This window comes from Schistocerca gregaria, chromosome X (assembly GCF_023897955.1).
Source record: "Schistocerca gregaria isolate iqSchGreg1 chromosome X, iqSchGreg1.2, whole genome shotgun sequence".
In the NCBI taxonomy this organism is placed as follows: domain Eukaryota; kingdom Metazoa; phylum Arthropoda; class Insecta; order Orthoptera; family Acrididae; genus Schistocerca; species Schistocerca gregaria.
The window spans coordinates 419,161,967-419,306,145 of NC_064931.1; the positions used below are offsets into that span (position 1 = coordinate 419,161,967).

Consider the following 144,179-nt stretch of genomic DNA (forward strand, 5'->3'; position numbering starts at 1 on the left):
TGGTGAGCCATAGACTGGGGTAAACACAGCAGTAGATTGGAAAATTGGTGCTACAAGAAAGGCACCACCAGGAAAGTCAGAAATAGGAAAACCTGCTGTATTGAGTAAATTTACTGAGTGTTCTTCGTAGCTCACCAAAGCAAGTAAATCAATTTTTTGTCGCGTTATATGTTTTTGATAAAATCTTGTGATTCGCCAGTAGAGCTGTGAAAATCCATTGTCAGAACATGTTTCAACGTTTTCTTAATAGCCACTGTGACATCTAATACGGTAAGACACATAGAAAACCACAGTTTCATAAGGGCATATCCTAAACGGAGAAACTAAAGAGCTGTTTCCTGCAAGACGTTACCCCCTTTATAAGGTCACATTCATGCTTACTTAACTCATAACGAACAGCATATACTATATGTTTGTTTAAGGGATACGGATTTTTGTTCCTGTACTCGTGTGTGACTGATTTTATATGCAACATAATCGGTGTATACAGGAATCACTTTTATCATTCTTCCCTCGGTTTGGTGATGCTGCTTCTTGTGTGGTAGTTTTCCAGAAGACGAAGATGTCTGCTGCTGACTGTTCCAGATGTTTCCATTTAATGTTTGATGGTGAGTGATGCACTTGCTTCAGCAGTTCCACGAGTGACAAGCATAATTTATATAATTAAGTTATTTGATATGTTCTTTGGGAAATATGTCAAAAGCTATACTGATCGTTCCCAGATTCAGATCTGGCAGTTCTGATTGTTTAATTGGTAGATACCATTATGTCTGAATTCTGGTGCTTGCTACTGTACCCAACCGCTAGATTTTTTAAGCTGACAGCACGTTATACACTTACAACATACACGCAGCACCAAGGGGTAGTCGTGCCATGTAGAAGACAGTTGATAGGCGTGTTTCTACATGTGAAAGATGATGAGTCTTCAAATTTCGCGTCAGTCGCATTAGAGTGGAGGCAGCAGGTTTGCTTTTAGTACACGCTGTAGCGGTCGTGAGCGCTAGTTACGTTTGAGGTAGGGCGTGTTAGTCACCAATGCCTTTAAGGCGACAAAGAAGTCATTATCAGCACCAGACTGAGTTTGAACGAGGTCGTATAATAGGGCTATGAGAAGCTGGATGCTCCTGCTGCCATACTGTATAAAGGCTTGCCAGTATTGAGGCCACCGTATATGACTGCTGGCAGCGATAGTCACGAGAATATCGCGCACTTACCGGCCACGCGGTACTACCGAGAGAGAAGACTGCGCACGTTCCACTGACCCCAAACATGTGGCACTTACGATTTCAGTGGCGCCAAGCTACAGCTAGTTGGAGGGCATGGTGGAAATCTGTTGTGTCTTCTGACGAAAGCTGGTTTTGCCTCGGTGCCAGTGATAGCAGAGTGCTGATGAGAAAGAATCCAGTTGAGGATCTGCTAACAAACTGTCTACGTGCTAGACTCACTGGACCCACACCTGCAGTTGTAGTCGGAGGTACGATTTCGTATGACAGCAGGAGCACTCTCGTGGCTACCCCACGCAACCTAACTGCAAATTTGTATGTCAGCCTGGTGATTCGACCGGTTGTGCTGACATTCACGAACAGCATTACAGGGAGTGTTTTCCAACAGAGTAAGGCTCGCCCCCATAACGCTATTGTAACCGAACATGCCCTAAAGAGTGTCGACGTGTTGAGATTAGAGCCCACACATAAGCATACCGACAATCCTTCTTTCCACGTACAATACGAGACTGGAATAGAAGGGAGAACCGATAGAGGTACTCAGGGTACCCTCCGCCACACACCGTCAGGTGGCTTGCGGAGTATGGATGTAGATGTAGATGTAGATGTAGACTTGTCCCGCTCGATGACCAGATCTGTCTCCAATTGAGCACATACGGAACATCATCGGACAATTCCAGCGTCATCCACAAACAACATTAGCTCAAGTGTATTGACTGACGAAGTGCAACAGGCAGGGAACTACATCCCGCAAACTGACACCCAGCGCTTGTAGAAAGCAATACAAGCACGTTTGCATACTTGCAATCAAAATTGTGGTGGTTACACCGTTATTAATGTATCAGCATTTCACATTATTTTTGGTGTCGCGATATTATTCCGTAAGAGTAGCTTACTGTTTCTGCTGTTCTCGTACGTTGAAGAGTATTTTGTTTGTGGCTTCTTTTTCGCTGTTATAGCTTCTGTGTATAGTGTACTGTGAAGATCGTCTTGATCTTTTTGAGCTCCGCAGCTGTTTGACAGTAATATTAATGATTAATGAAAATCATCACGTCTTTATTACTACTCATTTATTGTGTCACGACCGAGTTTCTTTCGAACATCACAAGTTTGGCAGTAGTTAGAACAAGCAGTTAGGCTGAATGCTGTACTATCTTCACGAACTGAATAGGAAAATCACACTGCCAACAGACTCAAAATCCTTAACTAGTTGTGCAAGGAGCACCACCGTGCCTCTCCGAAACTAGTATTTGTTTTAATGATTTCTTCTATCAGATTCCTTAAATATTTAAACTTTGCAGTTTACTTGGGCCAAAATTATACGTTAAGTAAGAGATGACATTTTGTACAGTGAAAGTCATATTCAACTTTTTCAAGTTCAGGACCTTACTTACACATCAGTATCGGCTTACACAGTATGTTGTGAGTAAAAGACAACAGTTAATGAAATTTTAATAGTTTAATTTTTTGGTGATCATTAAGTACCCACAGCTGGGTAGTACTCGTTACTGAAAACTCGATATTGCGAAGACTGAGTTAAAAGAAGTTTTCAGGTTGTAAACCCTACTTACACATCAATACCTCTTTAAAAATAATGATAGTACAAGTCTATAGGAATTAACTAACTCTGTTTTGCAACTGCCTCTGGGGGGGGGGGGGGGGGGGAGGGGGCATAAAGTAACCTCCATTCCCCCTTGGTAATGTGCGTAATGGAAAGTGCATTGATACTGCTAGGGTTAGTATGAGATCTGTTTACTTTTGACCATATATACAACATCGATAAATTGAAAGCAGGTTGCCGTTTAATTTTTTTTCTAGTCACATTGGTGCACAGCCTGCAGAAGAAGACTGCTGCAATCGCCAGGAGAGTTGCTGAGTCTTAACGTTATCTTACCTGGTGGCTGGATAGGCCCGGTGTGGGTGTTTCTGCCGGTTCGTACGTGAGTCGTAACTCAAAAAGTAGCTGTGCCAAACCGAGAACACGTCGCGCGATGCACATACAACAGCATTCCACAGAGCACAAATAACAAGTGAGTGGTTGTGGGGGTTCTTGTCCCTCCCCTTTGTCGCACAGTCCACAGACACCATATAAGGTAACACAAGTCTCAGTTGGTCGTTTACAGTGACTACAAATAGGGGGAGAAAGTACTTTATTTCTCACTAATATATGATAGGTTATACAAGACACTATCTCTATATTATGATAGGCAATAAAATGTTTATATTTATGAATAATTTATAATAGTAAAACACGTAAGGTATAAGATCTTCAGTTGAGGATGAGAATAATTCACATATATGCTTCAGCAGCATATCTGCCGCTCTCCATACACTCAAAGGGCAATTCGAAGGTGTAATCTGAATCATCCACGATCACGTACATCTGAAACAATGAAAGAAAATTTCAACTTGACAAAAAGGCAAATCAAGACAACGAAATGAAGAAGTTAACGAGATGTTATGGGAATGGTTCGTAATGCGCGGCAAAAAAACTTATTTTTGTCTCTAACCACGTTCCAAATTTAGATACTGAAAGTCGCTTCAGAGCTTTGGAATACAGAGTTTAAGGCATGCACAGGATGGCTAGACAGTTTCCAAACTAGATACCAACGTGTAGAATGAAGTGTGTGGGGAAGCTAAGGATATGCAGGAAAGTGTAATAACAGAATGGAAGACAATAATGCACTACCTACATAAGGATAATGACAGGAAGGAAAGATTCATATACCGATGAAACGGAACTATTTTATCGTACACTGCCTTCAAAACCTCCAGCAATTCGAGATGAAAAGTAAATCGGAGCAAAAAGGTTCAACAAAAGAATCGGTATACTGCTGTTTGGAAACTGGTCAAGTAGCAAAGCCACTAGCGACTGGAAAGGCGGCAAAACCCAGTTGTGGCAAAAACAGACGTCAGTAAGCTTCCAGGCGAAGAAACAAAAAGGCGTGCGTAGTAAGTGGTCTTCCGGAAGCGTCGCTGGGCTCTTTCAGAGCGATAATGAGAAAAGGAAATCTCAAAGTTCACCTTTACTTGGACAGTGCAAACTGCCACCCAAAAGTCACGTTTACAAACGTGAAATTGGCTATGTTTCGGCCAGGTTCAACGAGCCTATCACGACCCATGGTCCATCGTGTTATTTACACATTCAAGGATCATTATGGCCGATTACTGATGCAGCTTCTTATTGTAAGTGTTGAGGAAGCCAAAAGTGCATTTTTTTCTTGCACGGTCTGTCCTAGATGCGGTAAACTGAGTTATTTTGCCAAAAATGTAAATAAAGTCGAAACTGTCACCAAGTGCATCAACGAAGCGGGGTCTGAGGTGATGAATAAGACGCTTCTGTATTCTTTCGAAGCTCAAGGAAATGCAGCAGAAATTGCTGTATTACCTCAAATGAAAAGCATTTCACTTATTCCAGGCGACTACATCCGAAGGGCAAGCATCTCGTGGTCTTGCGGCAGCGTTCTCGCTTCCCACGCCGGGATTCCCGGGTTCGATTCCCAGCGGGGTCAGGGATTTTCTCTGCTTCGTGATGGCTGGGTTTTGTGTGATGTCCTTAGGTTAGTTAGGTTTAAGTAGTTCTAAGTTCTAGTGGACTGATGACCATCGATGTTAAGTCCCATAGTGCTAAGAGCCATTTAAACCATTTTTACATCCGAAGGGATGGCTTTCTTTCTGTCAACTCACTCCACTTTTACGAGTACTTGACCAACAGATCTGATAGAAATCCGCAGCACAGAAAATGAGACGGAGACGAAGGTAGAGTAAAAGGCCGAAAAATAAGAATAAGAAGAGCAAAATCACGTAGCTAGTTAAATTAATGCGCCAGAAGAAGCTATTGCATGGATAAACGATGTTATCAGATTTTCAACACATGAAAATTGTCCCAACCTGTTTGATCTATTATATAGCGCAGAAAATACATAGAAAAAACAATTTAAACATGTAATTTAACAGCTTTCTCTCCTTAGTATGTGGCGAAAAAAGAGAAATGTAAATAAAATAAACACAGGAATTATATGTGTGAACAACAACATACGAATGTCAATTTACAGCAAAATTCAGACATGCCGTATTTATGTATCAGCCAGTGTAATAGCCTAGTGTTCTATTTTACAGTAGACTATATATTAAGTGAACATCGACTGTACATGAGTAAAGGTAAGTAAATACGTGCATAATTACAAATTCATATTTTTGTGCATGGTAATTGACAAATGTTATGTAGCCTAGAATGTTTTATGTAATGTAGATATTTATCCAATTTGGAAAATTATTTTAGTCGCGTGCGATTCCATTTTGAACAAGTTTTACTGTAGAACGTCTGTCATCTCTAGGTATGTTGGTTGAGATATTCTTATCAAGCAAAATAAAAATAGGTACCGAAAGTAACAACTAATGAATATATTTTAAAAATATATTGTTTGCCAGTACCGGATGTGCATGGTTCATAATTTGGTCGGTATTTCTACATGCCTAATTTATTTATATGCATACCTGAAGCTTGCTCCTGTATGTATTTTTATTCTCTCAGCAATGTATCATGTGATACAATAATACCACGTGCCGCAAGTCATCGATGAAATTAGGCAATAAAACCGAAAACGACGCCTCATTCCTCCTCATGCAAATCAGTATGTTAAACAACTGAATATCTTGTGGACAAAAACATAGAACTAATGTATCATTGGCAGTATTCACTTGACTTAAGGCCTACCGAGTTTTTGTTCCTAAATGGTAATATAATCTGTTTGGATAACGATTTTCAGCTTTAGAAGTTTGAGTCCTTCCAAAGCCATGTTTTTGAGGTTGAACACCAAAGTTGAAAAATGTTTCCCGATTTGTTCCCATCGCATTAAAAGTAAATAACTTTTAAAGGTAAAAAATTTGAAAGCAATAATATTTCCACCAAGAAAGGTTTTTCTTTCATTAGTTGAATTGAGGTCCTCACACAACGCAGGTTGTCTGAGAAAGATACATACGAAATCGTAAAACTCTATCTTATACAGAATGAAAATAAAAACTTAGGGTGAATTTTAACTTATGTGTAGATCTGTAAGATTTTTAATCGAAAGAACCATTCGATTTTACAATGGTATTTTTTAAATGCATGCACATGTATCCCTGGTACCATCAGCAGATACGTTTAGAATCAAATTATCGTTCACCTTTCACAACTGTTCGATATGCTGTCCACCGAACGAACGACAAACATACAGACGATTGTCAGATTCGTCCCATACTTTTGAAAGTATGGCTGGAGTTGATGCATTCACTGTATGCGGGTAACAGTTCACACAAATATGTTGGAAGGGTAGGCACATACACGGAGATTTTCACAAACCTTCACAAAAAAGTAGAATCCCATAATGTGAGATGAGGCACCTCTGCAGCAACATGTTCCACCTTACAACTGGCTCAAGGTAAAACTTTTGCGTCGATGCGTAGCTTAAAATTTACCCCAAATATCTGGGTCCTGTATAATTGAAGATGTAGTATTGTGGCATGTGATTAGTATGTTTTAAACACGATGTATACTACATGGTGACTAATGTATACAGATTAACGTGTTTCTGACGATGGCGCTGCCAGTTAATACGGTCACAAATCTATATTGTGAGGGAGACCACTCACGAAGTAATTTTAACTGCGTACAAGTTTTTGCCTGCTGTATAGTTACCTACAAGCCGACAATGACCTCCAGTGGCGTGGTGAATGTGGAAAGCTCGTCGCACAGTGAATCATTTTAAGAAAGTTGTGCATATACCATTAAGTGGTTCAGCGTGCTCCCGTGAAATACCACGATAAAAAATCACTATAGGCCAACCTTAACGTCCTCAATCGTAGGTGCATTCACACTGTGGTCGACGAATATGTCGTAAGCTTCCAGCTTAGGAGCGCTATGGTGTTGCTTAACCCACTGAAACATTACATGTACATTAATGCAGGAAGAAGTATAATCAACGGTGTAATTGTCTTACTTTTTCAAGAAATGAAAGTCCAGTCCTCTGAACATTCACTAGAGCTATAATCTGCACAGGCTCAATGAATAAATTTATTGTTCTGAAGGATATATTGTACTGAAATGGCAGGAACTAGTCACAAGTGTTGAAGGAATTTAATTCCCTAAACCAGGGATGTCTTGAAGCATTTACTGACCATCTTCTGATTGAAATACAACTTAAGCATTTCCTGTTCCTCGGTAGCTGCTAGGAGGCATTTTCACGTATGAGTTACGCCTCATTCACGAAAAAGCGTACTCTGTCCACTTCACGGCCGGCCGCGGTGGTCTCGCGGTTCTAGGCGCGCAGTCCGGAACCGTGCGACTGCTACGGTCGCAGGTTCGAATCCTGTCTCGGGCATGGATGTGTGTGATGTCCTTAGGTTAGTTAGGTTCAAGTAGTTCTAAGTTCTAGGGGACTGATGACGACAGCAGTTGAGTCCCATAGTGCTCAGAGCCATTTGAACCATTTTTGCCCACTTCGCTGACAAGTCATGGGATACCTCCTGACATCGTGCCGGATCTCCTCCTGCACTGCGTAGTGCAGCAAGTCGTTGTGGCATGGACTCAACAAGTCACTGGAACTCCCTTGTAGAATATTGGGCCGTGTTACCTCCATAGCAATTCATAACTACGGAAGTGTGCCGGTGCAGAACTTTGTGAACGAACTGGCCTCTCGATTATGTCCCATAATGTTCGATGATATACATGTCGGGTGATTTTGGTGACCAAATCATTCGCTCGCATTGTCCAGAATGTTCTGACATGGCGCACTGGATCCATTAAAAGTCCATCGTTGTTTTGAACATAAAGTCCATGAGTGGCTGCAAGTAGTCTCCTAGTAGACCACGGCTTTCCAGTCGTTTAGGGTCTTACTGATATGGTCACGAACTCACGAAAGGTCTGCAGGCGATGCTGTGTTGTTAGCAAAGGCACTTGGGTCGGTCGTCTGCAGCCATAGGCCATTAATGCAAAATTTCGCCTCGCTGTTCTAACGGAAAAGTTTGTCGTACATCCCATATTGATTTCTGCGGTTATTTCCACGAATTTTTGCTTGTCTGTTACCACTGACAACTCTACGCAAACGTCGCTGCTCTTGATCGTTAAGTGAAGGCCGTCGGCCACTGCGTTGCCCGTGATGAGAGGTAATGCCTAAAATTTAGTATGCTCGGCATACTGTTGCCACTGTATCCATGAATACTGAATTTCCTAACGATTTCCGAAAAGGAATGCCCCAAGCGGCTTGCTCCAACAAACATTCCACCTTCAAAGTGCCTTATTTCTCGTTATGCAGACATACGTCGGAAATATTTTTTTATGTATCACCTGAGTACAAACGACAGCATTGCCAATGCACTGCCCTTTTATACATTGTCTACGCGATACTAGCGCCATCTGCATATGTGCATATCCTTGTTCCTTGACTTTGTCACCTCATCGTATGTTCTACTGGAGTGATCAGAAACTGTCAGTATATTTCTCATTAGAATGTGACTTTATTTGCAACACTGCCGACTTGTTGGCTATAAAGCGGTAACCATTACTAAAAAAAAAAAGACTTGATACTTATGAAGAATATAATAACGACGAAGTCCTAACACGTTGTTCATACATCATAACTGAGAAGTTAATGGGTTACCAAAATTAAATTCATTAAACATATGTAACTGATTGCTGTTATATTACTAAAAGTTGTATTTGCTTTGTAATGGAAGCAGAAATCTGATCCTGTTATGTCGTCACTTCCTACTCTTCTACCTTGTCTCAGCTCTCATCCTTAAATTCCAAGATGTTACTTACCACTGACATAGCTGTAACGTAAGCCATTCCAATGAAGTCCTCGAATGAAAATTGATATAGGTAGTCCGCTTCACGGCGGGATAATGCTTTCCATCTGCTTTCTTTTAATGTATGCTCGGCTTGTTATGCTGGCGCACCATCGTAATCAATCAGCTGTTCTTCCTAGTCATATACGATTGACATGCCATCGTAGTGTGTGCTGGCGGAACGTTAAGAGTTCAAGTTATGGGCTTTTCCTTAGGTAGCTGCTGCTAAAACGACGTAGCAGCAGGTCATAGCTCGGCCGCTATTTCTATGTTGACCCCTCCCGTGGCTGGCTACGCTCTGCGGCGCTGTCATTCGACTCCTCTCGGGACGGATTTCCGGACATCCACTCCTAGTATGTATTCAACTGCCTCTTGTCCTGACAGCTACTCCACTGAAAACTGTTTCGAGAAGCACCATATTCTTTAATCTGAGTACATGAAAAGTATTTGCAGTTGCGTATACGGACACAGATCAGCTGTGTAATGCATTGGTGACAGTGAAAATTTGTGCCGGAGTGGTACTCGAATCCGGATTTCTCACTTATCGCGAGAGGTAGGCCTCATCATTAGTCTATCCGAACACGCCCCACGGCCAGACCCAAACTTCCATATGTCGTCAACCATAATGTATATGGTACCCGTACTCTCATAATGTATATTCCCGTACAGGCGTGACATCTTATTTGAAATTCGCTTGCCCTGTGTCGGCGGATAAACAACGAAATTGCATTTCCCGTGCTATTTCGAATTACGATACAATATTCCTCGCCTGTACGTGAATGTACGTAATAGATGTACGTGTACAGGTTGCTGACACGTAGTTGGCAACATATGGAAGTTGCTGTCTCGCCGTCAGTCGTGCTCCGATAGTCTAATGTTTAGGCGACCGCTTGCGATAAACAGGAAATCTAGGTTCAAGTCCCGACGCGGCAGGAACCTTAATTGTCATCAATCTGTTATACAGTTGATGGTAGTCGATATTCGCAATTGCAAATACATATCTTGCATTTCACAACGGTTGTAGTCAGGGCAGCATGCGTCTCTAAAGGAACATTGCATCGTAATTAAAAATAACAAAAGCACTGAAATGCAATATTTAAGTTTAGTGGTGCCATCACTTCAAGGTCTGACAGTCTTGGAGATTTAGGTTTAATGTTCAAGTGTGGGTGAAATCTTATGGGACTTAACTGCTAAGGTCATCAGTCCCTAAACTTACGCATTACTTAACCTAAATTATCCTAAGGACAAACACACACACCCATGTCCAAGGGAGGACTCGAACCTCCGCCGGGACCAGCCGCACAGTCCATGACTGCAGCGCCTGAGACCGCTCGGCTAATCCGCGCGGCTACGTTTAATAGAGCTATCATTTACATCTACTAATTTGTTCATTTAGAAGCCACAAGTAAATTAAAAGAATATTCTACTACTATTAACGTGGAATGCTGGTGATTCACATGTTGGGAAAATCGACACCCTTTGAAGAAAGAGATGGAAGGCCAAAAATAAATGGAGGAGGATCTTAGTGTTTAACGTCCCGTCGACAACGAGGTCATTAGAGACGGAGTGCAAGCTCGAGTGAGGGAAGGATGGGGAAGGAAATCGGCCGTGCCCTTTCAAAGGAACAATCCCGGCATTTGCCTGAAGCGATTTAGGGAAATCACGGAAAACCTAAATCAGGATGGCCGGAGACGAGATTGAACCGTCGTCCTCCCGAATGCGAGTCCAGTGTGCCAACCACTGCGCCACCTCGGTCGGTGCCAAAAATAAATGTGGTACGGGTTAACGGAGTAGAAATAATGAAACTTGCTTTTGATTCATTTACCGAAGTGGCGTGGTGCCACGTCAAGTTTCACACGCGGCTTCGTCCGGAATTCACGCACTATTAACTGTCCGGTCACACCAATTCTGTAATTTTATCTGATTAACAACCGAACACTGAGATTTGCCCAAAACTATAGGGTTGCTTTCAGTTAAACATTCGTTCAATATCCAGTGTAGACGGAAAATATTTACCATTAGGGTGTCAAGATTTATAGGAATAATGTTCAGTCTACGCGCTGCAGGATTTGCGTTCGTACCAGTGTTAATGCCATGAGTTGCCGTTACGAACGGTACTGGTACGGCGACGCAGGGCTTTAACACAAACATCAGTGTGTATTACAGTTGTAAACATTCAACATGAGTCTGGATGCACTGAGGAGGGCTTCACTGTCGAAGCTACATTACCAAAACAACAGCAGTGATGCTGCTGCTCTTCTCAAGTATCGACGAATTACGGAGGGATCCTCTTTCCCTATCGGGATTGAAGAACGTGGTTCGGAAGTTAGAATTAACTGGCGATTTGGGAATTTGCCGCTGGTAGAGGCCCATGACCAACTGCTATACCAATTGTTGGAGTAGTTACTGCTGCCATGACTGATAATGCTGCATGCAATCTGCGATCTTCAAGCTGTGCACGAGTTGTGTCACGACAGCTGAAAGTTCCGTGGTCCACCATTGGGAAAGTGCTGCAAACAATAGTGAAACGGTATCTCGTGTGGGGTTCCAGGCTGTCGCGGGTACTGATGGTCGTGACATTGAGCAGCATTTGTAACATCGTACGTTAACATTATATCCATTTAACAATTGCTACCCTCTTACGTAAAAATTAAAATGTGTTTCGTTCAATGGCTTATCATTTATTTCTCTTCCGCATGTCCTTGAGAATGTTTCCAAAACGCTTCATTGTCCTAGGTTCACTCGGTTTTCATGAGGGCCCTCACCAGTAGGAAACAGCCTGTATATTTACCGCCTATGCCAGAACTGTTGTATTTCCTGATGAAACCTGGTTCTGGCTTGGTGCCAATGATGGCCGTGCGTTGGTTTGAAGGAGGCCAGTTGAGGGCTGCAACCAACATGTATGTGTGCAAGACACACTGGACCTACACCTGGAGCTATCGACTGGGATGCTGTTTGGTATCACAGAGGGAGCACTCTCGTGGTTATCCCAGGCCCCCAGACTGTAAATATGTACGTCAGTGTGGTGATTCGTCCTGTTGGCATTTGCCCGCATCTCGTGGTCGTGCGGTAGCGTTCTCGCTTCCTGGGTTCCCGGCTTCGATTACCGGCGGGGTCTTGGATTTTCTCTGCCTCGTGATGGCTGGGTGTTGAGTGATGTCCTTAGGTTAGTTAGGTTTAAGTAGTTCTAAGTTCTAGGGGACTGATGACCATCGATGTTAAGTCCCATAGTGCTCAGAGCCATTTGCACCATCGTCCTGTTGTGCTGCCATTCATGAACAGCATGCGAGGGGGTGTTTTCCAACAGTATAATGCTCGCTCACATAATGCTGTTGTAACCCAACATGCTCTACAGAATGTGGCTGCTCGAGCACCAGATATGTCATCAGTCGAACACAGGTGGGACATCATCGGACGACAGCTCCGATGTCATCCACAAACAGCATTAACCGCCCCTGTGTTGACCGACCGAGTGCCACACACATGGAACCCCATCCCACAAGCAGACATGCTGCATCTGTAGTACACAATACACGCACGTTTTCATGCTTGCATTCAACATTCTGGCGGTTATACCATTTATTAATGTATCAGAATTTCACATTTTCTGTGTTGTATCTCGCGTTTACACTAATGTTAATCACTTAAATATGCCACCGAGACTACTGTATTTCCAAAAATTCATTGGTATATTTTAATTATATTTTGGCGTTAGGCTTTTTGAAAAATGGCTGTAAGCACTATGGGACATGACATGTGAGGTCATCAGTCCCCTAGACTTAGAACTGCTTAAACGTAATTAACCTGAGGACATCACACACATACATGCCCAAGGCAGGATTCGAACCTGCGACCGTAGCAGTCACGCGGCGCCAGACTGAAGCGCCTAGAACCACTCGACCACAGCGGCCGGCGTTGAGCTTTCTTTTCGTTAGTTTATTTACGAGTCTTGTAGTGACGTCGCACAGAACTATTGCTTGTCATATGTGAGTTCTGCCTACATTTGAAGCATATACTATTAATTACAGTTAAGTTTACGCAGCAACCATTTTTTAAACATTGCACTGTGCTAGTTGTCAAGCGTGTGTCTTTGGCTATGGGTCAGTCGAAATTACATTAATACCAATGATTATACAATGGCTGTCCTGTAATTACTATACAAGACTTATAGCAATCTCGCATATAGCAATAACATTGCACGGTTTATTTTGCTTAGACATTGTAATTAGGCTTCATTCAACCTGGGGATGCCTCCTGGCTTAACTGGAGTCATCCATGCAAGTTTCAAGAACATGATTGTTGGGAGAGGAGAGTGGAGGATGGCAAGTTTGTTTCTGATTGGTCTAGACAGAAAGGGGAAGGAGTGCCATTTGCGCCACCATAATTGTCGCTCGCATCGGAGGCGTTCATTTCAACTGAAGGCATTGAAATATCACTGAAACTACACATCGCATCAAAGAAGGTTAGAATTCCAATTTGTCTGTCTCTGAGGAGAACATCCAACGATACCACAGTCGACATCCCCCCCTACATAGTGCGCGGGTGGCGAGGGCTACTTTGAAATCTTTAGTGGGAACCCATGCTTTTTATTTCAGATTACGATTCTACAGCAAACTCTAAATACTTTTTGTCCGAAGTATTTTCTTTGTTTCGCCATAGATGGCACTGTAATTGGAGGAATAGAAATGAGTACACTATCCTAATTTATGACATGCTACTCAATGGCTCTTGAACATCCAGTGGCACGTGTGACCCCACTTCCATGCTGCGAGGGTAGGACAGGCCAGTCTTTCATAACTGCTAATTGTAAACCCCATACGCAAAGTTGTATTCCTCCGATATATCGAACAGGGGACTACTCGACGCGCCACTGTGCCCTTGGCTCGAGACGAACGCTACTCTACTTTTCCAATTAGAGTATGTGTTCAATACACTTAGCTATCCGCTTTGCAAATGACATAGGACAACAGTACCATATCTGCGGGAATGTCAGCACAGATTTTCCTTGTGGTCGATCATGTCTTCACGATCTTTTGGCACTTGCTGGTACTCTTTATTTTTTTAATATCTCGAGCCATCTCTGCCGTACCACTGACCATTGTAAACATGGCCTAATAACCCCCGTGCGTCAATTGCGTAATGCGCTAGGCAACCGTAATGCTGAAATCACATACTTTGTCTAACAACATACAGCAGCAGAACCGGTACTTCCTATCCCAAAAACGTTCGATATCTGCGTCGATTCAACGTGCCGTCGATAAAATGTGGATGGTCCAGTGCGTTTGTTCCCCTCGATGCCACATTTGAGGTAACGGGCGAGTTGCAGCGCCCTGAAAATATTCTAAGTTCAGAGTTGGTGGGCACCGCTCGTGCCTCTCGGCAAACCGCGGCTCGGTAGCAGTCGCGTGATGCCACACAACGACCGGACCGTGTGGCTGGGAATTCCATGGTGACGCTGTGTCGGTGAAGGAGACATGCCGGGAGTGACAGACATGGCGTACATTGTGAAACCTTAATGGCAGACATTTCACAATTCATATAGAAATTAATAGAAGCCAGAGGAATCATGATACCTCAAAAAGAAACATGTACATTACCATTATTTGCACTAATATTCTGTTGGTGTAATCAGATTTTCTATATCTTTATTAGTTTAAAGTTTAGTACCTGACGATAAATTATGCAAGTAACACCCAGCAACAAATTTCCAAAATCTAAATGGTTCGTCCGATTTTGTCGATCTGTGTCTTTAGAAAGCTATTAGTGTAAACCTAAATTGGTATAAATTACAGGCATTTAACTTTAACAGTACACGAGTTATTGGAGGTCAAAGTGGCCGATTGCTATCGATCGCGTCAGGTCGTAAGTACTCCACAATTACACGAAAAAACGGTATCAGCACGTTTATAAATATATTTATTCATCTATGTCTTTGTGTATATCCGACATATACTATTCATGAAGAAATTGGTCAATTGTTTATTGTGTTTTAGAAAGGACAGAGACATTAGGCTACTGGCATACTTCTGCTCTATTCCTTTGATATATGTTTATTTAATTTGTTCATGTATTTAATAATGTGTGTTTTATTTAATATCAAGTTATTTAAATGTAAATCCAGTATTTTGAATGTGTTTCATTACCGCTGTGAGTGTGAATTGCCTTGGAGACAGGGCGGGAGCGCTCTAGGTAATCACAGTGATCGTTCCAAAAAGGGCACATGGGAGGCGGTACGGGAGAGGACATGAGAGAGTCCTTGGCAGTACGGCGCGACGGACGCACGGTCGCGTGAAAGACTTGGAGAGTGGAGCAGTTAACGCGTGGTCGCGGCAGATAGAAATATTTCGTAGTGTCATCTTGTGCACTTGTGAGATTTCCGTGGCTTCTGCAGTAAAGACGTTGTATGTGTTTAGAAGTGAATATCTCGTGAGCTATGTTGTTATTCATAACTAATTACGTGAAGCAGGAACCTATTGTTTCCCTGTTATTCAACTTATATTTTATTTAGTAGCTGGACCATCGACACCAATAAGTGTTTTACAGTAAAAAAGGGCAGTTTTAAAGGTACTTGTGCTATCGCACTCATCATTTAAAGTCGTTAAAACAGTACCTGCAGAATTTATTTAATTGCAGTCTTTCGTTTATAAATGTACATATTACGTTCAAAATTCGCAATTCCCGAGTGATAGGAACCTTCGACCATTCGATTCATGTGTATATTCATCTTGGATACTGTAGACTCAGCAGTATTTGGCTTGTAATGCGGCAACTACGAATCCCAGCTTCTAGACAACTAAACCAGCCAAAACTTTTAATATTTCATCTCTGAGTCTGTGGGTATGTAGTTGCGGGACATCATACCTCATTTTATTATTTTATTTTGAAAGACCACACACACTATATGTTAACCGATCAAGGTTGTCGATGGTCAGCTTGCCGTAACCAGTGGGGATCGTCTACACTACAGTAATGTATGTCATGCCAGTTACGCTACCAAGGGTTTGTGAATGTAGACTCATCGAAAAATAATACCTCGGCAAGGAACGTGGGAGTCGTTTGCTGACGCGCCTATTCACAAAACACTACCCGGTTATGGAAATCGGCGCCATGAAGTTCTCGATGCAATGAAACGTGGTATGGATATTACTTATGACGATGGAGTATTGTGACAATACTACCTACAGACATACAGGAATCGTGGTTTAATTAGCGGGCTCTTATCCATGGGTTGTGGTGCACTACCGCTAGTGTAGCTATTTCATTAGCATCTCCTGTAACACGTGGCTTCGTTTCCTTTTTCCGGTCTATGCGTTGCAATCAGACATAAAGGCGTCCACAGCCTTGTAAAAGAACAAACGACAACGAGCTTTCTCTGGAAAACGCTTGGCATACAAGAAACAGCCTCAACATTTCTCCTACGTTCTTCGTAAATAAGGATCATATCAGTCTTTCCTTTTATGGTTGCAATATTCGTCATCCACTTGAACATGTGTTGTCCGAATTGTAGGTAGGTGTGCAGACAATAAACAATGCTCAAGTATTGTAACGTTTAGAGCCGCTATCTGTTCTACGTCTGCACGATATGTGAGCAAGGGTCACTGTTGTTATACGTCGTAGTTCGCTACACGGCCACGGTGGCGCTTCGAGTAGTCCCCTGTCCGACATGTCGGAGGAATGCAGCATTGCGATTTTGGTTTCCAACTAGAAGTTATGAAATATTGGCATGTCCTACCCTCACTGAATGGAGGTGGGGTGCCACGTGCCACTGGATATTGAAGGGTCACTGCAGAGTGTGTCGTAAATTACGATTGTGTACCCATTTCTACTCCTCCGATCACAGCGTCATCTGTTGCGAAACGATGAAAATAATTCGGGCAAAACGTATGTAGACTTTGCCGAAGAATCGTAATCTGCAATAGAAAGCTGGGATTACCACTGAAGATTTCAAATTTGCCCCCGCCAAGCAGGCAGGGGGTGGGTTGGGATCGAATTTGGTATTGTTGGACGTCCCCTTTCAAAACAAGCAGGTTGGAATTACAACGTTTCTGGATCTGATGCGTATTTTTCGAGATATTTCAGTGTCTTCTGTGAAAATGAACATCCCGTATTGTTTAAGTAGTGTCAATTTCTCTACCATGCCTAGGAAACGGTCTGGCGTAGTCTTTGGCAGACATGTGGTTCTCTCTAGTTTACGACCTGGTGGCTGCGATCACATGATGAATACCGTACCCTACCGTCGATATCGAACAAGTAGAGGGGAGGAGTTCATCGTAATGTAAGTATGTGCGGAGCTCCATCGCAGTCTTTAACACTCGTAGCATGTCGCGACAGCGTGGACGTGAACCGTATGTGCAGTTGACGGACTTTGAGCGAGGGCGTATAGTGGGCATGCGGGAGGCCAGGTGGACGTACCGCCGAATTGCTCAACACGTGGGGCGTGAGGTCTCCACAGTACATCGATGTTGTCGCCAGTGGTCGGCGGAAGGGGCACGTGCCCGTCGACCTGGGACCGGACCGCAGCGACGCACGGATGCACGCCAAGACCGTAGGATCCTACGCAGTGCCGTAGGGGACCACACCGCCACTTCCCAGCAAATTAGGGACACTGTTGCTCCTGGGGTATCGGCGAGGACCATTCGCAACCGTCTCCATGAAGCTGGGCTACGGTCCCGCACACCGTTAGGCCGTCTTCCGCTCACGCCCCAACATCGTGCAGCCCGCCTCCAGTGGTGTCGCGACAGGCGTGAATGGAGGGACGAATGAAGACGTGTCGTCTTCAGCGATGAGAGTCGCTTCTGCCTTGGTGCCAATGATGGTCGTATGTTTGGCGCCGTGCAGGTGAGCGCCACAATCAGGACTGTATACGACCGACGCACACAGGACCAACACCCGGCATCATGGTGTGGGGAGCGATCTCCTACAGTGGCCGTACACCTCTGGTGATCGTCGAGGGGACACTGAATAGTGCACGGTACATACAAACCGTCATCGAACCCATCGTTCTACCATTCCTAGACCGGCAAGGGAACTTGCTGTTCCAACAGGACACTGCACGTCCGCATGTATCTCGTGCCACCCAACGTGCTCTAGAAGGTGTAAGTCAACTACCCTGGCCAGCAAGATCTCCGGATCTGTCCCCCATTGAGCATGTTTGGGACTGGATGAAGCGTCGTCTCACGCGGTCTGCACGTCCAGCACGAACGCTGGTCCAACTGAGGCGCCAGGTGGAAATGGCATGGCAAGCCGTTCCACAGGACTACATCCAGCATCTGTACGATCGTCTCCATGGGAGAATAGCAGCTTGCATTGCTGCGAAAGGTGGATATACACTGTACTAGTGCCGACATTGTGCATGCTCTGTTGCGTGTGTCTATGTGCCTGTGGTTCTGTCAGTGTGATCATGTGATGCATCTGACCCCAGGAATGTGTCAATAAAGTTTCCCCTTCCTGGGACAATGAATTCACGGTGTTCTTATTTCAATTTCCAGGAGTGTAATTCCAAAACCCACGTGACAATCGATACCGCAACCAAGACGGCGTTTGTGAGTGTATCAACGTTGTGTCATCTACAATGCTGTTACTTACATCATGTGTATCACTCTCGAACAATGGTATGGAATCATTATATTCCACAATGAGGTCTTCGTCAGATCCCTGCGCTAGCACATCAGAACTGCCTGCATTTTCACCTGAAAGGAGAAACAGAGACAATGTTCCAATAAAGAAACATTCTGCAAGTTCAGTCCGTTCTTTACATAAGCTGTAATCTATAAACTAACGCACATCTGACTTGGAGTTGCTAGTATGGATTCGACTATTAAAAGATAAGACCCGTGAAGTTGGTTTGCGCTTTTTGATAGGTGCTTTGGTTGTACACATTTTGGAACAAAAGGGATAGGATTCGTTGCATGTTTTACAGGTGCGAAGAGATTTCAGATTAGAACAGTCTTTGTGAAGTTGACAGTGTGGACAGGTGGGAAGGACTGAGGGTTCTTACATTCACTGGTGAAGTGATCACTATACAGTAGGCAATGGGGGCGTGGGATGGATTAGGACTGGCGAATCCCAGTTCAGTTGCATACCGTTTGAGGCATAGGAAGGTTCCGTTATGGATTAGGTGGCCAGTGGTGTCTGTTGATTCGGTGAAAGGACTAAATAAGCATGACTGTGGTTCTTATGAGTGCAAAATGATGCAAATTTCAAGGTAGGGATTGGAATTTAATTTCCACACAACCTTTCTAAGGTGATCTCAGGATCTACCTAACTGACAACATCAATGAGGATCGGTGGGCAATGAGGCAAATCTGGTTTTGACCTGCAAGGGGACAGCAGGGTGAAGGGGGCATGGGTACAAATAGAAGACTTACTGGCGTAGATTGTTGATGGGATTGGAATCAGTGAATTTAATGATAACTGAGTTTCTCCTGGGAATTCTTTTGAAATAGAGTATTTAATTATAGATTTCTTGGAGGAGAGTCTTTGGGTTTAGGAAGTTGGCTTCTGATATTGATAACAAAGCTTTATGTGTTTGAGAGATTTGGTTAAAAATATCGGTAGCTGAATTATTAATGGATGGTTGAGAGGGAGTATTCTGGGTGGGTGTTGTGACCATGTAATCTGTAACCACTTATCGTTTGAGATTTTTGGCCGTTTTGAAAACTGGGCGTGTGCGCTGTTACATTTCGCAGGCTTACTAGGGATATGGGATGGGGTTTGTTGGAATGTGGAACATAAGAGGTAAGTATCTATTCGAATGTTACCTGGAAACGGCAACGACGGCACTGCGGTGACGATGAGCTGTTCGTTTGGTACTGCAGTAGAGGGTGAAGATGCTGGCGACAGTGGAGCTAATGGTGCTGTGTCTGGCAGAGCTGCTGGTGGCGCTGGTGGCTGTGTTGATATTGGCGGTAGTGGTGGTTCAGCTGATGTCTTGGGCTGTTCAGCTGCTGCTGCCGCCAATGGTGCCGACGCCGCTGATGGTGCCAATGCCGCCAATGCACAGTGGTCTGGATCTGAAAAAGTGACAGTTACTGAATAAGTTGACTATTACAGAATCTTGTAGAGAAGGCTCTAGTGCATGTTACTTAAAAAGGAAAGTAGCGTATGTTTGATACTCGAGACGCTACGTTAGCTCAAAGTTACTGTTCTCGGCACAGCGTTAACGAGAGGTAATGACTCATAAATATCACCCTCATTGGAAGTGTGTGTAACTTTTTACTGAGTTCAGTTTGATTGAGAGTATCAGTGTAGGTATGTAGAAAAATTTAGCGTGTATCATGTTTCCATTGACTTGCACTACAGCTTGTTAGAAATCCATGTCAAATAGGGGACTGCAAAAAGATCTTCCTTGTAAAACTAAAATTAGAAAAAAAGATATGTATTCGGCGTTATTCAGGAATTTCCTTCGCGACGCTTTTACTTATATTGCTTTGTAGCAGAATGTGAAAGAAATTCCTGACCTTCTCTGTCTCTCTACTTGTGGCGTTAGAAGTACACGACGCCGAGGCACACTGGGCAGTTGTTTTGATAGGATCTGTCGACTGCTAAGAACACTTGCGTTTTTTATCATTTCAATAATCACTGTGTGATCAAAAGTATCCGGACACCCCAAAAAACACACGTTTTTCGTATTAGGTGCATTGTGCTGCCACCTACTGCCAGGAACTCCATATCAGCGACCTCAATAGTCATTATACATCGTAAGAGAGTAGAATGGGGCGCTCCGTGAAACTCACAGACTTCGAACGTGGTCACGTGATTGGGTTCACTTGTGTCATACGTCTATAAGCGCGATTTCCACACTCCTAAACACCCTAGGTCCACTGTTTCCGATATGATAGTAAAGTGGAAACGTGAAGGGACACATTAGCATACAGGTCGACAGTTGAAGAGACTGCTGTCAATTGAAGAGGGTTGTAATGTGTAATAGGCAGATATCTATTCATACCATCACACAGGAATTCCAAACTGCATCAGGAACCAATGGAAGTACTGTGACAGTGAGGCGGGAGGTGATAAAACTTGGATTTCAAGGCCGAGCGGGGTCTCATAAGCCACACATCACCTCCGTAAATGCCAAACGACGCCTCGCTTCCTGTAAGAAGCGTAAACATTTTACGATTGAACAGTGTAAAAACGTTGTGTAGAGTGACGAATCACGTTACACAATGTGGCGATCCGATGGCAGGGTGTGAGTATGGCGAATGCCCGATGAACGTCATCTGCCAGCGTGTGTTGTGCTATCAGCAGAATTCAGAGGCCGTGGTGTTATGGTGTGGTCGTGTTTTCCAAAATGTTCAAATGGTGTGCATTCCTAAGGGACCAAACTGCTGAGGTCATCGGTCCCTAGATTTACACAATACTTAAACAAACTTATGCTAAGAACAACACACACACCCATGCCCATGCCCGAGGGAGGACTCGAACCTCCGGGGGGGGGGGGGGGGGGCAATCCGTGACATGGCGCCTCAAACCATAGAGGGGGGCTCGCAACCCTTGTGGTTTTACGTGGCAGCACAGGCCTACATTAACGTTTTAAGCCCCTTCTTGCTTCCCATTGTTGAAGAGCAATTCGGAGATGGCGATTGCATCTTTCGACCTGTTCATAATGCACGGCCTGTGACGGAGTGGTTACACAACAATAACATCCCTGTAATGGACCGGCTTGCACAGAGTCCTGACCTGAATCCCACATAACACCTTTGGCGTGTTTTGTAACGCCGACTTCTTGCCAGGCCCCACCGACCGACATCGATGCCTGTCCTCAGTGCTGCACTCCGTGAAGAATAGGCTGCCATTCCCCAAGAAACCTTCCAGCACGTGATTGAACGTATGCCTGCGAGAATGGAATATATCATCAAGGGTAAGGGTGGACCAACATCATATCGAATTCCGGCATTAACGATGGAGGGTGCCACGAACTTGTGAGTCATTTTCAGACAGGTGTCCGGATGCTTTACATAGTGTATATACACCAGATTCTTTATTTTAACGTGTTATTAAATCTTTATCATTTTTATAAAACATCTGCCAATTAGAATACAGCAATAAATAGTACATCGAAACCAGAATCCACGGAATAGAAGAAGCATGGTTGACCAAATATGGAGTTCAAGAAAGAAACATATTGAAACAAAAGAAAACAAGCCACTGATTAACCTCTCCGGGGGACACCACCTTGACGAAGCACTGTCCGTGTGAGTGGAGAGGCTTGCGTATCCGCTGGAATGTGAGGGCTATGACGAAGGTAGAGGACCTACTGCCGGAAAGGCCTCAGCCGATGGATCAGAGTAAGAGTGTCCCACAACGTCCCATCTTCTCTATCTACTCCTACTCCTAGTCCTACCCTATTCCCTGACTCAACCCAAGGTGTGATACGATCCGTGCTGACGGGTCTGAGGCACATGGGAAGATGTGTTGCAAACAGGGCCTCAGGGATACCGGGCGGCCTCCGTGAGTAATTAGCCTTACATCGTGTGGGGTATTCGTGGTGTGGACCTCCTAGATCCACAAATCTCGTGGGGCCAACATGGACACGACTACAGAAAAAGAAACTAAGGGGCAAATTGAGACCTCAGATACCCAAACATCGGGGACTGAACCGATGGAAGGTATTTCCACTACTGAATCAGGGTCTTGACCTGAGCCAGAAGTGGGAACTGTAACCGAGAAGCTAGACCAGATTAAGATCAAAGGCTTGTCTGGGGCCCAAACGAGGAAGCTACTCAGGGAACAGAGGGGTAAGGAAGGAAAAGAATGGCCTCCTAAAAAAAAGTGGAGGGAAGTTCAGGGACTAGATCCCAAGACCCCCAGGAAAAAACTGTCTCAGTTTGAAGGGGACACACAGACCCCCACAACGTCAAAAACAGTTAATAAGCGGATAAGGCAGGAATCAAAGACTCCCTCCTCCCTGGATAAGCGAGTCCAGAAAAAACTGAGGCAAGAAATAGGGAAACAGAACTACAGTACTGCACTCTCGGCTTTTAGGATGGCAGTTATCCAGGAAGGTTACCCACTGGTGGCCATAACCTCGCATCAGGAGGAACTAGTACAGATGGCCCTCTTTGAAAAGATTGGGGGGAGGGGGGACGCTGGCCCAGGCCCCAACTTCAGGAAGGTCTATCTAGATCGTGGTACACTCATTTTTGTCTGTGAGGGGGTGCTAACAGTGGAATGCCTCAAGGACAAGGTGCCCATGATATCACTGTGGGAAGATGCGAAGCTGATAGTTAAGACCGCAGAAGAGCTTCTTAAGACCACAAAGATATCATTATGGCTACCCAAGATCCTTAAGAAAGTCCCTTCCCAAGATTCTGTTCGGGAAAATAGGGGCCCAGAACCTAAAAGTCCCGACAGAAAACTGGAGAGTGATTAACCAGAAGGTTGCTCCGGAAGGACGAACCCTGGTGGTGGGGGATGGTGAGAAGTCCCTGGACGCAATGCGGGATCAGGACCTGTAACTGTTTTTAGGGTTCTCATAGGTCACCGTCAGGGTTCTCAAAGATAGCAGTAAGACAGAGCCTGGAGGTGCTGCACATTAATCTGCAGCACAGTAGAGGGGCCTCTGCTGCCCTGAGTCGCTGCCTGGGGAGACAAGAAGTGGACGTGGCCCTGACACAAGAACCCTATTTATACAAAGGGGATGTAACAGGCCTCGGAGGCACGGGAGGTAAGCTGATCTATGCTAGGAATCTAAGAAACTCCAGAATACGCATCTATGTTAGAAATGGCATTTCTTTCATGCCAGTGATGGATTTCTGCTCTAGGGACTTAGTGAGCATCAAAATGCAGCAATGTGAGTCAGGTATCACGAGGGAAATTATTTTGGCCTCAGCATACCTTCCTTACGAAGACAGTTCTCCCCCTCCCTTGGAGGTGAGGAGACTGGTAGTGACTTGCCATCGGCAAGGTGACCAACTGCTGGTGGGGTGCGACGCCAATGCCCACAACTTAGTGTGGGGCAGCAAGGACACCAATAGTAGAGGTGAGTACCTTTTTGAATTCCTCTTAGCTACCAACCTACAGGTCCTGAATAGGGGCAATGAACCTACATTCAGGAATAGCAGAAGGGAAGAAGTAATTAACATAACAGTTGGTTCCATGATTATGGGTAGCTATGTCAAACAATGGCATGTGGTTTTGGAGCCATCCTCATCGGACCACATGAACATTAAATTCAAGGTTGAAATGGGAATCAGACAGACCATGACTTACAGAAATCCCAGGAAAACAGACTGGGAGACATATAGGAGGGACCTTCACTTAGACTTATCGGAAATTAAAACCGCAATAAGGAAGCTAGTAGAATTTGAGGAAGTAGCAGAGGCTGCCATAGAGACCTCATATCAGGACAACTGCACAATCACCAGAAAGTGCACAAATAGGAGTGTTCCTTGGTGGAATAAGAAATTAGTAACGCAAAGTAAATAGGTATGGAGATTGTTTAATATTACGAGACGTAAAGTACAATGGGCCAGATATCGTGAGGCCCTTCTCAGTTACAATCTTGCAATAAGACAAGCAAATGGGGCATAGTGGAAGGCATTCTGTGAGGAAGTGGAAGGCACAGCTGCACAAGCCAGACTTCACAAGATTCTCACTAGAGTACCAATTACTCCAGGAGGTACGTTGAGGAAGGAGGATGGGGAATATACAAAGACAGCACATGAGACGCTGGAATTGCTCCTCCAAACTCACTTTCCTCAATATGCTCTGCCCGATAACACAGACCAGTATGTGACCCCAGAGAGACAATGGCTCTCATGCACTCAAAGAGAGGACTGATAACTGGCCAACGAGTGTGTGAACTCCAACCAAATCCAGAGGGTGATGGGAACATTCCAACCATTCATGTCACCTGGCCCAGATAGAATTTTTCCAGCTCTCCTGCAACAGGCAGGAGGAAAGCTTATAGGAATCCTATGCAGGCTATTCAGAGTTAGCTTAGCAGTAGGAATCATCCCCAGTGCTTGGGGGCAGTAAAGGTTGTCTTCATTCCAAAGCCAGGGAGAATTGATCATACCAAGGCCAAGGAATGAGACCAATCAGTCTGTCCACCTTCATCCTCAAAACATTGGAACAACTGGTTAATGTATACATTGGGGAGGAGGCTAAGTAGGGTCGCTCTATACCTGAACCAACATGCATTCCAACCAGGTAAATCATGTGAGAAAGCTCTCCACCAACTCTTCGGGAAGGTGGAAAAAGCACTTCACTTCTAAGAAATAGCTCTCTACATCTTCCTGGATATCGAGGGGGACTTTAGTAACACGACCTTAGATTCCATGGTAAGGGCAGCAGAGATGCATGACCTGGGGACCACTGTATGTAGGTGGACCAGAGGCATGCTTAGTGGAAGGAAGGTAGAGGCTACCATGATGAATGAAAAAATGGTAATTAAGACCACTAGAGGCTGCCCACAAGAACGAATATGCACAAGGAGGGTTGGACACTGTGCAAAAATGGTGCATTAAACAGGATCTGAGAGTTAATCCTAAGACCAATGTTGTGGTGCCATTTACGAAGAGACATATTCAGCATGAAAGTTGGAATCTAAAGCTCTTTGATGCAACTCTACCAGTGAAGGGGACAGTGAAATATCTAGGGGTAACCTTGGATGAGAAGCTAACTTGGATCCCTCATATTATGAGTGTCTGTTCCAAGGCAAAAAGCAGTTTAGTGAGTACTAGGAGAGCATGTGGCAAAACTGGGGCCTAAGCCCCATGGTATGCACTGGATAAACACCACAGTGGTTAGACCTAGGATTTCCTATGGGGCCTTAGTGTGATGGAAGAAGGTAGAACAGCGGGTTGCTGCTAAAGAGCTCCTAAGGTGCAGAGATTGGCCTGCTTAGCCATAACGGGCGGAATTAGCAGCACACCAACTGCTGGAATGGAAGTCATGGTGGATATGCCTCCACTTCACCTTTGGGTTAAGATGGAGGCAGCAGATGGGGCATACAGACTGGCCAAAACTGGGTCTCATTCGGATATCCAGAATCACACACTAACATAGTGAGGGAGGTAAATATGGGTATGGATGGGGAAATGCCCGCCGACTATATAATAACTCCCAACTGCCTCATCAAGCCTTAGGTCCCTGGCCACTCAGGGATCTGTGGCAATGAACAAGTCGATAAACTGGCTAGGGTGGGGGCAACAACTCCATTTATTGGACAAGAACTTGCCTTGACAGTCAACAAGGCTATGATTAAATTAGAACTACGGAATGGTCTTAGGAAACAGCACATAGGATATTGGACCAAGGTCCTTAAACAAAAGCATGGTAAGGTAATGAGGCCTAAGTCATGTTTTAAAAGAAGCTCTGTGATCCTAGGATTTAACAGGAAGGAGATCAAACTCATGACTGGGCTGATAACAGGCCATGGGAACTTCAAAAAAATCTACATAAAATGGAATAGGACCCTAAATGTAGTACCTGTGATGAGGGTGAAGAAACTGCATCACACCTAATCTTTGAATGCATGGCATTGGAGAGTAAAAGATACAGAATCTTCGGGACAACTTGACCTGAAGAAATTGCGTCTAACAAAAAACTGGTAGAGGGACTCCTTGCACTATTTAAGGGCACTGGTTGGCTTTACTAGATATACAGGGAGCGATACCGCGCAATAAACGTAGTTTCGGTGCGGTCAGTGGCGGGTCAGACCTAAGCTATTTTAGCTCTCGGTTAAAATCAATCAATCAATCAATCAGCCACTGATTAATATAACAGGAATTGTCTCTGGCTAATCAAATGAGTCTTCGTTATTCCATTGCCTCTAAAATTGCCAGGATTGTCAATGAAACGTTGACAGAGTCACCATTGCAGACTGATAAATAAAAAGCAGCGTTAAAATATCAGCAACACACACAGTATTAAAATGTCTGCCCACGGCGCATTTTCCGAAGCCGTCGACGTAAAGTTATCTAAATACCAGTACATGATTATTAGGAATTCAGTGAAAAAAGGCAATGCTCTTATCTAACCCACTTAACGAAAAAATGGTAGAAGCAAAATTCGCTGTCACCTCTCAGATATATACATAATCGAAACTCGTTCCAAAGTCAGAGTACAAATACGCTTAAATCATATCAGAAAGTATTTTATATGTTCAATGTCAGGTTGATTTTAAAATAGGATTTAGATAGTTCTTCCGCACATCGAACACAAACAAAAGTTACTAATGGAAGAGATTCCGACGTTAATGTTTTTATTACATCGTTGATTATATTGCAGCCAGCATCTAGACAGTCTGTTACAAAAAAAAAGGAGTGGTACGGAAAAATTGTAAGCCTTTGTCACTTTGTTTTCGTAGACCAAAGAGGCTACAATTTTTATATGGAAACACAGATTCTACTTCAAATGGGTAAAAATATATTGATGATCAGATTGTGTCACTAGTTCGTTTCAAATCATAAGTAATAATATTTCATTATCAAACAGTTTTCGCAGTGATCTTTTACATCATCCATGCGTTTCTACCTCTGTGTAGCAACATCTAAACATTTTAATAATCTCAATTTTGTAAAAAATATAGTGATACATGTTCCCAATATACGTTATGGATTATCAGCCTTACATGCCTACATTCGTTGCTTTCAGTGTTTACTTCACCTTGGATATAAACTTGCTAGTAAAAATATTAGCAGCTGCGATCAAAAGAAGACAAAAATCGTTTTGAGATTCGGGAAAAAGCACTTAACAAGGGCTTTCAAAGGCAGCTAGGTTCTTCTTGGTGATCGCTCAAAAGCTCGGTATAGGAACTCCAACTATAGCAACACTGCTCGTCATTTTTTTCATTAATCATCAGTGTTTGCACAAATTCTGGGACCTGACGAAAATTTCATATATCAGTTTCGCGTTATCTTGCAGGTCACGCCATGTGCCTATAACTTGAGCTTCGAAAAATTTAAAAAACAATTGTCGTGATATTGTGGAAATGTACGTAGACAAGTTCCCTTAGTATTACATGTGTACGACAATTCACAAAGTCCTACATCACTGTGCCTAGACAACAGAATCAAGAATTCTGAAAATAGGTCAGTTATATGAGATTCCTCAGGAAACCAGAAGTAAGGACAAAAATATATCATGCAGGGTTATCAGGAAAAATTCAAGCATAAATACTATGGAAGATGTTTTTCGTTACTTCCCGGTATCTTCAAATCCACTTGTTTTGAGCATGAGCAAAATGAAACCCAGCAACAGTAAAAATTAGTCAACAGACGCCCCACAGCTTTTACTTTTTCCTGATAATGAGTCTGAAATTTTTTTACAAATTGCTGATAAGTATGATACGGACTTTGATTTTAAAATTTATAACTATCCCGACACTGAGAATGGGAGATTTTTATGATTTTTTCTAATTTACATTTTTTTAGTGTACATATTATTACATTATAGCTGGAATGTTTACAGTTTTCAAAATATTATAAACATTAGGGTGTAGAAAAATATCCGCTACCAGTCACAATAAAGGGTTATTTATTTGTCACAGGGCCGGTTTCGGGCTTGCGCCCATTATTCACGTACATGTTTATACTGCTGGAGATCAGTGTATAAATACAAAAAATATTTGCTGGTGACTAAACAGATACAAGTGGCAAGGCAGCATTTGACGAAAATATATCTGTACTTACATAAAGATGAGGCACCATTATTATAGTTACGTTGTGGTGACAGTTTTGCGACTTAGTTACACACTTTTTATCATTTTCAAGTCCATATTTCAGTTTTACCAAGTTTAGCTGCATCTTTCACTATTACGAGGTGCACCTGTAAAATACACTACGTTTACATACAAACATGTGGGCTGTGGCGAAAGAACTTAGACATATCAGATGGAAAGATGTTGCTCATACAGAAACATGTAGCTTATGGTCAAAGAACTTAGCCACAGGAAGTGCATGAGTGTTGCACATATAGAAACTTAAAAAGCTATTATAGACTGCGAAGTTTTTTGATACATAATATTAAATTTTTTTATTCACATTTTTGTCGGAGAACTTAGATCTAGGAAGTACAATGATGTTATACATATGAAATTACTATAAGCTATTACAAATTTTAAAAAATGAGAGCTAGAACTGTTTTGAGCCACTGTTGTCAGAGAAATTAGATCTAGGAAGTACAGTAATGTTACACACATGGAATTTTGAAAGCTATTACAATTTATAGAATGAAAGTTACAGATTGAGTTTACAATATGACTATTACCAATTACGATAATAACAGTTGGACTGTTGTATGACTGCTACATCGAATTTCCATAGAATATTACTTTGTTATTATATCAGAGGATAATTAGTTTCTGTTTTTGAATATTTCGTGAAATATGTGAAGGTAGGCTTTTTATGCAAGCTCCACTTGTCCGTTGAGAATAGAGTATGGTGAGTTAGAGCTGTGGATATAAGTTTCTAGCTCTTCAAGCAGATTAATTTTCTTTCCTTTGTTCACAGTGTGTAGTATTTGTAGGTTTTCTGTAACGGCTGTGGCTGAGTGACCATGGTCTTTTATATGCATTGAAAACGTGGACTTATCAAAATTATTTAGCCGGAAGGCACCCATATGCTCACGGTATCTTATAGTGAAACTCCTTCCAGTTTGGCCAATGTAGAACTATGGGCAATTGTCACATAAAAGTTTTTAAATACCTGATTTGTGATGGCATTGGTTGTTTGTCTTACTGTTGTGGATGATGTGCTGTTGTAGCTTGTTGTTAGTGCTGAAAGAAATTTGAATACCAGTTTTTCGAAAGAGGTTAACGATTTGGTATGAAATTTTACCTGTAAAGGGTAGGCAGGTGAATGTGTTTTTTCCATATTGTGAATCTGATTTAGTAGGTGTGCATTCTTTCTTTCTGATTTTGTTGTAATTTTATCAATTAAATCTGGGCTGTATCCATTTCTATGTGCAATCTCTTTAATAATGTTAATTTCTTTTTGTTCATCATGAAGGCTGAGTGGGATTTTATGGATACAATTGAGTGTGGATCTGAAGAATGACATTTTGTGATATATTGGATGACTGGAAGGCATATTTGCTGTTTACATTAGATATTGAAAGGTCAAGAAAATTGATGCCTTTATCTACTTGATGTTCTACAGTTAAGTTGATGTTGTGCATGCTGCTGAGGCCTTTAGCAAGTTTCTCAATCATACCACTGTACAAGATAATAGTATCATCCACGTACGTTTGGTAGTATATTATTATATTTTCAAGTGAACTATCTCACATGAAAAATTTATTTCCTGTGTGGTTAATATAACTATCTGCAAGTAGTCCTGCCGAACTACTGCTCATTGTAACACCATCTTCCTGTTTATAAATTTTGTAATTAAAAGTAAAATAATTGTGTGATAGGACTAGTTCTATGGAAATTCGATGTAGCAGTCATACAACAGTCCAAGTGTCATTATCGTAATTTGTAATAGTCATATTGTAAACACAATCTGTAACTTTCATTCTATAAATTGTAATAGCTTTCAAAATTTCATGTGTGTAACATTACTGTACTTCCCAGATCTAAGTTCTCTGACAACAGTGTGGCTCAAAACAGTTCTAGCTGTCATTTTTTAAATTTGTAATAGCTTTTAGTAATTTCATATATTTAACGTCATTGTACTTATTAGATATAAGTTCTTTGACAAAAATGTGAATAAAGAATTTTAATATTATGTATCAAAAAACTTCGCAGTCTATAATAGCTTTTTAAGTTTCTATATGTGCAACACCCATGCACTTCCTGTGGCTAAGTTCTTTGACCATAATCTACATGTTTCTTATGAGCTACATCTTTACTTCTGCTATGTCTAAGTTCTTTGACCACAGCCCACATGTTTGTATGTAAACGTAGTGTATTTTACAAGTGCACCTTCTAATAGTGCAATATGCACCTAAACTTGGTAAAATGAAACATGGACGTGAAAATGATAACAAGTGTGTAACCAAGTGGCAAAACTGCCACCACAGCGTAACTATAATAATGGTGCCTCATCTTTATGTAAGTACAGATATATTTTCGTCAAATGCTGCCTTGCCACTTGTATCTGTTTAGTCACCAGCAAATATATTTTGTATTTATACCCTGATCTCCAACAGTATAATCATGTACATGGATGTATAAACACCTGATTATGGGCGCAAACCCGAAACCGGTCGTGTGATAAATAAACACTTTATTGTGACTGGTAGCAGGTATTTCTCTACACCCTATAAAGGAACAGTCATGTAGTTCGATAGCATCCACTATGGATAAAATTCATTATAAGTATTACTTGTCATTTTTAATTTTGAAACTATAATATGGAATTTCTAATCAGCGACCTCAAAAACTGTTACATAAAAATTCAGTTTTATATCTAAAGCTTTTTCTATTTTTGTCAACTCCTCTGACATACAGACCACTGTGTGATGCCTGTGATGCCACCGATGTCTCCAATGTCACTGAAGAAGTACCGGTCGGTGACGAAGGGCCCGACGCTGATGAAGGGCCGGACCCTGATGATGGACCGGGCCCTGACGATGGGCCGGACTCTGAAGTTGGCGCTGGTTCTGTTCCTGCTTTTGCTCTTGCGGCTGAAAATTTCAGAGTTCTGTTTAATATTGTGCTATAAGAGAAACAACCGCACAGCCACAATTAACATACAAGTAAACAATAAATGAGAACACAGACACAAACACAGAAGCAATTCATGTACTGATACCAGCAGTTACTGATGGCCAGTGAATACAAGATGAGAGGCATCTAGCCAAAACCAGGTGGTGGCCATGACGGAAAGTAGCCAGAGAAGGAGAAGAATGTAAATTGGCTCTCATAAGCGAGATCACGCACTCTCAAACCGACGTCCATTGAAAAAGAACGTTCTCGTGCAACAACACATGGAGGAAATGGGCCAACACAGCCTCTCCCGGCGGAAATCTGTAGTACCTGTAGTAAGCAATTTTACTCAAAATTCCTTGAGTTCTTTGACATTTGTAGTGCGAGGCAGAGTTCTGACTGTAGTCATATGATAACATGGAGGAGTAACACCTTCCCAAGAAACCTAAAACTCCAACTACAATACGATTGTTTGAGGAGAGAGGAGAGATTAGTGATCAACGTCCCACAGACAACAAGGTCGTTAGAGACGGAGCACACACTCCGATTAGCGAAGGATGCGGAAGGATATCGGCCGTGCTTTTTCAAAGGAAAGATCCCAGGATTTGTCTGGAGCAATTTAGGGAAATCACGGAAAACCTAAATCAGGATGGCCGGACGCGGGTTTGAACCATCGTCTTCCCGAATGCGAGTCCAGTGTGCTAACCAATGCGCCACCTCGCTCGGTGATGTTTGAAAAAGCTGACTTGGCCAGTTACATTTCAACTCTGCAGTATGTAAGATCGTGAACAAGGGGCGTAAGTTACGTAAATACTCTTCCAGGGATGAACCCATCACAAGGAAGTTATGTAATTGATGGTCTCCGGAATGGACAACATCAGTCGTTCCAAAAAACGCTGAAGAATCGCCGGGGGCGCTAACCACACCGAACGAGAGGTGCTGATAAAGGTACGACCCGCGGCGCGTGTTAATTACAAGGAACTGTTTAGAATCCTCATCCAAAGAACCTGTCAGGTGGCTTCAGACAAATCAGTTTTTAAGAAAAGCTGTCTGCTGACGAGTTTTGCCAATAACTCGTCCGGATGGAGCAAAGGGTGGGTGTCAGTAATAGATTGAGGGTTAACTGAAACTTCAAAGCCAGCTCAAAGGTGAAGCTGACCAGTCGGTTTTTTAACAGTTACTCGGTGTAATGGACTGTCCAATTCTAATTACACTTGAAACTTCCTGGCAGATCACACTTGATCACCCAAAACCACTTCAATACGGAACGCACGGGAAAAGCGCAGCCGCCCAGTATGTTTCAGAGTAATGTGGACCTCAAAATTAGTGACTCAACCTAAACCACCCTACAAAAGGGACCAATGGAAAAACCAAAAGTACTGAAATTATCCAGGCTGAACAAATTAGAGGTACCAGCATCATCCTCTACCAAAACGACAAGGAACGAACAATTTGTATAAGGTGGGCGGCGTAAACTGCCCCAAAATTTTAGTATGCTGATTGTCGTAACTCACCAAATGTCGAGTAACTGGAGACAACGACGGAGATCCCAAATCCACAGAAGTTTGTAAGTTCAGTAAAATCATGGCTGCACCCATGTCCACTTGTAGTGAGGGCACTTGCCCATCATTCACACTGCGATAAATATTTTTTTGTTATGATTCTTAAGCATTAGAGACAACTGACACACGTGACCATTTCTACAAGAAGGGGCTGAGGACGACGCGCAGACGCTGTATGCCTTTTTTCCTACAGTTGTTGCACGTCGCCTAGTGCTTAGATCACGCGGCCGAACGTGGTGCGCGAAACAGTATGGGAAAGATGGGCGCTCGGCGGAGCGCTGCCGTTGCTGTCGTTTTTGGCATGTCCATGTCCTGTGCGGCGCGGAGGCCGTGGTTGTACAGGTGCCACGTCCAACACCCTCCCCCCTTCCCCCAGAAAACTGACCGGCGTCTGACAGCCAGCAACAGGAGACACAGCGACGGTGACACACCAAGCCTCAATCTGGTCATCAGCAGCACGAGATACCTCGAAAGATTGAGCAATATTTAACACTTCAGCCAAAGATGACTTCTAGTGAGTGTTGAGGCACCTCTTTGTCAAGAGCCAACCGAATGAAGGCGTCACTGACCATAGAATCAGCACGGAAGTCGTGATGAACATCGGTAGCAATCTGCGACTAGAGTTCGACTGCCCAAGCGCGGTAGTACTTGTGGACAACGATAGAACTTTACAAGTTTGCATTTACGGTGAACCAACACTTTTCGTCGAACGAAAACGATGCGGGTCCCTGGAGCGAGGTTAACTAGCACAACAATTGGTAGATCCGAGCAGAAGTGCAAGAAAGAAACAAAGCGTTACGTATGTTTGTATCAGTGACATAACGTGTTGCCACAGCCGCTTCTCGTAAGCCTTCCAGTCTTCGACCGCACCCTCGTAAGGGAGAAATGGCGGCGGGTACGCCGTCAGCGTGAAAGACTGCCTAGTCAATGCACCCGACAGGTTTGAGGTAGCATCCGCAAGAGGCTGTTCGGGGAGAGATTGAAGCACTGCATCCATGGACAGAAGAGCCGAAGGAGGAACTAAACAAGCTGAACTCGTGGAAGTGAGCACCCTATTCATCGTCAGTTCTGTCGTCAACACTACGGCCACACTCAACCAATGATAATTCTTGATCCACATACAAGTGAATAGTAGTTGAGAACATGCACGTAAACATAGGAACAATTAGGTACTGACACAATCAGTTGCGCACAGTAAGTATGAACACAATATGAGGGTCAGTGCGTGCTCCGCTGCAGGAGCCCTCCGGTAGGCGGCGCGGCGGATAGCGCGTCGTGTGTACAACTCATGGGGCTCACCGCAGGTCGCCGTTGCTGGAATATTCGAAGAGTAGCGCGCCGGTGGCCTTGTGCCGCGGCACGTATTACGTACAGTGTTATAGCAGTTAACGCTATATGTACTGAGGAAGACAGAGAGGGATGGGAGGATGTCAAAATACGACTACGATGTAAGGGCAGTGGCTGTGATTGAACTGCTTGTACATGAGACGGTGCTACGGTTCCACGTCTGCATCTATATCTACATTTATACTCCGCAAGTCACCCAACGGTGTGTGGCGGAGGGCACTTTACGTGCCAGTGTCATTACCTCCCTTTTCTCTTATAGTCGCGTATGGTTCGCGGGAAGAAAGATTGTCTGAAAGATTCCGTGCGCGCTCAAATCTCTCTAATTTTACCTTCGTGATCTCCTCTGGAGGTATCAGTAGGGGGAAGCAATATATTCGATACCTCATCCAGAAACGCACTCTCTCGAAACCTGGCGAGCAAGCTACACCACGATGCAGAGCGCCTCTCTTGCAGAGTCTGCCACTTGAGTTTGCTAAACATCTCCGTAACGCTATCACGGTTACCAAATAACCCTGTGACGAAACGCGCCGCTCTTCTTTGGATCTTCTCTATCTCCTCCGTCAACCCGATCTGGTACGGATCCCACAATGATGAGCAATACTCAAGTGTTTGCCAAGCCACCTCCTTTGTTGATGGACTACATTTTCTAAGTACTCTCCCAATGAATCTCAACCTGGTACCCGCCTTACCAACAATTTATTTTATATGATCATTCCACTTCAAATCGTTCCGCACGCATACTCCCAGATATTTTACAGAAGTAACTTCTACCAGTGTGTGTTCCGCTATCATATAATCATACAATAAAGGATACTTCTTTCTATGTATTCGCAATACATGTCTATGTTAAGGGTCAGTTGCCACTCCCTGCACCAAGTGCCTATCCGCTGCAGATCTTCCTGCATTTCGCTACAATTTTCTAATGCTGCAACTTCGCTGTATACTAAAGCATCATCCGCGAAAAGCCGCATGGAACTTCCGACACTATCTACTAGGTCATTCATATATATAGTGAAAAGCAATGGCCCCATAACACTCCCCTGCGGCACGATAGAGGTTACCTTAACGTCTGTAAGCGTCTCTCCATTGATAACAACATGCAGTGTTCTGTTTGCTAAAAACTCTTCAATCCAGCCACACAGCTGCGTCGTTCTTCGTGTAACACGTCTGAGTGGAACAATGTGTCAGAGGCGGGCGGTAGCGACTATGGTGACGACAACGGCGACGGGGGAGATTCCTTTAACCGGCTTCATCGGGGCGGCGTTTCCCGGTCTTAAGGCGGTTGGATTACGCCTGGCAGTGGCGATATCTTCCTAGAACGGTCCACCAGATGACCGGAGGCAGTGGCAGCGACGTTGAAAACGACTTCTTCGAACAGTGCTAGCAAAACCGTAAATCCACTTTTTTCTCGTGCATATTCATACGGCCCCTTGTAAAATCTCGACAGCTTTGCCAGACATTTCACTAACTCATTACACCAGCCCCATATAGTAGGCACAACTCCTGAGCACTCTGAATAACGATTTTGTAAGTCATTGTTGTCTTCTATCGCTTAAAGCCAGATGATTATTAAGTACGAGGGTCGGTCAAAAAGTAATGCCTCCCATTTTTTTTTCTACTTAAAAAAATTAAGTTAAGTGAAAAATTTGAATTTGGCGCCATTCCTCAAACCTTCTTCTGCAATCCACTGCAGTAGTAACTTTCTGTGTCAACAGGTGGCAGCACAGCAGAAGTTTGTAAGATGGCCGACATCGATGTTCGTTTGAGACAGCGTTGTGTGATTGAATTCTTGAATGCAGAAGGTGAAACGCCCATACGCATTCATGAAAGACTGAAGAAGGTGTATGGTGTTGTGACAGTGGATGTCAGCACTGTTAGACGATGGGTTCGTCGTTGTAAGGAAGCTGAAGGGCAAACACCGTTGACTGACGAAAAGCGGAGCGGCAGGCCGGTGAGTGCAGTGACTCCACACAACATTCAGCAAGTTGATGACATCATTCGTGGTGTCCGTCGGGTGACTGCAGATGAAGTGTGTCGCATTATTTCTCTTAGTAAAGGCAGTGTGATCACGATTATTAAACAATTGGGGTACTCAAAAGTTTGTGCACGGTGGGTTCCAAGAATGTTAACCGATCAGAATAAAGAGGCAAGGAAAACAATAGCCTCCCAACACTTGCAGCGCTTCCGTTTGGAGGGAGATGAGTTTCTGAAAAAAATTGTGACCGGGGACGAAACATGGGTGCATTTTTTTGAACCTGAATCAAAGAGGCAGTCAATGGAGTGGCGTCACACAAGCTCGCCGAGGAAGAAAAAATTCAAAACTGTGCGATCGGCAGGGAAAGTTATGGCAACAGTTTTCTGGGATACAGAGGGTGTGATTCTGGTTGATTTTTTGGAGCAGGGATGCACAATAAATTCTGTTCAATACGTCACAACCCTCAAAAAACTTAAAGCACGTCTTCAGCGAGTTCGCCCAACAAAATCAATGGCAGATGTTCTTCTTTTGCATGACAATGCAAGACCACACACCAGTCGTCACACCTCTGACGAGATTGTCAAAATTGGATGGGAAGTTTTGCCTCATCCCCCATACAGCCCTGACCTGGCACCATCAGACTTCCATCTGTTCGGGCCACTAAAAGAACCTCATCGTGGGATTCATTTTGAAGATGAGGAGGCCGTCAAAACATCAGTGCGCCAATGGCTTAGGAAGCAGAGCTGTGATTTTTACCGTGCTGGGATACATGCCCTTGTTCAAAGATGGACCAAAACTGTAGAGATGGGCGGAGATTACATTGAAAAATGACAAAATGATCCTCAATGTTGTGGTTTTCAACCTATGTAATTGCATTTAAATTTCCTGACAATTAAACGTAGAAAAAAAATAGGAGGTATTACTTTTTGACTGACCCTCGTAATAATAGTTACATTTATAACTTCCTAAAAAATGACACATGTTACTGTACTCCTGCAACCTCATTCAGAGTTGCAAGCATTTAACTGTAACTAAACGCCTCTTGCTTTCGAATAGGCTTCGTACACTCATTCCTTTCACGATCCTTCCGTGAATAGAACGGTTAGAAGCGTCAATGTCTGGCACAATGAACATATTTTGGGCTATGTTGAAGAGTATTAATGTTGACAAAAACCGGTAAAACATGGATCCCAAATGGGGAGATGATCTGTGCGAATAGCCCCATAATTGTTGAGCTACGTACACTACTGGCCATTAAAATTGCTACACCACGTAGATGACGTGTTACAGACGCGAAATTTGACCGATAGGAAGAAGATGCTGTGATATACAAATGATTAGCTTTTCAGAGCATTCACACAAGGTTGGCGCCGCTGACGACACCTACAATGTGCTGACATTAGGAAAGTTTCCAACCGATTTCTCATACACAAACAGCAGTTGACCGGCGTTGCCTGGTGAAACGTTGTTGTGATGCCTCGTGTAAGGAGGAGAAATGCATACCATCACGTTTCCGACTTTGATAAAGGTCGCATTGAAGCCAATCGCGATTGCGGTTTACCGTGTCGCGACATTGCTGCTCGCGTTGGTCGAGATTCAATGACAGTTACCAGAATATGGAATCGGTGGGTTCAGAAGGGTAATACGGAACGCCGTGCTGGATCCCAACGGCCTCGAATCACTAGCAGTCGAGATGACAGGCATCTTATCCGCATGGCTGTAACGGATCGTGCAGCCACGTCTCGAATCCTGAGTCAACAGATGGGGACGTTTGCAAGACAACAACCATCTGCACGAACAGTTGGACGACGTTTGCAGCAGCATGGACTATCAGCTCGGAGACCGTGGCTGCGGTTACCCTTGACACTGCATCACAGTCAAGAACGCCTGCGTTGGTGTACTCAACGACGACCCTGCGTGCAAGAATGGCAAAACGTCATTTTTTTCGGATGAATCCAAGTTCTGTTTACAGCATCATAATGGTTTCCCTCTTGCCCTCAGATTTGGCTACCATGATTCGTTTTGGGATCCTGCCATCGTCCATTCTCTTAAAATGTCAAAATCATTGTATCCAACTCTTCTTAAGTCTATCACTCAACTTTTCTACTCCTCTTTACTTCCTATCATGTTATTTCTTACTCTGTCTGTCCTCGTTTTCCCGAATATATTTCTCAGGGATTTCATTTCCGAAGATTGGACTTTACATTCCTGTCTTCTTGTTGTTCCCCAGGTCTCCGATGAAGATGTTAATATGGGTGTACAGTACGTTTTGTAGAGCACTTACTTACAGTTACTTTGGCACCTCCCTTACCCAGACCAGGTCCCTCACACAGTGGTAAAATTCATTGTCCTTGTGTACTCTTCTGCTAATTCCATCCTCCATCCTTGCACATGGAGAAATAGAATTTAGCGTGGCATATTCGTTGTAGCTTTAGGAGCTTTTGGAGATATAAAGTTCCCTCAACAATTACCTGATTCTCTCGCAAGCGACTACATAACAGGGTTTGTAATTTCATATTTAAATGTAATCTTCTAAAATTGTTTTAGGGAGGTGTGTCCAGAAAGCCTACAATACTGGGACGGTCAAAGCTGTCAGACTGTTCCGAAAAAGACATCCATGTCCATAGAGGTATTAGTATTAGCAGAAGACGATTTAAATTAAAGTTAACACTCAGTTCAAGACAAATTTATTATGTACGGAGAAGAAGCAGTGGAAAACCTAAATCTAGATGGCCAGGTCGTAATCTAACCGTGACTCCCCTCGAACGCGATACGACTGCCACAAGCTTTGCACCACTTGGCTTGGTTATTTTTGGAAGATTTATCATAGTATCCTCATTATCTGACCTCGTAGCAACGACACATCAACTGCAATTGATCTCCGGAAGGCTGGGGGTGGGGCAGAATAAGTGAATTTTAAATTTTCAACTAATAACAATAATTCCATGTGGCTCAAAGGCCGGAAGCAAGTCTTTCAATTGGACGCCACTTCAGCGGCTTGTGTGTCACTCACCTAACCCTGTATCTAACCGTAGGGGAAATGCGACCAACAGTTAAACGTGGAAGCCGAACCGCCTGTCGTTCGTGACAGATCTTCACCTCACAGAGAGATACATTGAAATAATCTGTGGTCCATCTGAGATTTCATCCCGCGGCGTTTCGATTTACAGTCACATACCTTACCACTAGACCACCAATTCCAACAATTTTCAACTAAAAATACCTGTATGATATTTTTATTTCGCTTGAACTGAGAATGAAACTCACGATAAAATTTTTAAAATTTTATCCGCATGTCTTGGGGAGTAGTAGGACATTTAGGATCATCGCGATTTCCCGTTGACCTTGGTGAGGCGCCACATAACATGACCTGGATTGTTCACAAGGAGTAGCCAGCGTACATAATGTATTGCCTTGCTCAAACAACTGCGACACATATCATTTCTCACCTATTGTTTGAACGTATTCCCAAAAATCCTCTACAAATAATCAGGCTATTTAGAAGCCAAGCAAATAACTGGACTTCAGAAACAATGTGGAGAAATTGACGCTTTAACAAAGTTCGAATACACCACTTACCAGGCCAAGTATCATTCCGTATTTGACATGATCTAAAAATAATCACATTTTAAATGTACGTTTTATATTGTCATTTGGCAACACTGTATATTAGCACTGTATTTCTAAAATTGCGTTCATTGGTTGATGTAAGCTAGGGAACTTCCTTAGCTACTAATCTTCAACTCTCATCGTGTCTTCAGATTTCGTCCCCCAAATGATTTCATTGTATACTACATTAACACGTCCACGGTTCTGATGGTACTGGAGCAGAAGAGATGCTATCAAAAGATAAACTACTACAGTAGCGCAAACCAGTATAACGGCATGAATATTTGTAGAAAAATTTACATTGTCGGTCGGAACCGCTGCGCACAGTGTTTATACAATAGTGTGAGATTCAGTATACTGAAAAATGCAGTCAAGTAATATCGCATTTGATGCCTGTAGCACAACATATAACAAGACATCAACGATTCAGGTGGTAGTGGATGGAACTTGGTATGAAGGCAGTCGGCCCTGCGCGGAGTCAGTCTGGGTGTACGTACCTTTCCTGCTGTTACAAAACAGACACCATTACTAACAGTGAGTTTTGTGTACATAAATCACGCGAAAAGCAGTTAAAATGCAACGAAAAATCAAAAATCGATGCGTAGAAGGAAATGGGATTCTCTAATCGCTAAACTGCTCAAGTAAAATTATGTATAATTTCGTTAGATTCAGTGCACGCTATGGACAGAAACAAAAACATAGGGAAAGTACAATATTATCTGAGGCATCGAAACGGTTACTACCTCGCAAAGGAAGAATCACAAACCGTTATTCTTCTCATCTTGTGGCTGATTTACAGTTGCTAGTAACTACCAGAGGTGTACAACAAATTGTGTCACAAGACAAACATTTTGCATTGTAGAAAAGAGACTGCAGAAACCAGCTTTAACACCCAAACATAAACAGGCTAACTTCGAGTTTGCTGGAAAACGTGTGTCATGGACTTGACAATGGGATAAATTGATCTCCAGCGATGATAAGAAGTTTGACTTAAATGGTCCGGATGGGTTTCAGTATGACTGACATGATCTGAGAACAGAGCAACATGTAAGAAAAAGCAGACGTTTTGGTGGCTGAAGTGTTATAATTTAGACTGCATTATGCACTAAAGGTAAATCATGCACTGCTTTAGTGAACAGTAGAATTATCTATAATATGTACAATGAGACACTAGAGACAGAATGGATTATAATACACTCCTGGAAATTGAAATAAGAACACCGTGAATTCATTGTCCCAGGAAGGGGAAACTTTATTGACACATTCCTGGGGTCAGATACATCACATGATCACACTGACAGAACCACAGGCACATAGACACACGCAACAGAGCATGCACAATGTCGCCACTAGTACAGTGTATATCCACCTTTCGCAGCAATGCAGGCTGCTATTCTCCCATGGAGACGATCGTACAGATGCTGGATGTAGTCCTGTGGAACGGCTTGCCATGCCATTTCCACCTGGCGCCTCAGTTGGACCAGCGTTCGTGCTGGACGTGCAGACCGCGTAAGACGACGCTTCATCCAGTCCCAAACATGCTCAATGGGGGACAGATCCCGAGATCTAGCTGGCCAGGGTAGTTGACTTACACCTTCTAGAGCACGTTGGGTGGCACGGGATACATGCGGACGTGCATTGTCCTGTTGGAACAGCAAGTTCCCTTGCCGGTCTAGGAATGGTAGAACGATGGGTTCGATGACGGTTTGGATGTACCTTGCACTATTCAGTGTCCCCTCGACGATCACCAGAGGTGTACGGCCAGTGTAAGAGATCGCTCCCCACACCATGATGCCGGCTGTTGGCCCTGTGTGCCTCGGTCGTATGCAGTCCTGATTGTGGCGCTCACCTGCACGGCGCCAAACACGCATACGACCATCATTGGCACCAAGGCAGAAGCGACTCTCATCGCTGAAGACGACACGTCTCCATTCGTCCCTCCATTCACGCCTGTCGCGACACCACTGGAGGCGGGCTGCACGATGTTGGGGCGTGAGCGGAAGACGGCCTAACGGTGTGCGGGACCGTAGTACAGCTTTATGGAGACGGTTGCGAATGGTCCTCGCCGATACCCCAGGAGCAACAGTGGCCCTAATTTGCTGGGAAGTGGCGGTGCGGTCCCCTACGGCACTGCGTAGGATCCTACGGTCTTGGCGTGCATCCGTGCGTCGCTGCGGCCGGTCCCAGGTCGACGGGCACGTGCACCTTCCGCCGACCACTGACGACAACATCGATGTACTGTGGAGACCTCACGCCCCACGTGTTGAGCAATTCGGCGGTACGTCCACCCGGCCTCCCGCATGCCCACTATACGCCCTCGCTCAAAGTCCGTCAACTGCACATACGGTTCACGTCCACGCTGTCGCGGCATGCTACCAGTGTTAAAGACTGCGATGGAGCTCCGTATGCCACGGCAAACTGGCTGACACTGACGGCGGCGGTGCACAAACGCTGCGCAGCTAGCGCCATTCGACGGCCAACACCGCGGTTCCTGGTGTGTCCGCTGTGCCGTGCATGTGATCATTGCTTGTACAGCCCTCTCGCAGTGTCCGGAGCAAGTATGGTGGGTCTGACACACCGGTGTCAATGTGTTCTTTTTTCCATTTCCAGGAGTGTATATGAGGACCTACGGGACGAAATCTAATGTTTCAAGAAGGCAATGCATGTGTGCAAAATGGTGTGAAAGTAAAGAGATCGATGACTTTCCCTAGGCTGTACATGGCCTAGGTTTGAACCAGGTGAAATACCTTTGGGAAATACTTGCAACGCGGTTTTGTTGCAAGGGAAAGCAAATTGAGCCCGTATGTGAGCCGGAGAAAGCAATATGAGAAGAATGGGCGACATATTCACTGCAATAACTGCAGACCCTCACAAAATCAATGCCGAAGAGAATTTTCTAGGTAATTAGGAAAAACGCATGTTGGAAAAAATACTAACACCCAATAACAACTGGACAGTCAGTTCTTTTACACCGATTTCCATCCAGAAAATGCAAACACATTATTTTGTTACTGGTGTTATGAAAGAATCTATGTAATTCTGTCATGATTTTTTATGTCTTATATGTACCTAATGATTCAAAACGTTCACAACTTCCTTCTCTTGCTACAAAAGTACTAGTAAATTGTATCTCTCTGCTAGTTGCAACAAAGGGATTAAAGCAAGATGGCACAGCGATCAAGGAGGTTTATACGGAAACACTGTAGTCTCCCTGAAATCGATTATCTCATAGTTTTGTCAGAGGATGAAGCATTAGTGGTCGCAGTAGGAAGAAAGAAGACACAAACAGTGCTGCCAACAGTACACCCTATGTGCACCTCCATCAGGTTATAATAGCAAAATGACATCATCCATACTCGTATATAAATCGGGCTTTGTCTTTTGACGTGTGGTGTTTTCCTCTTGGCGAGTGCCTCCAACTCCTCCAGATTATGTCTTACCAGAACTCCCGCCTGCGCCCGTAATTTGGAGGGTTCGGTTTTCTCGCAGAGTGGGCATGTTTTATAATTTTACGCTACGGACCTGCCAGTCACAACGTTTTAATTCTGCACATATCCCGACTACTCTTTTTTATAAACAGTGCATTACCCTTTCCTTATCCTCTATGTTTTACACACAAGTTGGCTCCACAGTTGATGAGTATGGTGTACAACACTGCGTGTGTGTGTGTGTGTGTGTGTGTGTGTGTGTGTGGCGGGGAGGGTGAGGGGGGTAAAAATTGTAGAGGGAGACGAAGATGTAAGTACAGTTAGGCAGTTCAAATGGTTGTGGGTTGCAGTAGTTATTTGGAGATTAAGAGGCTTGCACAGGAAAGAGTAGAAGTGGAGAGCTGTATCCAACCAGTCTGCGGAGTGAAGACCACAACAAGAACGTATGTTAAACACCCGGTTGTCATATTTTAGCTCTCAGAAATATGTACGGGTGCTACAGATCATGCTGATCATCTCTGCATCTCTACAGAGAAAGAGAAAGAGAGAGAGAGGGGAGGAGATCACGAGAGAGGGAGAGGGAGTGAGGTAAGGGCAGAGGAACCAGAGAGGTAGAAAGAACAGCAGGGATTAACGTCCTGTCAACGACAAGCTCATGACGGACGGGGCACCCTCTCGGATGCGGAAAAAATAGTGAAGGAATTCGTCAGTTTCCGTTCTTCAAATGAACATCCCGTAATTCATTTTTATACTAAAATCTATTTATAAAACCCAATGAAAACGAATAACAGTATAGACGAAAGAGAGGCCAGTACATTAACCATTGCATGTTTTACTTATAAGTAATGACTATGAAGTTCAGTCTGCCAGAAGCTCTCAGTGAAGGTTTCATTTGCAATCTGGCCTTCGATTGTCCTTCGAAATGTTATACGGTATGCTGTGCGCCGCGACATTAACACATTCGTGTCTTGTTTCGGACTGAACAGGACGCCCTTATCTGTGGCTTTCAGAAAGGATGCATCTCGTTCACAGGTGCCAATAACACTATTAATGAAATCCTCGACAGTTTGCATTCATGTTGCCCTCTGCTCTTGGGTGAACTTGTACGGCAGGAATGGAGAACTGAAGTTTCGCTCACCCATTTCGAGGGCTTTGGGCTTGCAGCATCGTTGGAGAACGTCTGCGGAGTTTTTAAGACATGGAGAGGAACTAGCGATAAGGTGAAACTCCTAGTCGATCAGTGGGCGTTCTGAGATATTGTAATTAATTACAAACTGCACGTGGAATATAGAACTCTGTTTTCGACTCTACAACCAGTACAAAACTTGAAATCTGAAACAGATTTCACTAAATATGATATCCTGAGAATATCTTGTATCATAATTCAATGTTTGTAATCTTATATGCTTGAATTACTTGCGCAATTAGTTAATTTTGTCACAGAGTTACACGGTAAAAATAATTATATTCAGAATTATTCCGTAAAAACGTGTCATGTAAAGACATATTTCAACATAATATCAGTCTAAAGTCAGTTTGTATCTAAGTTGCTATTTAATAGACAGTAATTAAGTTTTTCGACGTATTGTACATCTTTGGTGTGTTTTCTTTGTTGGCTGTAATTATAAAATTAATTTAAAAATTAATTTAATAATTTAAATTAATTTAATAAATTTCTCCACCTTTCTCATTTCATTCTCATTTCGTATCACTCATTTTAATACACAGCAACTAGATGTAGAAAAATCTTATGTCGCGAGACTCATCGAGTGATGCTATGTCACTGCCGCCGCTCACTGGCTTTTTGTCCAGTGCAGCTCTAATAATAAAACCAGAAACTGATAAGCAGAGGAGAATTTATATACACAAAAATCAGAAGTACATGGAAAGAGAAATACTTAACAGCATCCAGTAAAACACTATTTACTGCACTTAATGAATTACACAAAACCGCTTTCCAAAATCACGTGGCTTTCCAACCCCCTGTCATCTCCCTCTCTCTGTCTCTCTCTCTCTCTCTCTCTCTCTCTCTCTCTCTCTCTCTCTTTCACACACACACACACAATTTCCCCCATCAAAAGGAGCACACAAACTCGCACTAAATGTTTAATAAATGTTTAAAAGAGGTGCCACGCAAAACAAAACCAAAACGATGAACAAGTGACCAGCGACAATAATATAGCATCTCTCGATGAGTATGGTGAAATGAGGTTTTTCCTCATCTCTTTCGTGTATGAAAACGTGTGATACTAGTTGAGAGTGAAATGAGAAATGTACGAAAACCAGTGCATATACATTGCAAGAAAAAAGTTAGTACACACTATTACATGATTTCAATTCACTCAAGATTAATTGTTGCACATGAGTGCATCTGGAGTACCTGACATAATTACATTTTTAAAACAGTAGCACAAGAGGTTCTGACGTTTCAAATATCGACCCATGCTGCAACACTGGTGTAGCCTCCAAGGGCGGCAATGGAGGAGCTCACTCTGATAGTGCAGATGGCGAACACTGCCCTGCGATACGTTATGCCCGACCTGCTCACGTAATTCTCTAAGAGTTGTTGGCTGACGAGTCGCAACAGTCACTTCTCGCCCCATCGTATCCCAAACGTGCTCGATTGTAGACAAGTACGGAGATCGTGTTGGTCAGGGAAGTTGCAGCATGTTTTGCAGAGCACTTTCATCTTCAGGAGCAGTGTGTGGGCAAGCATTATCCTGTTGTAACAAAACATCATCTTCCTGTTGCCATAACGCCAGAAGAACGGGTCTAACAACATTCTGCATTCTGCTTCAGGAGCAGTGTGTGGGCAAGCATTATCCAGTTGTAACAAAACATCATCTTCCTGTTGCAATAACGCCAGAAGAACGGGTCTAACAACATTCTGCACGTACCGAGCGTTGGTTAGCGTCCCCTCCAGAAACACCTGAGGTGTGCGGCAGTTATAGCTTATCGCAGCTGGGACCATGAGGCTCGAGATAGCGACGACCACTTGCGTGCAGACAGATCTGCTTTCATAGCTGAAGACCACGGCTCGCCATTCCATATCATAAGCTATCTTCCGACGGTACCAGTCGAGCCGTGCACATCGATACTGTGGCGTGAGTGGAAGACGGGCTACAGCTGTGTGTCCCCCAGACCCACTGTTAATAACCGGTTCGCAACACTTCATGCTGACACAACTGGGCTTGCAAGGCGTCTTATCAATGTTATGGCAGCTGTACGATCTTTCACTGCTGCCCTTGGAGTACGACGACCCCGGCTGGAGTCTGTGGTGCGTGGACGTATAGAACCTCACGTACAGGTGGCAGAATATTCACGCGACCACTGATACGAGCATCGCTGTACTACTGATACAGCACGTCCAACTTGGGTGGCATGTCGCCAGTCGGAAGGCCACAATTAAACCCCTTCCTGATTCGCTTATTTGGCTGAAGGAAGAACGCGTGTGTCTCCGCGGTATGGTTGCCTGCTTGCTTCACATGTCTGCACCACAAAGAGCCTTCTGCTTGAAAGCAATCCCTATGAAAGGGTAGACACAGATGAAGCTCTGCTAGCTAAGTCAATACGTTATCTTCTGGAGGACGTCATTAAATCCAGTATCAGTACATTTACTAGCCCCCAGGTGACATATACTGCCATCGGATCAAAATCGACAACACTTTCCAAGTGTACTAATTGTATTAATTTTTGTTCCGGCAGTTTATTCATAACATATAAAGAAAACAGACCAGAGCTTTAAAATAAAACGGAGAATACAAGTACAGGTCTTCCATCACTGTTATTCTCGGAAACAGCATTCGGAAATACACTGACGCGCCAAAGAATCTGGTATAGGCATGCGTATACAACTACAGCGATATGTAAACAGGTAGAATACGGACCAACGAACGGCAACGCCTATGTAAGACAACAAGTGTCTGGCGTAGTTGTCAGATCAATATTCAAGTGAATTTGAATGTGGCGTTATAGTTGGCGCACGAGCGATGGGACACAGCATCTCCGAGGTAGTGGAGAAGTGGGGATTTTCCCGTACGACCATTTGATGAGTGTACCGTGAATCTCAGGAATCCAGTAAAACATCAAACCTCCTACATCGCTACGGCCGGAAAAAGATTCTGCAAGAATGGGACCAACGACGACTGAAGACAATCGTTCAACGTTACACAAATGCATCATTTACGCACATTGCTGCAGATTTCAATGCTCGGCCATTAACAAGTGTCAGCGTGCGAACCATTGAACGAAATATCATCGATATGGGCTTTCGGAGCCGAGGGCCCACTCGTGTACTCTTGTTCACTGCACGAAACAAAGCTTTACGCCTCGTCTGGACCCGTAAACACTGACATTGGACTGTTGATGACTGAAAACATGTTGCCTGGTCGGACGAGTTTCGTTTCAAATTGTATCAAGCGGATGGACTTGTACAGGTATGGAGACAATCTCATAAAGCCATGCGTGTCAGCATGGGACTGTTCAAAGCGGTGGAGACTTGTTATGGTGTGGCGCGTGTGCAGTTGGAGTGATATAGGACCCCCTGATACGTCTGGATACGATTCTGACAGGTGATACGTAAGTCGGATCACCTGCATCCATTCATGTCCATTGTACATTCCGACTGACCTGGGCATTCCATCAGGACAATGCGACACACCACACATCAAGAATTGCTACAGAGTGACTCCAGGAACACTCATCTGGGTTTAAACACTCTCACTGGCCACCAAACTCCCAAGAAGATATAAAAATAATTGTGCATATATGGAACCCCTTGAAACGTGCTGTTCAGAAGAGATCTCCACCCCCTCGAACTCTTACGCACAGCCCTGCAGGATTCATAGTGGCAATTCCCTCCAGCACTTAGTCGAGGCCATGCCAAGTCATTTGGGGCACCTCTGCGAGGTCGCGGGGACCTACACAATATAAGGCAGGTGCACCAGTTCCTTTGGATTTTCACAGTAATAGCTCTTTAAGGGAAGAAGTTACCTCCGGCATCCGGCATGTTAAATTGACCGTTTACAGTGTACCTTTTCTCAGGAAATTTTAACAGTAGAACATTGACTTTTTTCACATATACTTACAAGAGCATATATTTACACTGTCTGAAGACTAATATATTACAACTAAGTTTCGAAAACCGTTTTAATAATGAGCCCTTTTTTCATGCAAAATTCTTAAATAAAAGTGTCATAGGTTCCTTTATATTATAGCTAGGAAGCTAAAAAAAGAATGTCACTTTAACGATGTGTACTATGACAACTGACTGTTAGAATTAGATTACGCTAGCGTAAATAGTTTCAGAGAAATGGTGCATTAGCCTAGGAAAAAAAGTTCGAAAACAGAATTTGAAATGTTTTTTGACTTACAGTGTCGTTAACGAAAGCCTGCAAAGCAATCAACATTTAACTCACAGCTTCTTTCACTGTATCTGCTATAAGCTGATGGAAAAGATCGTCACAACACGAAGGAGTTCTGGGACATAAAAAAAATTCGTAGGCGTGTTTCTACATCTGAAAAATGTTGTCCATTCAGTTTTCGCGTCAGCCGCGTAAGAGTGGCGCTAGAAGCACTGCTATGAGGATGCAAATGAGGTTTACTTTAAAAACACGCTATAACGGTCGTGAGCGTTAGTTACCTTGGAGACTGGAGGTAGTGAGTTGATGTTAGTCAAGAATGCCTTTAACGGGCAAAGACGCCATTAGCAACATCTCACTGAACTTGAACAAGGTCGTGTAATTGTGCTACGAGAAGCTGGATGTTCCTTCTGCGATACTGCACAAAGGCTGAGCAGGAATTTAGCCACTGTACATGATTGTTGACAGTGTTGTTCACGAGAATGTACAGCCGCAAGAAGACTGTGGTCTGGACGGCCACGTGGCACTAGACTGAGGGAAGGCCATCATAAATGATGTATGGCCCTGGCACATCGTAGTGCATCTGCAACACCAATACGAAAAGCAGTTGACTCCACAGTGACACAACCAACTGTTACAAATCGTTTACCTCAAGTAATGCCCCGAGCCAGACGCCTTGTAGCATGCATTCCCTGCCCCTAACCCACCCCCATTTGCGACTTCCGTGGTGTCAAGCGCGAACTCATTGGAGAGCAGGATGCAGGTCTGTTGCGTTTTCTGATAAATGCTGGTTCTGCCTCGGTGCCAGTGAAGGCCGTGTAGTGGTTAGAAGGAGGCCAGTTGAGAACCCGCAGCGAACCTGTCTGTGTGCTAAATACACTAGAGCTACACACGGAGTAATGGTCTGGGCTGCGGTTTCGTATGACAGCAGAAGCACTATCGTGGTTATCCCACGCACTATGACTGCAAATGTGTACGTCAGTCTGGTGAGCAGACCTATTGTGCTGCCATTCATGAACTGCATTCCAGGGTTCTGTTTTTTCAACAGTATAACGCTCGCCAAAATAACGCTGTTGTAACTCAACGTGCTCTACAGTGTGTCAACATGTTACCTTGGCCTGCTCGATCACCAGATGTCTCCAATTGAGCACATATGGGACACAATCAGACGAGAGCTCCAGCGTCATCCACAAAAAGCATTAACCGTCCCTCCATTGAACGATCATGTAACAGGTATGGAACTGCATCCCACAAACTGACAACCAGCACGTGTACAACACAATACACCCACGTTTGCGTGCTTGCATTCAACAGTGTAGCGATTACACTGGTTGTTAATGTACCAGCATCTCAAATCTGCAGTGGCTGATCTCGCACTTAACATTAAACGTGTGATCTTGAAATGCTAATCACTTAAATATGTTACCTAGACAAACGCATTGCCGAAATTTCATTACTCTACATTAATGAGTTTTTGGTGTTGCGATTTTTTCCCCATCTGTATAGATTTATCTGCCACCAATTTGCAAGCAGTATGCAGTAAAGAATTATATTTCCGAAATTTTGTAGGAGAGCTTAGTAACTTGATAACGGCATATAAAATTTTCTCTGCTATGAACTTCTTTCCTTTAGTACAAATACCCTAGACAAACCTAACATTGTTTTTATTATATTTTCACTATTTTCTTTCTTCCACGTCCTCTAGACCTTTTATGAGAACTTTGGAGATCGATCTCGACATTTGTTTGCGCAGAAACAAGAAACTCAAAAATGGCTCTGAGCACTATGGGACTTAACTGCTGAGGTCATCAGTCCCCTAGAACTTAGAACTACTTAAACCTAACTAACCTACGGACAACACACACATTCATGCCCGAGGCAAGATTCGAACCTGCGACCGTAGCGGTCGCGCGTCTTCTGACTGTAGCGCCTAGAACCGCTCGGTCACTCCGGCCGGCAAACAAAAAACTCACTATCTACGTTGTTGTTATAGGGAACAACTATTAATTCAAAGTCCAGAAGCCACAGAACAACAAGTTGGTGCGTCTCACTCTGCAAGCTGTCATTTAACCTAACATTTAGGCCTTTTAAGTGTGGATTTGGTCCTAAATACTTATATTCGCACAGAGCATACTTCAAACCATCATATTCATCAATAAGAAAGAAATTTCATATTTTGATCATTTCCAAGGTATGTTCAGCCCAAGATAATTCTTCCCACTACTTTGCAGACAACACTATGTAAATCTATACAATGCATAAGAGCAAATCAAACTGTAAAGCTCCATCTTCACAAATAATGCAGTTTTATTTGAGTATTTAAAGAAATGCATAAGTTATCTTTTTAGCCCTAACACATAAAACAAACTAGGAACTTAGTCTATTATTTTTACAGTAATAAAACGATACCCATTGAAAATGACATATAGATGTTGAAACATGTTTAGATACGGAATAGAAAACAGAAACGCAACCAGTTGTACAGGCTGGAGGTTTTTAAAAATTCAGACTTCATTCACAAACAAGTAGAAAAAAGTCAACTATAGCGTCCAATCCCAACAAGATGATTAACGTCCATTGCTTGGAGCTGCGTCCAAAACGTATCATCTTGCACGATATCATCCTGGGCGTGCTCAGTAGCAGTGAGATGTGGGCCACAGACGTATTCTCACGCGCTTGGAGTGCTCCTGAATTTATTAAGACACAGTTCGGTGGCGGAGAGGTGATGCATTGTCTTGCTGAAGAGTGAGTTGGACTGCAGGGTGCTGTAGGCAACTAGTGAATACACGTGGTTGGAAAGAAGGTTCTTCTATCAGTGTGCGGTGAAAGATGAGGGCTAAAGAATCAGGAGCATCATTTAATCTCATATTGTCATAGCCACCCTTGAATGCCTCCACCAACTGTCTGAATGGTTATCTTCCATCAAATGGGGTACTTCACCTAATTTGGTTTTTGAAGTACTCGTTCGTCTTGTGCCAATGTGTACAGCTACTTGCTAGTCCAGGAGATCGCTTTTCGGGCTTCTAATGTCCAGTAGCGGCGTCCGTGGAGAAAAAACCAGAACACACTTGGGGCACGGCTTCTGCATCCCACAGTGAGGAAGTGATTCTAGATTGTACGACTTTTCTCCAATTTTTGTTCGATTGTCTGATGATATGCTGCAAATTTGTCCGTCTTTCCGCTAGAGCAGTAAACGCTAGCAGACAGCAATCCTCGTCACAAACACGTTGTGGCCAGTGTCGGTTGAGTCGGGTGGAGGCTGTTCACTCACGGTACACGCCTGACGCGGTGGAGCGTGAGAAGCCCATTGCCTGCACTACCTCGGAGATCCTGTTCTCTTGTGACGGGCATCCACTGTCAGGACGTGGTCATATCAACTCGCAGCTTGACTCTCGCACTGCTTGCTCTCGACAATGACGACGGCTGTCAGTAAATGCCCTGATGACACCATGGCCACGTGACAGGGCTAACCATTCCATTTGACGCGCAATCTGTAAATACAGCTGCTGTAGTAGTCAGTTGCTCAAAAGTGTATAATATGGCAAACTGAATGCTTGGACAATGCGTGATGACCGTGGATGGGTAGATCATACACTATAAATGTTTTACCTCTGAGATACCGACGATGAATGATTTTGAATTCAGAGCAGCAGTCTCATCATGTGTGATGCGATAATTCAAGGTACAACAACCAGCCGTTTATTACGTGACCTAGTAAAGTGCCCCGTTCAAAGACTTCTCTTCATCTCGCCTCACCAACTCAGATCCCACTGAATACGAAGAAGTTCCGTCATTGAACACCTTTGAAATTTTTTAAGACACTAATTGATGCATCATCAGATGGTGTTCCCTCACCATGATTGTCACATACTTCTCTCAATGGTTTTGCCCTTTAGAGACGATTTTCACTTGCTATGCCGATGGTGCACGGTTCCCTTTGATTATTTAACCCTGATAATAATTATAATAACTGTACTAATAATAATAATTTTAGTAATAATAATAACGTAACAACAGCGCATAAGGCCACAGTTAAAAATGTTCAAATCGAGACTTCAATTTCATTTTTACTCTTTAGTAAACAGATATCTCGTTTCTTCCACTTGTAAAAGTAAGAGTAACACCAAGTCCAAAAAGCTTAAATGAAAAAATAAATCACTGCCGTTTCTTCGATAAATAGATTTTAACGATTGAAAACTCACTCGCCGCTATAGTAATTACATTGAGGTGACTAAGTCAAGGAATCGCGTACATAAGATATAAAAGGGAAATACATTGGTAGGACTGTCATTATTTGTTTTCATGTGATTTACGTGAAAACGTTTCTGACGATATTATGGCCGCAAGATGGGAATTTGTAGGCTTTGAACACGGAGTGCTAGTTTGAGCTAGACGCATTGGACATTCCTTTTCAGAAATCGTCAGGGAATTCAATATTCCGGGATACACAGTGTCAAGAGTGTGCCGAGAATAACCGATTTCTGGCATTATGTTTCACCATGGACAACAAAGTTGACGACGGCCTTCACAAAACGACCGAGAACAGCGGCGTTTTGCTTTGAGTTATCAGTGCTAACGGTCAAGCAATACTGCGTGAAATAACTGCAGAAATCAGTGTGAGATGTACGGCGAACATATCCTTTAGGACACGGCGGCGAAATGTGACATTAATGGGCTATGGCAGCTGACAATCGACGCGAGTGCCTTATCTAAGAACACGACATCGCCTCACCTGGGCTCGTGACCACATCAGTTGGACCCTAGGCGACTGGAAAATCGTGGACTGGTCAGAGGAAACCCGATTTCAATTGACAGTAGTTAATGGTAGGGTTCGAGTGTGGTGCAGACCCTACGAAGCCATGTACTCAAATTGTCAACATGGCAGTGTGCAAGCTGGTGGTGGCCCTATAATGGTGTGGGCTTTGTTTGCGTGGAATTGACTAGGTCCTCTGCTCCAATTGAACCGATCTTTGACTGGAAAAGAATATGTTCGGCTACTGAGAGACAATTTGCATCCATTCATGGACTGCATGTCCCTAAACAACGATGGAATTTTTGTAGACGACAATGCGCCGTGTCACCCGGACACAATTGATAGCAATTCGTTTGAAGAACATTCTGGACAATTCGGTAGAATGATTTGGCACACAGGTCGACCGACATGAGTACCGTCGATATATATGGGATACAGGCTGGATGTGAGTTCGTACACAAAATGCTGTACCGACGACCCTTTCGCAGTTATGGACGGCAGCATGACCCAATGTTTCTGTTGTTTACTTGCAACGACGTGTTGAGTCCATGCCACATCGAGTTGTTGCACTACGCCGGGCAAAACGAGGTCCGACGTGAGGTATTCCATGACTTTTCTCACCTCAGTGCAAATCTATTGAAATGATACTCATAACTGCCCACAGATTTCTAGCTTCGTCAGTCTGTACAACTTGACAACTCTGTTGGCTGTGACTGTTCGGACTGCTCGACGTTCCCGTACCTGCGAGGATATTAGTCTCGTGGCAAAAGGCGTGGGGTAGTATGCTTGAGCCCAGTGCTCGAAACTACACACCTGATCAGAAGTGTTCGGACACCCCTAAGTAAAGCGGAACTGTCTGCTAGATGTTACGGGAGGCGGACGCGCCTTTATAACAGGAGGCGGAGTGTATTGTTGTCATCAGCGAAGCAGTAACAGCAGAATGGGTCTATCAGGAGAGCTCATAGACTTCGAACATCAACTATTCATTCGATGTCATCTGAGTACCAAATCCAACCAGAACATTTCAACCATTGTAAAGCTGCAAAAGTCTGCTGTTGGTGGTGTAATTGTGAAGTGAAACGCGAAGTAACAATCATAGCTGAACCAAGACCAGGAAGACTTCACAAAGTGACGGACAGGGACCGTCGAGCATCGTGGAGGGTGGCTATAAAAATCGTATGAAATCAGGGGAAGGAATCACTCGTGAGTTCCAAAGTAGTCCTGCTAACAACAGACCAGCTAATACAATGACTGTACATAAAGAATTAAGAAGAATAGGGTACAATCGTCGAACGGCTAATCATAACCCTCAAAATTCTGTACTCAGTGATAATAGACCATTGAGGTGGTGTAAAGAGCTAATTCACTCCACAGTGGATGACTCGAAACGAACGTTTTAGAATTATGAATCACGCTATATCCTGTGGCAATCCGATGGTCAGCTTTGGGCTTGACAAATGCCTTTGAAACGTAACGTGAAAAAATGTGTAGTAACAGCAGTGAAGTACCGAGGAGTTGCTATTACACTTTGGGAATGTTTTTCGTGGTTAGGGTATGGTCCCTTACTGTGCTTCGGATAAGGCTAAACGCGGAGGGATACGAACACATTTTACATGGTTGTGTCCTACGTAGAATAGATAGAACAGAGGAGCAGCTCGGTGCCGATGACTGTCTCGGCATGACTGTGCGCCCCCGGTAGCTGAGTGGTCAGCGCGACAGAATATCAATCCTAAGGGCCCGGGTTCGATTCCCGGGTGGGTCGGAGATTTTCTCCGCTCAGGGACTGGGTGTTGTGGTGTGCTAATCATCATCATTTCAACACCATCGAAGCGCAAGTCGCCGAAGTATCGTCAAATCGAAAGACTTGCACCTGGTGAACGGTCTACCCGACTGGAGTCCCTAGTCACGCGACATTTCCATTTAGCATGACGTTACACTCTGTCAAAGAAGAATCTATGAGGTAGGGTTTCTGGATAATAACATTCCTGGAAGGGACTGTCCTGCCCAGGTTCCCGACTTCAACTTAGTGGATCACCTTTGGGATGAGTCACAACATCGATCTCACATAAATCACCAACGTCTCTTTTTTTCCGCTTTTGAGGAAGAATGGGCTGTCATTTTTCCTCAGACCTTCAGACACCTCACTGAAACAATCCCCAGAGGAGCTGAAGCTACCGTGATGGCGAAGGGTGAACACACGTCATATTAAATGTCCACTAATAGATGTCCTGATACATTTGGTAAGACAATATGTTACCTTCATACATATTTAGCATTTGGTCGGTATGTTAAATGAATTTGTCTCATAGAAACAGAATAATGCTTTGTAACAGAAAAAATAATTTCACGACATACATCTCGACTGGATGTCTACGTCTGGAATGCTTGTGATAAAAAGGTCTTCTTTAACGTGGTATCGTAGCAGCTGCCCCACACCCACTATTTGTCCCATTCAGGTTTAAGTTCTTTGCTGTTGCTGTGTAGTTTTGTGCGAAAAATGAATACGATAAACCGGGTAAAACCAGGAACAGGATTAACTAAGGATGGTAAAAAAATTACTTCTGCGCTGTTACACAGCAGATACGGGATAATGATCGTATTATTTTACATGTTTGTTGCTTAACCACAAATCTTCTATTCAGATCATTTTATAGGAACAAGAGTGGCAGGAAGTTTATAGTGCCGATAACATATATGACAAATATAATGCTTTCCTTAATACATTTCTCATGCTCTTTGAAAATTGCTTTCCATTATAACTTGTTGAACGGGGGTACTGGCAGTAAAAGGTAACCTGGGTGGGCTGGGCTAAGTGGGATAAGGATATCATATGGAACAAAGCGGGAATTATATCAAAATGTAAAAAGTAGTCACAATCAAGCTACATTAGTCCATTACAAACAGTACTGTGAGGTGCTTAAAGTGTTATTAGGAAGGTAAAGAGTATGTGGAACGCAAATAGAGTAGTTAATTCACAGGATAAAACTAAAAACGTATGGTCAGTTGTGAAGGAAGTGTCTGGTCAACAGCACAAGGTCGATGATACAAAGTCGGCTCGAAGTAAAAATATTTCTGTTACTGATAAGTCAGATATATGTACAGTATTTAACAATCATTTTCTGAGCATTGCTGGTGAATTACATAAATATTTCGTCTCTACAGGGAATTATATAACTCTCTTGTCAAATGCGTTTCCGAGACTGACATCTGAAATACTCCTCTGTGAAGCAGACAAGGAGGAGATGAAGTCAATAATTAAATCACTGAAGACTAAGGACTCTCACGGATATGAAGGAGTGCCTAGCAGGATATTAAAGTACTGTGCTTCACATGTTAGCCCCGTATTTAGCCATACCTGTAATTTTTCTTTAGGAATGGTCGGTTTACTGAACAATTGAAGTACTCAGTTATAAAGCAGCTTTATAAAAAAAAGGGGGGGGGCTAATGCAGACAATTTTAGACCTATTTCCATGCCATCAGTGTTTGCTAAAGTTATTCAAAAGCCTGTGTATTTTACTAAGGCGTTTGATTGTGTTGATCACAAAATATTGCTCCAGAAGTTGGACTATATGGGAATACGGGGAGTAGCTCACGATTGGTTCACCTCTTACTGATTATTTTATATCACATAATTTACTATCAAATGTATAGTTGGGCTTTAGTAGTCGTTTAGCAACTGAAAATGGTACATTCTCTTTTCTCTGTGAGGTACTGGATGGGTTAAACAAAAGGTTTTTAATTTACTAAGGCGTTTGATTGTGTTGATCACAAAATATTGCTTCAGAAGTTGGACCATTACGGAATACGGGGAGTAGGTCACAATTGGTTCACTTCTTACTATAGCAACATACACCAAAAGGTCATCATTCACAATGTTGAGAATGGCTGTGATGTGGTGTCTGAGTGGGGTACGGTCACATAGGGGGTGCCCCAGGGATCAGTTTTGGGGCCAGTCCTGTTCCCTATTTATATAAATTACATGCCCTCTAGTATTACGGATAGTTCTAAGATATTTCTATTTACTAATGACACTAGCTGGGTAGTAAAGGATGTTGTGTGAAACATTGGCTCGGTTTCAAATAGTGCAGTTCATGACATAAATTCATGCCTTGTAGAAACTAAACTAACGCTAAATCGCAGTAAGACTCAGTTTTTACAATTTCTAACACACAATTCAACAAAACCCAACGTTTTAATTTCACAGAATGGGCATATGATTAGTGAAACTGAACAGTTCAAATTTCTAGGTGTTCAGATAGACAGTTAACTGTCGTGGAAAGTCCACATTTCTGGATCTTGTTCAAAGAATTAATGTTGCCATTTTTACTATTCAAACGGTAACTGAAGTACTTGATTGTTCGACACGAAAATTAGTCTACTTTGCTTATTTTCTTTCGCTTATGTCGTATGGTATTATATTTTGGGGTAACTATTCCCATTCTAAAAGGATATTTTTGGCTCATAAATGGGCGGTTCGGGCATTAGGTGGTGTAAGTTCACGAACCTCTTGTCGACTCCTGTTCAATAGTCTGGGTATTTTGGCATTGGCCTCTCAATATACATATTCTTTACTGTCATTTCTTGTTAACAATATGAGCTTATTCCCAAGAATCTCAGTTAATACTCGGCAGAAATCAAACCTGCATTTGGATCGAACTTCCTTAACTCTAGTTCACAAAGGTGAGCAGTATACTGGTGCATCCATTTTCAATAAGCTACCACAAGAATACAAAAATCTTAGCAAAAATCAACGCGCTTTCAAATCGAAGCTGAAGAGGTTCCTCATGGGTCACTCCTTCTATTCTATCGAGGAGTTCATTGAAAAATTAATCTGATTCTTGTTGTATTGTTGATTGTGTTCACTTAAACTTATGGCTTGACTGTTTTTGGGTTCATAAACATTTTATTTTATCTGTTATTACTTTTACGTTGTAATTTCATGTACTGACACGTTCCACGACGTGCTCCCAGTTTGGTCCTACGGAGTATGACGTGTAAATAAATAAATTAATAAACTCAGTGCACTTTGCACGGAGTCGACAGAAGTGATGGCTGGCCGTTGTGGCCAAGCGGTTCTAGGCACGTCAATGTGGAACCGCGCGACCACTACTGTCGCAGGTTCGAATCCTGCCTCGGGCATGGATGTGTGTGATGTCATTAGGCTAGTTCGGATTAAGTAGTTTAAAGTTCTAGGGGACTGGTGACCTCAGATGTTAAGTCCCATAGTGCTCGGAGCCATTTCTTTGACAGAAGTCATGGGATACCTCACAGTCTCGTGTCGACCTTCTTTTATGGAGAGTAGTGCAGCAACTCATCGTGCCAAGCATTCAACAAGTCGTTGCAAATCCCCTGCAGAAATAATGAGCCACACTGCCTCCATGACGGTTCATAAATGCTAAAGTGTTGCCAGTGCAGGATTTTGTGTACGATCTGACCTCTCGATTATGTCCCATATGTGTTCGATGGGATTCATGTCGGGCGTTATGGGTAGACAAACCATTCGCTCGAACTGTTCAGAATGTTCTTCAAAAGAATAGCCAACATCCGGCTCATTGTCATCCGTACAAATTCCATCCTAATCTGGGAACATGAATGTGATTGGCTGCAAATGGTCTCCAGTAGCAGAATATAACCATAGGACTCAGTCTATTATATGTAAAAACAGGCAACACCACTGTAGAGCCACCGTTAGCTAACACAGTGTCCTGTTGACAACTTTAGTCTGTTGCTTCGTGATGTTTACGCCAGACTTCAACTCCCTTATCAATTGAAATCGGGGCTCATTCGACCAGACTATGGTTTTCCCATCGTCTAGGGCCCTACCGATATAGTCACGACCGCACGAGAGGCGCTGCAAGCGATGTCGTGTTCTTAGCAAAGGCAGTCGCGTCGGTCGTCTGCTGTCATATCCCATAAACGCCTAATTCCACTGCACTGTCCTAACGGATACGTTTGTCGCACGTCCCACACTGATATCTCACGTTATTTCACGCAGTATTTATTGTCTATTAGCACTGACAACTTTACAAAAACTCTGCTGCCCTCGGTCATTAAGTGAAGGCCGTCGGGCACTGCGTTGTCCGTGGTGGGGGGTAATTCTTGAAATTTTGCATTGTCGACAATCGCTAGACACTGTGGATCTCGGAATACTGAATTTCCTGAAGATTTCTGAAATGTAATGTCCCATGCGTCTAGCTTCAACTTCCATTCGCGTTGAAAGCCTGTTAATTCCCCTGTAGCGGCCTAAACACGTCGGAACCTTTCCACATAAATCATATGAATACAAATGACAGTTCTGCCAATGGACTGCCCCTTATACATTATGTACGCGATACTTATGCTATTTGTATATGTGCGTATCACTATTACTTGACTTTGTCACCTCAGTATACACATTCTATGGGTTTGAACGCTGAATTAAGAAACATCGTGAGGAATTGTTACGAAGAGCCCTTCGACCAATATTACGATCTGCCTGTTAGCCCGGCCCGTCAAAATAGTTTCATACGCTGCTGACCATTATAATTGCAATACAGTGAAGGCACCATGCAACATTTGACAAACTGGCATGAACTGTACTAAGTACTAGTATAAGAAAATGATAGAATTTCAGAATAACCACACAAAATTGGTACGAACATTCCCATCCACATTCTGTATATAAGGAATATTACCCAGCGTGTTTCTCATTCAGTAATCGCTTTTTTGTAGTGCTTTTTTGTGAGAAGGTTACGTTTTGCCTCATGTAAGAAGAAGAGACGACTACCAGCACGTTTCGGAAATCGAAAGCCCAGGATCATGACCTATCAAGACGCTGTTGTCGTTCCGCGATACTGCTGCTCACATTGGTCGATACCACATGACTGTCATGCGAATATGGGATCAAAGGATTCAGCACTTGCACACTCTTCACCGCGGAGGATTTCAAGAGCGACATGTGACGAGCTCCGGAGTGAAATAACATATTGTTCGCTACGCCGTGCAGTGTCGTACAGTCACGTCACGTACCTTGTGTTAGTAAATGGGACTGCGCGCAGCAAGACAAGAATCTGCGAGGATACTGCAACGATATCTGGAGCAACGTGCACTGTCAGCAAGGGAACCATTGTTGTGGTAGCAGAGACAGTTGGGCCGCGAGTGGCTTTCACAACGAAATCGCTGGACACAGCAATGATACTACATCGTCTTTTCAAACGAGTCCCGGCTCTGCATGAAACATCAAGAACGGGTGTGTCTGTGTCTGTAGGCTCTGAGGAGAAAGAATGTTGCCAAATTGCATTTGACATCGTCATACAAGCCCAGAACCTGGCCCCGTGGTATGGAGTGACGTTGTACATCCAATACTGTCAGCTATTTGAACATAGGCAGTAACTCGGATAGAAATCATACCTTTCTGTTATGTTGATGCCGATGATTGTCGTTAGTTTTGAGATACCCGAGATGTTATATTCCAACAAAATAAAGCAACGCTGTAGAGTTTCCGCGCTGTCCAAACCTACCTTAGTGCACAGGATGTATTTCTGTTGCCCTGGCCAGAATTTTATCTACATCTCTAACCAAAGGAAAACATCTAGTTGTGGGTTATCGAGAGACTGGCAATCCACCACTTGCAATCCGTTACGAATGCTCAATACTGGCATAGAGTTGAAGCTACATCCAAGCTCATTTCAACTAGATGCCCAGCTGGGATGGAGCCAGTGTTGCTGCCAGATTTCGCAGCTCTGCTACTAAATTTCACACCCTGTATACCCCCAAATTACCTATCAATTTAATCATGTATTTTTCCTAATATGCCATACACGCGCAATAAGTAAAATTTCGTTGTTTGGTACCCTACTGGCTTAGCGATTTTAATGGTGAGCATGTACTTGGTAAAGTGTATTCGAGAGAGGTGTACACTGAGTCATTCCTACTGATTTGACAAAGGTTAACAGTGAAGAGGCAGGCTGAGGCGGTCTGAGCAAGCTTGCCGCTTCCGCGTATTTTCCGCGAGCTGAGAGGTCACAGGACGTAGGCACGTGCCTGCTGGCGCTCTGATATCGACGCGCGAGCTCCGCCCGAGCCGTGGAGGGGTGGCCACCCCACCCTTACCCCCAAGCCAACTTTCTCGTTCTGCTGCCTACCTACACGTTCTCACTATCACGAGATCTGAACGATGGAGATACCAAAACGACCGTCATAGCTGATACATTCGTATTATTGTGGAAAAAGGGTACCTTGTTAAAAAGAAGTATATCTGTAACGAAGTAATGGCTGTTAAGATTTCAAGGAAGTGGAAATACTGACAAAATGCTTTAAATGTACAAAAATGTAAGGCCGTGCTTTTCACAAAAAAACAGAAAAATAAATCTTGTGACTACAACATCAATAAGTCAAAAATGGAACAGTCTACCAATACAACTACTTAGGTGTATCAGCTTGTAGGGATATGAAATGGAATGATCACATCGGCTCAGTCATAGGTAAGGCAGGTTACAGACATGGGTTAACTGGCAAGAATCTAGGGAAATGCAGTCAATCTACAAACGAGAACGATAAGAAACACTTGAGCGTCCCTCACTAGAATATTGCTCAGTTGTGTGCAACCCATGCCACGTAGGGCTAACAGGGAGTACTGAACGTGTACAAAGAAGAGCGGCGCGAACACTAACAAGCTTGTTTCACTCATGGTTGAGTCACTAAAATTCTCAAAAACCTGACTCGCTAAATAGACGCCAATTACCCCGCGAAAGACTGCTTAGAAAGATTCTAGAACCAGTACTGAGTGTTTACAAACATTCTTCTGCCTCCTAAACAACGTTTCCGAAGAGACACAGACAATTTTACACTAATTACACCGCGTAAAGAGGTATTTAAACTGTCATTCGTTCCACACTCAACACCCACATGTAACGAGAAGTAATTCAAACATCTGGTACAATGCTACGTACCCTCTTCCGTGTACTTCACAGTGGTTTGCAGAGCATGTATTTCAAAGTAGACAGGCAACCTAAAATTCAGTTCTCTATTCGTCACACCACTTTCTTTTCCCCATCTTCATTATTCTCTCTCTCTCTTGCTTTAGAAATTTATTGCTCCTAGGGCTCTATCTGACAGAACTTGTGTTTATTGTTCCATCTTTCATGAACGAAAATAAACTGTCTTTTCTTCGAAATGTTATGTCATCTCAGTTTCCAAATGTTGGTATTATGAGGGCGCGATGGAAAATAATGTCTGAGAATATTTTATGTGGAAACTGTTAAAACTTTTTTTAATAAAACAAACGTTATTAGCATTCTACACCTTTGTTCTTCATATTCACATATTTGCTGCCTCATCCGCTGGAGGGCTCCGAATTGTAGCGTGTAACATGACGACGTGTAACGTAACTACACTCCTGGAAATGGAAAAAAGAACACATTGACACCGGTGTGTCAGACCAACCATACTTGCTCCGGACACTGCGAGAGGGCTGTACAAGCAATGATCACACGCACGGCACAGCGGACACACCAGGAACCGCGGTGTTGGCCGTCGAATGGCGCTAGCTGCGCAGCATTTGTGCACCGCCGCCGTCAGTGTCAGCCAGTTTGCCGTGGCATACGGAGCTCCATCGCAGTCTTTAACACTCGTAGCATGCCGCGACAGCTTGGACGTGAACCGTATGTGCAGTTGACGGACTTTGAGCGAGGGCGTATAGTGGGCATGCGGGAGGCCGGGTGGACGTACCGCCGAATTGCTCAACACGTGGGGCGTGAGGTCTCCACAGTACATCGATGTTGTCGCCAGTGGTCGGCGGAAGGTGCACGTGCCCGTCGACCTGGGACCGGACCGCAGCGACGCACGGATGCACGCCAAGACCGTAGGATCCTACGCAGTACCGTAGGGGACCGCACCACCACTTCCCAGCAAATTAGGGACACTGTTGCTCCTGGGGTATCGGCGAGGACCATTCGCAACCGTCTCCATGAAGCTGGGCTACGGTCCCGCACACCGTTAGGCCGTCTTCCGCTCACGCCCCAACATCATGCAGCCCGCCTCCAGTGGTGTCGCGACAGGCGTGAATGGAGGGACGAATGGAGACGTGTCGTCTTCAGCGATGAGAGTCGCTTCTGCCTTGGTGCCAATGATGGTCGTATGCGTGTTTGGCGCCGTGCAGGTGAGCGCCACAATCAGGACTGCATACGACCGAGGCACACAGGGCCAACACCCGCCATCATGGTGTGGGGAGCGATCTCCTACACTGGCTGTACACCTCTGGTGATCGTCGAGGGGACACTGAATAGTGCACAGTACATACAAACCGTCATCGAACCCATCGTTCTACCATTCCTAGACCGGCAAGGGAACTTGCTGTTCCAACAGGACAATGCACGTCCGCATGTATCCCGTGCCACCCAACGTGCTCTAGAAGGTGTAAGTCAACTACCCTGGCCAGCAAGATCTCCGGATCTGTCCCCCATTGAGCATGTTTGGGACTGGATGAAGCGTCGTCTCACGCGGTCTGCACGTCCAGCACGAACGCTGGTCCAACTGAGGCGCCAGGTGGAAATGGCATGGCAAGCCGTTCCACAGGACTACATCCAGCATCTCTACGATCGTCTCCATGGGAGAATAGCAGCCTGCATTGCTGCGAAAGGTGGATATACACTGTACTAGTGGCGACATTGTGCATGCTCTGTTGCCTGTGTCTATGTGCCTGTGGTTCTGTCAGTGTGATCATGTGATGTATCTGACCCCAGGAATGTGTCAATAAAGTTTCCCCTTCCTGGGACAATGAATTCACGGTGTTCTTATTTCAATTTCCAGGAGTGTATGTCGATGCGTAAGAAACAGCATGCTGTAATCGATTTTCGAATTCAAATAGTTCGTCCACACATGGGGCACTCCCTCCTTCAGCATAAAATTTCCGGACCACACACGAGCGCTGCGACATCTGCAACAATCCGACGCCTTGGGTTCTCTGTCACCGATCACTCTCCATAAGTTCCCGATTTGGCTGCATCGTACTTTGATCTGCTTACGGAAGTTAAAGAACACTTTTTAGGACTTCATTTTGATAGTGTTGAAGCGGTGCAAGCAAAAGTGAGGTGGTGGCTCCGTCAACAATGTCAAACATTCTGCAGTGGCCGTATCAACGAAATGGTCTGTCATTGGAAGACGTTTATTCATCGCCAGAGTGACAACATCGGTAAATAAATATGTAGACGTGATGAATGAGGATGTAAAATATTAATGATGTTTGTTTCATTTGAAACGCTTTAAGAGTTTTGACATAAAACATCCTAGCCACTATTTCCAGCACACCATCGTATATGGAACTATTTCTGCACTTCCTTACGATTGCACAAAGACAGTATTTTCGGTAGACAACACCATCGCCAAGCAATAACTTGTTAGTCCTGTTGACCCTACGAGATAAATCTAGTATTTATAGTACTAGCACTGGAGATCCTATAACGCATAATTGGTGCACCTTCGATGTTACTCTCGTTCCTGGGACTTATTCACTGTCCTGTGTAGCGGACTGGGTGCTATTAATCATATATTTGGCGAACCAAACATATTTGTGAAGTTACTGCATTACTACATATGACAGCGCCTCGGTCAGACGTAGGCCGTATAGTACAGTGTTGAGAGCTTTTTGGAAATCAAGAAGGCGGGATCTACGTGTTGAGCAGTATCGCAAGATTGCAAGATATTGTGTATGAGTAAAGAAAGCTGTGTTTCACACAAGTGGTTTTTTGCTGACTACATGCGGTGATTTCCCTAAATCGTTTCAGGCAAATGCCGGGATGGTTTCTTTAAAAGGGCACGGCCGATATCCTTCCCACTCCTTCCCTAACCCGAGCTTGCGCTCCGTCTCTAATGACCTCGTTGTCGACGGGACGTTAAACACTAACCACCACCACCACTACCACCACTACATGCGGATTCTTTGAGAAATGCTGCTTTTGCTCCACGATTGTCACATCCTTTGAAATTACAATATGCTTCCGAATGCTCCAACAGACGGACATCAGCGATAGAAATCCGTAGTTCTGTACATCCAATTTTTCATGCTTTTCCAGTTCTACAATATATACACAGAAGCGCCAAAGAAACTGGTATAGGTATGCATATTCAAATACAGAGATATGTAAACAGGCAAAATATTGCTCTGTGGTCGGCAACGCCTATATAAGACACCAAGTGTCTGGCGCAGTTGTTAGATCGGTTACTGCTGTCACAATGACCGGTTATCAAGATTTAAGTGAGTTTGAACGTGGTGTTACAGTCGGCGCGCGAGCGATGTTACACAGCATCTCCGAGGTAGTGATGAAGCTTGAATTTTCTCTTACGGCCATTTCATGAGTGTATCGTGAATATCAGGAATCCGGTAAAACATCATATCTTCGACATCGCTGCGGCCGGAATAAGATCGTGCAAGAATGGGATCAAGGGCGGCTGAAGAGAATTCGCCAACGTGACATAATTGTAACTCTTCCGCAAATTGCTGCAGATTTCAATGCTCGGCCATCAACAAGTGTCAGCGTGCGAACCATTCAACGAAATATCATCGATGTGGGCTTCGGAGGGGAAGGAATGGAGACAACCTCATGAATCCATGGACCCTGCATGTCATCAGGGGACTGTTCAAGCTGGAGAAGGCTCTGTAATGGTGTGGGGGTGTGCAGTTGGAGTAATATGGAACCCCTGATACGTCTAGTTACGACTCTGACAGGTGACACGTGCGTAAGCATCCTGTCTGATCACCGGCATCCATTCATGTCCATTGTGCATTCCGACGGATGTTGGCAATTCCAGCAGGACAATGCGACACCCCACACGTCCAGAATTGCTACAGAGTGGATCCAGGAACACTCTTCTAAGTTTAAACACTTCCGCTAGCCACCAAACTCCCCAGAAGACATGAACATTATTGAGCAAATCTGGAACCACTTGCAACATGCTGTTCAGAAGAGATGTCCACCCCGTCATACTCTTATGGAGAGCCCTGCAGAATTCATGGTGTCATTTCATTCCAGAACTACTTCAGACATTAGTCGAGTCCATGCAAATGTCGTGCTGCGGCACATTTGCGTGGTCGCGGGGGCCCTACGTGGTATTAGGCAGGTGTACCAGTTTCTTTGGCTCTTCAGTGTAATTGCAATCATGATGGAATTGCAAAACTTGGTCCCATGCGACTAAATAGCTATTGAATATAAGCTGTATTGCCCTCGATGGTGAGTGTTCATCGAAGGTGAGGGTATCATCTGGAGAGCCCCAGCAAAGTGTGGTAGGTCCGCTGTTGTTTTCTATCTACATAAATGATCTTTTGGATAGGGTGGATAGCAATGTGCGGCTGTTTGCTGATGATGCTGTGGTGTACGGGAAGGTGTCGTCGTTGAGTGACTGTAGGAGGATACAAGATGACTTCGACAGGATTTGTGATTGGTGTAAAGATTGGCAGCTAACTCTAAATATAGATAAATGTAAATTAATGCAGATGAATAGGAAAAAGAATACTGTAATGTTTGAATATTCCGTTAGTCGTGTAGCGCTTGACACAGTCACGTTGATTAAATATTTGGGCGTAACATTGCAGAGCGATATGAAGTGGGACAAGCATGTAATGGCAGTTGTTTGGAAGGCGGATAGTCGTCTTCGGTTCATTGGTAGAATTATGGGAAGATGTGGTTCATCTGTGAAGGGGACCGCTTATAAAGCACTAATACGACCTATTCTTGAGTACTGCTCGAGCGTTTGGGATCCCTGTCAGGTCGGATTGAGGGAGGACATAGAAGCAATTCAGAGGCGGGCTGCTAGATTTGTTACTGGTAGGTTTTATCATCACGCGAGTGTTACGGAAATGCTTCAGGAACTCGTGTGGGAGTCTCTAGAGGAAAGGAGGCGTTCTTTTCGTGAATCGCTACTGAGCAAATTTAGAGAACCAGCATTTGAGGCTGACTGCAGTACAATTTTACTGCCGCCAACTTACATTTCGCGGGAAGACCACAAAGATAAGATAATAGAAATTAGGACTCGTACAGAGGCATATAGGCAGTCATTTTTCCCTCGTTTTTGGAAGTGGAACAGGAAGAGAAGATGCTAGTTGTGGTAAGAGGTACCCTCCGCCACGCATCGTATGGTGGATTGCGGAGTATGTATATAGATGTAGATGTAGAAGGACCACATTTCACAAGGATGTTCCCTTAGAATTTATTCTTTGCAAGCGATTTCAACCAGTTAAAGTAGGTTTTGCGTTACCAAGTATCGATGCCATCCCACGGGCGTCAAAGTTGCCAATGGGATTATGAGTTTCCATCAGACAGCCATAACAGCCGTATGGAATCCGACGGACCCAACGAAGCAAGCCCGTTGAGTCACACCCCCAGCGGATGTGGACTGTGAGTGCCCTCTGCTGTCGCAATATAGGGCGGCTGGTGGCAGCCACGCAGCCCACTCGCACTCGGCACCTCTTCGCTGCATGGCGATAACCAGACGCCTTCCAGTCACAGCTCTGCCACCGTTGTTCGTGCTTAACTTCAGTGAACCTCATCCTTGTTGACGTCGAAATTGCTGGATTTATTTCTTTTTGCATTGTTTGTAATGAGTCTTTGCACACTTGGACAAATATAAATTAAGTCTTCCGTTATTGTATCAACTTGTTCGCTAATCATTTCTGCTACTCTGCAACTTCCCTTCGACGACAGCTGCCGCAGTACTCCGTAGCCCACATCTCCTTACCATTGCGTACGAAGTTGAACACAACAAATCCGATGCTGATATAGCACTCCGAGATCATCCAAAAGTCGAGACGACCAATTTGCAGTTAATAACTTACGTCAGTAGGCACTAACAGCTAATAACTTCCATCAATAGGAATCACGCTCTCAGCTTATTATGCGGCGATAGATGACTATTAGGAAGTTACATTACTGGAGCTAATAGGACTTTAAGGTGCACCTTTTCACCCTTCGAGTTCGTGTAGCGTGCAATTTACGATTTCCACTACACATTCAATCTCACAATGGTATTACGACCACCATTGCCCCATTGTTGTAAATTGTGGAAGCCTTGCGATCTTGTTATTACTAGTAAAAATCAGATCACGTTATCCATACATCATATTTTCAGTTTGATGGCAGGTATTAGTGCATGAACAGTTCTCATATTACTGTACGAACAAATGTGGTTAGTTCAAGAAAGAGAGGCAGATTTCTACTGCGAAGTACACAAGAGATTCTCAATGTAAAATGTATGTAGAATTCTATCAGGGCATGATTCCTTGCTCGTTTTAAGTAGTAGTAATTGTTTTTTCGATACTGGAGGTGTTTCTATCACTGTCACTTATTTGGGACCCTGTGCCACAATCAAACGTTGGTACTGTTGTATTCTCATGTGTAAACGCATGTTTCAATGCGTACCTAAGTATTTCTGCTGCCTGTCTGCTATCTTCAGTTCCAACACTGATCGACGAGAAATTTAATGGAAGTTTCGATCTGTTCGTTGACAATATACATGGTGTCTCAGGATTGTCGCGACGAACTTCGAGGGGTTGTGGAGGGTGTCTTGAGGGACAAATGGAGGACAGGAAGCTGTGTCCAGAAACGTCCTCCAACGACACTAATGAGGGTTTATTTTTCCTCCTGTGTACCGAAAACCATTGAAGAATATAGAAGGATTCAGGAGAAAAATAAATCTTGTATGTAAACCTATATTCGAAAATGTCAACCACGGAGGCACCAGAGGATCACATTCATAGGAGACAAGACCTCTCTGCGCAGCGGCTAACTCCAGTTTCTCTACTGGCGATCGTAGCAATCAGTCGCGATCACTGGATAACAGATCTGTAAGACGTTCTGCCTTTTGACCCTCAACGTACAAAGTTTACTGCCGATGAGGTGGTCTAGCGGAAATGTTTATATCACTATGACTTATTTGTGACACTGTGCCACATTAAAACAACGGTATGGTCGCATAATCATGCGTAAACACAACATGGTAGTTAGGGTCACCTACTGCTTCATTAATCGCAGTACTTCTAGAGTATTGGCGTCCGTAGAAAACAAAAATCGATACAGTTTCAACCAGATTTCGTATTTTCCTTCACCACTCAGCAATAACTTCGTCTTCTTTATTTACACTGTATTGCATCCAAACATTCTGCATCAGGTTTGATCTGTTAACATTCTTGTCAACCATGCTCAATGTGTCTCTTTCCCATATTACACAGCTAGTGTACTGCACGTAGTCATACTTACAGGGCTGTACACTTATGGACATAATTGTCTTCTACTATTGTTTCAGTCCTTTCATAGCTTTGTCTGCACAAAATAAAATCCTGCATTCAGGTGTGCAAACGATCTTTCAAAGGTGTCAGATATCGTCTTCATGTATCTGTTACACGCTACTTCCAAGCTTTTTCGTAAACTTTTATGGCCTGTTGCCTGTATCGCAGAGCGGGCAATATCTTCAACGAATTCTCAGACAGGGACAGGTTTGGTGATCTTGCTGTCTGTACGATCATCCTGGAGAGTGCCATGGGTAGAGCTAAGAGTTTGTTTCTCAGTCTCCTTCACGTTGTAGGAATGGCAACCGAATGAACTGGACGATATCCTAGCTCTAAACTGCATTGTACAGCGTTTTCTCAAGAGACGCCGACCGTGTGCGGCTGTTGTAGACCATGGCTCCCAATACAACGGCATCGAGAGTTGATTTTGTGTGTCGCAGTATGATTAACACTACTGCTGTTCTTATGGTCGACGCTACCTTTCTAAAGAGTTATCATTACCACAATGAGAGACATGCAGTTTGGCTTCAGGAATGGGGCAGCGACAGAAAATGTAATTTATTATTTAATATGCCAGTATTACGTAATAGCTGAGGACATTAGGAATCTTCTGCTATTTAGCAACGTACATATTATAGTGGCGTCCGTCCATCCTCGAAGGATGATGGTGTAGCATACTTGATTCAGAGCCTGCAACGCCTGCTGTGTCTCAAAAGTTCCACTCGAGGGTGACAGTCCATACTGCAGTTTGGGCACGTGAACCGTGAGGTACTTCGAACAGTAGCTGCTCTCTTTACGTATTGTCGTCTTCCTGATTTGTTCTTGTGTGCGTTCGTCGTCTGCAAACTTAACCCCATTTCGCACAGTTAATCGCCACATTACATGATCACCAGCAGTACTTTTCCAGCAACGTGATTATACTGACCTTGGTCAGATCTCTTTTGTAGACGTCTTTGAAGCTAAGGTGCGGTCTTCCGACTGCCTCGCGCACTTCTGAAGTTCTCCGTACAGCAGCTTTCTCGGTATTCGCTCAGAATTCATGTGCCTGACATGTACCAGCCACCTTAGACGTCGGTGGCTCATGAGTACTTGAATACTGGATGTGCTTACGAACTTCAAGACGCCGTTCCCGGGTTCGATTCCCGGCGGGGTCAGGGATTTTCTCTGCCTCGTGATGGCTGGGTGTTGTGTGATGTCCTTAGGTTAGTTAGGTTTAAGTAGTTCTAAGTTCTAGGGGGCTGATGACCATAGATGTTAAGTCCCATAGTGCTCAGAGCCATTTGAACCATTTTTTTGTTTTTCCGTATAGCTATGATAGATGATGTTTTTGAGATTATGTTAGTAATATCAGCGTCCACGGACAAGTTGCTAGATACCGTAGATAACAAGTAGGTAAAGCCATCAACTACCTGGACATAATTGCCATCAATGTCGATATATGGAAGGTTGGTGGTGCCCTGTGCCATGATCTTAAACTTCTGGAGGCTGAAGGTAATACCAAATTTTTCACAGGTGGTAATTTGTTAATTAGACAAAAAAATGGCTCTGAGCACTATGGGACTTAACATCTGTGGTCATCAGTCACCTAGAACTTAGAACTACTTAAACCTAACTAACCTAAGGACATCACACACATCCATGCTCGAGGCAAGATTCGAACCTGCGACCGTAGCGGTCACGCGGTTCCAGACTGAAGCGCCTAGAACCGCACGGACATACCGGCCGGCGTTAATTAGACACTGCAATTCATCTTCTGTTTTTGGTACCAGAGCTGCATCGTCTGCGTATAAAAACTTGCGAGTAACAGCTGTTTTTAATTTGGTCTTGACCTTGAGGAGGACAATGCTGAAAAGATTTCCATCATACCTAGTATGTATAGAGCTCTTCAGATTTTTTACCGCTACAGCAGAGTGTTGCCTATGTTTTGTCATTTAAGCAGACAGTTATTTGTAGCAGCTTAGGTGGGCATCCAGCATTTTACGATAACTCGGTTAGTCCATTTCTGCTCCCTAAATCAATTTTTTTTAAAAAAAGGTCAATAAAAGCTATATAATGTGGCTTCTGCTGCTCACGACACTTCTCTTGCAGCTGTCGCAGGGAGATGATCATATCCACGGTTGATCGACCAGGTCTGTTGCTTCAATGAGATTCTAGGTAGATTTTGGAAGCTACGAAATGGATCGCATCACATGCATGACTTTCACCTGGAGCCTTTCCATTAGCACAGCAATCTACCGCTTTACTGAGGTCTTGTATAGTAGGCATTGCAACTAGTTCTGTCATGATGGCATATGTTTGATGGCGTCAAGTGCACCCCTGTTTACTTCATTCCCTGCTTCAGGCAACTCGAAGTAGTGGTCAACCCAGCGTTCCATCTGCTTGCCTTTATCAATAATGAGTAGTGGTCAACCCAGCGTTCCATCTGCTTGCCTTTATCAATAATGAATTCACCTGTCTTCGACTTCACAGGAGCTGTTTTCTGGAAGTTCAACCAGCTGCTTTCTTCATATCATTATACAATGCATTGGTTCAAAAACGACTCTGAGCACTATGGGATTTAACATCTGAGGTCATCCGTCCCCTAGAACTTAGAACTACTTAAACCTAACTAACCTAAGGACATCGCACACATCCATGCCAGAGGCAGGATTCGAACCTGCGACCTTAGCGGTCGCGTGGTTCCAGACTGAAGAGCCTAGAACCGCTCGGCCACCCCGGCCGGCAATACCTTGGTGTCCCCAGAATCGGCCGCCCTCTACAGGGTGGTTCATTGATAGTGACCGGGCCAAATATCTCACGAAATAAGCATCAAACGAAAAAACTAAAAAGAACGAAACTTGTCTAGCTGGAAAGGGGAAACCAGATGGCGCTATGATTGGCTCGCTAGATGGCGCTGCCATAGGTCAAACGGATATCAACTGCGTTTTTTAAAAAATAGGTACCCCCATTTTTTATTACATATTCGTGTAGTACGTAAAGAAATATGAATGTTTTAGTTAGACCACTTTTTTAGCTTTGTGATAGATGGCGCTGTAATAGTCACAAACGTAGAAGTACGTGGTATCACGTAACATTCCACCAGTTCGGACGGTATTTGCTTCGTGATACATTACCCGTGTTAAAATTGACCGTTTACCAATTGCGGAAAAGGTCGATATCATGTTGATGTATGGCTATTGTGATCTAAATGCCCAATGGGCGTGTGCTATGAATGCATACATAGCGACTGAAGAACTTGCGCCTTGAATCTACCGACTTACTAGTGAGTTTAGACGTGGTTTCTTTGTACACACGTGTGCCTCTGATGGACTCATTACAACTCATAGGAGCTAAGCTGGAAGAGGACGTCTTACACCTTTTCAAACACGTGCTTACCTCGACTTACTTCTTATTTAACGACCAGTATTTTGAGCAGACTGACGGTGTTGCTATGGGTAGCCCTCTGTCTCCCACAGTAGCTGATCTTTTTATGGAAGATTTCGAGGGCAAAGCACTTCCGTCGGCGGTTTTGAAATCCAAATGTTTCTGGAGATATGTAGATGATACGTTTGTGGTATGGCCGCATGGGACAGCAACGCTTCCTTCTTTTCTGGAACATCTGAACTCCCTCCATCCAAGCATCTGTTTCATCATGGAGATAGAGAAAGATAGTGAGCTCCCGTTTCTGGACGTTTTAGTTCGTAGGAAAGGAGACGGCTCCTTGGGTCACAGTGTGTTACGGAAGCCTACGCACTCAGACTTGTATTTACAAGCTACGAGCTGTCATCATCCCTCACAGCGCAGCGGTGTATTACGGGCGCTAGTGAATAAGGCTAGAGCCATCTCAGATCAGGACAGCTTATCGACAGAGATTAGCCATCTCCGCTCTGTGTTTGCCCAGAACGGGTACTCGGAGAAGGAGATCCGGAATGCATTTCGACCAGCACGCTCCAAACCTCAAGAACAGTCTGAAGAAGCAGAGAACACCACGGGGTTGGTTTTTCTACCGTATGTCGGTGGCGTGTCTTTTAAGATGGGCAGAATTTTCAAGAAATACCGGATTAAATGTGTTTTCCGGCCTCTAGCACGAGTGCAATCAATGCTGGGCTCTGTTAAAGAAAACCTCGGCCTGAGGAGATCAGGAATATATAAAATCCCGTGCCAATGTGGGAAGTCTTATATTGGCCAGACGTGTCGTACAGTTAAAGACAGATGCGACGAACATAAACGTCGCACGAGGTTGGGTCAGCCAGAGAAATCCGCGGTTGCTGAACACTGTGTTGACACGGGACACGGCATGAATTATGAAGAAACCAAGATCTTCTCGCATGCTTCCACATAGTGGGACTCCATCATCAAAGAGGCGGTCGAAATACGTATAAGCAGTGACCTAATAAACAGAGACACGGGGTTTCACCTGAGCAAAGCCTGGGAGCCACTCTTGGCGGCACTAAGGAATCGTCAGCCGCAGATTAGCAACTGCACCGAGTCAACGCAGATTGGAAGCCTTAGCGCAGATGCTTAAATCGCGCGCCAGCACCTCGCGCGCGCGAACGGGGTCCGTCGCTCCCGGCGGCATTTTCCCGCGCCGCGGCGCGCTTCCGCAGACCGCGACCCGTTTCTCCAGCAGAGGGCTATGGTATTCGACGCTGTCTACGATTGGTCTTCAATGACGTTATGCCCTGCTGGCGCCTGCGCTGTTTCAGAAAGCCAGCATATTAATTGGCGAGCTTCTCAGCGACGCGACGTACCACCTGAAGATGGCGGGCAGTTGTCTCGCTGAAATATTGTGCGGTTTCTACAGTATTATCCGGCGTAATTCCCGGGAACCTATCAAGCAGATGCAGCGCCGGGAAAGCCTCAAACAGCACATATGTGTGTGCTGTTTATGGAATGACGACAGAAGCTGCCTCGTTCCATATGATACAGTGATTCTTATTGGGCGATATTATCCCAATATCCAGCACAGTCAGCAGCGTTAAATCCAAAAATTCAGTCACCTGTTGCTCCTCAGCAAAAAGAGAGCAGGTCACATGCCATGGAGGCAAATGTGAATTTCATCAACGTAGATGCGACGGAATTAAATGTTTCATCGCAAGCTTATTACTGAGCCCTAGGGTGTTTTTAGAATTGCGCTGCATATTACGTATTCAGACAATCGACTTTGTGGTGCATTATCCGGAAAGAGAGAACGAATTCCATGGGTAAACCAAATGAGAACAGTCTTCCGCCCAACACCTAAAGCACCCGTATTGCTTGGTAGTGTCAAGGACGACGTCCAGCTTCAGAAATCTGGGGTCTATCAGTTACACTGCCAATGTCGCATGACATACAACAGCTCAGAGGGTGCGTACTTTCGAAGATCGTTGCCGAGAACTCTAAAGGCACACCAGACTGCAGCAGCCCAACAAGTCGACTGTTGCTTATCGGAATTGCGCTGAATGGATTACGACCGTACTAAGGTTCTAACGTAGACGTCTGGCTTCTGGGAATGTATCATAAAAGAATTCATCGAGTTTCAGTTGAGGGAACCGTTGATGGATATTGATAGTGGTTACATCTTAAGAAGGTATGGGAACCCGCTCTTAGAAGGAGAAATCATCCGACGCGACCAATCGACTTTACTCGTATTTGGCAAGTAGCTTGTGTACAACCAAAAATGAAACACTCTAAGATATTTCGAAGAAAAAAACCCCGCTTTTGAGGAAACTGTCCCTAAATCTCATGTCATGCAGTCTACTCAGAACTGACGGGATTAAGAGATAACCGAACACTGAGGATTTTTCATTAACATATATGGGGTCAATAAACACACATTTTCCTAGAAATTAAAGAAACCTTTTTGAATAACATTTATATGCTGCCGGCCGGAGTGGCCGAGCGGCTCTAAGCACTACAGTCGGGAACCGCGCGACCGCTATGGTTGCAGGTTCGAATCCTGCCTCGGGCATGGATGTGTGTGATGTCCTTAGGTTTGTTAGGTTTAAGTAGTTCTAAGTTCTAGGGAACTGATGACCACAGCAGTTAAGTCCCATAGTGCTCAGAGCCATTTAAACCATTTTAACTTTGCATGGGGGCTTAATTAAAATGCAATAATTTCAGTAGCTGTGTGTCCGGTTACGAAGTCTCGAAACGGGTTGGCCCTGAGTAGTATTAGTACGCAATCTGCCTGCATAAAATAACAATAAAGAAAGAAAGAAAATTTCTGTTAACACAATTGATTAATTAAGTCCCCTGCAACTATAAAAGCTACGAAACAACAAAGCACAAGTGTAACTGTTCTGTATGTGGTAGTGTGATTCAACGTACATGTATCTTGCACGGTTCTTCCTCAATACGACAAGACATTTTAAACACCATTTACACTCCTGGAAATGGAAAAAAGAACACATTGACACCGGTGTGTCAGACCCACCATACTTGCTCCGGACACTGCGAGAGGGCTGTACAAGCAATGATCACACGCACGGCACAGCGGACACACCAGGAACCGCGGTGTTGGCCGTCGAATGGCGCTAGCTGCGCAGCATTTGTGCACCGCCGCCGTCAGTGTCAGCCAGTTTGCCGTGGCATACGGAGCTCCATCGCAGTCTTTAACACTGGTAGCATGCCGCGACAGCGTGGACGTGAACCGTATGTGCGGTTGACGGACTTTGAGCGAGGGCGTATAGTGGGCATGCGGGAGGCCGGGTAGACGTACCGCCGAATTGCTCAACACGTGGGACGTGAGGTCTCCACAGTACATCGATGTTGTCGCCAGTGGTCGGCGGAAGGTGCACGTGCCCGTCGACCTGGGACCGGACCGCAGCGACGCACGGATGCACGCCAAGACCGTAGGGTCCTACGCAGTGGCGTAGGGGACCGCACCGCCACTTCCCAGCAAATTAGGGACACTGTTGCTCCTGGGGTATCGGAGAAGACCATTCGCAACCGTCTCCATGAAGCTGGGCTACGGTCCCGCACACCGTTAGGCCGTCGTCCGCTCACGCCCCAACATCGTGCAGCCCGCCTTCAGTGGTGTCGCGACAGGCGTGAATGGAGGGACGAATGGAGACGTGTCGTCTTCAGCGATGAGAGTCGCTTCTGCCTTGGTGCCAATGATGGTCGTATGCGTGTTTGGCGCCGTGCAGGTGAGCGCCACAATCAGGACTGCATACGACCGAGGCACACAGGGCCAACACCCAGCATCATGGTGTGGGGAGCGATCTCCTACACTGGCCGTACACCTCTGGTGATCGTCGAGGGGACACTGAATAGTGCACGGTACATCCAAACTGTCATCGAACCCATCGTTCTACCATTCCTAGACCGGCATGGGAACTTGCTGTTCCAACAGGACAATGCACGTCCGCATATATCCCGTGCCACCCAACGTGCTGTAGAAGGTGTAAGTCAACTACCCTGGCCAGCAAGATCTCCGGATCTGTCCCCCATTGACCATGTTTGGGACTGGATGAAGCGTCGTCTCACGCGGTCTGCACGTCCAGCACGAACGCTGGTCCAACTGAGGCGCCAGGTGGAAATGGCATGGCAAGCCGTTCCACAGGACTACATCCAGCAACTCTACGATCGTCTCCATGGGAGAATAGCAGCCTGCATTGCTGCGGAAGGTGGATATACACTGTACTAGTGCCAACATTGTGCATGCTCTGTTGCCTGTGTCTATGTGCCTGTGGTTCTGTCAGTGTGATCATGTGTTGTATTTGACCCCAGGAATGTGTCAATAAAGTTTCCCCTTCCTGGGGCAATGAATTCACGGTGTTCTTATTTCAATTTCCAGGAGTGTACAATGAACTAATTGAAAAACCAGAAATACTATAATTGCACATAGAAACCAGAATTACAAGTCTAATACATGAACACGAGCCAGATGCTTTGTTGACTGAACCTGTGACCAAGGAGGCATTGTCATTAAGGAAATGTGAAATAAAAACTTTATTGACGAAAAATACACTATGATCATTGCAACATCTTCCATCTATACATTACGCCAACCGAACAGCATCTACTGTCTCGCCCAACAGAACAACAACTGCACACGACAACCTATGAACTAGTACTGCTTTCGACATCCTCTCGACAAGCACTGCCCACGGCAACCTCAGAACTACTACTGCTAGTGGAGGCGGCGGAATAATAATCTTTGGCGCAATCTCTGGCGCTGTGACTCAGTGTAGCCACCTTTCAACTTCTATGCTCATAAAGTTAGAGGTGTTCAACGGAAGCACCGCTGGTGTTGCAATCAAGGCATTTGGCTGCAGAGCGAATAATGTTTTTTCGATTCCCAGCAGCATTCCCGAGGTTTTTTTATTTGTATTTTTTCAGCGTCGAACGTAGTAGGCATAGGAATGTTAATTAGGTAAGTAAAGGAATAGGGAATAATAACATGGTCGGCAAATAAATTACTCAGACGACTTGGATTAGTAAAGAGTTAAACATTTAATGCTGGACGCGCTACAATGACTCTCTCATAGTTACATGTCCTCAGTTTCCTTCGAACAAGTATATGGATGATACTTGTCACATAAACATACGAAGCAAATGTATTGGTTGCAACAAAAACATTGAACTACATCGTTCCTTCCGAAGACTCGGAGGAAAACAAATTTGATTGGAATTTAAAAATATATCATTTTTTGATATTAATTTGGGGGCGTACCACACATATGATAACATTGTTTGAAAAATCTGCGATGAAAGTTGATTAAGAACTCTGCTGTGAATCGTTCTTGCATCCGCTCGGCTGTGTAATTCAATTCCCGCTGGGTTTCCAGAAGCAGACTCTAATTGTCAAGCCTCAAAATGAATTTTTTACTTGGCGGTATAAACAAAAATAGCTTACACAATGGTGTGCAGTTTGGCGGTATTACTTCTATAGCGCAAGTCGGTTGACCCTCGTCATTTATAAACTTGCTATCCCACATGACGGCATTAGTTTGCGGACCCCAGGAACCCAACATGAGACACAACTTGTTATCAGCAACGAATGATTTTTGAATGTTTTTAAGATATGTTTTGTAAATAAAATTCTGCTGTTTCCCTGTTTTGGAAGTGAGGTAAACATTTGTTAACTAGTCGGTTAAGTGATTGGCCTCTTCCCTGCCCCTAGGACCAAATTAATCATTAGTTTCTTATAAAAGCAGGAAAGCTTTAGAAGACAATTTTCCAGTTGCTGTGATGGAATTTTGCGACATTTACGAAAGAGTTATCTTATATACGCTACCAACTGCGACAAGGGTTTAGTTTTTATCCCTTGTGCGATAGCGTGCGTCTAGTGCTCGTTTTCACAGCAATCTTAACCTGAGTTATTTTCATACAACGAGGCTGAAAATTTCTTTCTTTGCTACTTCAAGTCATTTGAGAATTTCATGCGCCTACTTTGTTATTGTTTCTTATAGGTTTACTTACCTTTTTAACCTTCCCATTCCTACCAGTTTTGATGAGGAAGAAATACAAATTAAGAAGAAAAAAGAAACTGCTAAATACAACTGTCAATCGTTCACAGGTTCTCTGCTTCAGAGCCAGATAACCTTGGTCAGAACGCCAGCGGCGCTTTCGATTAACAGCCCACACGTTATGGGTACAGCAGAAGCAATTGAAAAAGTTTATTTCCTCGATTTCTAGGGAAAGAAATGCCTTTAAGGGCCCCATGTATATGTTGATGAAAAATGTTCAGTTTTCAGACAACTATTGACCCTGTCAATTCTCATTCGATTGTGATTGGAGAGCTATATGGGTAGTTTTCTCAAATATGATGTTGTTGAGCCCAACGTATCGCACTTTCTTTCATTTTACTCATACGTTGTACACAACATACTTACAAAACATGAGCCGAATAGGTTGGCCGTGCCTGAGGCCTTCGCGCTGTTAGTCTGATTAAGAAGAGGAAGAAGATATTCCACAACGAACTGGCTTCGGATGTAGGCGGGGAATCAGTGGAAATGCCGCCAGCGCACGCCCCAGGGCGCGAACCGCGGTTGGAGCAACTTGTCGGGAGGAGGAGGGGAGGAGATGCTGGACGAGGTCCCAACCCTGAGCGACGGCAACGGATAAATCGGCAGATGTGGGGGGGGGGGGGGGGGGGAAGGGTGAGATAAAAGCTTTGCACTAGCCCGTAAGCAATCAGGTAACCAGAGCACCTGGAGACGGCAACATGGTTCCTTTCCGAAATATTGTGCCCGTTGTAAACCGTCATCTGAACCGCTCACTCCTGAAATATTACGTCGTGAATTACGCTGTGAGGAGCTGAAGAATCAAAGAATCAAGATATACTCAACTTTATGGGAGCATCGACAATATGAGCTTCATTTGTCTGAACAGTACAAGCAGGGTGATACAGAGCTTTATGCAATATTGAGACATTGAAGAGCACGGAAGTTGATCGAATAAATAGGCTTCTTATACATACATTGATATGCCAAAACACCATGACCACTGCCCACCGCGGGGTTGACTGCCGCCTGATGATAATGCAGGCACATGATGCAGTAAGGAAAGAATGTAAGTGGAAGAGACACGAATGGGCGGTCATTATAGTGAAGATACGGCCTGCAAATGCCGAAACCCACTGATATAAGAGGTTTTGACAAATGGAACATTGTCGTGGCGCTGCCTCTGGAAACGAGAATCTCTGAAACGGCGAAGCTGGTCACCTGTTTGCGTACTACTCCCGTGAGCACCTGTGGAAAGTGCTTGAAGAGAGGTGAAATAACGAGTAGCTCGATTGGTATTGCACGACCACATCTCATCACAAAACGTAGAGGTCGGAGGATCACCCACTATGTAATGCAGGATAGATCTGTGGCAGATCTGACTTCAGAGTACAACACTGGTGCAGGCACAAGCGCTTCAGAGCACACCGTTCAAAGGCCATAGTTGAATATGGAGCTTCACATCACACGATCCCTATGTATTGCGATGCTGAACCAATAACAACGTCATTTATGACTGCAGTGGGCAAAGTGTCACTGATATTTAACTGTGGATAAATAGAAACATGTCGTCTGTCGAATGAATCGCATTTCTTGTTACATCAATTGACGACAAAACACTCCCTGCCTCCTATTGTACTGTCGGGTGTGCCTCTAGTGACATGTAGTGGGCAATTTCATATTACAAAGGGGTGTAAGAAGTAGTAACAGCATAGTGCGTCGGTAAACAGAGCTCAGTGACTTCGAACGTGGACTAGTCATTGGATGTCATCCGAGTAACAAATCGATCAAGGACTTTCCAGCTCTTCTAAAACTGACCAAGTCCAATTTTGGTGACGTAACTGTGAATTGAAAATGCAAAGGAACAACCACAGCTAAACCAAGACTTAGCACACCTCATGTCCCGACAGACAGGGACCATCGAGCACTGCAGAGCGTGGTTGTAAAAAATCGCACGAAATCTGCAGAAAGAATGACAGTGAAGTTCCAAAGTGCTGCTAGCAGTCCCTCAAGCATAACTGTGCTTCGGGAGTTAAGAATAATCGGGTACAGCTCTCGATCATGTCCTGATATGTCACACATTTTTGTAGCCAATGCTAAGCGATGCTAGAGGTGGTGTAAAGAGCGACGCCACTGTCAGTGGATGACTGGAAACGAGTGATTTGGAGTGATGACCCACGCTATATCCTTTGGAATTCCTAATGAGGAGCTTGCTTTGGCGAATGTCTTAAGAACATTACCTGCCATCACGTCTCGTGCCAGTTGTGAAGTACGGAGGATGTGATGTACTGATATGAGGTTATTTTTGTGGTTAGGGTATGGTCACCTAAATACCCTTAAGAAAAAGCTAATTGTGGACGATATAAACATATTTCACAGAAGTACATGCTGCATACATTAGAGAAACAATTTGGAGACGATGACTGTTTGTATCAGCATGATAGTTCACCCTCCCGTAAAGTATAATCTGGGAGGCAACAGTTTGTAGATAAGAACAGTCCTGAAATGGAGTGGCGTGCTAGGAGTTCAGGCCTGAGCCAAACGGAACATCTTCGGGAACGTCGACTCCAGTTAAGGTCCCACAGAACTTACTCCACAAACATTAAGACACCCCAGTGAAAGTTCCCCAACAGAGTTCAACCCGAAATAAATGCAAACGGGGACGACACCCCATGTCCACATAAAGGTGTCGAGGTACTTTTGATCTGTGTATTAGCAAACTAAGTGGTTTTATGGAATCAAACTGTGTCTAAGTGGAGACATAGGGTTCCTTTCTTAAAGTAGGTGTTTTGGAAAGAATAGTGCCGGATGTGTGGGCGAGCGGTTCTAGGGGCTACAGTCTGGAACCCTGCGACAGCTACGGTCGCAGGTTCGAATCCTGCCTTGGGCATGGATGCGTGTAACGTCATTAGGTTAGTTAGGTTTAAGTAGTTCTAAGTTCTAGGGGACTGATGACCTCAGATGTTAAGCCCCCTAGTACTCAGGGCCATTTGAACCATTTTTCTTTTTGAAATAATAGTAAATTAGGAAGATCGGGTTTAGGGCCCCATCCTCAGTGATGTCATAAAATGTGGTCTCCTGTAAATAGTCAAATAACGTATTTATGTCTACTTTTAATGTGTTAGACAGCAAATGTACTATCGCTCAATTTCCAAATTGCTGCCAGCCGGAGTGCCCGAGAGATTCTAGGCGCTACAGTCTGGAACTACTCGCCCACTGCGTACACAGGTTCGAACCCTGCCTTGGGCATGGATGAGTGTGATGTCCTTAGGTTACTTAGGTTTAAGTAGTTCTAAGTTCTAGGGGACTGATGACCTCAGGAGTTAAGTCCCATAGTGCTCAGAACTATTTGAACCATTTTTTGAACCAAATTACTGATAAGAGAAATATATAAAAGAATCGAATATTGAGGAGCTATCAAAAGATGGTCAGTCTTGCCTAACCAGAGAGGCAGTCCACCGTTACCCTTGATAACAGAGGCAAGACTACAGAAAAATCAACACACCCTTAATGTATCTGTTCTCAAGAAAAGCTTTCTGCAATAAACATTGCTGCAAGATATTTCCGGCTTTCAGACAAATAAGTAAAAACTATTGCATTCTTCCCCTACTTTTCATCTTGTACATCAAACAAGCAATGATGGAAATAAAATAAAGGTGCAGGGATGGGGTTAATATTCAGGGTAAAAGGGTGTCAATGAGAGCATTGGGACAAAGTAAGTTCTGCCCCACTCTGCATTCTTGGCAGATGTATCCTAGAGGGCTACGATGACTTCATCCAAGATGGCAGCGTGTAGACTTGGCAACAGCGCATGACATCATCCAAGATGGCGGCCGTGACGTCATTCAAGATGGCGGATTTTAGTAGGAATTTTGGAGGGAAGAAGGTCAATTGGGTTATCTTTACTAACCTAACCGCCCTCCCCTCCCATCCCCCAGAAAAACGGCGGGAAGTTCAAATTCCAACAGGATAATGCATCACACCACAGTTATCTCTACTAACCTAAGAAAAATCCCCGGAAGATAGGTCACTAGGGTTAGCTACGTCATCCAACCGCAACCTCTTCCTAGGAACTGGCGCCAAGTTCGAATTTTATTGGTAAAGAAAGGTCAATTCGTGTATCTCTGCTAAGCTAAGAAAATGGAGTGAAAGATGGGACACTTGGACTACCTACACTAACCTAAGTCACCCGACCACCACCTCCTCCTAGGGGTTCGTGGGAAAAGGACTTGACCAGTGCTGGACATAAGTCTTTATTATTTTGCATGCACCAGTCTTTATTTAAACAATTTCATGCAGTACAGCCATCCAGTGTGTTCACCACAAGGTCCAGACTCCAACTAACCTAGTACACACAACCACCATCAGAGGGCACTGTCGTCCAAGACAGCAGTCATGAGATCAACTGATGACGCAAGTACCATTACCCAAGATGGCAGCAAACAGTGTGTTTGCCACGAGGTCTGGACCTAGAACACAGTACTACAACCAGAGAGCGCCGTCATCTGTTCTGTGGTATAATCCAAGATGGTGGGGGGAAACGGTGGGAAAACGATTCTGCCTGTGGTTGACATGAGTTTTTATTTTGCAGACAGTGACTCCACTATGAGATCTAGATTCCAACTGACCTAGTACACAGTAGTGCCACCAGAGGGTGGTCTAGAGGGGGAAAATGGCGTGAAAATAACTCAGCCTGCGCTGGGCTGCTGAGGAGAGTGAGGAAGAAGTGTACTCTATTTATTTTGGAACATTTTATTTCGGGATGGAGTATATTTATGACACTGACGCAAAACACTCACCCTGGTGTGCTTAGGGGCATAATACACAGTCTGCAGACCTATAGCCTACTTCTAAATAACGCCCTCCAGACATGCAAACAACTTCTAATTTACCGAAATCATTTCAGCACAGACATGCAAACTGCTCCTAAATAATGCAGTACACTGATGTCCAGGCATGAAATCGTAAACTGTCCAAATAACACATACCACAGCCTACAGACCTGGTCACAAAATAATGCAACAGACATGCAATCAACGCATGCAAGCACCACCCCCCGCACCCAGTGCACTGGACCTCAGAAAAGTTACCAGTAGCCCCCGTAAAGTGGTGAGGCCGTCAGATGTCAAAACAAACACAGACGCCCATTAGGGTCCCACATGCTTGAGGCGGTGGCTTCCCTTTCATACTTAACACCAGAGAAATTCCTCTTGAAATACGTGTTCACCTAGGCACCTTTGCTGATACGACCAGGCAGCAGCGCAGATGCTCCAGGGCCGTTTGAGCAGGTGAAAGTTATTTCTATTTTCGAGTATACAGTCAATATTATACTGACATCTCAAAACTCCAAGGCATGCTCACGCCGGTCTTATAGGCGAGACGCCTTTGGGCAGCATATGCTTTATGGTTCCAGAATGAGATTTTCACTCTGCAGCGGAGTGTGCGCTGATATGAAACTTCCTGGCAGATTAAAACTGTGTGCTCGACCGAGACTCGAACTCGGGACCTTTGCCTTTCGCGGGCTCTACCATCTGAGCTACCGGAGCACGACTCACGCCCGGTACTCACAGCTTTACTTCTGCCAGTATCTAGTCTCCTACCTTCCAAACTTTACAGAAACATTCCTGTGAACCTTGCAGAACTAGCACTCCTGAAAGAAAGGATACTGCGGAGACATGGCTTAGCCATGTAGCCAAGGTAGGATACGAGATACTGGCAGAAGTAAAGCTGTGAGTACCGGGCGTGAGTCGTGCTTTGGTAGCTCAGATGGTAGAGCACTTGCAGGCGAAAAGCAAAGGTCCCGAGTTCGAGTCTCGGTCGAACACACAGTTTTAATCTGCCAGGAAGTTTCATATCAGTGCACACTCCGCTGCAGAGTGAAAATCTCATTCTGGAAACGTCCCCCAGGCTGTGGCTAAGCCATGTCTCCGCAGTACCCTTTCTTTCAGGAGTGCTAGTTCTGCAAGGTTCGCAGGAGAGCTCCTGTAAAGTTTGGAAGGTAGGAGACGAGATACTGGCAGAAGTAAAGCTGTGAGTACCGGGCGTCAGTCGTGCTCCGGTAGCTCAGATGCTAGAGCCCGCAAAAGGCAAAGATCCCGAGTTCGAGTCTCGGTCGAGCACACAGTTTTAATCTGCCAGGAAGTTGCTTTATGGTTGATGACATAGTAGAAAATATCCCAGCGTGACTGACACAACACCATAAGGGGTTTGTACGTAGCTACAAACCTTCACAAGCGCATCTAACAAGGCTCTCAATCTTATACTGATGTCATATGACTATGTTAAAAATAAGAAACAAGTCAACCTAGCAGAAATTGTATAGTGTCCGGGAAATAGTAAACGCTCACTTTCTTGATGTCTCAGCTTGTATGCACGAAAATTCTTGCCCCAACAGAACCTGTTTACGAAAATAATGCAGAATAACGTCGAATGCAGTCTTCTCCATGGACCTAACGTGCTACCCAGTCCATCACATGTTACCCTTCCTGCTTTCAACACACACAAATGGCTCTGACCGCTATGGGACTTAACATCTGAGGTCATCAGTCCCCTAGAACTTAGAACTACTTAAACCTAACTAACCTAAGGACATCACACACACCCATGTCCGAGGCAGGATTCGAACCTGCGACCATAGCGATCGCGCGGTTCCAGACTGTAGCGACTAGAACCGCTCGGTCACCCCGGCCGGCTCAACACACACAAAAATTCCCTCCGGTGTGTAGCGGCTCCTATATCCCACCACAAAGAATGTGAATGAATCGAGAATTAGATTCGCTCTTATGGAATTTACCCACTGAATTAGTATTCCTGACAGTGTCAAAGCACCGTCCACCTTTTTTCCTTCTGCAGACAAGACTTTCAGCAGCTATTTTACACAGATGGCCATATTGCACTGGCAATTAATACTTACAAACTACCATACATATCGTCAAATATGGAAAAAGTCTTAATCATTTGCACTGCTCTCCCACCAAGGACATAAACTTGAATATTAGTGCGTAAAACTGATCTCCAACCCAGCAATATTTCACTGCGTACCGTGTTGATGTACTAATTATACAATTCATATCCTGTACCAAACAAACTCATCCCTTTTACATCATTCGTACATATACTGCGAAGCTGGACAGTACCATATATACTCTTCACAGCAATAAATATTTTCCGGCAGCCGACGATCACAAGTCATCCGCCCCAATACGCGACCAAAGAACCCTCAGCAGACCGAAGTCACACTCAGAACTGTTCTACAAATTTGAGCTTATTTCCCCTCGGCACAAACACATTACTGCTTCTGCTCCGAACATGCTTCCTTGCTTGCTCAATTTTCTACACACATCTCCAGACTCGGGGGTTACAAGAACACACGTGTTTTCACATAGTTTGCAACATAACTCATAAGATATAGACTGGAAATTATTTCTCCACAAACTTGAAAATTTAGTTGTGTGGGGCATGCTGTAAACCACGGACTAATTAGAAATTTGTTGCATCTGCGAAGACATTTACTCGGCAACTCGAAATAAATAGAGCAAACTGACATTCCCACTCTCGAATATCAATGTCAGTGATGTAGTAGATTCCAAATCATCCCTATAATGTACAAGGTCAACTAATGTGTTTCTCATATCTAGAGAACTGGCAAACGTGTCCGCCACACACTAGATGCACACACCATAATCGACCTTCCCTCAACTAAATAAAGGCGCGAAATGTGCAGAAGCAGGCAACTGAACAATTTAAATGGGAGAGAATAACGATCCAGCACAAATGCACCTCCACATTCAATCTCCTCAAATTTCCACGCAATCACGAAAGAAATCCAACACATACTGAGTATTAGTTGGCTATTCGGTCGTCTAGAGGACAACATGGTTAATTCATTTACATTCCCACACTCCAACAGGCATCTCCAGTCTGATGGCTCCTACCGTTAACAGGAAACGTGAATCACCCCCACACTGGTCACCGGCGCTGCAGGCCAAGCACGCACAGGTAGAATGTTTCTCCTAAGATATTAGTCACATATATGTTTTATCCCTATACTTACAACTAAATGCTATGATCGTGGTCTCAGTTGAACGACATTGGAAAATGAGTGAAGTATCGGAAATTCATTCTGTTGATGGCTGTGGCTCTGGAAATAGTAATATCAGTACTATTCTTATGACTTGACATACACTTCCTAAGTTATCACAGTACTCCACATCAAATCCATACATTCCTTGTGACTGGACATAGTCATTCCCTTTGCACATGACGGAACACAAATACATAGTTTATAAGCCTGATGCTCAATGCGAACATATCACGCACTCTTACTACTAAGTATAATACTTCATCAATAACTAATCGCTGGCGATACGAAATAATCCTGAAAGAATATCATCCATGGGTGGACATATCTTGCAAGTTTTTCTTACATGTTCTAGAAAGAGAGATGTTAAAAAAACTCTATCCCAACAACTACTGTATGTTACTGTCACACGCGGCCACGGTTCCTCAAGTGCACACAAGTATCCATGTTAAAAGCTATACTGGCTTTATAAATCGAGGTACAATATTACCTCCGAATGAGGTGGTTTTTCTATCTGGACAAATACCGATGACGGTGATCTCTGGAGTGCATATCATCAGACCAGCAGCGCACTTACACTTAGCCTACGATGCAACATCATGATAAAATCGCTGAATTTGAAAGTTATTCGGCTAAGGAACGTGGTATAAATAGGTATTTGTGACGCCCTGATTCCGCTAGATATTTATCTAGTATGTGTAATATATTGTCTCGACACCATGTCAGAGGTTCTGCTATATATCCACTTAGTTATAGGTGATGACTGAGTGAGAAGGATCACACAAAGTAGTAACTTGTGTGCTTACTGAGGTCATAAGAAATGTACACTAGCTTTTCAGATCTCTAGTCTTACGCTATCCACTAGAAATGCTGTAGCGATTTGGAACCAAGTCCTCCCAGTCAACAACAAACCTGCGCTGGATCACAGCTACAAGTGAATCATAATTCTGGCACTCCCATATCTCACGATGAGTCAGCTTCCTCAAACCTGTCTTCTACAGTAAAATAAGAACCTGGTTTTAGTCAGTCCGTACTCATCTTGCAACTGCTCCCATTTGTACAATATGACTCTGAGCACTATCGGACTTAACATCTCTGGTCATCAGTCCCCTAGAACTTAGAACTACTTAAACCTAACTAACCTAAGAACATCACACAACACCCAGTCATCACGAGGTAGAGAAAATCCCTGACCCCGCCGGGAATCGAACCCGGGAACCCGGGAAACGAGAACGCTACCGCACGACCACGAGCTGCGCACCCATTTGTACAGCTTGGCGCATGTGATCCTTCCAGTGTAAGTCGGAACTGAGCAGAAGTCGGTGCAAACCATATCCACCACCTTCTGCAACCCGTGTAGAAACAAAGCAACCTGAGTTAGTGCGACAGGAGCATGTTTTAACCATTCGGTGGAAATGCGCGCATTGTGGAGCGTCCCCATACTCCATATAAGATTTAGAGATCCGTGGCCATTAAACTCTATCAGCCCAACATGTTATCATTGTTATTCTCTACCACGAAACAGAGAAAAATTAAGAACTATAGAGGCTCCACTAACTTCATGCGATATAGAACTCACCTAGGCACCGTTGCTCACCCGATGACGCAAAGATGCTGTGGAGCTCCAGCGCAGGAAAATTTCCAAATGCTTCCCGGAAGAGTGCAGCGTGCACCCCTCCAAACATTGCTAACGGTATAACCCCATCTCTCACGGAATTCGTACCTCAAACTACAGCTGCTACTGCCGCCAGTGTGGCAGACACTGCAGACACTCCAGATTCCACTTTAAAGTTTGATCACCTATACTCTAGGCGAATGATCGTATCCCACAGACTATACTAAGTCGCCAAAGACGCCCCGTCTCCTCCTATTTAGTTGTTTGAAACACTGTTTTCTAACACGCTTTTGTACAATGCCGAACATTTGGTTTTTCTCCCATGACTTCGAGGCTTGTGACAGGTTCTAAACTGACATTAAGATGCTCTGATCCACGGCCTCTCACAGAAAACTAGACATTGCACAGCGTAAATTATTTTGTTACTACAGCTACAATAACATGCCAAATACGGTGGATTATTTTAAATAAAAGACAGTTACAACATAAGGAAACTAGAACAGCTTAGCTGCATTGTCGAAAGTTTTAAAAGTGTTGTCCGAAAGTGACTGATGACATCTACATTTAAACTCATCTGTCACAGTGACAGAATAGATGATGGCTCTACGTTCCGCTTCGACTGATTCCTCATATTGCACCCATGTACGCGATCACTGTTTCGTTACTAGCAACCCCCAGAAGGGGTCACCCATTCAGAAAATTCTCTCTCCAACTCAAACAAGCGCTTCAGTCAAACATTATGTGATAAACAACAGCGCGCCAATGCACGGATAGGGTGGAAAAGGCACCGCCGATGTACTGTAATAATAAGCATCACAATTGATAGCGTGAACAATTTTTGCAATTTCACAGTAACTTCAACACCGGCCAATGATGTGACAGCATGTTTCCCCAATTTCAGTATCATAGCTAAATCACCCGTTCTCCACTTTATGAGTATCATTGCGAACATGGATAGATGACTCTGAAGTATGCCCATTCAGTGATAATTCTCCAACACAAAAATAATTCAAGTATACCCGACAGGGCTCCACATACTTCTAACACTCCGAGCATAGTGCATAATTTATGCTGATGAGAGTCACAGAGCATTCTCGCTGTCTTAGGGTCAAATTAGATTGTGAAAGACCCTCTCGCACTGTCATTGACCAGACGACCCTGCAGCACTGTTACCAATTCAGTCCGCATCCGACCAGAAATAGGCCGCTACATTCCATGTATTGCGAATGAATGGAGCATGCTGAGTCCTCACCCATCCAAGTGCACAATATTTCTCGAGATGCGCCCATGTCGAGGAGCTTAGCACTCTTTAGTGATGTATAGTACCAGATTTCAAGGTGTTGTGATGTACTAGCAGATGGTTAAGAAGAACAAGAAAAGAATGATTTTTACGTGTGATGGAGCTCCAGTCGGATGGAGTTCAACGCATTTGTATGCAAATCAACCAAGCTATCAACTCTAAAGTATTGTTCTACAGTCTAGGATCGGTACCTGGTAAGAGAGAACATAAACACATGTACTCCTAAGGTTACAACATTCAGCACTTAAAATGGGCTATTATGTTCGATCGCCTGCACTTCCGACATATCAGTCATATGGAATGTAGCGGTGTTAATATTCGAATGTAAGAAATATATTCTAAGCGCATGACATACATCCTTCTTCAGGTTTCTCTACGATAAACAACAGTATCGATCCGTAAAACGAGAAAACTGATTCCTTTAAACACTGGCTATGCGTGATACATGCACAATATAACTTTCCAGAGATGTATAGTGTCCACTGTTCATATCTGACCATGGTTCAGAAATTATACAATGCATGCATCAGGTCTATATAAACGATCATTAGTAGCGTGGGGATATTTCCTACAAGGAACCAGATAAACGCATAACAGCAGCGTCCGACATGTGAAAAATACAAGTCATTGCGCCACTAACTCTGTTAACAGCACATATGTCAGCAAATCTGTACAGGGGGATTGCAACGCTTCACAAGTACCTATCGCTAACTTAGTTATGACGCTGAAGTCTCGATTTTACACCCAGGATGCGACAGGGGGGATGGAGCACATGGCATAAATCAAAGTTCGTTTAGAAGAATGTGTCAAGTTTCATGACACATGAGATGCAAGTCCTCTGATGTCCGACAGGTTTACCGTTAACGATCGCAAGTAGACAGTGCTTTAAACCACATACAGAACATGTGGCTGTATACGAGCTTAATGCAGGCTATGTCCCGTGACTGATGCATCCGGACAGAACAGTGGAAAAATTGACCTGCAGCAACTTCTCCTTCTCTAGAATGCATCAGTCAAGCATTAAATCATACCTCGTTACAGCTCCATCTCAATCGATCACCCCGCCCACTCTCTGTTATCCTGTAATGAAGATGCAAGGAAGTTTAGAGCTGAATGGTTCTCTGTCTTCCTGAAAAGCATCAAATACAGAAGTCAACTCAATCCCGCGTCCGGCCATCCTGATTTAGGTTTTCCGTGATTTCCCTAAATCGCTCCAGGCAAATGCCGGGACGGTTCATCTCAAAGGGCACGGCCGACTTCCTTCCCCGTCCTTCCCTAATTCGATGAGACCGATGACCTCGCTGTCTGGTCTGCTTCCCCACACCAACCAACCAACCAACAGAAGTCAACTTGCTTGTATAACTGGTACCTCAATAGACATACAATATAATACTGCTTCGATGGAAAAAACATTGACAAGTCTCTTGCGACTTAGTATAGTCTGTGGGATACGATCATCCGCCTAGAGTGTAGGTGATCAAACTTTAAAGTGGCCTCTGCAGTGCCTGTATACTTAATACGATTGTGGCACACTGGCAGCAGGAGTAGCAGCAGTTTGAGGTGTAAATTAGGTGAGGAATGTTTGGAGGGCGGCACACTGCGCTCTTCTGGGAAGCACTGAGAAAAATCCCTCTCCGTGCTGGAGCCCCAAAGCAGCTTTGCGTCATCGCGCGAGCAATGGGGCCTATGTGAGTTCTGTATCGCATGATGTTAGTGGAGCTTCTATAGCTCTTAATTTTTCTCTGTTTAAGGGTAGAGAATAACGATGATAGCATGTTGGGCTGATAGTTAGAATGGCCACGGATATGTAGTACTTGTATGTACAGGGTGTTTCAAAAATGACCGGTATATTTGAAACGGTAATAAAACCTAAACGAGCAGCGATAGAAATACACCGTTTGTTGCAATATGCTTGGGACAACAGTACATTTTCAGGCGGACAAACTTTCGAAATTACAGTAGTTACAATTTTCAACAACAGATGGCGTTGCAAGTGATGTGAAAGATATAGAGTAGGTGCGCCATTCTGTACGTCGTCTTTCTGCTGTAAGCGTGTGCTGTTCACAACGTGCAAGTGTGCTGTGGACAACATGGTTTATTCCTTAGAACAGAGGATTTTTCTGGTGTTGGAATTCCACCGCCTAGAACACAGTGTTGTTGCAACAAGACGAAGTTTTCAACGGAGGTTTAATGTAACCAAAGGACCGAAAAGCGATACAATAAAGGATCTGTTTGAAAAATTTCAACGGACTGGGAACGTGACGGATGAACTTGCTGGATAGGTAGGGCGACCGCGTACGGCAACCACAGAGGGCAACGTGCAGCTAGTGCAGCAGGTGATCCAACAGCGGCCTCGGGTTTCCGTCCGCCGTGTTGCAGCTGCGGTCCACGTATCGTCTCATGCGCCAGAGTTTACACCTCTATCCATACAAAATTCAAACGCGGCAACCCCTCATCGCCGCTACCATTACTGCACGAGAGACATTTGCTAACGATATAGTGCACAGAATTGATGACGGCGATATGCATGTGGGCAGCATTTGGTTTACTGACGAAGCTTATTTTTATCTGGACGGCTTCGTCAATAAACAGAACTGGCGCATATGGGGAACCGAAAAGCCCCATGTTGCAGTCCCATCGTCCCTGCATACTCAAAAAGTACTGGTCTGGGCCGCCATTTCTTCCAAAGGAATCATTGGCCCATTTTTCAGATCCGAAACGATTACTGCATCAAGCTATCTGGACATTCTTCGTGAATTTGTGGCGGTACAAACTGCCTTAGACGACACTGCGAACACCTCGTGGTTTATGCAAGATGCTGCCCGGCCACATCGCACGGCCGCCGTCTTTAATTTCCTGAACGAATATTTCGATGATCGTGTGATTTCTTTGGGCTATCCGAAACATACAGAAGGCGGCGTGGATTGGCCTCCATATTCGCCAGACATGAACCCCTGTGACTCCTTTCTGTGGGGACACTTGAAAGACCAGGTGTACCGCCAGAATCCAGAAACAATTGAACAGCTGAAGCAGTACATCTCATCTGCATGTGAAGCCATTCCGCCAGACACGTTGTCAAAGGTTTCGGGTAATTTCATTCAGAGACTACGCCATATTATTGCTACGCATGGTGGATATGTGGAAAATATCGTACTATAGAGTTTCCCAGACCGCAGCGCCATCTGTTGTTGACAACTGTAACTACTGTAATTTCGAAAGTTTGTCTGCCTGAAAATGTACTGTTGTCCCAAGCATATTGCAACAAACGGTGTATTTCTATCGCTGCTCGTTTAGTTTGTATTGCCGTTCCAAATATACCGGTCATTTTTGAAACACCCTGTAGTTTGCGGACGCACCACAATGCGCGCATTTCCACCGATGGTCAAAACATGCTCCTGTCGCACTAATTCGTGTCGCTGTGTTTCTACACGGGTTGCAGAAGGTGATAGATACGGTTTTCACCGACTTCTCCTCAGTTCCAACTTAAAATGGGACGATCACATCCGCAAAGCTGTAGAAATGGGAGCAGTTGCAAGACGCGTAGGTACTGACTAAAACCAGGTTGTAATTTTATTGTAGAAGACAGGTTCGAGGCAGGTGACTCGCTACAAGATATGAGAGTGCCAGAAATATTATTCAGTTGTGGCTGTGATCTAGCGCAGGTTTGTTGTTGACTGGGAGGACTTGATTCCAAATTGCAACAGCATTTCTAGTGGATAGCGTAACACTAGAGATCTGAAAAGCTAGTGTACATTTCTTACGACCTCAATAATCACAGGAGTTACTACTGTTTGTGATCCTTCTCACTCAGTCAACACCTATAACTCAGTGGATAGTTAGCACAAACTCTGACATGACATCGAGACACAATATGTTACACATACTGAATAAATATCTAGCGGCGTCAGGGCGTCGCAAATGACTATTTATACCACGTTCCTTAGCCGAATAACTTTCAAATTCAGCGATTTTATCATGATGTTGCATCGTAGGCTAAGTGTAAGTGCGCTGCTGGTCTGATAATATACATTCCAGAGATCACCGTCATCGGTATTTGTCCGGATAGAAAAACCACCTCATTCAGAGGTAATGTCGTACCTCGATTTATAAAGCCAGTATAGCTTTTAAAATGGATACTTGTGTGCACCTGTAGAACCATAACCGCTTGTGACAGTAACATACACTAGTTGTCGGGACTGAGTTTTTTTAACATCTGGCCGATTACGTCTCTCTTACTAGGACACGCAAGAAAATCTTATTAGATATGTCCACCCATGGTTGATTTTCTCTCAGGATTATTTCGTATCGCCAGCGATCAGTTATTCACGAAATATTATACTTAGTAGTAGGGGCTGCATGATATGTTCACGTTGAGCATCAAATGGTTCAAATGGCTCTGAGCACTATGGGACTCAACTGCTGTGGTCATTAGTCCCCTAGAACTTAGAACTACTTAAACCTAACTAACCTAAGGACATCACACACATCCATGCCCGAGGCAGGATTCGAACCTGCGACCGTAGCAGTCGCACGGTTCCGGACTGCGCGCCTAGAACCGCGAGACCAACGTTGAGCATCAGACTTATAAAGTATGTGTTTGTGTTCTGTCATGTGCAAAGGGAATGACTATGTCCAGTCTTAAGGAATTTATGGTTTTGACGTGGAGTAATGTGATAGCATGGGAAGAGTATGTCAAGTCATAAGAATGGTACTGATATTTCTATTTCCAGAGCCACAGCCATCAACAGAGTGTGTTTACAATACTTTGCTCATTGTCCAGTGTTGTTCAGCTTAGACTGCGAATGCAACATTTAGTTGTAAGGATAGGGATGAAACATTTATGTGACTAATATCTTAGGAGAAACATTCTACCTGTGCGTGCTTGGCCTGCAGCGCCGGTGACCAATGTGGGGGTGATTCACGTTTCCTGTTAACGGTAGGAGCCATCAGACTGGAGATGCCTGTTGGAGTGTGGGAATGTAAATGAATTAACCATGTTGTCCTCTAGACGACCGAATAGCCAACTAATACTTAGTATGTGTTGGATTTCTTTCGTGATTGCATGGAAATTTGAGAATATTGAATATGGAGGTGCGTTTGTGCTGGATCGTTATTCCCTCCCATTTAAATTGGTTCAATTGATTGCTTCTTCAAACTTCGCGCCTTTATTTAGATGAGAAAAGATCGATTGTGGTGTGTGCATCTAGTTTGTGAAAGGCACGCTTGCCAATTCTCTAGACATGAGAAACACTTTAGTTGACCTTGTAAATTATAGGGATGATTTGGAATCTGAGAAACTGCCTATTGGCTTCTGTCTCGGGTTCTTCGGCCGACGTTCATCTAATGATTTTTCTGACGTTTCGCCAGCACGAGTGGCTGGCATTGTCAAAGCTTCACCCTCCATTGACCGTGGTGAACTGGAGCCGAGCTCTCGGCCGCAGACTATATGTACCTGGCGCGCCAACGTCTGAGGTCTTCTCCGCGGTCATTTCCGGTGCGGTTCTCCTCTTACTACCTGCGACGGTCGTTCGCTGCAGTACGGGAAGCCAGGATACGTTTACCTTAAGACACGGAAGTTCTGGCTGTAGAGAAGCACTATCACACGCGCCTGTTCAGAGAAGCTGTAGAAATACAAAACCACGCGAACAGTTTGAACAAGAAAGAGGAAAGCCTTAAGGTAAACGGATCCTGGCTTCCCGTACTGCAGCGAACGACCGTCGCAGGTAGCAAGAGGAGAACCGCACCGGAAATGACCGCGGAGAAGCCTCTCGGACGTTGCGCGCCAGGTACATATAGTCTGCGGCCTCGAGCTTGGCTCCAGTTCACCACCGGCAATGCAGAGTGAAGCTTTGACAATGCCAGCCACTCGTGCTGGCGAAACGTCAGAAAAATCATTAGATGAACGTCGGCCGAAGAATCCGAGACAGAAGCCAATAGGCAGTTTGTCAACAAGTGGCCACGAAAGCCTTAACACTTTTGGATTTGGAATCTACTACATCACCGAAATCGGTATTTCAGAGTGAAATATCAGTTTGCTCTATTTGTTTCGAGTTGCAGAGAAAATGTCTTCGCAGATGTGACAAGTTTCTAGTTAGTCATTGGTTTACAGCATGTCCAACATAGCTAAAGTTTCGGATTTGTAGAGAAATAATTTCCAGTTTGTATCTTGGGAATTATGTTGTGCTAGCGATCGGTAGGATGTTGCCTAGTGCTTGATATAAAGAAGTACCGCGAAAATGGTATATTATAATCTCGAGGAGTATATACAGTACTGTCCATCTTCGCGGTATATGTACGAATGATGTAAAAGGGATGATTTTATTTGGCACAGGATACGAATTGTATGTTTACTGCCTCAACATGGTATGCGGTGATATTCTGCTGGGTTGGAGTTCGGTTTCGCGCACTAATATTGAAGCCCCTGTCCTCCGTGGGAGGGCAGTGTAGTCGAGTAGGAGTCTTTCCGTATTTGACGATATGTATGGTAGTTTGTAAGATGTAATTGCCAGTGCAATATGGCAATCTGTGTAAAATAACAGCAGAAAGTCTCGTCTGCAGAAGGAAAAAAGGCGGACAGTGCTTCGATACCGGCAGCAACAGTAATTCGGTGGGTAAACTCGATAAGATCCAATCATAATGCTTGATTCATTCACATCCTTTGTGGTGAAATATAGGAGGCTCTACATAGCAGACTGAACGTTTATGAGTGTTGAAAGCAGGAAGGGTAACATGTGATGGACTGGGTAGCACATTAGGTCCACAACTAAGACTGTATTCGACGTTATTCTGCGTTATTTTCGTAAACAGGTTCTGTTAGGACAATAAATGTCCTGCATACAAGCTGTGACATCAAGAAAGTGAGCGTTAACTATTTTCGGAACACTATACAATTTCCGTGAGGTTGACTCGGTACTTATTTTTTATACAGTCATGTGACAGCAGTATAAGATTAAGAACCTTGTTAGACGTGCTTGCGAAGGTTTGTAGCGTGCACTTCGCGGTGTTGCATCAATCACGCTGGACAGTTAAACAGGGTTAGACACGTCTCTCATGCTGCACTAGGAACAATGCTCCCTGTGCTACTCTGTAATCAGTGGTAAAGGCACATGCTGCCCAGAGGCATCGCATGTATGAGACCAGCGTGAGTGTGCCTTGGAGTTCTGTGATGTCGGTATAATGCTTACTGTATACTCAAAAATAGAAACAACTTTCACCTGCGTCTGGCAGCGGATGGTGGCTGTAATGGCTTGCACGCCCCTGGAGCGACCGCACCGTGGCCGTGTTGCATAATCAGCGGTGTCTAGGAGAACACGTATTTCGAGAGAAATTTCTCTGGTGTTAAGTATGAAAGGGAAGCCGCCGCCTCAAGCATGTGGGACCCTGATGGGTGTCTGTGTTTGTTTTGACATCTGACGGCCGCACCACTTCACGGGGGCTACTGGTAACTTTTCTGAGGTCCAGTGGACTGGGTGCGGGGGGTGGTGCTTGCATGCGTTGATTGCATGTCTGTTGCATTATTTTGTGACCAGGTCTGGAGGCTGTGGTATGTGTTATTTGGACAGTTTACGATTTCATGCCTGGACATCAGTGTACTGCATTATTTAGGAGCAGTTTGCATGTCTGTGCTGAAATGATTTCGGTAAATTAGGAGTTGTTTGCATGTCTGGATGGCGTTATTTAGAAGTAGGTTATAGGACTGCAGACTGTGTATTATGCCCCCAAGCACACCAGGGTGAGTGTTTTGCGTCAGTGTCATAAATATACTCCATCCCGAAATAAAATGTTCAAAAATAAATAGAGTACACTCCTTCCTCACTCTTCTCTGCAGCCCAGCGCAGGCTGAGTAATTTTCGCGCCATTTTCCCATCCAGACCACCATCTCGGATTACATCACATGAGGGAAGAGAGCACCCTCTGGTGGCAGTACTGAGTACTAGGTCAGTTGATCTCTAGATCTCATGGTCGAGAATCTCCCTGCACAATGTCCAGCACAGGCAGAGTGCTTTTCCCACCATTTTCCCCCACCCCAGACCACTATATTAAATTATGTCACAGGAGGGATGGCAGCACCCTCTGGTAACAGTATTGTATACTATGTTAGTTGAACTCTAAATCTCATGGTGGAGACACTGCCTGCAAAATAAAAACTCATGTCCACCACAGGCAGAATCATTTTCCCACCATTTACCCCCACCATCTTAGATTATTTCATGGAACAGACGTTGGCACTCTCTGGTGGTAGTACTGTGTACTAGGTCCTGACTTCACGGTGAGCACACTGTTTGCCGCCATCTTGGATAACGGTACTTGCGTCATCAGCTGATGTCATGTCTACCATCTTGGACGACAGTGCCCTCTGCTGGTGGTTGTGTGTATTAGGTTAGTCGGATTCTGGACCACGAGGTGAACAGACTGGATGGTTGTACCCCATGAAATTGTTTAAATAAAGACTGCTGCATGCAAAATGATAAAGACTTGTGCCCAGCACTGGTAAAGTCCTTTTCCCACGAATCCCTAGGTGGTGGTGGCGGTCGGGAGACTTAAGTTAGTGGAGGTAGTACCAGTGTCCCTTCTTTCGCGCCATTTTGTTCGCTTTGTAGAGATATGTGAATTGAACTTTCTTTACCACCAAAATTCAAACTTGGTACCAGTTCCTAGGAAGTGGTGGCGGTCAGATGACTTAGGTTAGTGAAGGTAACCCAAGTGACCCATCTTCCCACGATTTTTTTAGGTTAGTAGAGATAACCGTGGTGTCATGCATTATCCTCTTGGAATTTGAACAACCTGCTGTTTTTCCTGGGGGATGTGAGGGGAGGGCGGTTAGGTTAGTGGAGGTACTCCAATTAATTTTCTTTCTGCCAAAATTCAATCTTCCTGCCAAAATACACCATCTCGAATTACGCCATGGCCGCCATCTTAGATGACGTTATGTACTGTTGCCATTACGTCGTCGCCGCCATCTTGGATACATCTGGCAACAATGCAGAGTGGGGCAGAACAGACTTTGTCCTAATACTAATGACAAGTTTAGCTGAAGACACTTATCCTCAGTGAAACTGAGGAAAAATTACAGAACCTGTTGAATCGGATGAATGGCCTAATGAATGCTGCATAATGACTAAGAATAAAAGAAAGTAAGGAGAGGTAGCAGAAATGAGAATCATGATAAACTTAACATCAGAACTGAGGACTATGTAGCAGACTAAGTAAAGGAATTCTGTTCACTTGGAAGTGAAATAAAGCCTGACTGATGAAGCAAGACTGACATAAGCAGCAGCCTAGCACAAGCACAGAAATCATTTCTCTCTAAAGGAGTCCACTACTAAGAAGAAATGGACATTAACCTGACGAAGAACGAGGTGTGTCTGGGTCACAACACTCTATAAAACTGAATCGTGGACTATGAGAAAACCGGAAAAGAGAGTCGAAGAGTATGAGATGATGTGATAGATAACGATGCTGAAAATTAAGCAGACTGATACGATAAGACATGTGGAGGTTATCCCCAGAATATGATTAGAAGAGGGTACAGAAATATGGAACATTTATTATGGCATCAAGGAATAGCTAGAGGGAGTCGTAGAGGGCAAAAATCGTAGCGGAGGAGAGATATTGAAATATGTTGAACAAATAGTCGATAACGGGCGGTGTAAGTACTGCTCTGAGATGGAGAGTTTGGCTCGGGAGAGAAAGACGTGTCGGGCTGCATGAAACCAGTCTGAAGGAGCTCCCGCTACTCCATGCAGCAAATGAGGGTAAGTTAGAATTTAATTCTTAGCGATACTGACGTCGTTAAAAACGGATCACAAGTTCAGCTGCACAAGGAGAGGGGAGGAAATCATATGTATTTTTCCTGAAGGGACTATCCTAGCACTTGTCTGAAGTAATTTATAGAAACAGGAAACATGAATCTTGGAAGCCGGAAGAGGATTTGCCCCAAATAAGAGTCGTCTGTCTTAGACCGGTAGAGAGGATGTCGAAATTAGTAGACGTTCACCACTATTATTTGAGGAATTATGGAAAACCTAAATCTGGATGGCCAGATGTACATCCTAAGCCCGTTCCCCATAACGAGAGCAATGTCTTAATCTCTGGGCCACCTCCCCTGACTTTCACCAGCTGCGACATAGTCGCGAATATAAACATTGATTCAGGTACTGTGAAATGTTTCTTTATTCCAGTCTTTGATCACAATATAAATTCCTTGGCCGATGACCGGCTTCAGCCAGTAATGACCATCTTCAGACTGAAACCGGTCATCGTCGAAGGAATTTATATTGTGATAATGAGTGGAACAAAAAAACATTTCACAGTACCTGGCTCACGGTTTATATTCACGACTATGATTCAGCTGGTGAAACTAGTGCCATGTCTGGCTTACGACAGAGTCAAAAGGCTCTGTAAACTGCTGAAGATGGCCATTACTAACTGAAACCGGTCATCGCCGAAGGAATTTATATTGTGATCAAAGACTGGAGTAAAAGGAAATCGCCTGACTATGTCTAAGAGATTAGCTTGTTACTCCCAACGTCTACATTCCTATATTCTAAGAGGGGAATAATCGTAGACTAATGGCAAATGTTTTCCTGCGCGGTCAGTACGGAAACTACCTCGACAATTCAGAATTTTTTGCTGCACTGTTTCTATAAATTACTTCAGCATTACATAGCATATTCGGTAGTATTTTATATTCGTTTTAGTATTCACAAGGAAGAACGACGTAGAAAAAATCTCGACGGATAACTGAAGTTGAAGATTTATATGTTCTTGCACTGTGCAGTCAGAAACTGAATCTGAAGAGGTATTCCTTGTACCCAGCAGGTGGCCATACGACTCATTGAGTCGCAGAATAGGTCCGGAAATGCGCTACGAACTTTCTACTGACCTCTGAACGGGCTGAAAGCAATCAGCTGTTACACAACTGACACGCCTATTGCACAAGACTGAGCTGGTTGGGGGAAATCATCCTGAATACCATACGATAATATTATGTTATTTGCACATGATCCATCGGCGAGGCTACACAGCGAAAGAGGAAACAATAAAAAAGACGAAATTTTACAGGCGCCATAAGTATCGGAGACCGAGGTAAATGTAGTAAGGTAAAAGTGTAATAGTTCAGATATTCACTATGCATTATGTGTTCCTCTGGACGTAGTTCTTGCCAGAATTTTAATGTATGTGTTTCTAATTGCAAAATATTACTGGAACATTTTCTGTAGGGTACATCATTTCAGGTCAGATAACAGGTCAGATGAAACAGATTTTCACCTTCTTCAAATAGCCATATTGTACGAGAGTATGTGTACGTACGGGCGTGCCACCTAGTGGAGAGGCCCATTATTTCAGACATTGCTCTCTCGCACGACAGAACCAGGGTTCAAAACTCCGGCCAGCATCCATGTTAAAGTGTTTGGTGGTTTCCTTAAGGTCAGATTCACATCTCAAATGTAGGCGTAAACAACAGCTGTCGCAGAACGGCACATCTTTATGAGACGTCAAGAACTCCATGGAAGAATGTTTTCACACTGTCGGAATGGTGGCGTCAAGCCAACCTCTCTCAACCTCACCTACTCTTGCTGTGCTTACTTATGATACCATCGGGGATTTTGTACGTTTTTGGCAAGCGTAAGAGTACAACCGAAAATCATCTACTATAAAATGAACTGAGCCGCCGGCAGTGGTGGATGTGGGGAGAGAAAATGGCGGAGTTTGGAAATTTGTAAGACTGGATGTCATGAACTGCTATATATATTATGACTATTAAGGTACATACATTGTTTGTTTTCTATTACAATCTATCATTTGCTAACTATGCCTATCAGTAGTTAGAGCCTGCCGTAGTTTGAATCTTTTATTTAGCTGGCAGTAGTGGCGCTCGCTCTATTGCAGTAGTTCGAGTAACGAAGATTTTTGTGAGGTAAGTGATTTGTGAAAGGTATAGGTTCATGATAGCTAGGGCCATTCTTTTGTAGGGATTTTTGAAAGTCAGATTGCGTTGCGCTAAAAATATTGTCTGTTTAAGCACAGTCTTGTACAATTGTTCAAAGGAGACGTTTCAGTTAACAGCCAACGGTTATCTGAGGTTATTGGATGAAGAAGTGTTTCCCTCGTTGTTAACGGAGGACGGGACATTTCCTCCAGCATGATGGAGCCCCACCACATTATGGGCAGAATGTGCGAGCATGCCTGGATGTGCAGTTCCCTAAAAAGTGGATTGGTCGTAGGGGTGCTGTGGAGTGGCCACCACGTTCACCAGATTTGACTCTTTTGAATTTTTATCTTTGGGGTCATGTCAAAGCACTGGTTTATTCTGTGAAAATACGGGATTTGCATCATCTAAAGCAGCGCATTGTTGATGCGTGTGGTCAAATTCAGCCAGGTGTGTTGGTCAAAGTTCATCAGGACTGGGTTCGGAGGATAGCATTAACAATCCAACTTAATGGACAACATATCGAGCCATTCCTATGACTGTTGGTGGTATCTCGGGACTGTGTAACATCGACGTAATGTCCCTTCGGCACATAACACACATGCTGCCGAGCGTCCCACCACTACCACAAGTAACTGGCTATAATCTGAGAATGAATAAAGCTATTTTTAAAATAACAACGGCACTGTTTTTCTGGTGAAATTCTCTATCTGTTTGATATGTCACATGACTACATTCCCATGTGAGATTTTGGAGTTGAATCCAAGATGGCGGCTTTCAAGATGGCCGCCATGTTGGTGGCATAGTCTATAAAGTTTCCCCCTTCCCGTTCTTCATGTGTAGGGACTCTGTTTCTTTGTTTGCTACTCCATTTGAATTTTATGAGGGTGTTTTTGGACTTTTGGACCACCCTGTAAATCTTGTAATCTGACTTTTTCCACATCATATCGATGTTGTTGTTGTCTTCAGTCCTGAGACTGGTTTGATGCAGCTCTCCATGCTACTCTATCCTGTGCAAGCTGCTTCATCTCCCAGTACCTACTGCAACCTACATCCTTCTGAATCTGCATAGTGTACTCATCTCTCGGTCTCCCTCTACGATTTTTACCCTCCACGCTGCCCTCCAATGCTAAATTTGTGATCCCTTGATGCCTCAAAACATGTCCTACCAACCGATCCCTTCTTCTAGTCAAGTTGTGCCACAAACTTCTCTTCTCCCCAGTCCTATTCAATACCTCCTCATTAGTTACGTGATCTATCCACCTTATCTTCAGTATTCTTCTGTAGCACCACATTTCGAAAGCTTCTGTTCTCTTCTTGTCCAAACTAGTTATCGTCCATGTTTCACTTCCATACATGGCTACACTCCAAACAAATACTTTCAGAAACGACTTCCTGGTACATAAATCTATATTCGATGTTAACAAATTTCTCTTCTTCAGAAACGCTTTCCTTGCCATTGCCAGTCTACATTTTATATCCTCTCTACTTCGACCATCATCAGTTATTTTACTTCCTAAATAGCAAAACTCCTTTACTACTTTAAGTGTCTCATTTCCTAATCTAATTCCCTCAGCATCACCCGATTTAATTTGACTACATTCCATTATCCTCGTTTTGCTTTTGTTAATGTTCATCTTATATCCTCCTTTCAAGACACTGTCCATTCCGTTCAACTGCTCTTCCAAGTCCTTTGCCGTCTCTGACAGAATTACAATGTCATCGGCGAACCTCAAAGTTTTTACTTCGTCTCCATGAGTTTTAATACCTACTCCAAATTTTTCTTTTGTTTCCTTTACTGCTTGCTCAATATACAGATTGAATAACATCGGGGAGAGGCTACAACCCTGTCTCACTCCTTTCCCAACCACTGCTTCCCTTTCATGCCCCTCGACTCTTATTACTGCCATCTGGTTTCTGTACAAATTATAAATAGCCTTTCGCTCCCTGTATTTTACTCCTGCCACCTTTAGAATTTGAAAAAGAGTATTCCAGTCAACATTGTCAAAAGCTTTCTCTAAGTCTACAAATGCTAGAAACGTAGGTTTGCCTTTTCTTAATCTTTCTTCTAAGATAAGTCGTAAGGTCAGTATTGCCTCACGTGTTCCAACATTTCGACGGAATCCAAACTGATCTTCCCCGAGGTCTGCATCTACCAGTTTTTCCATTCGTCTGTAAAGAATTCGCGTTAGTATTTTGCAGCCGTGGCTTATTAAACTGATAGTTCGGTAATTTTCACATCTGTCAGCACCTGCTTTCTTTGGGATTGGAATTATTATATTCTTCTTGAAGTCTGAGGGTATTTCGCCTGTCTCATACATCTTGCTCACCAGCTGGTAGAGTTTTGTCATGACTGGCTCTCCCAAGGCCGTCAGTAGTTCTAATGGAATGTTGTCTACTCCGGGGGCCTTGTTTCGACTCAGGTCTTTCAGTGCTCTGTCAAACTCTTCACGCAGTATCGTATCTCCCATTTCGTCTTCATCTACATCCTCTTCTATTTCCATAATATTGTCCTCAAGTACATCGCCCTTGTCTAAACCTTCTATATACTCCTTCCACCTTTCTGCCTTCCCTTCTTTGCTTAGAACTGGGCTGCCATCTGAGCTCTTGATATTCATACACGTGGTTCTCTTCTCTCCAAAGGTCTCTTTAATTTTCCTGTAGGCAGTATCTATCTTACCCCTAGTGAGATAAGCTTCTACATCCTTACATTTGTCCTCTAGCCATCCCTGTTTAGCCATTTTGCACTTCCTGTCGATCTCATTTTTGAGACGTTTGTATTCCTTTTTGCCTGCTTCATTTACTGCATTTTTGTATTTTCTCCTTTCATCAATTAAATTCAATATTTATTCTGTTACCCAAGGATTTCTAGCAGCCCTCGTCTTTGTACCTACTTTATCCTCTGCTGCCTTCACTACTACATCCCTCAGAGCTACCCATTCTTCTTCTACTGTATTTCTTTCCCCTATTCCTGTCAATTGTTCCCTTATGCTCTCTCTGAAACTCTGTACAACCTCTGGTTCTTTCAGTTTATCCAGGTCCCATCTCCTTAATTTCCCACATTTTTGCAGTTTCTTCAGTTTTAATCTACAGGTCATAACCAATAGATTGTGGTCAGAGTCCACATCTGCCCCTGGAAATGTCTTACAACTTAAAACCTGGTTCCTAAATCTCTGTCTTACCATTATATAATCTATCTGATACCTTTTAGTATCTCCAGGGTTCTTCCACGTATACAACCTTCTTTCATGATTCTTAAACCAAGTGTTAGCTATGATTAAGTTGTGCTCTGTGCAAAATTCTACTAGGCGGCTTCCCCTTTCATTTCTTAGCCCCAATCCATATTCACCTACTATGTTTCCTTCTCTCCCTTTTCCTACACTCGAATTCCAGTCACCCATTACTATTAAATTTTCGTCTCCCTTCACTATCTGAATAATTTCTTTTATTTCATCGTACATTTCTTCAATTTCTTCATCATCTGCAGAGCTAGTTGGCATATAAACTTGTACTACTGTAGTAGGTGTGGGCTTCGTATCTATCTTGGCCACAATAATGCGTTCACTATGCTGTTTGTAGTAGCTTACCCGCATTCCTATTTTCCTATTCATTATTAAACCTACTCCTGCATTATCCCTATTTGATTTTGTGTTTATAACCCTGTAGTCACCTGACCAGAAGTCTTATTCCTCCTGCCACCGAACTTCACTAATTCCCACTATATCTAGCTTTAACCTATCCATTTCCCTTTTTAAATTTTCTAACCTACCTGCCCGATTAAGGGATCTGACATTCCACGCTCCGATCCGAAGAACGCCAGTTTTCTTTCTCCTGATAACGACATCCTCCTGAGTAGTCCCCGCCCGGAGATCCGAATGGGGGACTATTTTACCTCCGGAATATTTTACCCAAGAGGATGCCATCATCATTTAATCATACAGTAAAGCTGCATGTCCTCGGGAAAAATTACGGCTGTAGTTTCCCCTTGCTTTCAGCCGTTCGCAGTACCAGCACAGCAAGGCCGTTTTGGTTAATGTTGCAAGGCCAGATCAGTCAATCATCCAGACTGTTGCCCCTGCAACTACTGAAAAGGCTGCTGCCCCTCTTCAGGAACCACACGTTTGTCTGGCCTCTCAACAGATACCCCTCCGTTGTGGTTGCACCTACGGTACGGCCATCTGTATCACTGAGGCACGCGAGCCTCCCCACCAACGGCAAGGTCCGTGGTTCATGGGGGGAGGTCATATCGATATAATCGTGAAAATTATCTACGGAACATGGCATAACTAAACTAAACAAACAGTGATTCGTCAGATTTTAATATTCATTTTCGAGTTGTTTCTTGGTCATTGACAGATTGAAACAGATTGTTATAACACAGTAAATGAAAATACCGTGTGGCTAGGGTCTCCCGCCGGGTAGATCGGTCGCACGGTGCAAGTCTTTCGAGTTGGCGCCTTTTCGGCGACTTGCGTGTCGATGGGAATGAAATGATGATGATAAGGACAACCCAACACCCAATACCTACGCAGAGAAAATCTCAGACCCAGCCGGGATTCTAACCCAGGCTGTTAGGTTCAAAATGGCTCTGAGCACTATGGGACTTAACTTCTGAGGTCATCAGTCCCCTGGAACTTAGAAGGGGAGGCCGCCAATTGTGAAATTCAGATTCGATTCATACTGTGCATAATGAAAGCTCATGGCCAGAGGTGTAATGTGGCAAAGCACCAAGATGCGCTTCTCAGCCGTTGTCGAGAAAATCGACAGTTAAAAGAAACCGTTGCAGTGAAATACTCCCTACTATTAATAATTTTCTACAGCGTCGTGGTGCAGCGGTAAGCGCTTGGGTTCGTAATCCGAAGGTCCCGGACCGAATCTCGCGCCATGCAACCTTTTTTTTTTAGTATTTGTTTTTGTAATTCATATATAATTCCTGGCAATCAGTTGCAACAATAATGCATATAATAAGTAGTTGAAAGTCGTTTGTCGTGGAAAAACTGGCGACTTCGAACATCATTATGTTTTCCGCAAACAAAGTTGTATTTCACAAATGTTATTAATTGTCTTCATAATGTTAACCACGTATAGTTAACGGAAGACGTAGAAACGATATTCCGAAACGAGTACGTATAGCGTAAGTCAAACGTTCGAATTAGAATAGAGATCCCACGAACACAAATTTGTTGTGGCAGGTATGAAATATAAACTCCGTTAATCGCTCGTTACACTTGAAGGACAGATGTTGAGTGGGCCGAAACGAGCCGCCGCATAACAGCGTAGTTGCCTGCTAACTTCGAAAAAAGGTAGATGCGGTCCCTAGCGCAACTTATAACATCGTCGAAAATCAGTGTGGACGGGAGAGCTTTGGTACACCCTGTTAAACAAACGGAAAAATGGAGGCGGTACAATTGGAGAGCGATCCGCCTTCACCAACATGCATAAGCAATTCATTAATTGAATTACAAAAAGTTAAGAAGAATAGAGTACAACAGTCGAGCAGCTCCTCGTAAGCCATTTCTGTCGTCAGCACTAAGCGTCGCTTGAGGTGGTGTAAAGACCAACGCCAATGGACAGTGGATGACTAGAAAGAAATAATCTGGATTGATGAATTACGCTTACCTTAAGGCAGTCCGATGGAAGGGTTCGGTTTGATGAATGACTGGAGAGTGGTACTTGCCACCATGTTTAGCACCATCAGTGAAGTACGGAAGAGATGGTGTTGAGGTATGGGAGTGTTTTTTTTTTTCTTTTTTTTCTTTTTTTTTTGCGTGTTGTGTCTAGAGTGTGGCGACTTTTTCTTCTGAGGAAGCAAGGTATGGGACATAGTTTCGCTTTATTGTGTATTTGCTTGCAAAGGAACTTGGGCTCTAAGTGGGTCCTTAAAGCCTGTGAATGTGTTGGTTAGGTAATCGTACGAGTGATTGACTGTAATTATTTACATATAAGATACCGAATAACTGAACATTGCATTATCTTTGCTGGCGCTGTGGGGGTGCAATAATGGCTCGAGGCATTATTTGTGGCAATGTGGTGGTTGGGCCTGGCCCACATTCGCAAGTTGGCGGACAATACCCCGGTACTCGTCTAATTTTTGGAAAAGACGGGTTGTCTGGTCTTTTATCTTCTCAGCGACGTATTTTTCTCCAGTCAGCTCGTGTATTTCTCTCGTCCTGCCCACCTTGGGGTGCCTAGGCTCCACTCCAAACGCCTGTTTTGTAGTGGTTGCAAACTACGTATATTAGAGTCACATATTGTTACCCAAGACGTCGAGCAGTACAGCAATGAGGGTTGTACTGTTGCTCGATAAAGTTTTAATTTCGTTGATAGGTTTAAATTCCTGCCCGTGAAAAACAGCATGAGTGCCCGTATCATCTTCATAGTATTCAATATTCTGTCTTGTACGTGTGGGGTAAAAGTCATCCCTTTATCCAATATCACTCCCAGGTATTTCGTCGTCGTAGTTCAGGGTATTGACTGTCCATTGATGACAAGTCGCATCCTCAGTTCCGGCTGTTTCTTCGTAAACAGTATTTTTTGTAGGGTTTAGGGTGGTTTTATTACTCTTCGCCCACTGTTCGGTGACGTCAAGTTGTCGCGGCATCCTGTTGACACGTTGTTCGATGTTCCTCCCAGAGGTTAGGAAGGCCGTGTCATCGGCTTACAGACTGGCGGTGTCGTGCTGAATGTTGGGAACGTCGTTAACTCACAAATTACAAAAGGAATGGCGAGATCACCGATCCCTGAGACGAGCCAGCTGAGACAGTTTTCAGTGATGACTTCTTCCCATCGATTTGTACAAAAAGACGCCTGTCCTGCAGAAAGTTGTCCATCAGCTTGATGTAACAGTCGACTAATTTGACTATAAGCTTGTTACGCCACACGCGATAGCATGCCGTTTCGATACCTAGCAAAACTCCAACTGTCGAGTTTTGTCTATTCAGGTTGAGTTGTATGGATTCTGTGATCCGAAGGAGCTGAAGATCCGAAGATAGCAGTGTCTAGAAGCCAAACTGTTCGTGGCGGATGATGTTATTTTCTTCCAGATAGTCTTTGAGACGCTGTAGCAGCACCAGTTCCAATATTTTACCGAGTGTGGGTAACAGACTAATGGGGCGGTAGCTGTCTGGCAACGTTGCTTTTTTTCTTCTTTTTGGAACAGAGATCGTCTTCATCATCTTCAGTTTGCAAGGAAGTAACCGTTGAGTAAGCACCTGTTGCCAATTCGAGTTAAGGGAATGATGGCCTTTCTCGGAAGATGATTAACATCGGCGTTGCTCACAGAGTTCTTGATATGCGACGAATTGTTCGTCTATCTGATGAGTTTTTTTTAACTTTAGCGGGAGTGGTAACAAAAGGCCTCTGTTGTGTGGGGAGTTGGAGAAAGTCGGCGATTCGTTGCCTGATACCGCCTCATCCCTTGCGTCATCTGCATCCTGTGGGGCAGAGCTGTCATGTGGTGTTCGTATATGTCGGCATAAAATTCAAATTGGCCAAGCGAGTCGTATATGAGGCCATCTGAGCCTCGTATTGCTCTCTTTGGTCGTCTCGGTTCGGCTAGTGCCCTGACAAGTTGCCACTTTTCTCTATTCTGGAGGAAAATTTAGTCCATCTTCGTTTCCCAGAGGCGTTTTTCGTGGTAATGATGTGAACCCGTAACTGAGCTCAAGGAAACGCTAAATGTGGAAGTAGATGAACAAATTTACGTCATTGTGTACTGTATACAGTACAGGAAACTTCGTGGTCATGACTGTATTAGCATGACAATGTACTCCGTCATTAAGCATCATATCTGAGGCAATGGTTTGTAGACAATAATATTTCTGAAATATATTCGCCTGTAGGGAATGGCAACGTCAACCCAATGGAGCCCCTTCCGGATGAGTTACAACATAGGCTTCGCCCCAAACCCACATCCAACATCACCACTTTCTATGCTTTCGGCTCTTGAGAAAGAGTGGGAAGGCTTTCCCCCATAGACTTTCAGATACTACATTGATATTGCCTCCAGCAGAGTTCAACCCGTCATACAGGGCGTTACACACTTCTAGAGTTTACAGAGGGGACTATGTCCGTAAGGGGGAGACTTGCCTCATCGTCACTCCCCCAAATCTGGAATACAGAGTTTTTTATTCATATACTGAATGGATAACCGCGATTATTCTCTCGGATATTGAAAGTTTTATGTGTCACCTACAAAATTTACTTTTCTTGGCATGACACGTCTTCAACCTGGCCAATTCATTTATGTTCACCCCCCTCCCTCCAGCTGGATTAATTTCTGCCAACGTCCATGTCTGTGTCGTTCGTCATTTATTTTCTTATTTTGGAACGATCCATGACAGAGTTCGAGTACGACTCGTACAACACAGAAAACGGAAGTAGGCTGCTAGAGGGAGGTGGGGCTCATTCTCCCTTTCCGCTCCTCTCCCACCCGGAGGTCAAAGCCCTCGTTTGTTGACTGCCAAGATATAGTGTCAGCACTATACAACTTATCTATTATTTACGTCTCTCCTTCGCTATTATAACTTTTGGAATGAAACTAATTCCATTGTACATTGTTTGGTTGATAACACCTTATAATAGAAGCCTTTACCGATATAATTATAGTAACAGTAGTATAATTATTTCCGTAGTGTATTCGACGGTTTTTTCTGGAGCAGCACTGAAAGACACGTTGAACTTCTTGAAGATAAGCATTTTTGTCTGTGACAGTCATTTTAATTTCAGATGAAGCTAAAATACATGAAAAAATTATGCTTCAAATAGTACTAATGCCAATGTCAGTTATTACTCGTTTTTCTCAGTCTTGAGCGTATTGCAGTTTAAGAAAGTTTTACACCAAATGCGTTTCGATTTTTAAAAAATGTCATGAGTGGCGGTTGGTGTTCGTTCCTCCGTTTTATAGCTTCTGAGGATTTTTCCTCGTTGTTGACTGGAGCTGTCGCTAGAAAAAAGCTGGTTGCAATGTCACGTTTCCTGATTTTTCGGTTTTAGGATCCGGTTTCCTTTTGCTACATTTGTGTTATGTGCACTTAACTGCACTTTGTTCAACTTCATACAGGTTGCCTCTATAGACATAATTATAGTTCTTTCACCTGTGTTGTACTGAGCACAGCGTTTTTGTGTCCTGCAAAACGAGTGAAACCACAGTAAATTTTCTTGCGTGAGGTTTTGCGAAAGTGATGTGCAAAATAACGTGAGAGCAGCAAAGAGAAAGAGGGTTCCTACAACCGAAAAATGGCGAAGGGAATAAGCGTAACCAAGTGTTCTCCACTGCAACCAATTCCAACAAAGAAAGGACAATTTGTCGATTTTAAAACATGTGAGAAGGAGTAATAAACAACAGCCACCACTGATGATGCTTTGTAAATAAAAGGAAAACGAAGCTGCTGTAAAAGACTCTTGAATTCCAGTACGCTTAGTACAGAACAAAAACAAATAATACAACAAATGACTGTTTGCAACAGTTAATTATGCAAAATTTGTGTTCAGTGCACTTTACTAATTTAAACGTAAATAATGTACATTACAAGAAATATGAAGACTGAAAAGAATATTCAAATAACATGCAATATGACTATAATCTTTACTCCCTCAACTTTTTTTCTCATTTTGGTCTACATTCTTTTGGTACCTGACAAAAGCATAATAGTAATTATTCAACAGGGTCAGTCATAAAACAAAAATATTGATACAAGAGACTGGACTTCATGACGTATCAAGTCAACAAGTACAAGCTTTACCGTGCAAAATGAGTTTGCGCAAGTAGTATCTTCAACAATTGAATGTTTATCCAAGACGTTTATCAGCTGCCGCCAGCCTTCACGGAAATACACAAAAGTTTTCCGTGGGAAAGTGTAATGTACAGATAGGCGCGTGGTAAAGCCTGTACGAGTGGACGGAGCCTTGCTGATTTACTCACCCTTATTCATGAAGTACTTGATGATTCTTATCCAGAAGAGTACAAGCTGTTGGTACTTTTCATTCTCTTCAATAATGCGCTGCTTGCGCTGGCGACGGGAAAGACGCGCTCGCTTAGCTTTTTTCGAACGCAATACAGCAGGAACATCTTGGTCGACTAACTTTCGACGGCGTGGGTTCACGCCGCTGGGCCCCGCAATCGCAACCATAGGCTGTGACATTTGCGGAAAAAATATCTGACCTGAGTACTGCAGCGACAGATGCACCGCGCGACTTCGCCGACCCCTCAGCACTACTGCCAATATGTGAGGTGCCGCCCCGCGTTGCCAGCGCTGCCGACGGCAGCGCCGCTCGGCGGCATTCGGTGCTCTGCGCGCAGCGCGGCGCCAATTCAAAACGAGCAAACAAAAGAAAATAGTGTCCATCTCCATTACCCGACAAGGCCAATTTAAAGGTTGTCAAGTCAATTAAATACCATGGATTGCAGTTACGAACACCTAAATTTGAGCCTTCACACAGAAGATGTCGTGGGGGACGGAGAACCGTAGACTGCATTTTATTAGTAGGACACTTAGAAATGAGTATAATGACCTTTCTGGAGACTAGAAATCTACTCTGTAGGTATCAGCATGGGTTTCGAAAAACACGGTCGTGTGAAACCCAGCTCGCGCTATTCGTCCACGAGACTCAGAGGGCCATAGGCACGGGTTCACAGGTAGATGCAGTGTTTCTTGACTTCCACAAGGCGTTCGATACAGTTCCCCACAGTCGTTTAATGAACAAAGTAAGAACATATGGACTATCAGACCAATTGTGTGATTGGTCTGAAGAGTTCCTAGATAACAGAACGCAGCATGTCATTCTCAATAGAGAGAAGTCTTCCGAAGTAAGAGTGATTTCAAGTGAGCCGCAGGGGAGTGTCATAGGACCGTTGCTATTCACAATATACATAAATGACCTTGTGGATGACATCGGAAGTTCACTGAGGGTTTTTGCGTATGATGCTGTGGTGTATCGAGAGGTTGTAACAATGGAGAATTGTACTGAAATGCGGGAGGATCTGTAGCGAATTGACGCATGGTGCAGAGAGTGGCAATTGAATCTCAATGTAGACAAGTGTAATGTGCTGTGAATACATAGAAAGAAAGATCCCTTATCATTTAGCTACAAAATAGCAGGTCAGCAACTGGAAGCAGTTAGTTCCATAAATTATCTGTGAGTACGCATTAGGAGTGATTTAAAATGGAATGATCAAATAAAGCTGATCGTCGGTAAAGCAGATGCCAGACTGAGATTCATTGGAAGAATCCTAAAGAAATGCAATCCGAAAACAAAGGAAGTAGGTTACAGTACGCTTGTTCGCCCACTGCTTGAATACTGCTCAGCAGTGTGGGATTCGTACCAGATAGGGTTGACAGAAGAGATAGAGAAGATCGAGCGGGGTGCAGCGCGCTTCGTTACAGGATCATTTAGTAATCGCGAAAGCGTTACGGAGATGATAGATAAACTCCAGTGGAACACACTGCAGGAGAGACGCTCAGTAGCTCGGTACGGGCTTTTGATGAAGTTTCGAGAACATACCTTCTCCGAAGAGTCAAGCAGTATATTGCTCCCTCCTACGTATATCTCGCGAAGAGACCATGAGGATAAAATCAGAGAGATTAGAGCCCACACAGAAGCATACCGACAATCCTTCTTTCCACGAACAATACGAGATTGGAATGGAAGAGAGAAACGATAGAGCTACCATCAGGTGGCTTGCGGAGTATGGATGTAGATGTAGAATTCAGTAAATTTACTGAAGAGAGTGCCTACACTACATACGTCTACATCTACATATACATCTACATCCATACTCCGCAAGCCACCTGACGGTGTGTGGCGGAGGGTTGTTCGTGGAAAGAAGGATTGTCGGTATGCTTCTGTGTGGGCTCTAATCTCTCTGATTTTATCCTCATGGTCTCTTCGCGAGATATACGTAGGAGGAAGCAATATACTGCTTGACTCTTCGGAGAAGGTATGTTCTCGAAACTTCATCAAAAGCCCGTACCGAGCTACTGAGCGTCTCTCCTGTAGTGTGTTCCACTGGAGTTTATCTATCATCTCCGTAACGTCCATCCTCGTCTGATGTACTGCAGCGTAGTATGGGATCTTTACTATATAGAATTGGTGGACGGCTCGCTTTGTATTATCATGAAACAGGGGAAGGTGTGTCACGTATATGATACATGAGTTAGGGTGACAATGATTTAAACAAAGACGTTTTTAATTTCAGGAGACCTTTTCGAAAAAATACAAATACCAGCTTTATCTTTCGACTACGAATATACTTTGTTGAGTGCTACCTGAATAGGAAGAAATGACGCCCATGGTAAAATAAGAGAATTCAGAATTCGCACAGAAAGATTTAGGTGTTCATTTTATCTACTTACTGTTCGAGAGCAGAACGATAGAGAAATAGTCTGAAAGTGGTTCTATGCACCCACTGCCAAATATTTGAGAGTGGATTGTAGAATAAACATATGGATGTAAAAGTAGTCTGGCCGTTGGAAGGATCGAGCGTTGTCATGTGACAATGACATCTGCATCTATACTCCACAAATCACCATGAAGTGTGTAGCAGAGGGTTCTTGTTATTGTATCATAGATTAAGGCTTCTGTTCGGGCTTAACGACAAGCGCCGGCACGAAGATGAAGAACGCAAGAGCAGAGAAGGCTGTGAGACGACGTCAGCCAATAGCCCGCTGACTAGCACGGCACAAGGACAGGAGCGGCCTCTGTACGAAGAGAATATAAGCGTCGCTCCTGCCAGCCTCGGCCGGACAGTACTAGACCGGCACTAGCAGACCCGGACACTAGAAGACGGATGTCAGCAGAGGCACTAGCAGCGAGTGTGAATAACTTACATGGACATTGTAATTACCGAAGGACACTGACTGCTTGCATGTCGCCAATCACTTGCGACACGTTCTTGTAAACACAAGTTAAGAATTGTCAATCTACTTTATTATAATAACCATTAATGTGATTTGCTTGGATTTTTGTATAGCTAACCAAGAAAGCGGCATCCAACAGGCACCCTATAAGAGACGAGTGGGCAGGACCCCACAGTTTCCACCCATTCTGTTCTTTCTGTTCAAGAATGGAACGCCTAAATAACTACTAAACATACGACCCTGTGTGATATATATGTGAGGAGAGGTGAATACTAGTAATTTAAACAAAACTGAGTAGTATGCAATTTAAAGTAGATCAGTTTACAGACATATTATTATTTAGAGAATATACAATGAGTAACCAACACCTCGTCAGCTGAGCTATCCAGTCATGCCACATCATCTAATTTAAAGAATCAGTTTGCTGATAGGACGAAGAATTCCGCCTTATGCAAGACACATTTTTTTTGTTTTGTTTCACCCACACATGTTTCAGAACTTTTTGTGCTACCTTTAGTGGGTTAGTTTTTATTTTCTAACTGTAAAATTGTTGTTACATATTACCATTTAGCGACGCTTATGGTATATAATATTTACAATTGTGAATGAATAATTGTTGTAAAATATTATACATCATTTGTTCATAGTTCACAGTTGAGATATGTATTAACGACTTGATGCACTGATTGTTGTTAATAGCATTATGACAAAGTTCTACTTACAGCTTAATTGGCAGAAAGAGTGGATGTATGCATTAATTTACATGCCTCACGTTATTTTATTAGACATTCATTATGGTAGCTACTGTGCTACACAATCTACAACTTCTCATCTGCAAACAGCAAAACATAATTTTTATTTTTCTGTTTATTATGCATTTACAAACGGAAATGAGTGTATATTACGTTTTTTTGTGTGTAACTTAACGGTTTTGATATTGTGGCGCTTTCTCATATGTTGTTGGCGAAGTGAATAGGCTGATTTCGTGACCTATGGTCGCTTGACACTGCACTTTCGCCGATTTTTCAAAACATTTACAGAGTTTTCGCCTCCATTACGTGTTTTTGTGGCTGTGTAGTATTCATTTGTTTCGTAGCGTGAATTTGCTGGGTGAGGCGCCTGAGTTTGAAATGTATTTGGCGTCTGTGGTGTGTGTGTGTGTGTGTGTGTGTGTGTGTGTGTTTTCGGGACTGGGGCAGAGAGAGAAAGAGAGAGAGAGAGAGAGAGAGAGAGAGAGAGAGAGAGAGGGGGGGGGGGCAGAGAGAGGGAGGGAGAAAGAAATTTTTTTCCCCAGGAGTAGTTTTGGTGTGGGTGTTATTTGCATAGTTCTTCTATTGTGGTGAAGAAGGTTTTCTTGCACAGTGATGTGAATTCATTCAGTACTTTCTTTTCTTGGGCTATTGATTTTTGGATGTGATAGTTTTCTTCTATCGTTAATTTTTGCTATAAGCTGCTACTAGTTTTAAGGATGTGTAAGTTTCAATGTTTGTTGGGTGGTGATTGTGTGCTATCAGGTGATCTGCAAATGTTGAGTGTGAGCTATTGCTTTTCAGTGCTGTGAGGTGTTCTGTATACCTGTTTTGAAATTCCTGCATGTTTGGCCCCATATACAGATTAACAGTAGTTGCAAATAAGTTGGTATATACTGGACTGGCTGTATTTGTCAGTGTTGGTGGTATTTCGTCCAGGTCTGTTTTGTATTGTGTTGTTGGTTCTGTATGCTATGTTGAGTCCTTGTTTCTTTAGTATATTACCCACTCTGTGTGTGACTTTGTTGTTGTAAGTCATTATGTGCAATTTGTTGCGTACTGTCTGCTGATTTGATATATGTTGTATTGTGTTTTTTTGTGTGTGTTGTTCGTTTTTGTATTTTGTGGTTTATTTTATTTACTCTCTTTGCATCATAACCATTCTCCTCTGAAATTTGTTTTATTGTGTTCAGTTCTTGTGTGTATTCATGTTTGTTTATGGGTATTTTGTTCAGTCTATGTAGTAAATATCCGAAGCTGGCTTCTTTGTGAGTTATGGGGTGACTGGATTGGTTATGAATAATGGTGCTGGTGACTGTGGGTTTTCTCTAGACTGTGAATTCATGTTTGTTGTTTCTCTTGTGTAGGTTGAGATCTAAGAAATTAAGCTTTTCATCTGTTTGTGTCTCTATACTTAACTGCGTTTGTGGGTGGATAGAGTTTATTTTGTCATAAAGTTCTGTTATGCGAGACTGTGGTTCATCTATTAAGCAATTTATGTCACCTACATATCTGTACCAATATATTATTTTGTATTGTTTTGGTATTACTATTTTGTCAAATATTTGTTTTTCTATCTGAGTGAGGAACATGTCAGCTAGGAGGCCACCGATTGGAAATCCCATGGGTAATCCATCTTGTTGACAGTAAAATCTGTTGTTGAATGTGAAGCAGTTTTTCTCTGCGATGAGCCTGAGTATGGCTGATATTTCTTGTATGTTTATATTGGGCATGTTTCCTTGTAGTTGGAGGTTTGTTTCTATGATGTATATGGTTTCTTCAGTTGGGATGTTTGTGTACATGAAAATTATGTCAAATGAACTCAATGTTGCTGTGTTTGGTATGTTTTCATTTCTCATTTTTTTCTATTATTCACTTAAATTTTTTAGACTTCTGTTTTCAGTGTACTAGTATATTGTCTGTAGCCAGTGTGTGTGTGTGTGTGTGTGTGTGTGTGTGTGTGTGTGTGTGTGTGTGTTTGGCTAAGTAGTATGCTGTTGCTTTGCTAAGTTTATCAGTGGAAGAACAGATATTCCAGGTTGTTGAACTTTAGGCAATGATTTTAGGGTAGGGGGTCTTGGAATTTTTCTATATCATTCTTTTAATCTGTATTTTTGCGAAAATTGTTTATGTGTTTTCCAGGGTTTTCTGTACCTTACTTTGGTAGCGGTTTGTTGGAACACTTCTTAATTCTGTGATGTTGGTGCTTTGGAGGTATTCTAATGTTTTGCCAATGTATTCCTGTTTGTTTATAACTACTACTGAATTACCCTTGTCGGATTTTGTGATGATGGCATTTTCTTGTGTTAATTTGTTCTGTAGGGTTTTTCTTCGGCACTCCTTGTGCTTTCTTTTATGGTGCTTTTGTTCTCTTTGATTATGTTTCTTATTTCCTCAGCAACTTGTTCTCTTGTTAGACTTGCATTTAATTCAGGTGCGATTAGTTTTTTCTTGTTGCTTTATGATGTGTTCAGTTTCTGTTATGATATTTTCTACTGTCTTGTGTGGCACCACTGTGTTTATGTTATGTTTGGGACCCTTTTCAAGTAGGTTGCTTTCTTGTTCAGATAATTTCTGTCTGTTAATCACCCTTTTGTGAAAGGTGTGTCCATTGTATTGGTGGTGGGATTGGTAAGTGTTTGTGTGGTTTATCGTTTTCGTGAGTTTCTTTTGTTGGTTTGTCTGTTTTCTGCCTATTTGGATATCTGTGTATGTTCTAACCATATACGGTACATCAATTCATCAAAAAATTGTGGATACTGTATGTGATTTGCTAGTTCCATATGCAATTTGTATAGTTCAATATTCATAGCCTGTTTTTTGGAATGCCAAGATCGGATTTCATGCTTTATCAGCATGATTTCAGCCTTACGTTTTGTCTGCAGTACAGCTGACGACATGTTGTTTGCTGTTATGGTTACATAGTTAGGTACTATTTTATAAGCCAAACATATTGTCAAACGAAGTAGTTTTATCATTTTGTAGCTTGCCACTGTAGTAATTGGGGCAGGAAACATGGGGTTGTTGTGCATCTTATGTTGAGCAAATATATTCTGCATTAGAATGTTAATAGTGTTGCATTCTGCACAACTAAAACTTCGGAAACCATATGGTTTTAACAATATAGCATTATTAGGTGCAGGCCCATGTAACCACAGGAGTGTGTGTTTATCTCCACGATAATTTCTCTCATGCCAGTAACTTCCTGGTTCTGACTCCAGACAGTGGAATAATGCTTCAGAACTGATAGCACGGTTGATTTACGTGAAATGTTTCAAACTCCATCTATCAGGAGCTTCGTCTTGTATAAACCACGTTACTTCTTAATAGTCTGTTACATCACTACAACACACTCATGTTTACTGTACACCAACAAAAGAGGTGCTACCCTCCTCGACATGCATGCATCTGGAGAGAACTCGTGCATTTGGATGGGTTCCATGGGTAAGATTCGTGCAGAACAGTCTTTACTGAAAAGCGGCTATGAACATAGTTCGCCTTGTTCCTTCACGAGATATGAAATGTAGTGGATGTTGGACCCTCATACCTCTTGTTAGTTGCAGGTTAAATTGGGGACAGAGTTGCAGGGAGGGTTGGTCGAGGACAATGTAGGAGTGATCTGTCAATCTCAGACTTTATCCTACGAATGCAAACATACTCTGTAATGCCCATCCACACAGGAAAAAATGGCAAGTCGTTATTGTAAATTCTGCACTATGATGGATGTGACGGAAATATGTAGACAACCAAAATGCATCGGTACAGTTTATTGTACATGGCCGAATGGACATACTGCACAGTCATATATCTGCATTCTCAGTCTAGTCTATGGTACCAGCAAAGTAGTGGAAGGGTGCTGTAGCAATGATACAGAAATCAGGAAGCATTCAGCTGTGTCATTGGCTGGCATTGAAATTACGGAACAACTGGTATGCTTTGTTTTATATGACTGAATGGACTGCAATGTAGTATAGGGTCTATATGACCGAGTGGATGTACTGCACAGTCATCTATCTGCATTCGCAATCTACACTACTGGCCATTAAAATTGCTACACCAAGAAGAAATGCAGATAATAAACGGGTATTCATTGGACAAATATATTATACTAGAACTGACATGTGATTACATTTTCACGCAATTTGGGTGCATAGATCCTGAGAAATCAGTATCGAGAACAACCACCTCTGGCCGTAATAACGGCCTTGATACGCCTGGGCATTGAGTCAAACAGAGCTTGGATGGAGTGTACAGGTACAGCTGCCCATGCAGTTTCAACACGAGACCACAGTTCATCAAGAGTAGTGACTGGCGTATTGTGACGAGGCAGTTGCTCGGCCACCATTGACCAGACGCTTTCAGTTGGTGAGGGATATGGAGAATGTGCTGGCCATGGCAGCAGTCGAACATTTTCTGTATCCAGAAAGGCCCGTGCAGGACCTGCAACATGAAGACATGCATTATCCTGCTGAAATGTAGGGTTTCGCAGGGATCGAATGAAGGGTAGAGTCACGGATCGTAACACATCTGAAATGTAACGTCAACTGTTAAAAGTGCCGTCATTGCGAACAAGAGGTGACCGAGACGTGTAACCAATGGCACCCCACACCATCACGCCGGATGATACGCCAGTATGGCGACGACGAATACACGCTTCCAATGTGCGTTCACCACGATGTCGCCAAACTCGAATGCGACCATCATGATGGTGTAAACAAAACCTGGATTCATCCGAAAAATGACGTTTTGTCATTCGTGCACCCAGGTTCGTCGTTGAGTACACCATCGCAGGCGCTCTTGTCTCTAGATGCAGCGTCAAGGGTAACCGCAGCCATGGTCTACGAGTTGATAGTCCATGCTGCTGCAAACGTCGTCGAACTGTTCGTGCAGGTGGTTGTTGTCTTGCAAACGTCCCCATCTGTTGACTCAGGGATCGAGACGTGGCCGCACGATCCGTTACAGCCATGCGGATAAGATGCCTGTCATCTCGACTGCTAGTGATACGAGGCCGTTGGGATCCAGCACGGCGTTCCGTATTACCCTCCTCAACCCACCGATTCCATATTCTGCTAACAGTCATTGGATCTCGACCAACGCGAGCAGCAATGTCGCGATACGATAAACCGCAATCGCGATAGGCTACAATCCGACCTTTATCAAAGTTGGAAACGTGATGGTACGCATTTCTCCTCCTTACACGAGGCATCACAATAACTTTTCACCAGGCAATGCCGGTCAACTGCTGTCTGTGTATGAGAAATCGGTTGGAAACTTTCCTCGTGTCAGCACGTTGTAAGTGTCCACCGGCGCCAACCTTCTGTGAATACCCTGAAAAGCTAATCATTCGCATATCGCAGCATCTTCTTCCCGTCGGTTAGATTTCGCGTCTGTAGCACGTCATCTTCTTGGTGTAGCAATTTTTATGGCCAATGCTACAGAAATTGGAAACCAAACTGGTGTGGCATTGGATGGTGTTTAAATTATGGAATAACTGATAACATTGCTAACATTGATCACACTATCAACTGTAGTTAATATTACAGTACATGGTCCCTTATCAATGGTGTCTTTCTCGCCTATTCATCCACTGGTGTGCTGTTGATTACCACATATTTGATTGACTGACGCCACTTGGTTAAGATGGAATAACCATGGATATCTGCTACTTTTCGCTATAGAGTGTCAGATTAATTGCAGAGGTCATCTTCTTCAGACAGTTGTTCGGAAGTATTCCTCAATGCTACACACTCACCCTACTTCAATATGCTGCAAACCCCTTCACATGTTTTTCTTTTTCACCAATAAGATAGCAGTACCTCTTTTTATTTCTGCATGTGTTGTGAACTGCACCTTCTCGCAATGCTCAACACTCGAACAGTAATCATGTGACTTACTTATTGACTTGTTCCTGTTGGATCACAGAGCAGCAGTAAAGACCTTCCACCTGGTTCTGTTGGCAGCCAAACATTTCACTTCACTCCATGTTTTACCAGCTTTCAAAACTTCTTCTTCCACCGTTCTTTTCCATGTCTTTTTCAGGCGGCCACATCTCCATGTTCCTTGTGGGTTGCAATCCAGTGATGCCTTTTCAACAGCTCCCTGTTGTTTGCGTATTGTGTGACTAATCCATCTCCATTTTCTTTCCTTTATTTGTCCATGGATTGGTCGCTGGTTTGTCATCCCACACAATTCGTCATTTGATATCACATGGGGCCACTTCACATTTATAATTTGCTGAAGACACCTGTGTATAAAGACTTGCAGCTGGTTTATAATCATGTTTGTTACCTTCCATGTTTCGCAACTATACAGGAGGACTGACTTTAAGCTGCTATTGAACAAGCGCAGCTTGGTTCGTCTCGAGATGTTCTTATTACTAAATACAGGGTACAGTTACACAAAGGCTCCATTTGCCTCCCGTATCCGACTCATTACATCCTTCTCGGCCGCTCCATCTTTACAGACGGAAGTTCCAATTCCTTTCCATACACTGTTAGCTTAGCTTGTTTTTCAGATCACACTCTCATTTACTTAGTTTTTTTGAACATTTATTTTAAGTCCTGCATTTCCTGCTTCCTCTTTCGGTCTTTCCAGCTTTTCTTCCATGTCACGCAATCTCTGCGAGAGCAGACAGATATAGTCAGCAAAGTCAAGGTCTTCAGTCCTGTCTTGCATTCCCCACTGAATACCTCTTCTCCTACCATCAACAACGCTTTTCATTGCGCTGTCCAGTACCAACAAGAACAAGGTAGATGCCAGAATACATCCCTGTCTCACCCCAGCGTTTGTTTGGACAGATTCAGTAAGTTTCCCACTGTGTAGCACCCTAAATTCATATCCATCATACAAGGCTTTAACAATATTTATCATCTTAGGTGGTATTCCATATTCTTCCAAGGTATGTCACATAACTCTCCTGTTAAGGGAGTCAAATGCCTTTTCAAAATCAATAAATGTAAGTTAGAATGTGTACTGCCAATCCACACTCTGCTCAAGTATTATACGCACTGTGTTGATGAGATCGACACAACTTCTGTGCTCTCTAAACCCAGCTTGCTCTTTTCTCAGTCGTGCCTCAACTGGGTCCTTGATACGATTTAGCATCAATCTACAGAGTACTTTACTTCGTACAGATGGGAGGGCGATGCCTCGCCAATTATTACAGTTGGTAGTATTCCCTTTCTTTGGCAACTTAATAATCAGTCCTTCTTTCCAATCCTTTGGTATTTTATCTTCTGACCCTATCTTATCAAACAATGGATGCAGTAGATTTACAGTGGTGTCAATGTCTGCTTTTAGCACCTCAGGTGCAATATTAGCTATTCCTGGAGCCTTCCTGTTCTCTATCTGTTTCAGAGCTATTTTAATTTCAGTCTTAGCTGGTGTGTTTACATTGATTCTGTTACTGGCTTATGGAAAATTCCGTTGCCTCTCCCTCTCTTCAGGTTGCTCTCTGTTTAAGACTCCAGAAAAATGTTCTCTCCGTCTTCTAAGTTGCTCTTCTCCTGTCATCAACAGTCGACCCTCCTTGCTTTTAACAGGTCTGTTCTTGTTGAAACCTTTTTTGGACAACATTCTATTGATGCGGTACAGTTCATTTGTATCACCCCTTGCTGTGGCTGTATCTGCCCTCAGAGCTTGCTCATCCATCCACTTTCTCTTATCATTACACACACTCCTCTTTATTTGAGAGTCATTTGCTGCATACTCAGCTTGCATTCGAGTTTTCTGCTGTCTTATTTTACTCGTATTTAGTTTTACCTTAATCTCCTTCCTACAGGTGATCAAATTCCATGTGCACTCAGACATCCAATCTTTCTTCAATTGGTTTTCAAAGCCAAGGACCTGTTTGGTCACATTGCAACAGACGTCCTTAATCTGAGTCCATGTATCATCAACAATATTTTCATCATTTTCCTGTGCTTCTTGGAGTGCCTCGTAGCGGTTCCTTAGCTCAATACAGAAAGGTTCTTGTTTTGCTGTTATTCTAAGTTTTCCCACATCATATTTTTTGTTCCGCTGTTCGAACTTTCTATTTGTAGCCATGAATTTTAGTCTAAAATTTGCAACAATAAGGTGATGATCACTGCCAGCATTAGCCCCACGTTTACTTCTCACTTTCATCAATGACACTAGAAATTTTTTGCTTAGCACTATATGATCAATTTGGTTTCCCGTTCTGTGATCAAGGGATACCCATGTAACCTTATGGCAATTCTTGTGTGGGGATAATGTACCTCCAATCACCAAATCGTGTCTGGCACAGAAATTTAAAAACATATCCCCATTTTCATTCATTTCTCCGATACTGTGGACTCCCTTCACATGTTCTAGACCTTCATTGTTCTTTCAAATTTTTGCATTTAGGTCTCCAATAAAAATCTAGATGTCTCTCTCTCTCTCTCTTACTGGTACCTTTAATGATGCCACGGAGAGGTAAAACTCTTTTTTCTGTTCAGTATCTGAGGTTTCTGTAGGAGCATAGCATTGGATAACGGTGACATTTCGAATGTTTGTCTTAAAATGTGCTGTCAGTAGTCTTTCTGAAACCGGTTTCCATTCCATAAGGCTCTTTTTCGCTAATTTGGTTAAGTCCAATTCCATTTCTGTGCTCTGCATCCTCTCCAGTGCGTCGAGAGTATAAACAGGTGCATCCATCTTGTGTTTGGGTTTCTCCAAAATCTAGCCATCTCACCTCACTGAGTCCGAGAACGTCCAACCTGTAACTCGTCATCTCCTTTGTAACCTGTTTCTGTCTGCTGGCATCTCTTAATGTTCTAATATTCCAGAAACCTATTTTTGTTTTCCTTTCCATGCTAAAGGTCGTCATATTTCAGTCCGTCCGGCTGTTCTTTTCTGCTGTTTCTTTAATCGTTTGTTTTTGGTAGTGCCGGTGATTGGCCCACAGCTTCCTAGTCTGTTTGTGGGGCTGCCAACTAAGAGCTTCTAGACTTGCCCGATTTTCTTTTAAGGGTGTATTCCCCTAGGACGACAGGCTTCCCTACGCCTAAGAGTCCCCCCTACCTTTTATCATGATTTGAGATGGTGGGAAAAGGAATGTTAAGGACAGGTTTGGGACAGGTAAAAAGGACCAGTGGGCCATTTTGGCTCCTCCCCTCTAGCTACAGTAATCATGTACATGACTGCAAAATGAGGAAACAATGCTCTCCGAAATGGAGCACTGAGACATCCGCCACCCCACCGCTGTGGAAGATGAACTGTATACGTCATTGCCTTCAGATACCTGTTGGATAAGCTCTAGAATGCCAAAAATTCTTCATTTTCATATGTTGCGATGTCTTCCACAGTTTTTTTTCAATGAGAACCATCACCTCTGTGTTTTATTTCTACCATCCTATGTGTTGCAAGAAACTGCAGTTTTACACTACGTGATATCCAGCTTACTGTGAAAGCCAACGGATCGAAATATGTTAATGTTCATTTAGCACGTAACACAGATCTTAAATTCATGGGAGAAAAACAATATGTATGTTAATCAAAATATCCACGGGTGTACTGCCGGTCTATAGTGTCCAACGGGCACAATATTTCGGCGATCAAACATGTCGCCATCATCAGGTGAACTGACGGACTGAGCTCCTGAGAACGCGCCGGCACGGAGATCCGTACGCTATGGCTGCTCAGGGGGAACTGGGTTCGGTCGCGGCGGCGGCCGATTTAAATACCCTCCGCCCGCGGCGCGCTCCCTCCGCCGTCCGCGCCCCGCGCCACGGTAGCGCGGTGGAACAGATTGCGACGGCGTCTGAGATGACGTCGGTGTGATGGCTCTGTCCGCCGTGGTCGTCACAACTATGCGTTTACTCGATTTACTCTTGATTAACCCAATCGCTGGTTCCCAAGCCTTACTAAGATTATAGCCACAGTCACGGTTTATGAGGTCGTCATTGGTGCGAATTTCGATGGCCTCTCTAACAACGCTGTCCCAGTATCTCGACGTCTGTACCAGAATCCTCGTGCGGTCATACTCCATAGCGTGATTTTCCGATAAACAATGTTCAGCGACCGCCGACTTGCTCGGATACATCAGTCGAGTGTGCCTTTGGTGTTCACGGCATCGATCCTCGACGGTACGCATCGTCTGACCAATATACGACTTGCCACATTGACACGGAATCTGGTACACGCCAGCCTTCCTCAAACCGAGGTCATCTTTGGCGCTCCCCACTAGTGCACGAGTTTTATTCGGAGGACAAAACACAGTTCCGACTCGGTGTTTCTTCAGAATGCGGGCGATTTTCCCCGAGAGTGCGCCTGTGTATGGAATAAATGCAGATCAGCGTTGACCCTACAGAGAAGGTGGAGAACAAGACGAGGGTTCTTCTCAAGGACGCAGATTTACCGGAGGGTGACGCTAAGAAATTGTTACCCCAAGGTCCGGTACCGCCTAGACTATATGGACTCCCGAAGGTTCACAAAGAGGGGGTACCATTACGCCCCATTGTCAGTAACATCAGGGCACCTACATATTTGTTGGCCAAATACCTGACGGGAATATTAAGTCCTTATGTGGGTAAATGCCCTCATCACATCCGTAATTCCGTGGATTTTGTTAAACGCCTTGATAGCTTCAGGTTGGATGAGTCAGATATCATGGTGAGTTTTGACGTCGTTTCCTTGTTTACGAGGGTACCCCTGCGAGAGTCGCTAGAGTTGATTAGTCAGAGGTTTGACGAGAATACCACTGAACTTTTTAGGCATGTCTTGACTTCCACGTATTTTCTTTTTAATGGAGAATACTACGAACAAACGGAAGGAGTCGCCATGGGTATCCCACTCTCACCGGTGGTAGCGAATTTGTACATGGAGAACTTCGAGGAGGAAGCCCTGTCGTCATTCGAATGGAAACCTACTTGCTTTTTCCGTTACGTGGACGACACGTTCGTCATCTGGCCACATGGTATGGATAAACTCCTTGACTTCCTTGCACATCTAAACTCCATACACCCCAACATCAAATTCACTATGGAGACTGAAACGGAGGGTAAATTACCTTTCCTTGACGTCTTGGTCAGGAGAAGGGCTGACGGCACCTTAGGTCATGGGGTGTATCGAAAGACAACACACACGGATCTGTATTTGCACGCAGACAGCTGCCACCACCCTTCACAGAGGAATGGGGTACTTAAAACTCTAGTACATAGGGCGCGCACTATCTCTGACACAGAGAGTCTACCCCAGGAATTGGAACAACTGAGAACTGTATTTCGAAAAAATGGGTACTCAGAGTGGCAGATCCAACATGCTCTCCGCCCAACCACTGCATCACAACCTGTTGAGATGGATGAAGTCACGAGGGAGGAGGTAGGCACTGCATTTATTCCATACACAGGCGCACTCTTGGGGAAAATCGCCCGCATTCTGAAGAAACACCGGGTCGGAACTGTGTTTTGTCCTCCGAATAAAACTCGTGCACTAGTGGGGAGCGCCAAAAATGACCTCGGTTTGAGGAAGGCCGGCGTGTACCAGATTCCGTGTCAATGTGGCAAGTCGTATATTGGTCAGACGATGCGTACCGTCGAGGATCGATGCCGTGAACACCAAAGGCACACTCGACTGATGTATCCGAGCAAGTCGGCGGTCGCTGAACATTGTTTATCGGAAAATCACGCTATGGAGTATGACCGCACGAGGATTCTGGTACAGACGTCGAGATACTGGGACAGCGTTGTTAGAGAGGCCATCGAAATTCGCACCAATGACGACCTCATAAACCGTGACTGTGGCTATAATCTTAGTAAGGCTTGGGAACCAGCGATTGGGTTAATCAAGAGTAAATCGAGTAAACGCATAGTTGTGACGACCACGGCGGACAGAGCCATCACACCGACGTCATCTCAGACGCCGTCGCAATCTGTTCCACCGCGCTACCGTGGCGCGGGGCGCGGACGGCGGAGGGAGCGCGCCGCGGGCGGAGGATATTTAAATCGGCCGCCGCCGCGACCGAACCCAGTTCCCCCTGAGCAGCCATAGCGTACGGATCTCCGTGCCGGCGCGTTCTCAGGAGCTCAGTCCGTCAGTTCACCTGATGATGGCGACATGTTTGATCGCCGAAATATTGTGCCCGTTGGACACTATAGACCGGCAGTACACCCGTGGATATTTTGATTATCAAATAAGCCGGGAGAAACTCAAGAATCACAATATGTATGTTGATGTACAAAGCTTTGTCCTACACAGCTTGGATGTGACGAACAAACAATGTATCGAAATCCTTATGAAGGAACAATACAGAAACCCTCTCTTGTGATCGATAGTCTGTTGAATGCAGCCTTCCTGCAGTGCAGTCAACAAAACTTTATGTAGGCTTAGGCTTAGACCACTGGCCATCTGATCGAAATGAGCGATATATGTACATGTAAGACGCTCGATGCCAACAAGCAGACGGTATTTGTTTTTCGATATATGTGGTAAAACCTTATACGAGGTTCTATTACACAGTGTGGTATGACTTGTTAAAGTATGGATCCATTTAGTTCTCTCAAAACTACTCCAAGTTTGCTCATAAAACTAATAGAAATCGGCTGTATCTATTCTTGTGAAATCATGGCTGTTATTATTATTATTGTCACGACTACGTGATTAAAAATAGATGTTACTGCAAGTCCTATATTATTTCATATTCTATATCCTCTAATTATAAAGTACACACCACTTTTATAGTTCTTTGTGGTACCTCGAAATGACAGTATGTTTCTGGACATGTCAGTAGGTTACGTGAAACAGGCTGTGATTGCTTACAAAAGTATGCAAGAATCTACTGTATAATGGAAACTTTACAGACATGTTGATACAGTGGACTATGAAGCAAAAATGTCAAATCTAAGCATGCAGACAGTATTTGTTTTTAATGTACTGGAAGAGAGATATGCAGTAAAATCTTTTAGGAGGTTCTGTTACAAGACAGGCTCTCATGATTTGCTTTGTAAACGCCAATGTGATATCAAAGCACATTGGTAAAATGGGACCTGCCATAGTGTACAAAACAGCAGCGTCCTTTTGTATTATAACTTGTTTTTGTCGAACGTAAAATGATTGTGGTTTTTCCGACATGTGATCAAATGGCGTGAAAGATTGTATTCTCTAACGTTATTTCATGTGTTTGAAATGTTTGTAAGTAAACTGTCAAGCACATGTGTAATACAGACACGGATCTGAACGCAAGAAATGCTATCAGGTCGTGTAATTTGTCCATCATGCTGAAAGAATTTGCTTGTAGCGAGGACAAATTCTGTAGTGATTGGTAGTTTTCACAGCAAAATAGTGGAAGTTTTTTTCTGATTTTGTGCAAGGGGGGGGGGGGGTTATATATAGGAAGTGTATAGCCTGATCTCTGAATTTTGGTCATTTGCAATCCACTGTGATTCACTTCGTTGGACGTTGCAAAATAATGAGATGGGAATTGTACCCTGCAGTTGCATGTAAAAACTACGCAAACTTTGCTCATAAAACTAAAAGAAGATGGAAAGCTCTTACTTTTGTGGAAAGAGGACATTTATTATCCTCACGATAGTGTTTTCCTTTTTAATAGAAGCTTGATTATAGGAGGTCGTTGACGTTAAATGCAGTTGTTATGGTGCAGTGTTTCCACGTGTAGAATGGTGAACTCTTGTAGGGGCAGTGTGATCCAGAGAGAGAGAGAGAGAGAGAGAGAGAGAGAGAGAGAGAGAGAGAGAGAGAGAGAGAGAGTGTGTGTGTGTGTGTGTGTGTGTGTGTGTGTGTGTGTGTGTGTTTTCACTCTAGGTATCTGTGCCTCGACCAGTGTGTTGCATGTGGGTAGGGCTTCCTTCATTTATCTCGTGTTGTTTAATTGGCTTTACATCCTATTGTGCTGGTGAAGGACCATCACCTCAAGGCGGGCTGGGTGCCACTCGTCTTCTGGTGGAAGGCCGATAGGTTACAGAAAAACAGCAGTTGATCATTTGAAAAGCTTGTGCCCCACCGTAGGTGGAGGGAGGGATGGAGGGAGGGAGGGAGGGAGGGAGGGAGGGAGTGAGGGAGGGAGTGAGTGAGTGAGTGAGGAAGGGATGAAAGGAATCAGAAGTGCCTATAATTCCACTACTTCTAGGCTGTACATCAAGGAGAACGTATCTCCAACTGCTGCCCAACTACAATCTTTTGGGATGACGATTTTCCCTAGTGCAGGTGTTGCATTATGAGTGCTGGTTTTCTGTCGCAACAATTTTGGTGTGTAAGTAGAGCAGACAAGAATTTTCCTTCAGTTGTGGTGGCATGTTTTCGGTTCGATCACCTCGGCTTCTGGGTGAGGCGTCTGTAGCGAACTCTGATGTCAAACAGCGAAAGATACAGTCCTCAGCTGTACATTTACAGATAATACACTCATTAAACTTCTCTCTGTCCAACACCAGCATCTTGTCAGTTGGACACAATTCCCACCAAAAAAATAAAGATAGTACCTCCCACGCCAGTCTTTTTCCCACCAGTTTGTAAGCGAAGGGTAGAGGTTGAGTACGTCTGCCACTAGTTTCGAGTGGTATTGCCAACTTTTTTCCCAGGTGCTTAACACCAGTTGTATGGTTCGTCAAGTTTTGTGGCGTATTGCGATTTAAGGAACTCCTTGTGTAGCGCTAGCCACATACTTGTGTAATTAGGACTGACCTTTATTTACGTTTTAGGACCGATCTTTACATCAGTTTACCAACCAAAATAAGTTATATCAACCTAACTTTCCTCTCCAGCATCTGGACAGTTTCCATGTTTTAGGGGGTGCACTTGCAATCTCCGTCCAGAAGGATCTGGGTTCGAGTTCCGGAAAGGGCACTGCCATTTTTAATTTCACTTCAGTTCCCAGTTGAGGAATGGGGTGGGATATCATCACAACCACGGAACAAAGAAATTACCACCAAAATTCGAAATTTCCGCCAAAAATCGAAATACCTGTTAACAGGGTAGGTAGGAGATGGGGAGAGGAGGCGAGGTAGGGGGATGGAGAGGGGAACCATGCGCCAGCTGAGAAAAACACATGGTGTCATCTGGGGGTGGGTGCCTAGTTGGGTGTAGGTGGGGCCAATTAATTGATCAATTTAATTAATTTGCATATCAATTTGATATCGACCTGATACTGAAATTGGGGTGGTGCTGCCACCTCCCTACTAGTTGTGAGTATCCCACACCCACTGCAAATAAGCAGTTACGTGAGTTTCTGGGACTCATAAACCTGCATAAGAGTTTGAGCATTTCATCAACATGGAGGCATTCTCCACCCAACAAATATGTGAAGTGACGGGAAAGAAGTAGCTATGGATATGGGACAATGGTATTGTTAAACCCACAAATTCTTGAACATCCTGACATTTCTAACGAATTATGCACGATTACGGATAGTGCCAAGATGGGATTGGGCATGGAGCTGTTCCACGAGTTCGATTAAGATTGACAGCTTTTGAGAAAAGCGACTGCATTGGGCAGTATAGTCCTGTCGAAGTGTGAAAAAAAACTATTCGATTACGGAACTAGGACTCGTAATAGTGTGGAGCTTTAAGAAATTGCAGAACTTATACAGAACTAGGACACGTATTAACAGACCAAAAGGCGTTGCAGTTCCTGTTAACCACGAAGTTATCGCTTGGATGCTTCCTTCTATGGGTACCCTACCTTCAAGAATTTAACTTCACAGTTACTCACATCCTCAGTTCTGCAAACAATCTAGATTATGCACTGCCACATTCTCCCGTAGGCTTAGAAGGAAATGCCCTTGAAGAGCTAGAAGATAGCCAGAGTAGCCTCTTACATACGAAAAATGTGGTGTTCGATGACTTCGCGGCGTCTTCGCTCCGCGAAATGGTGAGAGAGCAGGACCGTGACCCAGCACTGAAGAAGTTAAAGAATACGAGACGTTGAAGAAACTGCCATCCGGCAAAAAAATGGCTGTGAGCAATATGGGACTTAACATCTATGGTCATCAGTCCCCTAGAATTTAGAACTACTTAAACCTAACTAACCTAAGGACATCACACAACATCCAGTCATCACGAGGCAGAGAAAATCCCTGACCCCGCCGGGAATCGAACCCGGGAACCCGCGCACGGGAAGCGAGAACGCTACCACACGACCACGAGCTGCGGACGGGCCATCCGGCAGTTCTGTCTTCCGTGAAAAGACATCTTGTTCCGCCATCGAAATATAGACGAATCAGTTTGGTTACTCTGTATCCCAGAAGAGCTCATTAACAAATTAATCTGGTATACGCATTTTGGGCCTCGCAACTATTTTTCGAAACTTGCTATTTTCGGAATACGGAACGCCGAATCCGGAGGGTGTTGGCAAGATGCAAGCGGTGTCAGAAGGCCAAACCCGCCACTTCATCCCATCACTCACCGCTGTTTCCCACTGTACTGGAAAAGTTACCTCCTAGGACAAATCCGCAAATGAGGAACAGATACTGTTATGCGCTCGTTACAACGGAAATGTCAAAATTTTTAACTTTGCTTGCTTCACGCTAAGCAACGGGCAAAACGGTATCCACTGCATTACAGCGCCGATTTCAACAACAAATGGGAAGCGTGGAGAAGTTGATCTCGAACTATCGTACACGATTTCGATCTTAGTGCTGGAAAAACCATTCTACGGAGACACAGGATTCGTGCAGTTTTTATTTCGGGCTTTCAACAGAGCTCGAATTCCGCCGACGGGATCATGCGTCAAATGACCACTCTCTACCACCTATACTGTGGAAAACAGCACATGTCGCGGGACGTCTTCCTTGCAGACTGCCAAGAAGTGATAAAGAATCTTCCTCATACAGCCACCTGGATGCCACCCATCACTGTACTCACGAATCAGCTGTCAGTAGATAGGATCAGGGAGCTGATGCAATTTCCGCCCAGTGAGCGTCACTGGCATAAAGAAATAATTACAAAGGATTCATGAAGCTGGACGAAAGCGTAAGCAAAGAGCTCGTAAAAATTGGACTTTTTAACAGTATCACGTAGGGTAAAAGGTGTTTATTAAATCTCACAGTCGATCCAACAAGTTAAAGGCCTTGTGTTCAAAATTCTTCACACTCTAGAATGGGCTTCTGTGCATTCGACGTTTTGTTAACACCAATGTTACTGAAGCTGAAACTATCAAATCACGTAAATCCCGCGGTATGCACCATTTGCGCAACGTGAAATCCTTCATAGAGTAATGTCATACGTTTAAGCGATGAGCATCGTTAAAATAAATTTTGTGAATAAAAATGGGTATGACAGTAAGGATAATTTGATCTTTACATCTGTTTGCAATTATTGGTTTCAGGGTCTCATAAGTGTCATGAGTACTGAGTATTATGGGGTGCGGGAAGTGAAGCTGTGCCACGAAATCGACGAACTTTGTGTTTGCTGTTTGTCGATGTGTAATTGGTTAAAGTTATTGAGGTTGACCATCGGTGATGATTTAATTTTTGATGTTAGGGTACATAAAGATGTACTTATACAATGAAGATGAGATATTTTCTACAGAGGACGAGGTGTGGTCCAAAAAGTTATTTGTGGAAGTGGTGAAGTAGTTTCGCATGTGATAGTTCACAAGTGTTCGATACAGGGAAAACGGTGTACTGCGAGTATGGTAGCTCGTGTCTGACGGTATCTTCGTTACACAATCTACACTGCTGGAAATGGAAAAAAGAACACATTGACACCGGTGTGTCAGACCCACCATACTTGCTCCGGGCACTGCGAGAGGGCTGTACAAGCAATGATCACACGCACGGCACAGCGGACACACCAGGAACCGCGGTGTTGGCCGTCGAATGGCGCTAGCTGCGTAGCATTTGTGCACCGCCGCCGTCAGTGTCAGCCAGTTTGCCGTGGCATATGGAGCTCCATCGCAGTCTTTAACACTGGTAGCATGCCGCGACAGCGTGGACGTGAACCGTATGTGCAGTTGACGAACTTCGAGCGAGGGCGTATAGTGGACATGCGGGAGGCCGGGTGGACGTACCGCCGAATTGCTCAACACGTGGGGCGTGAGGTCTCCACAGTACATCGATGTTGTCGTCAGTGGTCGGCGGAAGGTGCACGTGCCCGTCGACCTGGGACCGGACCGCAGCGACGCACGGATGCACGCCAAGACCGTAGGATCCTACGCAGTGACGTAGGGGACCGCACCGCCACTTCCCAGAAAATTAGGGACACTGTTGCTCCTGGGGTATCGGTGAGGACCATTCGCAACCGTCTCCATGAAGCTGGGCTACGGTCCTGCACACCTTCAGGCCGTCTTCCGCTCACGCCCCAACATCGTGCAGCCCGCCTCCAGTGGTGTCGCGACAGGCGTGAGTGGAGGGACGAATGGAGACGTGTCGTCTTCAGCGATGAGAGTCGCTTCTGCCTTGGTGCCAATGATGGTCGTATGCGTGTTTGGCGCCGTGCAGGTGAGCGCCACAATCAGGACTGCATACGACCGAGGCACACAGGGCCAACACCCGGCATCATGGTGTGGGGAGTGATCTCCTACACTGGCCGTACACCTCTGGTGATCGTCGAGGGGACACTGAATAGTGCACGGTACATCCAAACCGTCATCGAACCCATCGTTCTACCATTCCTAGACCGGCAAGGGAACTTTCTGTTCCAACAGGACAATGCACGTCCGCATGTATCCCGTGCCACCCAACGTGCTCTAGAAGGTGTAAGTCAACTACCCTGGCCAGCAAGATCTCCGGATCTGTCCCCCATTGAGCATGTTTGGGACTGGATGAAGCGTCGTCTCACGCGGTCTGCACGTCCAGCACGAACGCTGGTCCAACTGAGGCGCCAGGTGGAAATGGCATGGCAAGCCGTTCCACAGGACTACATCCAGCATCTGTACGATCGTCTCCATGAGAGAATAGCAGCCTGCATTGCTGCGAAAGGTGGATATACACTGTACTAGTGCCGACACCGTGCATGTTCCGTTGCCTGTGTCTATGTGCCTGTGGTTCTGTCAGTGTGATCATGTGATGTATCTGACCCCAGGAATGTGTCAATAAAGTTCCCCCTTCCTGGGACAATGAATTCACGGTGTTCTTATTTCGATTTCCAGGAGTGTATGTGGGCATTCAGACGTAGTCCGTGTTGTTCGGGAGTTGCTGCTGTTTTAGGTTAGTAAGTACATGAATGAAATAGTTGTACGCTTGTCAAGGAGCGTTGGAGTTACTACATGAGGTGACGTTGATTAGGAGCACTTCAAGGGAGTTGCAATACTTTTGCAGTTTAGTTTTGAGGTAAAATTGACGTGGCACGCTAAAAGGGAGGTATCGACGTTTTACTGAGTAATGATCCTTGTAGTGTCTCAATGAAGCGGTGAATGACGATAGGAGTGGTAACGACCAAGCTTCCTGATGAAAGAGAGAATACTTGTTGCTGTAAGGCGTGCAACTGCCAGTCACGGAGACTAGAGACATAATACCGGTAACGACTTTACGTACTTCTCTGTCAATTAATAGTTGACGACGGAGATCCATCAAGTGATATGGAGGTGAAGTGGCCGATAAGGGACTAATAAAAGACATGACTCGCAGAGAAGGAATGCCATATAATATGCAGCGTCAGACGTTCACGTATGCACAAATAGCCAGGACAAGTGGCGACGGCATTAATGTTTCACGCCAAAAGAAAATTGGAAGGGGTATTATAAAATTGGGTATTGTAAGACGAGGTAAGGTTTTCGGGAAATATGCAGTAGCTCGTCGTTTGTTTTTTAAAAATGTTGCTAAATGGCCATAATGCATGTACTATGTGAGGAGTTTCTGCTTATTTTTCTTGGCGATCCGCGCGTGTTATTTGGTTTTCAGATTGTTACAGATGACATAATGGATCACATAAGTCAGATGTCATACTCATGGAATTAAGAAACGAGCGAGACTCGACAAAATGTTTGGTTTGTCCAGCAGTATATTTGGCAATAAGAGGTGGGTACGAGTCTCAGAATTATTTGGCTGCAGCTGTTGTGCTTGTTCTTCTTGAACGTGTTTGTAGTGCCACACTATAATGATTCTCACTAATAGTGTTTTGTCTCCCTTCAGGAATCTTGCAGGTGGTTGACCCTTTGTTAGTTAAGGACGAAAATCAACGAATTGTTATTATTTTAAATTTTTATAATTTGTGTTTTTCTGATTAAGATGCAAACATTTTAATCATGTCGCCTAAGGATGCCCTTGTAGACCTATAATATGTTCTTGAAGTCCCTTAAGGAGAGCCGTGGCACAAGATGCCATTCCACTATTTAATAATGAAGTAACGAAGATTAGTTAGATGATACAACTCTACATCTGCGTAAACGTGGACTTGCTTTGATTGAATCATAAAGTCAGTCATGTAGTATTGTAATCCAGTATATGAGGAGCCAGTACTGCGAACGGAGTCACTAATCTGTGCAGATGGTGTGTTATCAAGGAACGTGGAGGTCAATGAGAACTGCGTGCATGGCATGCGGTTCTGGATATATGGAGGCGCAGAGGCGACATGTGGTGACACACAGGGGCGTGGGGTGCGACCAGTGGAATGACTGACTGCTGGGGAGAGTACCGACCCACCCTCCATTGGGGCCTGAACCGCTCTGCGCGAGTGTTGGTGGTAAGATGCGGCCCTCCAGAGCCAACTTGCTACTGCATCACACGTCACTGGCTGTAAACTGAGAACCACCTGATCCTACAAAAGCGACAGTTTACAGACGCCCAGAACCGGCTTGCCGCTATGGCACACGCTACGCCACCTGTCAACAGATGAACCAGCAGATTCAGCACAGATGACGGAAAGATGCTCCGCCAGAGCACCTGTTCGACCAGCCAACATTTCGCTAGGTCAGTTTAGCGCAAAATGGACATTAGTATATGTGGCTGTGCATGTTGATAAGGAACCCGAGTTGTTGGCCCCAACAGTAATACCCTGCTTCAATAATTAAATAACTCACTCAGATGGCACAAAACGTGACTGAAGCCAGTGCTCAAGCCAACTGTCTTCTCAGTGTGAGAGGTCACAACTTTCATCTGCCAAGACATCTTGGCGAGAGCAACCAGCTACTCTTAATACATTCTTGGTCGGAAAACCACGTGAGGTGCCTCCGCTTCTACATACCCTTCTTTTTGGTGGGAAAGCACTAACCTGCGACCCTTTCGTATCGCTAGTTTGTATACCTTGATATTCCTTGGCCGCCTGGTCTATATTCAGTTCATAGAGCTAACAGTCCCGTCGCTCCCTGGTCGAGTAAAACATGCAGCACCTCATGAACGAAGTTGGGTGCAATGCATGAGAATCTGTCATGATTGTTGCTGAGGCAACGTGTAGCGGTATAGTACATGAAGAACACAGGCTCAAAACGCTCTGGCAACCAGAAGATTGAGAGGAACCCGTGACGGTTGGTGGCCATGACGACGCTCACTTCAAGAGGGAGCAGACGCAGTCGTTGACAGAATAGGCCGCACCCCCCTCCGCCAAACGAACTCCACAGATCTATGTTAAAAGAGACTTGGTTTCACAATCTGCGTACGTACTTACCACGTGACATAAAACGTATTTTGTCTCTAATCACCTTAATGATTTTTCCTACAGGTTATGCAAGTGCTATGCCTCACTTGGTACCTGTAGTAACAGTAGTTTTTGTCTTCAGGTCATGGACGCTGATTAGACGCTATACTTCGCCATGTACAATAAGAAACTTATACATCCTTGTGTTTTGTACGTGGCCTGCCATCGCTCTTCTTTAATTTCAGTCAGTAATTTTGGTCGTCGGCCTCCGTGACTCACACGGGATAATTTAGCGTATTCTATTGAATCATGACGATTTTTCGATGTCTTACCTTAGGTAAATCAGTAATTTTGGTCGCCGCATTCAGCGATTTACGTTGCGTTGTTTAATGTATTTTCGCGTACTGTGATTTTTTTCGGCGAATTACATGATTTCAGTTAATAATTTTGGTCATTCCCTTCTGCGGTTGACGTTGTATAATTTGATGTACGTTCCGGTACTGTGATGTTTTGTCGAACGTAAAATGATTGTGGTTTTTTCGACGGGTGATCAAATGGCGTGAAAGATTGTATTCTACAGTAAATTTGGTTGTCTTTTCTGCGATAGATGCTGTGTAGTTTAGTATATGAGTATTTTTCTGGTAGCTTACATCTGTTCGTACACATTCTGTTAATATGGACGCCCACTTGGGTCGCTGATGTAAATATGTCAAAGGATAAGTGCTATGTACATGTTCACGTACTGATGATGTTTCCTTATTGCTGTATTTTAACATATGTACTTTAATCTTACGGAGGTACGAGTGCTTACTTGAGAAAGCAATCTAGGTTGAATGAAAGAGTATGAGTTAGAATAGTTATGTCAGGTTTTCTGCCCTATATAGCCTGGAGAGTGAGTGTGTCCCTCATTGAATCTGTTCCGAAACCAGCTCCAGGGACATGGTATATGTGTTGTTGTGTTGGTATCTTGCTCAAATCTATATATAAAGTTAAAATTGTACCAACTTCGACTGACAGAGAGAGATGATGTGGCTAGTGCTTAAGGCAGAAACAGTCATAAAGAAAATCAAATCGTAAGGCACAGTTCAGCACTTCCCTTCTCACCTAGCCTCTTACAACATACTCGGAACATGGTAGCACAAAATTTCTAGATTTGCTTGAGTTTACCATACTTGGACAAGTCTTGATAAAACAACCTCAATGCAGCTCTTACAACTGGATTGGCAGGTAATGAAACGTGCTAGACTGTAGCCAGCCTCATGTTTGATTCTCCTTTTTACTCACCACGCTCGGTAAGACAGGTTTAATAAATCAATAAACTGCGATGTATAAACAAAGGAGCAGTGTATCAGCTGGGAGTGGGTGATAATTGTACAAGATTCCCATTAACTTCCCTTAATTCTAAAGTTCATGCTTAATTCCATTTGGCAGTTATCAGGAGGTGAAAACATGGCACTTAACAGTTTCAGCTCACCTTGGCCTGGCGGCTGACTGGACGCACGCTGGAGTGCAATGTGGGCCACCTGAGTCTGGTGTGCGGCAACATGTTGTCGCTTTCACCGCAGCATAGCGTAGCGTACATCTCTGACAAAATTAGCATAGCTTGAAAATGAAGAGATCATCGAACTCACCCTGACCTCGTTATTTGGCGAATAAGAGTACTGAAATTTTCTCCGAACGACAGAACACCTACGCAAGTGGCGTGTCCCGTGCGGTAACATCGCAATATTGTGCAGAAACCACGTGGTATGCCGTCTCAGATTGCCCAAAATGGCAGTTCTGACGGGCTTACACCTTGAAGCGGCAGGAGAGGACAGTATCAGACACTTCCTCGCTGGGAGCCACTGACAACATTTCCTGCTGGGAGCCATAGTAGATGGACTTGGTCGTCACGAGGCTTAGATATGCAGAGAACGGCCTTCTTCACAGCACGAGGGGCAGGCAGTTCATGATCAAATGCGCCACGTCATGATAGCGTCCAACCCCACCTGAAACCTCACAATGCTTCGTCTCATGAAAAAAAATGATATGTCGCAGAACGGTGTATAAAATTCGTACGGAATGACAGGCATGTTGGTTCAGACTGATTAATCTCTCATTGACTGGTGACTTTTAAGCCATGACTTTACTCTTTGGAGTTATATTTCTCTTTACTCACAAACCTTCTGAGGCTATCATCACAAACACGTCAATTTTGTGATTAGTAGTCAGTTAACACGATTTCTTGTTCGTTTGGTATATTTTATAAGATCTTTTCCAGTCCTGTCTATATAAAGATCCACAATTATCACAGTCTAATATGTGTATACACTGATGAGCCGAAACATTATGACCACTGTGATTTTTGAGTTTCTCCCGGCGTATTTGATAATCAAAATATCCACTGGTGTACTGCCGGTCTATAGTGTCCAACGGGCACAATATTTCAGAGATCAAACATGTCGCCATCATCAGGTGAACTGACGGACTGAGCTCCTGTGAACGTGCCGGCACGGAGATCCGTACGCTAAGGCTGCTCAGGGGGAACTGGGTTCGGTCGTACGGATCTCCGTGCCGGCACGTTCACAGCAGCTCAGTCCGTCAGTTCACCTGATGATGGCGACATGTTTGATCGCCGAAATATTGTGCCCGTTGGACACTATAGACCGGCAGTACACCCGTGGATATTTTGATTATGACCACTGCTTAATAGCTTGTGTGTCCATCATTTGAACGAAATATATCACTGATTCTGCGTTCATTGGAACGAAACACATCACTGATTTTGTGTATCATGGATCTGAAAGGGGTAGTAGAGCAAACTATGTGTGAGCCTATTTTGTTAGTGTGGGTTGCCTACATCAGGGGCAGGTATGAACTCGGGGCAAACCTATTGTTCTCCTTTGATTGACAGGTAGTTAACCTATTGTTTTTTGTTTTTCTTTCATTGACAGGTACTTAACCCATTGTTCTGCTAAAAGGATCCTTCCTTTTGATTGACAGGTCCTTAACCTATTGTTCCCCCACGCCCTCACTCATCCCAACCATCAGGAAACCTCACCTCTCACTGCTTAAAGTACACTTTGAGGTCTAAGTTATTGGAATAGCCCCTCTCACTCTTATCAATTTCATAGACTACTTAATTAAATCGATCAATTAATTAACCTCTCCTCCTCTGTTAAACCCCTCCCCTCCCACCCTCCCTCCCTAAAATTGGCTGCTCTGTGGTGGAGACGAAGAATTTCATGACAGGAAATTAAAGGACATATTGTTCATTTATAAAAATTCAGTATGCAGGGGTTGGATTTCTGTTGCTCATCATTCTCTGGTGTTTGGAGGGATGTAGGTCTTGTAAGAAGTAATTACATCGGTTGCTTTTCTTTTTTTATTCCGGTCGCGCAAGGAATACCATCACTGACCACCTATCACACGTTTTTACATTGGCAAATCTTTCAACCGTGAGGCATGCCCCCCCCCCCCCCCTCCTCCTGTTCAATGGACCGCACAGACCACCACCGCACACGCTCCCAAGAGTCAGGATGCACCAGCGGCCCCCGCAGAGTGACGACGCGGCCATCAGCTACCAATCCACGTGCAGTTGTCAGTTCGGGTGCGAGTTCACCTAGGCACCACTGCTGGCGTGATGACGCAGAGCTGCGGGTTCAGCGCTATTGAAATCTCTTCCAATGCATCCCAGAATAGCTCAGGGTGCATTGTCCCTAGCGATCCTAATGGGACATGCAAGCTGACACACCGCCGCGAAATGTTAGCGTAGTGACTCACCATCTAAAAGGTTCTCAATGTTGTACTGAGGTATCATGGCTATTTAAGTAAGAGCCAAGTCAGCTTCTCGGAAATTGTAAAGTCTCATAGAAATAGTTAACAGTCGCTTTTGTAGGAGCTTCCACATATCTCAACTTACCTGCATGGAAATCCTCGTCCTAACAGGACCTGTTCAAGAAAATAGCCCAGAATAACAGCACTTGCATTATTCCTCGCGATCCTAATGGGACTGCCCGTCCGTCACTGAATTTACCCTTCAAACTGCTACTGCTGCCAGTGGGGGAGCACTGTCCGCCTTTTCTTTCTGCAGCCGAGTCTTTCAGTCGCAAAAAAACTATTATATACAGATCGCCACACTGCACTAATAGTTAAACCCCACAAAGTTTCAAATACATCCCACGTACTCACCGTGCCACAGTGCAACGCCGACGGAGGAAATTACCGCCCTAAACGCGGCCCATGACCGCTGCCGCAGAAGCAGGTGTGTGTCAGAGGCCAGCCGGCCGTTAACCAATAACTTACTCACAATGGACAAAGGTTCCTCACTTTGACGTAGACTTCTACAAGTATGAACAGACGCGAGGTCTTCCTCCGCTGCTTTCCCTATCGTTTTCGTACAAATGTAAATGACCAGCTTAGGAAGGCTACGTGATCTAGGACATAGTCTAGGAGAAATAACTTTGGAATGCAGCAGCTCTACGTTTCTTTTGTAGGAGCGCCCATTCACTATGAGCCCTCAAGAACAACTGTATCGCAAACTAACTCATTTTCTTTCGTCCATTCTATAGGTTAGAGATGATAACCTATCAACAGCGAAGGAAAAACTGATGAGCTCCAGGTCTTGCGTCCAGCGAACGTATTAACAAATTCAAAATGATAAAGCAGTTTGTTGTGATTATCCTGCCTAAGGTCTCGCACCGTAAAACTTTGATGGGCAGAGAACGGTGGGGATCATTTTCCATTTTTCAATTTGGTCAACAGATCTGTAGATCAGTACTCTCAGTCACAACGGATGCGAACTGAGTTAAAAACTAGCAATGCCACTCGATGTGAAATAATTATGGCAAAAACTATCGAGCATTAAAATTGTTTTCAGGCAGTCATACTTTCACTCTCTCATCCTATATCTTCCGAAACGTTTCTAGAATTATCGCTCGAGTTACTGGACAATAGTCACATCTATTGGCGTACACGGTTATCAGACAAAAACGTCAGAAGCACCCTAACGTTTTCCGTTACTTTCACAAACAAGTATGGTAACTCGAGGCTCTTTCGATCACTTCCCAATCAAATCCTTATTTTTAAAAAAATACAGTATTTCCTCTAACAAAATTTGTGTTGGGATTGAGCATTTCAGCATACAATTTAAATTTTAATGAAGTCTTCTAGGATTAAAAATACCGCACAACTACCTACCTACATTATAAGCGAATGAAAAAACTCACAAGGTAATTCGGAGCATCACTGGAGTTATTCTGATCAGTATGAAGCGTAAAAATAACTTCGTATACAAAATTTTAGGTTCTTCATGGGAAACAAAAAAACTTTTATATCGCAAATGTCACAGATGCACTTTTTCCCAGCTAGTGGTCCATGAAGGTTTTGACGCTAGTGATATTCAGAGACGGAGTCCCAACTGCCATATGATGAACGTTGTCTAGGTGTTGCTGACCCCCTCCTAGATTTTTTTTTTCCTTTTTTTGGTTGGACATGAAGCGTTTGGTGTACAAGACACCGACAGACACTCCACAAAATTTGGCTGAAGCTGCAGACATTATTCGTGAAAACACCTGATTGTTCTGATCGTGTTAGACACATGATAGGCACGCAGCTACCAGCTGTGTATTAATGTAAACCAGGTCCGACCACGGCGTGCCAAACTTCACATGGTAAGGTGTGCGGGTCGCGTGTAGGCCAAGGCTCCGCTTTGCTCGTTCCTTCCCTGAAGTATTTTGCTGAGTGCGACATTTCACTTAGCTGAATGCGTGGGATCTGTTCCTTCGGACATGGCTGAAAGAACACACACCACACGGAATCCACAGCTGTGATACGTATTACGCAAACTGAAGGTGGAGAAAGGAAACGACAGGGAAGGAAAGGAACTAATGATACCAGGTCCATTGGGACTTAATATGCGGAATCATCGGCGATGAGTGAAAATGTGTCCCAGGCCAGGACTCCAACCAGGGATCTCCTACTTACTAGGCAGTTGGGTTAACCACTGCACCACCCGGACACATTGTTTATTGCAAATGCACGGACTATCATGGCACAGTCCCTGGTCGACTCACACTCCCACCTAGCGCCACATTCTGCAGTCCCCGTCCATGTCCTCCATACTCGCTTATTTAAGATTCCAGCTCGAAGTCGAACATAAATGTGCACTTACACTGAACGTTGTGGATTTATTGCCCAGCGAGGCGAATAAATTATATGACTGTATGGTGTCTGTTCCTTTGGATGTGTGCTGCTAAAACTGTCTTGTGACTGATGATGCCAGGTTCAAAACACACAGCCTCAAAGAGTTCAGGTCTATCTGTTGTCATTAGATCTGTTATGAGTAGTCTTTCAAACTACCTGCTCTAGGCAGTTTGCAGAGTGTTTTAGAAATATTTCGCTGGATGTTTTGTCATACCCATCACTTACAAGAAGGAAATATTCCCAAACAGTTATAAAGTGACTAAAGTATCCTCCGAGGCTGAGGATTTGGCTGGGGAACATTCATACTGGCACACTGAGGTTTACTCTAAATGTTTTCGGTTATATCTGGAGTGCACCAACGTAGTTTCAACTTCATAACACACGTATCTTCACAACCAACTGATGCATAACATCATTGTGTTTAGTTTCATAGACCTGTTTCGTCAGGAAGCAGAAATGTATTGCAGTCCTCATGGAAAAACAATGCATCGAATGACGTATACTACATTACGAAAAATGTTCATAAACTACCTTCCCCATGTGACCCTGCTTGAAAAAAGGACGGTTACATTGTACCTAAATGTGATTGTCTCGACATCATGCAGCTGACAACGGAAAAGCCATTCACAGTGTTTTAAACTGGTGGAATA

At 43.9% G+C, this 144,179-nt stretch overlaps 1 protein-coding gene across 1 annotated transcript; it reads right to left on the reverse strand.

Annotated features, from left to right (window-relative positions):
- Nucleotides 1-3,356: 3,356 nt before the first annotated feature.
- On the reverse strand, nt 3,357-112,498 carry LOC126298620 (uncharacterized). The gene is made up of 5 exons (XM_049990025.1): nt 112,199-112,498; nt 31,455-31,628; nt 19,811-20,062; nt 18,636-18,739; nt 3,357-3,606 (listed from the first exon to the last, which is right to left on the reverse strand). The coding sequence occupies exons 1-5, from the start codon at nt 112,416-112,418 to the stop codon at nt 3,514-3,516; spliced, it is 843 nt and encodes a 280-aa protein (XP_049845982.1). The 5' UTR covers nt 112,419-112,498; the 3' UTR covers nt 3,357-3,513.
- Nucleotides 112,499-144,179: the final 31,681 nt, after the last annotated feature.

Bases quoted from the DNA above. Each gene is read 5' to 3' on its own strand.
- LOC126298620 (XM_049990025.1), bottom strand. From the start codon at position 112,418: ATGTCACAGCCTATGGTTGCGATTGCGGGGCCCAGCGGCGTGAACCCA. The intron at 20,063-31,454 runs GTCTGTATGTCA...TCACTTTTTCAG, and splicing joins ATCACAGGCATCACACAGTG to ATCCAGACCACTGTGCATTG. The intron at 3,607-18,635 runs GTAAGTAACAGC...TCATTGTTTCAG, and splicing joins TCGAGAGTGATACACATGAT to ATGTACGTGATCGTGGATGA.